General features: G+C 37.6%; 1 protein-coding gene across 2 annotated transcripts in view; it reads right to left on the bottom strand.

Annotated features, from left to right (window-relative positions):
* Window positions 1-141,389: 141,389 nt before the first annotated feature.
* The window catches only part of LOC149207728 (polyamine oxidase 7-like), a 6,332-nt gene continuing 3,542 nt past the window's right edge, over window positions 141,390-144,179 (bottom strand). For both annotated transcript variants that reach the window (XM_089393942.1, XM_089393941.1), the window contains 6 exons: window positions 143,577-143,720; window positions 143,321-143,470; window positions 142,962-143,216; window positions 142,079-142,160; window positions 141,717-141,838; window positions 141,390-141,600 (listed from right to left, as the gene is read on the bottom strand). In XM_089393942.1, coding sequence (XP_089250068.1) covers window positions 141,526-141,600; window positions 141,717-141,838; window positions 142,079-142,160; window positions 142,962-143,216; window positions 143,321-143,470; window positions 143,577-143,720 — 828 coding nt within the window. In that variant the 3' untranslated portion in view covers window positions 141,390-141,525. The remainder of the gene's footprint in view (window positions 141,601-141,716; window positions 141,839-142,078; window positions 142,161-142,961; window positions 143,217-143,320; window positions 143,471-143,576; window positions 143,721-144,179) is intronic.

Below are 144,179 nucleotides of genomic sequence, written 5' to 3'. Positions count from 1 at the left end.
GACCACAGGTAAGGGACACGTATTCCAAGCTAAATCTTGGGCAAAGATATCCTAGTGAGGATCACTAGATGTGTGTTTTTGGCTAAGGAAAATTGGCAAAGGCTAAGGCAAAGGCATTAAAAGGAAAAAAGACATTTTTGGCACATTTATTTATGAAAATAAAGGAAATTAGGAGAAAAGGAAGGTAAAAGGTTATATGTTGCATGTGAGGAGGAAAATGAAGGAAAATAATGGAAAATGACGAAATTAGAGGCCTCATTGATAAAAAGGCTTCTGAGTATGTGTTGGGAGGTTGCTTAGTGTTAGGCTTGGTCAGTGAAAGTTTGGAGCTCTCTCATTATTCTCTCTCTCTCTCTCACTCTTAGTCACCTAGAGTTTTCTTGGAGAACTTTAGTTTGGAGCAAAGGAAAGGGAAGGAAAGGAAAGGAAAGGGAAGGCAAAGAAAGGAAAGGAAAAACAAGTAAGGAACAAGGAAAGGAAAGTAGGATCAAGCAACTTCAGTAGGAATACTTGCAGGTAACCTTTTGCATGTGTGATTTCCTAGTTGGTTTGGACATACATGGCTTTGCATGTTTTGTATGGTTCTCTTGCTGTCGGTGGCATGGTCTTGCCGGGTTATGGAAATGGTTTTCAACCTAGCCTAGCCTTTTTCCAAATGCCATGGTATGTTGGGATGTTTATTTTTGTTTTTGAGCTTTCGTTTGTCTGATGGATTTCAAAATCCGGGGCGGAAGTGGTCTCAAGTTCCATTCCCAAAGGCCTAGGAATCCCTTGACTGGTTTTTGCGGGATACGCGATAAATCTTGAGGGAGAAGTCTCAATTTAGGGCCTAGTGATCTGGGTTCAGATTGAAGTAAAGCCTGAGAGACTAGTCTCGATTTTAGGACATAGTGATCCGGGATTAGATTGCTATACAGCCTGAGAGACAAGGAGACAAAAAATTCCTCAAGGATAGTGATGGATTCTAGATGGCATTCCAAGTTCGGTTTGGTTGTGATTGGAGCATCGATTTTGGTGTGATCACAGTTTGATGAGGGTGGAGGTGGTTTAATCTTTGGATTCCCTTGATTGTTCTTGGATTGGGTGTTCTATGAGATCCCACGTTCATGCTTAGAATATGGCATGGGGTTGACTGGATGAAAGAGAGATTTGGTTCAACGATGTTATGGTCTAGTGGTACGTGGAAGTCCCGAACCTGGTCGGATTTTCCTATGATTAATAAAAGATAAGTTCTCTTACTTTTGTACTTGTAGGTTTTAACCCCGTACAGAAATTACCTGCATACGAATTCTAAAACACAGAAAATAAACAATGTGAGAGCATAACACATAAAACACATATACACAGAGATTTTCCCTTGGATCCAAAAACTGGGACTACCAGCTTGATTTTTCATTATGTTCCTTTCAATGTTACAATACATATTTATACATGCCGAAGCATCCAATACCATGGACCGAAAACCATCACGTCCAATACCATGGACCGAAAACCATCGCGTCCAATACCATGGACCGAAAAACATCATGTCCAAAAAAAAAAACATGTGCGAAAATCATGCACAAAACCATAGGTGGGTCCGCCCAACCTAACATAGGGTCCAAAACCAAAATTTTCAGGGGCACTGCCCCGGACCCCATAAAGTGGGGTTACAGGTGCCCTTCAAACCCCCTGTTAACTATGTGGAAAGAATATAACACAACCCAACATTCTCCCACTTGTTGTTTTCTTTCCACAAGGGGCCACAAGAGAGCTTAGTCATTTTTCCAGCCCTGAAATGCCCATTTTCTCTCTACACCAAGAGAACTTCTCAGAGCTCACAGATTTTTTCAATGCATCTGCAATATTCTTCAAAGTGTCCACCTTTACTAGCAACACCTTTTTGTCTTCTATCATATCCCTCACAGAGTGATACTGAACACCAATGTGCTTTGTCTTTGAATGATATGCGGGGTTCTTTGCCAAGAAAATTGCACTTTGGTTGTCACATTCTATCCTTATAGCTCCCTGTACTAACCCCATACTTGAACACAATCTCTGCAACCAAACTGCTTCCTTGCTTGCATGAGTGGCTGCGATGTATTCTGCCTCTGTAGTTGATAGTGCCACTATAGATTGTTTCTTACTCATCCAACCGACTGCACCTCCAAATAGGTTAAACACATACCCACTTGTAGATCTTCTCTGATCCAGATCTCCAGCCTAGTCTGCATCAACAAAGCCACGAATATCCAACACTCTGTCCAATCCTGGTCTTCCTTGGTAGCACAAACCATAATCATTAGTGCCACGCAAATACCTGAAAACCCGCTTCACTGCTGTCGAATGCTCCTTTCCTGGTTTTGACATAAACTTGCTCAATACTCCCACTGCATGTGCAATGTCTGGTCTAGTACAAACCATTGCATACATCAGGCTACTAACTGCACTTGCATATGGAACACGAGACATGTCCTCTTCCTCTTCTTGTGTCTTGGGACACTGTTCAGCAGATAACCTCACACCTGCAGGAATAGGAACCTTCATCGATTTACTATCTTGCATATTAAACCTCTGCAGTATTGTCTCGACATACTTCCTCTGGTTTAACCAAAGCTTCCTCTTTGCTCAATCTCTTTTAATTTCCATGCCCAAAATATAGTTTGCAGCACCAAGATCTTTCATGTCGAATTTGGAGGACAATTGGGTCTTCAAATCCTGGATAATTTCTTTGTCATTTCCAACCAGCAACATATCATCCACATACAAGTCCAGATAAATAACACGGTCACCAATTAATTTAAAATACACACAGTGATCTGCTTTGCTTCTAGTGAAGCCAAGTCCTCGTATAAACTTATCAAATTTATGATACCACATCCTTGGTGACTGTTTTAACCCATACAGATACTTCTTTAACTTGCATACCAGTTCTTTCTTACCCTTCATTGCAAAGCCTTCAGGTTGCTTCATGTAGATTTCCTCTTCCAGATCCCCGTGAAGAAATGCTGTCTTCACATCCATCTGTTCTACCTCAAAATCAAAAGCAGCGACAACAGATAAAAGTAATCTAATAGAAGTTACCTTGGCAACAGGAGAAAAAATATCACCAAAATCAATTCCCGACACCTGGGAATAACCTTTTGCTACCAATCAAGCTTTGTATTTCTCCACTTTTCCTTCTGCATTTGTCTTCTTCCTGAACACCCATTTGCTGCCAATGGGTTTCCTTCTAGTCGGAAACTCCACCAGATCCCAAGCCTCATTTTTGTGTAAAGATGCCATTTCATCAACCATGGCCTCTTTCTAGAGTATTCCATCCTCTAAATCTACTGCTTCCTTCACAGTTCTGGGATCATCGTCAATAATAGATAAAGCAAAATTTGAACAGAAAGCAGATGGACTATACCTTTCTGGCTGCCTTCTTTCTCGAACTGATCTTCTCACAGCCAGAGTTTGTGGCTCTTCATCTTCTGATTCCTCCTCTTCTGTAGAGTCTGATTCTTCCTCCTTAAGCTCAAACTCTATCTTCTCAGGTTCCTTTGGTTGGAATTCATGTTTAATAACATCTTTTACCTCTCTGAACACCACATCTTGGCTGTACACAACTTTCCGTGTGACTGGGTTCCAAAGCTTATAACCCTTTAAACCATCCTTATACCCAATAAAGATGCACTTTTCAGATTTACTATCCAACTTGGTTCGTTTCTCCTTTGGAACATGTACATATGCATCACATCCAAATACCCTCAGATGTGAAAGAGAGGATTTCCTACTAGTCCATACCTCTTGTGGAGTCTTATCCTCCAACGTTGATGAAGCTGACATGTTGACTAGGTAACATGCAGTATCCACTGCATCTGCCCAGAATTCCTGTCCTAACCCGGCACCACTGAGCATGCTTCTTGCCCTTTCCATCAATGTCTTATTCATTCTTTTTGCAACTCCATTTTGCTGAGGTGTATATGGAGTATTCTTCTGTCATGCTATACCACACTTCTTACAAAATTCTTCAAATTCTTTGTTGCAAAACTCTCCACCATTATTTGTCCTCAACACCTTTATCTTCTTCTCTGTCTGATTTTCCACGAGAGCCTTAAATTCTTTAAACCTGTCAAAGACTTCAAATTTCTTCTTAAGGAAATATATCCATGTATTCCTTGAGAAGTCATCTATAAATGATACATAGTACACAGACTTACCCAGTGATGGAACCTTCACAGGTCCAAACACATCACTGTGCATAAGCTCTAATATATGTTTCGCCCTCTTACCACCAGAGGGGAAACTCACCCGATTTTGCTTCTCGTATACACAATTTTCACAGAAATCAAAATCCAAAGAGCTATTACTCATACCTTCTACCATACCTTTACCATGAAGTATTCGAAGGCCCTTCTCTCTAATATGTCCAAGCCTTTGATGCCACAACATGGTCTTTTCTCCAGAGGCCACTAGATTTTCTGCTCCACTTTCAGGAACCATGGAACTGTTGCACCCATCAACAATAGTGCTACCTTGCATCTTGTACAGAGTTCCAATTCGAACTCCCCGCATCAATACCAGTGCTCCCTGAACCATCTTGCAGGTATCCTTCTCAAACACTGTTTTTACACCTGCATCATCCAGCTTGCTAACATAAATCAGATTTCTGGCTAATGCAGGAATATGTAGAACACCTGGAAGCATTCTAACCCTTCCACCTTGCAATTTCAACTTTACTTTTCCATGACCAATGATTTTAGCCTTCCTGTCATCCCCCAAGAAGACATCACCACCATCATATTTCTCATACTCACAGAACCACTCTCTATGGGGAGTGAAGTGCAAGGATGCACCTGAGTCAATCAACCATGCCTCATGATCTACATGTGTACTTGAAGAAGCCAAGTACACATCCCCACCTTCATCTGAGGTGGTTTTCGCTTCTGTAGAAGGAGCCTCATCAGATCCCTTTCCTCTGTCAGGAGCTTTAGATTTACAGTCCCTTTTGAAGTGGCCTTCCTTTCTACATTTCCATCACACCACATTTACAGGTTTTCCTGGAGATTTAGATCTCCCTCTAGATTTAGATCTCCCACTCAATGACTTATTTTTGTTTCTGTTCTGGACCGTCCTCGTATAGACAAGGCATCACCATTCTGGCTCTCCATATTTTTTCGTCTCATCTCCTCCGTCAGCAAGGCTGAGACTATTTCATCAAACTATAAGGCAGTTGCATTGCTACCTATTGCAATAACCAGACTATCCCATGAATCTGGTAGAGAACACAACAAACTGATGCACTTATCTTCATCTGAAATTTTAATATCAACAGATGCTAACTGACTTACCACAATATTAAATGTGTTCAGATGCTCTGTCACCGAGTCTCCATCTTTCATCCTCAGGTTATACAGCTTTTTCCGCAGGAACAATTTATTCACCAGAGACTTAGATTGGTACAAAGTTCCTAACTTGTCCCACAAAGCCTTTGCTGTAGCTTCCCCTGATACATTCAACAATACTGAATCTGAGACACACAACCATATTGTGCTCTTTGCCTTCCGATCCAACTTCTTCCATTCTTCATCGGACACTCCCGTTGGTTTAGTACCCAGATCTACCGCGATCCACTGATCTTTATCCATCAACAGATCCTCCATCTTGAGTTTCCACAACTCAAAACTCTGACCATTAAATTTCTCGATCTCTATCTTTCCACTGCTCGCCACCTTCTTTCACCACCAGAATCGATCTCGCATATCTCCCACTAAACAGGGTCTACCACAGGCCCGAGTGAAACCCCTCAGCAATAAAGGCATCTCCTTGAAGCGAAAACAGCTCTAATACCAAAATGTAGGTTTTAACCCCGTACAGAAATTACCTGCATACGAATTCTAAAACATAGAAAATAAACAATGCGAGATCATAACACATAAAACACATATACATAGAGATTTTCCCCTGGATCCCAAAACTGGGACTACCAGCTTGTTTTTTCATTATGTTCCTTTCAATGTTACAATACATATTTATACATGCCAAAGCATCCAATACCATGGACCGAAAAACATCACGTCTAATACCATGGACCAAAAACCATCGCGTCCAATACCATGGACCGAAAAACATCGCATCCAAAAAAAAAAAAACATGTGCGAAAATCATGCACAAAACCATAGGTGGGTCCGCTCAACCTAACATAGGGTCCAAAACCAAAATTTTCTGGGGCACTGCCCCGGACCCCATAAAGTGGGGTTATGGGTGCCCTTCAAACCCCCTGTTAACTACGTGGAAAGAATATAACACAACCCAACAGTACTGATTTATATGTGGATTTAATGGTTGTCATATCTATATTATTTACATGGTTTTATTTTGGTTATAAGCATGGTTAAATGACTGGTTTATGTCATGGTTATTTCATATATTTACTTGTAACTGATAAATCAATGGATGCAAGTCCTAATTGATGATGTAGTAGTTCATTGGAGAAGGAGGTGATCCTTCTCATTATGTTTCATAAGTTGTTTCAATCGTTTATTCTCTGTCTTGTATCCTAGACCTGTAGGTTGCATTGATGCCAAGTGTTTGACAAAATTTCAGTCATGGTTGGGGATGCTCAGGCCTAGTCTTGAGGGTTATTTTTGATTGATCAACATTGTTATTATGTTTTTAATGAATTCAGGAAATTACAAGAAGTTCTAGGCATATGCTAGGATTCTGGGATAGAAAAGTGGCTTAAATCCCAGGGTCCGTGGCACAAAACTAGCAGTTATATATCACAATTGCTAGCAGGCAGGCCTGTGAGAGCAACTTTGGGTTGCTGGTCGCTCCCTTGCCCATGGCATGAGAGTGACTATGGCCTAAAAGTTGCAAAATAGTAGTGGGACCCATGGACCGACTGTCTGAGTGGCTGACTTGTCTCTTGAGGGGTTTGTTGATGATGTCGGATGACTGTAAGTGATGTTTCATCGATTCCACTTCCTTAAGGTGACATAGGAGGTCAAACATGATCACAGTAGCCTCTCTTCTCATGTTTACCCCGGTTGGCATGGTTACTTTGGGTAGACCTAGGAGGGGGTGTTACACCAATTGTTGAAAGAGGGTTTGTAACAAGGACTGAAGAATTTGATCCAAACACCATGGACAGTGAGGTAGATGAGCGGTGAGGGGAGTGTTTCCCTATTTTGAAAGCTAGTCGGCAAGGAACAAGAGAAGGAAATGATTCAAATCCATAAGTCAGACACCACGAGCACTAGTAAACAAAAGAGAGGAGGAGGAGAAGGCCGTCTAGGGCCAAACCCTAGCCATTGCCTCGTTAAAGCTCCGTAGCGCCATCGAAAAACACTATTGATGAGTTATAATTAGAAATATAAGATTACATCGAGGTTTCCATTCATTCATATCGGTCTCTCACAAGGGAGGCTGGAACATAACAAAAAATGGACTCTTTGAAGAGACCAAAGAGATAATTGAAAAACAATAGAACTAACAAAAACATATAATAGAATAATACATAGGTACTTTCCTATCTGACCTAAAGAAAAACATGCTACATGGCTATAATAAAAAACTAGGGTGATGACAAAGTCAACCCGGAGGATCAAAGTTTGAGCCTATCACTGGGATCAGGTCTGTTGGATCTATTGAAGTGTGGTCAACTATCGGGAGAATACCTAGATGGCGTTCAATACTTTCTAACCTATGGTCAATCCTTTCCAAATGGCTGCCATAAGTTCTCAGGTGCCCATGCATATAATCCAAATATTGGAGTAGGTCCATCCAAGATTCATAGCAATCCAGGAGTTGTCAGCATACATTGATTTAATATCCCCCTTGTGTGTCTCATATCAAGAATCTAGTTTACCCATTCATACATGAATTGAGAATCTGAGACAAAAGTATGATGACAAGAAGCTTCCTCCTTAGACTGAGATAGTTATGCTCGAACATGTGCCAGAGTGTTCTCCTGATACCTTGCAACAAATCCTTCGATCCGATGATGTAACCTAGTATTCCCTCTTCAAGGTCACTCTTTATAATAGGCTACCCCTATTTTGATTAGACCTCTCTAATGAGGCAGGATTGGAGCAATTCCTAGAGACAAGCAAGAATACCATGACCTATTTTATACAAAATTAACTTCCCTCGCATGAAGCCACCATACACCAAGGTAGACAGAATCAACGAGGGGACTATATTGATAAGTTATTTATGTGGAAGCCTAGTTAGTGAGCCTCTTTGTGCTCAGTATGTTCACTACAACATAATTTCTACCTTCTCCCTTGCACTGGTCAATAAGAGTACCACTCTACCATCACCAAATTTGGGCTCACCCCAGAAAATCAATCCAGAGCCAGGTGAGCCCCCACTACCCCACCTGAATTTGATACAGAAAATCAAAGGACCTATGGAGCCCCTGTGACCCCCAAAAGTGCATACACTGTTGTCCTCCAAGGAGACACACCACACAATTCTCACTTCCCAAGTTTGCAGGGTTGCTAATTAAGTATATCAGGGGACACTGATTCTCCAAGGAGTCTTGTCAATCCACACATAAATAATCCCACAACCCTCTTAGCTCCCATAGGCCTCACCAATGATCAACTATATGAAAATGAATAAAATATAAAAGATTAACACCCTTCATAGTTCTTCAACTAGGAAAGAGAAATGAAACCAATATAATTGCATGAATTGAAAGTAAATGGATATACTTAGAATAAAAAGGCCAGGTTTAAGATAGATATCACTTTGTAAAACACATGGTATGGCTCATCCTGTGTGCTGGAGGAGAGGAGGAAAAACCGACAAAAGTCTCCCAACAACAACTACGAGTTGGGAAATATCCAATTTGGTTATATTCCCTTCCAAATAGAATTTTTCTTGAGTCTCCGACTGAGTATGGAAACTCAAACTTGTCACTCTCTGCTGAAGATGTCATAAGGAGGTGTTTCCCATGATGCAAGAATATAATCCCTGACTGGTCACCCCTATATTTTTTACTACCTCTTTCCCTTCATCTGCACTGCAAACCATAATACCTTCCCTTGGCTCTCAGTTTTGATAATGTACCAATGATTTAATAGATTAAGGCAAGACATTATGCCCACCTTGCTCGCACGTTGCATGTTGCCAACCTTAACAGTCTCCCTTCCTTTCATATGCTCTAACATGGTTTCAGTGGATGCAAAACCTTATGTTACACTTGTCGGGGGTGTGGTGCCATGTCCCCAGGTATATTTTCCAAGTGGGGTGGTGGTGACCAGCGCCCCCCCCCCCCCCCCCCCATATCGAAAGTCACCCCATCTGGGGTTACATAATTTGTGATCGTTATACAATATTGAAAATATATATCTATTTTATGAATATTTGCATTTATAAATATAATAGTTACTATATTCTCTTTTCCATCATAGAAAAAGAGATTAATGAAAAAATACAAGAAGTTTTTAAAAAGGATAACATCAAGTGTGAGATTACTTATAAATGAGGATGCCATGCTTTAGATGGGTTCTACCATGCCTAGTCTTAGTCATAATCACTTTATGAATGTTAAGCACACTTTTCAATGAATTCTTAATTTGATAAGTTTTTTTTTTCAAAGGGGTGAAGTATAAAAAGTTACAAAGTGCCTAAGTGGACAAGTCATGCAAGTGACCTATAGAATCTCCATTGTATGAAATAGGAATTCATGGTCTATAAAAAGGATCCTAGATACATCGACATGATAATATAATAGTGGCTAGATAATCATAAAAAATAAAATGGAGTAGAAATTCTAACTAGTAGAGAGGTTGTAACGTTGAAAAACAAACAAAAAGATCATTGGTTAGTAATCACTTTTAGCTTTGGTAGTAAGGACAAAGTCGTCCTTGTCATTCAACATCATAAGAAACAATCCCTTGATCTGTATGAGCTCCCAATTTTTCCTAAGAATATCCTTTGATAGAGGAGTGAGAGTTCTTTCCAAATAAGCTAGGAGGTCGGTAACAAGTTTTGTGAAATAATTTTGGGCATTAAAGCATAAGCCAATAAAGGAGCGAATGTACCACATCATGTCCAATGTAGTCCTAAAAAGAGTGCCCCTATATCTTGTGTTCACAAAGTTTTCCATGGGAAAGTATAGATGGAGTGGTATTTACATTTATTTCCTTTACAATAGTCCAAGCTTCTTCATCTATCCTAACAACCTTTGGGAAGTCAACATTAGAGTGAGTCTGGGAAAAATATAAGAGCCTCTAGTTATGTTAGTCTATAAATATACTAGGGATGCCTTCTTTAAAAGGACTTTATCTCTTCATTAGTGGATTATTCATTGTCTAATTCAATAGGAACTTTACACTTCCTAGGCCTACCGACTGACCTATGAGTACCAATTGATGTATGAGTACCAACGGGTCTACCAAATTGGTAGAATTCTAAATGCCTCCCCTTTTAGGATTTTTGATATTTCGAGTGTATTTTTCTTCAATATTTCAATCTTTATAGAGTTTGAGGTTCTCCCAAATCTAAATGGAAACCCAATTATCCATTAAGGTAAGGTGGGTCAAAATATTAGAGGTGTACAAAGGTTTCAAATGGTCAATCTCTTGAAAGGAAGACAATGATGAAAAGAGAGGAAAAATGATTGGAGGAGGAGAATGGCATTGTAGAGGCCAAGGAAACTCGAAGACCAAATAAAGTGGAGATGTAAGATTAAAACTAATAGTAAAAGGATAGTTCCTTTAAATGTTGCAAAAAAAAAAACTTTCATGTTGAAGGGAAATCAATGTAGAGGATAAGAAAAAACATGTGAAAAGCATGATTGTAATATAGGTTTTCCTTTGCTTCTAGTTGTGGGATGGTGGCTGGTGGAGCACTAGAAGAACGAGGATAGGAAACATCTTTAATTCCTTACATGATAAATAGTGACTTTTATTTCCCATCTTATTTGTACCAAGTAGTGGCCTATCTAAACTGCAATAGCCATAAGTGATTGTGGAAGACATCATCCCTACTTGTGTTAAGCCCTATATAAGCTCCATGCTAACACTAAAACCCATTATTAAGCCCTAGATATTGAGATATTACATTTCTATTGTCATATTGTTATGTCGTTAGCACCTTTCATTGTATAATTTCATTATAATTGTACCTTTTGTCTCCTATATGTATATTGAGGAGACCTGGACTTAGGATCATAACATCTTGTCTTATACACTGTATTCATTATAAAAGGAGGTTTCCACCTCAAAGTGGATTGTAATTACTGGTTTCCTATTATTTTTTAAACTAGAACAAGAAAATGTATTCATAAAATCTACATTGAGAGCACAACAATTACATAAAAAAGGGGGACATTTTCTAAGAATAACATGTACATAAAAAGCTTCTCCAAATGTTCCCATGAGAATAACAAGCTAGACTTCCCTATATTTTGGGTCTCTTATGCCTAATGATATAAATTTTCCAAAAAACATTCACAATTTTACATGTAAAAACTATACTAATTATTACAAGGGGGTAGGACTATATATATCTCCAGGTTCATATTACTTGGACTGCGATTGAATAGGAGCATTGAGATTAAGAATATCAATCTTTCTATTCTTGATAGTGTTTCTAGAAAATGAAGGCTCCTGTGACCGCTAACTAAGAGTAAATTACAAATATTCAACCTAATTACAAATATTGGCCAATTCGTCCTCATTTTTATGCATTAGAGTTATGTGCACTACAACAAAAAAAGGTCATTGGTGAGGGTTAAAAAATGTCACCATAAGATCATTGGTGACAGTCAAAATTGTTTCTGTCACCAAAAACTTAACGTCACCAAAGGTGGCGTCACTAAAAGTATAGGTGTTGTGGTGACATTCAAGGTCCATCATGAATAATAATTATAATGATGTACAATGACTGTCACCATTTCATATGAACAACAATGATTTATGGTGATGGACCTTTCATGGTCCTCACTATTGATGCATATATATAGCAACGTTCGTTGACCGTCATGTTTTCATATTTTGGTGAGGGTTGAAAAATGTCAACATAACTTCATTAGTGATAGTCAAACTAGCTTCCATCACCAAAAACTGAACGCCACCAAAGGCCGCATCACCAAAAGCATAGGTGTTGTGGTGACTTTCAAGGTCTGTCATGAATAATGATTATAATGAAGGATAGTGATCGTCACCATTTCATATATAAAAAATGACTTTTTAAGATATTGGCCCTTTAATGACGTTCATTATTGACACATATATAGGGACATATAAAGATCATCACAATTCCCTATTAATATTAGGGTACGATGGAATCGAACCACCAATGACTTGTTGGTGCCCTTCCATTGAGCTAGCAACCTTCAAAGAATTAGACCTTGAAATTTTATAAATTCTAAAGTCTAAAACTTTAATTAAATTATAGAACTTTGTAAAGTCTTGTAGGTTTCATTGCCTCAACTAGCACAAACAACTGTCGAATAGATGCAGAACATAACTATTTTAGAACAAGGAAGTAACTTTCACATGGTTAATACACTCAACCACCTAAAAAATAATTTCAAAGTCGATTGTTTAAACTTGAGATTAACCAAAGTACCCCATGTTCTATGGCTCTTCTAATACAAGTTTGCAGGTGAAAGAAATCACAAAAGAACTTGAAAATTGTATACAAGTATAGCAAAAATTGACAAAAATAGGCATTAGGGTTATTATATTTTTCATTTGCAATGTTGTTTTAATTGCTTTTCATAGCTAAGCTGGCTCCGTGTTGACCCATTCTTGGTTGAGTTAGTTGGTGCCAAAAAAGGGCTTCCTCCTAGTGTGTTTTTGCACCTGTTAAGATCCACCAAGCTGGAAAAACTATAAATTCCCAAAAAATCAAGAATTTCTTGAAAAATTCCCAGCATGTTCCTTAAAAGTAAATTTTGGGATATTCCCAGAATTATCCTTGTTTTAGCAGATAATTGTTTTAGCATAAAACTGCGAGGAACATTGATAACTCTCCCAAAGTTCACAAGGTCTTACCTTTCCAAAAAATGATTGTTCCTTGGTGATTACAAAGTTCCCTAGGATTTGGGGACTTAAGGAATGGATCTCCTAGCAATGGGAATAAATTCCCATGTAAATATGGTGAAATTGAAAAGATTAAAGTCATATTTAATTATGATTAGTTTCTTAAGGAATAATTGCTTATTTCAAAGGATATATTTCACAACTATTTAGTTTTTTTGAAACAACCATTCTTTCCTTTGGAAGAAGTCAAAATAACTACAACATCGGGGAAATGAAATAAATCAAGTTAGAATGCTGAGAAAAGTTCAAGACCACAAACATAAAATGTGATCTACCATACTACAAGGAGAAGCAAAATGTGACAATTTAAAGAACAAGTATAAGATGTATGTACTTGACAAAAAGGCAACCCTGATCATGTCTCCAGTCCAATGTACTAAAACTATATGCATGTCCACATTTGAACTGTTTATTTTTCTTTGGATCTGTGTGAGTTGTCTTTCCTTTTTTATATCTATATTAAGGCCCTGACGATCACCTGACTCAAAGACTTTAGAGTTTGCATTAATTTCAAATTGAGGCAACTGCTCAAGATATTTGTATAGGCCTTCATAATCAAAAGCATTCACTGCAAAAAAATAAAGGCAAAAGTTAGAATTATAAAAAAACTACTAGCTTGAAAATACATGTAAAGAATCAATAGAGGCACATGAATAAGCATTGAAAGGAGCACCTACAAACAAACACTTGAGGCACACAGATCCATATTGTTGTCTCAATAATGCTCTGAGACCAAATTATATCAATAAAGGAAATAATGAAACTCTGATAATTCTCTTGAAAGTAGAACAACAAGGTGAAGCTTTTAAAATAAGAAGTAAAGTTCTTAACAGGGGTGCCTAAAGAGCGAATACATTGTTGCATCATCTTATCAATCCATTATTTCAAACATGTGATTGTTCGCCCAAGAATCTAGCAAAGTATTCTCCAACATTTTAAGGACGACTTTCCCCTTATTGATGTAAATCTAATAAGGTCTTCAATAAATCACTCCCCATTTAGTACCATCTCATGATATTTTTCTTATGGGTGCAAAAGGAGATATTCCATAAAAACCTATACACATCAGTTGAATGAAAGAAACAATATTATCTTCTGATAAATTAGTTGGCCTAGATTGCAAGCACTAAAGTGATATAGCTAAGTGGGAGCGATATAGAAAGGTACGAAGCATTGCAGGCTTGTGCCATTGGATGTTATTTATTCTATGTATGAGAAATAACTTTCATCAAAATGTTCAGGTATTGAAACACTTTAGAGACATTATTTAAATTATGCATAACACTAGAGGATTCATTACAGATGTGGCTTGAAAACAAATACCTTAGGGAAAATAGATAGAAGCAAAACGAGAATGAAAAATAGAGTAAGGGAGAGTGTGTGCGAGAGAAACTGAAGTTTATAATACAAACGTAGTGAGGGAGAGTGTGAAAGAGAGATTATTTTGTAATAAGCACCTTGGTGATCAAAGAGCTGCTCGACGAGATTACAATGAATAACACGTAGTCCCAATATAAATGTAGCATAAACAACATTAACAATAGGAAGACTACATTGAAGAAGATAAAAGAAAAATACAGTAGCAAAAAAACTAGAGGGGGAAAATGGTGCATAGAAAATAGAAAACTAAAAAGATCAAATGTATAGAAAGGTTAACCAGGATTGTCCAAGATCTAAAATGAGCTGAGAAAGTCTTTATTGGGAGATAAAACAACATCTTATAGAGAATTCCAACTCTTATTTTTAAGATGGAAATGCCGACTTATTTAAAGAGAAGAAAGGGGAAAAAACTATTCACAACACATTATAAATATAAACTTGCATCAGTTAAGATGTGATGCAGCTGCTCGAAATATATTTATATATTTATTTGCACTAGTTTACTCTTAGTGACTTAATATGACTCGTAACAAATGTTCAAGGTATCATAAATGCTAAATTTAGATTTAGGTAAATAACCATGTACAAAAAGTCGATTCCCTATGATACTTTGGCTCTAGAAAAGAATTACCAGCTAAGTTTTAATACATCTATTCCTTCACACACATAACAATTTGCATGCGTTAAGAACAAACTACAAACAATCATAAAGGAACCAACAAAAATATTTTGCATAAGTTCAATCCATTAGCATTATGAAAACAAAATATCATATATAAAAAAGGGGGAAGAATAAAATAATTGGTAAATAACTATTTTTTTCCAGGTAACATACCTAGACACTTACCTTTGTTCCTCATTCCAAGGATGGTAACAAGGTAAACCCTAAATTATTCAAATCATAAAGACATGTTAACAACTCATGAATAAATCATATTTAACTCGTGAATGATATGTGATAAAATGAGATTTGAATCTTGATGGGAGAGTAACAATTTTTCCTGGCAACCACTTAAACTACTAGTAAATAACTATACACCCACATGAAAGACAAACATAATACAAATATGGGATTGTGTAAACAACCAATGAAACAATGATGCAAAAATGCCAACAAGTGACAATATTCTAGTATTCAGATACCATTTTGAGAGCCATCCACAATCAATATTTATTGTTGATTTTCTAGCATGAAATAAATCTTATGTGAAAAAGATATAAATGGAGAACACCTAAAGATTACCAGTGAATGTTAGCCATAAGAGCCAATAAATTTCATATAGGAACTTATCAATTCTGGACTCTGCAAAGAGATACTACAACATAGAAGATGGTCTATGTAAATAGCAAACCATGAAACAAACTATAAGCAAGTTTTGTGATTCTCTTCAATCCTGATAGAAAATATCTTCAAGCAAGTAAATATATAACTTGAGGAAAAAATGACTCCATGGCCATGACCCTAAATCTGAAGCATCATCTTCAACACTGGCAAATGATTTCTCTTATTTGAATATTCATCTTAGAGATCAGAAATATCCACAGAGTTTACAATATAACCCATATTACTTTAGTAAGCAGGAAATTATAAGTCCCTAAACACTAATTTACTAGATGCCATGGCTATATTTCCTAAGACATCTTTAACCTTCACACAACAAGTCCACAGTTACTCAGATTGCAGAGGAGGTTTTTATTTTGGGTGTTTAGATGAATAATGATCTCCAATCTGATTTTGATTTGCAATTTGGACCTGCACACAAATACACATATTCATCAAACATGAAGCACTTTACAAAAACTTAAGCATATCAATATTTTTTCTTTCACACATACTGTACCAGTGAGGGTTCCCCTGCCTAAACAACAATGAGATAAGAAACGAAACCTATAGTCTATTAATCCAGGGGGATGCAAAGTTAAGTTCACCCATAAGATGTGTATGCTTGAGTAGTGTCTGCCCATAATGACTATCATACATGCAGCTAACTAGAGGTGTTCTGCCACTAAATCAAGTAAGCTACTAAATCTATCCAATAACTAAATATATATGTAATTACCAACAACATATAACATGAATTCATCACTAACAATATAAGGATGTCTAGATCTATAGATTGTTTGTCATATTAAATTGTATAACAGGTTAATCGGTATACTTTCTCATGTTATGGGATATATCAAGGCTTAGAAAAATCATATTTCTTATAACTTAGGCGCCAAGTCTAAAGAGTATCGATTCCACAAAATTACCTAGAATTCACACCAAGGCCTCCTCCTTTTGAAATCCATATCATGTTGGTGGAGTAGACCATAGCAAGAATAGAACCTTGCTGGAAAACTTAACATTCCATTGACCTCGACAGTGAACTAGCACCCCCCATTAGCAACTATTGAGTCTTGACAACCCAAAAAGTTATAAAACTAGCAAAATTGATAACCCTAGACTATAGAACCTCAATTCAAACATAAGACTAAATAACTATTTATGTCCAATTAGACCTTCAAGGTGATGCAAAAGTATCATTCCCTATTTCAGGGAAACGTGACAAATAAACAGATAGTAATACGAAGAGACACAACCACCATAGTAAGAAGAGGATAGATAGACTAGAAGACCAAGCATAGTCGGAAAAATAAATTAGAAAATTTGACATTGTGATATAGAATAGCAGGACAATGGCATCAGTGTGTGCAAAATAGAGTGACAATATCTAAGAGATAGATTGAGGGGTCTAAGAATGAATGAGAAAGGAAAATATTTTTAAATTGACACCCTTGGTTCATGATTTGGAATAAGCGTAGATAATATTTTTAAAAAACATAGTTTTGGTGTGCTTGTGGGTTCCTTGTTTTTTTTTTAATATCTATTTTGATGAAAGAAAATGTAAACAATTTCCAATGCTAAAGCAAAGTCTTAGTTCAATAACATTTTTATTTAACATGCGAGTCTGGCGAAAGGGATCAAACGTACATTTATACACTTAGTTGTTTGAAAGAAGATGCAGTACACCTGTTCAAGTGAAAAGTATGGAACATGGGCCCATCAAAAGTTGGTTATGTAAATATTACTAGATGTAGGTGGTGAATAATTATAAATGTAAAAACACTGAACTTAATTGGTAAAAGGATAAGTATGCATAGCATAAGAGTTTGAAACTATTTATATGGCCTATGTTGCAATTCTACTGCCCATTCTTAGTTGTCTAAGTCATTATGTAAATAAGGATGAGGATAAATTATTGTTTCCTCTGTAGGCCCTGTGCTTACAATTTTTGTCTCAAAATTTATCATATTACTTGTGTAGGATCCTTTATTTATCAGAATTACGTTGATTTTATAAACTCGCAAACAATCATCTCATTTACCTAATGGTAGAGTGCATAAATGCTTAAAGGAAATTTATAGTTTCAAGTTATTGAAAAAATAGGCACTGAACAGAAGAAAATACTTTATGTCAAGAAAGAATAGGCAATGAACACAAGAAAAGACCTTATGTCAAACAATAAAAAGTGCTCAAAATTGTGCAAATAATAGAATAAAATTTCATGGTGGTAGCTCCGTGCCATGTATGGTGGTGCTACTCTTAATCCCCTTCCAAACATTTTTTCAGTGAAATTCAAACAATGAAAATTTATTTATCTCTAGAAACTGTTAGCAAAGATTCAACTTATCAAGGAAACATAATTATACATCTTATAATGTTGCACAAAGTTTTTCAAGAATCAAGGCATGAGAAACACCTTAAGTTAGATTCCCAAAATGATTAAATGTGTTCAGTAACATCAAAATTATGTTTGGTAATATTAATTAAAATTGAAGCATAAAACGTTAATAGAGGATTTCTCCTATCTTACCAAGACCTCTTTGCAAAAACCAACAACCTTAACTAAAATTTGGTTTGACTTGAATCCAACATCAACCTCGGTTAAGATTATGGATGCAATAAACAATTTCTATTGTTGTACATAGCTCAACCAAAAAGAAAATTAAATTATCTAAATGTAAGAAAATCATCAAAAGATATTAATAGGCTTGGTATACGACAAAATAAACCACAAGACAAGCATACCAAGTTACTTCCACTCTCCGTCGAATCCTATACAATCTACCAACATCTATACTTCATGAAATGTAATCTAAATTGGACAGGACAACTACCTAGATTGGCTCCAAATAGGATGGAAGACTGTCCAACTGAGACAGATTATTAGGTACCTAGGGATCCCTTTTGACATAGTGGTTTTGTAATAATGGAAGTGATTCCTAAAATGCAAAGAAAAGTTCCATAAAAAGAAACACCATGATCTCCCCCTTGAAATGAAACTTAGTTACTAGACATAATTCTAGCAACTGTCCATGTCCTTTATTCCTCATTTCTAATCCTATAAAGTAGGTTACAAAAGATTTTAATGATTCCAAGAATATTCCTTTGTAGTAAGAAAGAGGAGAGGATTTCTCTTCATAACTTGAGAGTTTTGACCCCTTGTGAAGGAGAATGGAAACCTTTGGGCTAATATATATTTGCACAAAAGGTGTTGTTTCAACAACAAAAGTATGGTAAGAGTAGTGAACAAAGAATATTCATGGCAAGTTTTAGTTAAAGTATCCTTTATAGATGCCTATTGCTTTACCTAGAATTAGGGGACCTTTTGAGTCTAATACCACAAATATCTTTAAATTTTCAGGATTGCTAATACTTGCAGGAAACTAGAATACTTAGTAGATTGTTTCTAGGTAGATGTATTAGAAATTTAAAGTTGTTTTCCCAAGACATAGCTGGGATTTAGTTGCAATATCTATTTGGACCTTCCCCTCACTTAAAAGTCAATTAGAATATCTACAACAATTATAGCAATAGTGAATGTATGACAAGGACAGTCAATGGAAAGGCTCCTCGACAACTTTAGTTAGGCACCATTTAGAGATAGATGTACATGAAGTCAATATCATTAGGGATTTTGAGATTTTAGATAAGCTAAATCCTTTATATTGCTAGAATTGCCAATATTTGCAAGAATTTGGTATGCTCAACATATTGTTTCAAGGAATTTGTCCTGGAAATTTGAAGGGAACATAAATGTTTTGGGAGTTGGTTGGGAGCCATATTTGGACCTTTCCATCACTTCAATGATAGTTAGGATATCTTCCTAATTCTATCAAAACATTTCTCTAGGAAGGAGTTAAGACTCAATGAGACTATGGAATAGGAAGAAGGGTTCTTAGTTGAAAAGATAACTTGAAATTTACTCCCCATGCTTGATATCTATGGAAACACTACTATATTGGAGTTTTGTAAGTTATTATTCTAAAATCTGGTATCTTTAATATACAACTAGAGGTGAGCATACCTAATCAAAAGGATTGGTGATAGTATATGACAAGCACTTGTTTGCTATGAAACCAACAAACTACATTAAGGGATATGAGTTACCTCCCAGATAGTAGGAAGGATTAGAAAGAGTCAGACAATTCAGGATAAGAATGATAGATGGATAAAATAGTGTCAAACCATATTGAAGTCAGAACATCTTACAAGTCCAAATTTTTAGGCTAGTTTGTAATCAATCAGTCCCTTGTTATCAATGCAATTCATAAAATATTAAAATAGGGTTAACCAATGGTTTGCTTACATTTTAAACAGATGAAATAGTGAAACATGTCTTTTAAAGTTGTAGAGTTCATTGAGTGCTATGGGTATGGACCAATTTAGAATAAACGAACTTCATGCTTGGTGGCAATTTCAGGAGATTTATTGATGTCAAACAAAATGGAAAGGAAATATAAAGCACTATTTTGCTCACAGGGATCACTTTTCTATGGAGAAGGTAACGTATGGAAGACTTTAATGCTGCATCAACCAGCCTCTGCCTTGTAGAGTTGACAGAGTCTAAAGTTTTGATAGAGTGTAAAGTTGATCTAGTTGCAAAATTTGCAACCAAAATGAGTTTGTTTAAAAAATATATGGCTTCTATGGAGTTTGGAACTAAGGTGGATATGTTGGCTATGCTTACCTATCTCTGGAGGGAGAGAAAATTGAAATATCCCCTTGCTAATTAATAATTTCATCAGTGTAATCATATTGTTCTTTATTAGCCTGGCTGCACTCTTTATGTGGTTCGCCTGGGGCCTATAAAGAGACCAACCACGTAAAGAGTGCAGCCAGGCCAACCAAGAAAAATGTTAGGGTGCAAGCCTGAGTAAAGATCCTTTCTTGCTCAAGGATAAAGCACTGCCCTCATCCAAGCGCTGTTGCTCTCGCTATGCTCATGCCCTTACTTTGCTACACTCTTTACCAAGTTAAGTGCTTAACCATAGGTAAAGAAAAGGTGAATCAATGCTTTCGTAGCTCCTTAAACTGCCTCCAATCTGTACCCCAAAAGATATCCAATGCGCTAGGAGTAGAGTTTTTCACCCCCAAAAATATTACACCCCAGATAGAGCCAGGGAGGTGTCAGCCCACTACCATCGTTCTTGTTATCACTGCCAGAGGAGGGAGCCCAGCACTGGGACCTTGCAATAGTTATAATGCCATTGAATATATATGATGAGCATAACTTTATTATATGATGCATACTCATAGTTAGTCGTTGGTTGGTTAGTTTTGGGGGTTAGTTGTTCTTGTATATGGAATTAGTCGTAGGTTAGCTCCCAGATTGCTTATGGAAATAATAGTTAGCTCTGGGAATGGTTCAATATGTGGAAATGGGGATAATAACATGATTTATTACCAGCACCAACAATCCATGATTTATTGCCATAGCCAACACGTGTATCTAGCATGCACTTCAGTACCAACGCCAACATGAATGTATCACATGCATTGCTTAACAATGTTTGAAATGAACACCAAAAAAAAATTCCCCTAGCAAAAATACCGTACGCTCTAGGAATATATCAATCTCTTTGCATTGCTGCCAGGAAAATGACAATGCCAAGCCATTCTGAATGATGCAAAGGCCATGATCTCCCAACATACACAACCACACAATTATCAAAACTTGTGCCAGTTATTGGTACAATAAAAAAACAAATACAAGTTAATATTTGATAAATCTATTTGAAAGTTAATATTTAATGATTTGGAGAACAAGTTTTTGAGAATTCAGCAAAAACACAACCAAAAGAAAAACTTTCGACGCCCTGGTCTTTCTTATATCAAGAAAAAATCAAATGTAGGAATTCAATGATTGCACATAGTCTACATGAATAAGTGGGGTTGAGCACCACCTGACAATCAGATGAAACTCAAATAAAAACAAGGAAACATGATTTAGAAGTTGGAGAAGGAGTCTAGAGGTTCATTAATGAAATTTATTAGCTAGAAGGGAATAATTCCTTATCGGTAATGTACTATAATATGTTCATGGGTTATAATAAAAATAAACAAGTTAAACGGTTGCACAAATCAAGATTCAGTTGACAGTTAAAGCAGTGAGATCTAATGGTAGAAGAACTTTCAATCATCTAACATTGGATTTGGCAGTCCAAAGGAGTGTTGAGTGGCAACTATGGAAGTTCTTCCCAGAGGAACGCCTTACGACGTAAATATACTACTAGATGAAAAAATTGAGAAAACTAATTAACGATTAAGCTAAATATGAATAAATGTTGGTCATTTTATAAGATACAGTGAATTAGCCACTATTGGTCATAAAATGAAAAATGGTCATTTATATGAAAAGTTTAGTCATTTTTTTAGTAACTAATTAGCCATTTTGTACTAGTGATTGCAATAAACTCGTTTTCTGTCATTGTATAATTTAGTTATGAAGATAATATATTTTTGTTGATAAAATAAATTGCATATGGAACATTCCCTTCTTAATTTCCTAATATAGACCTAATGGCAATGTTTGATACATCCATAGATATGTGAAACATGAGGGACCAATTAGGTAACCTAAAAATAGTAGCATTGAACACTCTTGGATTGCAACTCTTCAAAGGAACACTTATTGTAGAATTTTCTCTACAAATAAGCTAGCTCATTGATATCATGTAGAAATTTCACCTGCAGATCAAACTGATATATGCAATGTACTAAAGCATAATACTAGATCTACGTCTACCATAAACTTTGCGAAAGCTAATTAACCATGAGCAACATCAATCATGAACACATAAAACTGATAAGAAGAAATCAATCACACATAACACAGAAGAATTTATCCGGGAAAAGCACCAGCCTAAAACCCCATCTCTATATTATCAATCAAGTGGAAGTCCTCAACAACATACAAAAAGAATCAGCTCAAAAGCTATCCTGCTCTCTCTGTACTCTGATGATCTAGCTCATGGACTACCTAGGCCTATATATATAGGCTGCACAAGTCCTCCAAGCTCCTATTTCCTTACGTAGTTTTGATTGGGGTCCAATTACATAACATGTGTGAATTAGCCAAATCATACCTGCTGTCACCTCAGGTCCAATTACGAAGTACTAGAAGGAATAATATTCCTTCCTCATGCAAGGAATATTCACTAGGAATATCCTAGCAATTGATAGTACACTGTCCCTCATCTAATCTCAACTGGGTCTCTGTCTGAACTACCATGCATCAGTTATCCATGAGTGAATACTCAGTTATCTGAAAATACCAGTTGTCACATGCATGAAAGCATCAACAAATTGAATCTCATTAATTTAACAACTTGTTAAATTAATCTAATTGGACTTGACTAAGTTAAACTAAGTCAACTGATCCTCTCAATATAGAACTCATCCTTAATTCCTCAATCAGTGGAGCAAATCAAGGACACATTCCCCAATCAGTGGAGAAATTATTGCATGTTCTCACAATGACTTCAAGTTTGATTTTCCTTAACTAATTAACTCAAGCTGAATTAATTAATTAATATTGAAACTGCCGGTAAGACCAAATTCGAATTTTACTTCCTATTTCTAGTCCAGGGATTGACTAAAATAGGAATCCACACTGCACTACTAAAACTAGAACTTCTACTTTTAGCACTTCCATTTTTCATTCCTGTTGCCCATTCCAGCACTGATGCCCAAACTACTATTTTTAGCAATGCTATTTTTAGCACTTCTATTTTTAGAAATTTCTTGTTGCCAATTTTCAACACTTATAGCTTTTTTCCCACACAATTTCAACATTTTTATTAATTTGAATAAAAAATGGGTGAACTACTTGTGAAAATTTTCAATGAAACAACGATAGTAAATAACATGTCCTACAAAACTCCATGTCTCTTTCTGTGTTGGTGGAATAAAAAAGTTTAATATTACCTTTATCTTCACTAGATCCACTTGAATGACTTTTGTCGAGATGTGATGCCCTAGCACTATACCACCAATTAACATTATGTGACATTTTATGTTAGCGCGATATGGCGTTCCTTACATCTTATAAAAACTTTCTCTATATTGGCTAGGGAAAAAATGAATATATAACCATACGTTTTGAAATCATCCATATAAAATTCCACGTTGTTGTTAGGGAAAATTTTAGGGTCGAAATTTCGCAAATGGGTTATTTTTTGGACATTTTCTGAAAAAAATGTTTACCAATTTGGTTAAAAATTTACCTATTTTTAACACATATATGATTAAATGGATGATATTTGCCAAAAAATTACCAATTTTAACAGTAAATTACATTTTTTTTATTGAATATTCGCCTACATTTTATACATATGAATTTTTAAACTATAGTAGTTTCCTACAATACTATATATAGGAAAAATATTAAATCCTTAAAAAATAACCTGGAAGTCATGAATTAGATCAGAAAATATTCCAACCATGGCTTGCTGGAAAGTGGCTTAAGCATTACAAATCCCAAAGGGTATAACTTGGTAAGAAAAGATTCCCACAGGACAGGTGCTTGTAGTCTTATCTTGGTCTTTTGGAGTGATTTGGATTTGGTCGTATCCAGTGGATCTCTCAAGGAAAGAAAAAAATTCTTCCTTGCCATTGTATCCATGCCATGGTGAATAAATGGCAATGAGAAATGATCTTTGTATGCCACTTTATTAAGTTCCCTATAATCGACACAGATCCTCCATTTTTAATTCTTATTCGATACAATGACAAGTGGGGATACCCATTGGCTATCAGAAATAGGATAAATGAAGTTGGTTGATAATACTTTATACATATCCTCTTTAACTATATCCCTTAGTGCCATATTTATCTTTTGCTGGGATTGATGAATGGGTATAGATCCTTCCTTGATATATATATGATGATTGCATAGGTTAGGATGGATTCCCTTCATGTTAGTGCATTCCTAGATGAAAGCATTGGTATGCTTCCACAAGACTTTGATCAGTCATTACCTTGTTGTTCAGTTAACCCTCCATTAATTTTCAAGGTGTTTCTAGGGCTAATTCCTATAGTTTCTAGAGTTGGTCTTATCTTTTTGGTAGAAAAGGTTTCATGTTCTACAGGTGGTTCATTCAATGCAATAATAGAAGCTTAGACTTTATGGTCCATGATGTGAGTAAGATCATGTATGTTAGGTGAAGAGGAGGAGGAAGCTATGAAGTCACTAATTCTTTGTCCTCAGTTTTATCGATTTCTTCTCTATCAACCCAAAATGGCGTTTTAAGATCTATATTGGGCTTGGCAAGAGGGTACAAGGTAAGTTATTTTGTTGAGGTCCTGTGAGAAATGGATGAGTTACCTAATATGTAATAGATGTAAGCGTCTGTAGTATCAAGCCATGGCCTTCCTAGGATTAAGGATAAACCTCCAGAGAAGAATTAGGTTATAGGATCGTAAAGTCAATGGGATATTATCGTGAATCTATCAAGATCACTACATCTTCCAAAGTTCCATTTAGTTTAATAGTATCTATCAACAAGTTATTGTACCATGGGGGTATGCCTAATATAAAAAATTCCTAGGGATTCCATGGTTTAGCGAGTCATAATATTGATGGCAACCCCAAGTTCAATCAATGTGTTTGGTATAAGGGTATGCCATGATTTTCATATTGACTATTGGGTGCCCAAGATCTGAGTATTTGGTCGCAAGAACTCCCCCCATTGTAAGGTTTGATATCTTTCCCATGACATGTACAATTTAAGGATCCTTTCTTTTTTTATTGGGTTTCCTTAGAAACAATCCCCTTATTGATTTCAAGTAGATAGGGAAATCCTCGATCTTCTAGATTAACGGTTAATGGACACACACATTTTTAAGCTCACCTAAAGGATTAAACTTAGGTTGGGTAATTGGTTTTTCTTGGTCTAATATTTCTAGGTAAGGAGGAATCTATGGTTCCTAGCAGACTATGATTATTTTTGTGGTATCAACCAATTCTTGTTCTTCAATTGTTACTTCCTCATTAAAATATTAAATATGTACAAGAGGATGTTCTTTGGTTAAAGTATTCCTTTACCTTAAGTGAATGTCACGATGGTCTAGGGAAGATATGGACTAATTTGTGTAAGTGGGGTAAGTTGCAAGCCCATTAGCTTGGGATGGTTGGGATTCCTTATCATTATTGGGGTTAGGAATAGGTTGTGCAGTTAGTTTTGGTTGAGGAGGGGCTAATGTAGATGGATGCATTTGTGGAGAGGGAAAAGGTTGAATGGGTGGTTATATTATGACCTATTGAGGGCCTCCAAAAGCAAGATTCCTTCACCCTTTCTTCCAAAGCTAATTTGGGGATGGAGAAGCCATCCATGTATAGGTAGAAAAGAACCATGTAGGAGAAGGTTAATACATAGAAGGAATATTCCAATATGAATTAAAATACTAAGATTAGTCTTGGACCATACCTTAAGTATTTGTCTACCATGCTCTTTTTTGAGAGATGAAACATAATTGATTCAACTCCTCAGCTTCTTGGTAGACAAATTTTAGTCCTGGTGGGGATGGACACTAGATATTATCATGGTCCTCATTGCATATCACACATATGTAAATATGGTCTAATGGAAACTCCTTAAATGGGTGTTTCTTCTGCACTTTGGATAGAAAATTACCAAATGCAACTCTACTTCCCCTTTCTTCTTGTTCATATGAAATTTATTTGATTGGGAGCTTAATGAGATGAGGATATTAGTTTTAAAATATTCCAACATATTTCTAATTTTTCCTCTTTTAACCCTACTTCTAGTAGTTTTGCCAACTCTGGTCAAAACATCTCTAGATCCTCTACAAGATTTTGAAGTTCCCCTAGAATACCTTTGGAATAGCTCAATTATGACAACATAAGGTTGTTGACATACATAGCTTCCTCCTATTAGGTTTAGGAGGTCAATGCAATCATCTCAAGTTCCTCTTAATAACAAGGCATGGAGTGACTCAAGAGTTAAGTTTTCTTGCCTTTCTATATTGAGATTACAGTTGAATCTTTCAACATAATCTTCAAGACTTTCATTCTCTTTTTGTGTCATTTTGAAGACTTCCTTCTTTCTTTATTTATCCTTGTAGTAGTCTTGGTACTTCTCCAGGAATTTCTACTTCATCTGATTCCAAGTGCGGATGTTTCCCTTGTTAAGACTCATGAACTAGTGTAACCCAACGTTCTTGAGTGTGGCAATAAAATGTTTCAACTTCTAAGCACATATCATATAATCATAACTCTTACAAATTACATCAAATTCAAAGAGGAACGTGTCAGATTCTTCCTTGGATAGATCGTGGAAGTTCCCTATAAGTATGTGGAATTGTGTCTAGTAGTCCCTATGTGCACATGCATATGAAATATTCATGTGGAGATCCAATCAATACCATCTTATCAAGGACAGAAAATCATTCATCATCAACACACATGAAGGAAAGTCAAATATCTCGCTGGTAAGTGCCAACTAGGCCAAAAAGTCGATCAATTCTAGCAAGAAATATATTTTGTTATTTTTAAGACAAAATTAGTTTGCAGAAGAGTCCATGAGAGCTAAGTCATACTTAAAGGGGTGTACTAAGAAACAAAGGTAGTAAAAAAAATATTTTCTATAGTTGCAGTGTGTTCCAAGAGTCTAAAGGACTAATCACACAAGAGGAAGTGAAGCATAAGATCTAGTTGTTACCAGAATCTTGGTTTCAACACACTGGGATGTATATACAGTCCATTATAGAGGCAAATGAGGTGAAGAGAAGTAGAAAAAACTACTAGAACATGGCGTTATTTGACCACATGGGCTTCATTGGGGGAGCAATACCATACCACATGTGTTCATATTGGGGGATATATATTGAGGAAAAAATGACATAATATATTGAGCATATAATAGGGGGTAAAGGGTTTTTATATTGGTAGGTATAAAAAATGGAGCTCAAAATTAATGAAAATTTTTATAGGGGTATAAAAAACGTTAATGAAAAAACAGACACCTACAATATATAGTGAAAGTAGGGTTTTTTAAGTTGGGAAGGTGTATTGGGTTTGTATTGGTAGGGGGTTAAATAATGTGATTTTTAGAGATATTTTCCAATATGTAGTCAAATTAAGGGTATTTTTTAGCATGCTATGAACGCACGTGATATGTCAGAGGTTCATTGAGTGAAGCCTCTATGTATTTGACCAAGTACCCCACCATGTGGGTCACCCATTATAATGACACCTAAGAAAGATGAGATTTGGTAGATGTGCATTGATTACAAGTTGTTAAACAAAATTATGCTCAAGAACAAGTACCCCTTGCCAAAGATAGATGATTTGTTGGATTAGTTACAACAAGAAAAATACTTCACCAAGTTGGAATTAAAGTAAAGATTTCACTAGGTCCAGGTTAGAGAAGAAGATACTTGGAAAAGTTCTTTCAAAACTTGGCAAGGTTTGTATGAGTGGTTAGTCATGTCATTTTCCCTATGCAATACATCAGATACATTTATGAGGGTAATGAAAGATACACCACATCCTTTTATAAATTCATTTGTTCATTAAAGGAAATTTAAGCCTAAAATTGTGCATGAAATTTTCATATACATAATATGTAAACCAATCAAAATCCTTTAAATTTAAAAAGAGGTACATGTAAATATTTTGGAGTGAAAATAAACAAAATTATTTTTTAAAATGTATTTTGGCTTGTCTCCTTCTAGATTTACTCAAATTTCAAGTGTAGACACTCGTTGGATGCAAAATTAAATTCCACATCATGCTTTTTTAATGTATCTTCATTTTTTATTAATGTGGGTCTTCTTAGAAGTATGCATTATGGGTACTTGTTGAATGTGGAATTTAATTCTGCATCCAACGAGTGTATACACTTGAAATTCTACTAAACCTATAAAGAGATAAGCTAAAAATACAATAAAAAAATATTTTTCTACTTTTCCCTCCAAAATTCATAACTCTTATTTTATTATTTTTCCTTAGGAGGCCACTTTTAGGCTGAAATTTCCTCTAATGATTATTTAATTGGATGATATACATTATATAGTGCTACCTAGGAGGAACATATCTCACATTTGACATAGATTCTAGAGACATTGACAAAGCACCAACTGTTAGAAAATATCAAGAACTGTGAGTTTACAAATAGTCTTTGGTGTATTTGGGATATGAGATAGGTGGAGGAGAGTTGAAGATAGATCCTGCCAAGATGGAAGCCATCATGAAGTGGTTGATGCCTACTAATGTTTTTGAGGTTAGGAGTTTCATTATGGTAGAAAAACACCTAAGGAAATTCATAGCCTTGTTTTTAGCAATAACAACACTACTCTACGTCATAACAATAAGTGGTAAGAGTTTCTAGTAGGTAAAGGGTATTTTAGTAGTTAAAGAAGAAAATCAATCAAGCAATAATTTCGGCATTACCAAGCTTGCAACAACCCTTTGAAGTGGAGATAGATGCAAGTGGGTACACTATGGGAGAAATCTTGATGTAGGGAGGAAAATATTGTATGCTACCATTCTGAAGTATTTCATGGGACGATTCTCAACTACCCTAGCTTTGTGCCCTGATGCACGTTGTGAATAAGTGGAAACACTATCTGATGGGAAAGGAGACAATAATCAAAATGGATCAGTAGCCACTATAGTATCTGTATGTTGAAAATAACAACAAGAAATGCTAAAAATAGCATTTTAGGATATACTCCAACTCTGTTGGAAATAGAAAAAATTAGAAATGCTAAAAATAGCATTGCTATAAATAGCATTTCAGGATAGATTCCAATTTTAATTAGTCCTTGAATTAAAATTCGAATTTGGTCTTATCAGCTGTTTGAAAAATAATTAATTAATTCATCTTGAGTTAATTAGTTGGAGAAAATCAAACATGAAGTCTTTGTGAAGACATGCAACAATTATCCCTTTAATTGAGGAAGTTATCCCTTAATTAAGGAGATAAGGATGAGTTGTATTTGAGTTGTAATTAGTTAGCTCAGTTAACTGAGTTAAGTCTAGTTAAATTAGTTCCAAATAGTTGGAGGAACTAATTGGGAGTTCAGTCAGTTAATGCATCCATGCATGCAACTAGTGTTCTCCAGATAACTGAATATTCTCTCATAAATAACTCATGCATGTCAGTTCAGAGAAAGACCCAGTTGATATTAAAGGGAGGGACAGTGAACTATCAGTTGGATGAATTTTCCTATATAGGAAACTCATCCATGTAGAAGGAATTATCTCCTTCAGGATTGCGCAGTTATTTCAGAGGTTAGAGTAGTGTTGTTGGGCAGAGGAGAAGGTTGTAAGAACCTTTGACTATCTATGAGCAGTACTGTTAGATTGCAGAGAGAGCAGGATAACTTGTGAGCTGATTCTTTTTGTAACTTGAACATATTTCCACTTGTATGATAATACAAAGATTGGGGTTTTAGGTTTGGAGGGCAGAGGAGAAGGTTGTGAGAGCCTTTGACTGTTTATGAGTAGTATTGTTTGATTACAGAGAGAGCAAGATAGCTTGTGAGCTGATTCTTTTTGTAACTTGAACATATTTCCACTTGTATGATAATACAGAGGTTGGGGTTTTAGGCTGAGGCTTTCCCCGGGCTATTCTTTTGTGTTCATGTGTGATTGATTTCTCATTCTCAGTTATATGTGTTCTATTTGATCTTGCTCATATTCGATTAAGCTTTCGCAAAGTTTGTTGTAGAAGTAGATCTTGTATTTTGCTTTAGTATATTGCATAATCTATTGATCTACAGTGGGAATCTCTACATGGTATCGGAGCAAAGGTGATCAAAGCGAAGAACAATATACAAGAAGGGAGAAGTTCTAAGTTTGAGGTCCCTGAATATAGAAATCGAGTTCTTATCACATCTCATTTTCACCAATGGCGTTCAATGGTTTAAGACTCGAGTATGCCCTTGATGGAAACTCGAATTATATAGCCTGGAAGGATCACATGGAAGCAATATTAGAGGATAACGGTCTAAAGAACTTCATTGATCAAGAAGTCCCCAAGCTGGCATCGGCTAATGATACAGAATTGGCGGAATGGAAGAAATGTGTGGCTAGAGCAAGGAGAATCCTTTTGGAGGGAGTTTGAGACCACATAATCTCGAGTCTCCATGGGAAGGAGACACCATTTTCGATGTGTAAAACATTGAAAGATCTATATCAAAACAATAGTGATTAGAGGAAGCTGGCGCTAAAAGACAAGCTTTGGAAAATCAAGTGTGAAAATGGCGACACGATCTCTACATATCTGAACAAGCTCACCACCTGCAGGGATGAGCTTGGAAGTGTAGGGATCACGACAGCCGATGATGACATGGTGAGTCTAGCTCTCCTCGGTCTTCCTAAGAGCTGTCATAGCTACAAAGACTTGGTAAACGGAAGAGAGAAACTTCCAGATTGGGAATGACTTTGGTCGGATCTAATGCAGGAGGAGGTACAGAGAAGCACCAAAGATGGATCTTCTTCATCCAAGGAGGATGAAGAAAATTGTGCCTTAGCGAGTAAGGCAAAGAAAGGGAAGGAGAAGGTTTCTCATCCCAAATCGAGTTCTTCCCATGGTGGGAAGAAGTTTGAAAAATCGAAAGTGTGATGCTTTCATTGTCATGAGGTGGGCCATTTTGCAACAAATTGTCCATTGAAGAAATCCAAGATGGGATCCAAGGAAGGATTTGAAGGTGAGGCATTAGCCTCACAGTTCAAGTTGGATTTCACCCTCTTCGCATGCATGGTTTCATCCATGGTGGGATGTGGTTGGTTTCTCGACAGTGGAGCTTCTTTTCACATGACTGACGACAAGAGTTTGTTCAGTACCTTGGAGGAGAAAGATCTCCATATACTCATAGCGATGGGTAATGATGAAAAGTACAGTGTCTCAGGTGTAGGCATGGTTGTTTTTGAGAGGGAGCATGGAGCTCACATTACCTTGACCGATGTCAAGTATGTACTAGGACTGAGGAAAAATTTGGTGTCGATCGCAATGCTGGAAGACAAAGGCTATGATGTAGTCTTCAGTAAGGGAAAGGTTTTCCTTTGACACATCACCACTAGACAGGTGAAGCAGATTGGTTCACGAGTCAAGAACCTGTATGCTCTTGAGGTTCAAGATGCATGCAAAGCCTTGAGGAGCAAGGAAACTGTTGGAGACTTGGTGGTTGAGAGGGAGAGTACATTACCTCTCAACATGCAGCGCCAGAAGAAGTCTCAAACAATTGTGGAGGAGCCACAATCGGTGAAGTATCTTCAGGAGGTTGTGGAGCAACCATAACTGGAAAAGTAGAGAGGAGACCAAGTGGAGGCATCCACTCATGCAGAGACCTCTAATAGGGGGAAATTTTGAGCCAAGTGGGCAGAGGGATCACATGCATCCATACCTCCAGGTGTGAGGTGGGGCGATGTGAAGTGATAGTCCCAAGAAGGCTGAAATAGGGGTAGGATCCTTGAGGTACCTAGCCTCTTTGATTAGACCTTGCTATGGGAGCCCCGACAAGGAGTAGCAGGACTAGCTAAGTGGGTAGAGACAGATGCGGATGGAGCAGCAGAGGAAGCTTCAGCATCAGAGGGTGTTTCTAGCCCAACAGGGAGGTCAGTTGGGAGATTAGTTACTTACTTCTCAGTAACTGAGTTGCAGTGCAGTAGTGGGCAGCACGATGCAACATGATGAGAGGAGGTGTAGTGCGGATGCAGTGTTGGGAGACAGGACCAGCAGCAACACGGATGCAGCAGGAGGAATCAGTGTGATTGATGCAGTCAGAGATCAAAGTGATAGAGGCTAGAGCAGTCAGATACTGAAGAGCACAGAGGTGCAGAGTTTTCAGTCGACAGAGGCAATAGCAGTCAAAGACTTTGATGACAGAGGCATCATTCTGATTCAAGTTGTATATTTTTTGTTTCTGGAGTTGCTGGAGCAACAACACTTGAGAGAAGTGTTGCATGCAAAACATTCCAAAGGTTTAGGATCGGGTTCAAGTTGAATGCCTTTCTTGTTGAGAGGGAGTGTTGAAAATAACAACAAGAAATGCTAAAAATAGAAATGCTAAAAATAGCATTTCTATAACTAGCATTTCAGGATATACTCCAACTTTGTTGGAAATAGAAAAAAATAGAAATGATAAAAATAGCATTTCTATAAATAGCATTTCGGGATAGATTCCAATTTTAATTAGTCCCTGAATTAAAATTCGAATTTGGTCTCAGCAGCTGTTTGAAAAATAATTAATTAATTCATCTTGAGTTAATTAGTTGGAGAAAATCAAAGATGAAGTCTTTGTGAAGACATGCAACAATTATCCCTTTGATTGAGGAAGTTATCCCTTAATTAATGAGATAAGGATGAGTCGTATCTGAGTTGTAATTAGTTAGCTCAGTTAACTGAGTTAAGTCCAGTTAAATTAGTTCCAAACAATTGGAGGAACTAATTGTGAGTTCATTCAGTTAATGCATGCATGCATGCAACTAGTGTTCTCTAGATAACTAAATATTCTCTCATAAATAACTCATGCATGTCAGTTTAGAGAAAGACCCAATTGAGATTAAAGGAAGGGACAATGTACTATCAGTTGGAGGAATTTTCCTATATAGGAAACTCATCCATGTAGAAGGAATTATCTCCTTCAGGATTGCACAATTATTTCAGAGGTCAGAGCAGCGTGTGAGGGATTATTACACACGAGTGGCAGCTTGAGGACCCAAGAGAAACTGCGCAAGGAAATATGAGGCTTGGAGGGCAGAAAAGAATGTTGTGAGAGCCTTTGACTATCTATGAGCAGTATTGTTTGATTGCAGAGAGAGCAGGATAACTTGTGAGCTGATTCTTTTTGTAACTTGAACATATTTCCACTTGTATGATAATACAGAGATTGGGGTTTTAGACTGAGGCTTTCCCCGGGTTATTCTTCTGTGTTCATGTGTGACTGATTTCTCATTCTCAGCTATATATGTTCTATTTGATCTTGCTCATATTCGATTAAGCTTCCGCAAAGTTTGTTGTAGAAGTAGATCTTGTATTTTACTTTAGTATATTGCATAATCTGTTGATCTACAGTGGGAATTTCTACAATGTAGGTCTAGAGTAAGATATAATAGACTCGAAATTACAGGTGGATGGGGTTTTTACAGTAGTTACATTTAGTGATCAAGTATAAGAAGGGAAGCACAATCAATTTAGACGACATGCTTTCACGGCCACCCACATCAAGTATCATAGCTTTGTGAACTCTTATGTACATGGAGCCTTTCACCTATGTTGCATACAAAGATGCATACACAGAGGATGAATATTTCAAGAAAGTTTTTTAGCAGTTACAAATCTAGATTTGTGTGCATGATGGTGACAATACAATTGACTACCATCTCTAGAATGGGTTACTCTACAAGTTAGATAAGTTGTGTTGTGCCTCAGGTGATCCAACAACCTCAAATGTTGTAAGTAGACTATCTCATGGAAACCTTCGCACGTGAAATAAATCTCCAAGGGTATGGAAATGATCTTAAATCAAATCTAGTTCCTTTCTTAATCAAATACTCACTGACCTCAATGAATTGCTCCATGATTTTTGGTTTCACTCTTCTCCTATAGTACCATTACTCCCCAGTTTGAGGTAGCCCTGTAACCTTTGCTATGATATCTTCATTCACATGCACCATTATTTCTCCTACTATGACTTGTTGTCTTTGAAATTCAAGGTGAACTTTAGTGCCACATCATCATTGTATCCCTGGAGCCCATGAACATATTCAATCCATCTCCCATTATGAAAATTACCCAAATTGTGGTCATATGATTGCAATAATAACATCTCTATGGGATACCTTCAATTCAATGAGCCTTCCATAGTTTGTTTATGCACAAAGCTTAGTACATTATGTTGAAAATAGCAACAAGAAATGCTAAAAATAGAAATGCTATAAATAGCATTTCAGGTACCAGTGTTGGAAATAGCAAAAAGGAATGATAAAATAGAAATGCTAAAATAACATTGCTATAAATAGCATTTCAGGATACATTCCAATTTTAGTTAGTCCCTGAACTAAAATTGTGAATTAAAATTCGAATTTGATCTTAACAACTGTTTGAAAAATAATTAATTAATTCATCTTGAGTTAATTAGTTGGAGAAATTCAAACATGAAGTCTATGTGAAGATATGGAATAATTATCCCTTTGATTGAGGAACTTATCCTTTAATTAAGGAGATCAGGATGAGTTGTAATTAGTTAGCTCAGTTAACTGATTTAAGTCTAGTTAGATTAGTTCCAACAGTTTGTGGAACTGATTGTGAGTTCAGTTAGTTAATGCATGCATGCATGTAACTAGTGTACTTCAGATAACTGAATATTCTCTCATAAATAACTCATGCATGTCAGTTCAGTCAGAGACCCAGTTGAGATCAGAGGATGGGATAGTGTATTATCAGTTGGAGGAATTTTCTTATATAGGAAACTCATCCATGCAGAAGGAATTATCTCCTTCAGGATTGCACAATTATTTCAGAGGTCAGAGTAGTGTGTGAGGTGAGAATCACACATGATACAACTAGAGGACCCAGGGGAAACTGCGCAAGGAAATAGGAGGCTTGGAGGACTAAAGGAAGGAATATGTGTTGTCTATTTTGTCTATGAGCAGCAGTGAGGGGTTATACTAAGAGCTGGATAGCTTATGAGCTAAAGCTTTGTGTAATCTTGAGATATTTCCACTTGTATGATAATACAAATAGCAGGGTTTTTAGCTGAGGCTTTCCCCTAAGTATTCTTCTGTGTTTCATGTGTATGAATTCTTCTTCCCTGTTATATGTGTTCCGATTGATCTTGCTCAAATTGATTAAGCTTCTGCAACTTTGATTGTAGAAGTAGATTAAGTATTTTTCTTTAGTACATTGCATAATCAGTTTAATATACGGTGAAATTTCTACACATTATGTAGCTGCAAGGTGAAATAATTAATTTGATGAGGGGTTGGAAGTTGCAGTTTTCAATTTATGACAACAAGAAAAGTGTTTGATAGTGGGATTATGTCATAGGTCGATGGTGGAAATACTTAATGCATGTGATAAAATCATTGGTCAAGTAATTTATGCCAAATCAATGCCATTCTGATGTGGTAAGGAAATTTACCTTCTAATTTACCATGAGTTTCCACTTCCTTCCAAGCTGGTGACAAAGTCATTATGTGCCATACCTTCATCGTTTTGTGGCATTAGCCATGAAAATATAGCTTTAATTCTCATTGGAATGAGAGTTTTAGCACTGGGGTCATTGAGCTAGAGTTGCAACTTGATCATAATAATGGTGTCACAATAGGTGATGTTACCACCCAAATCGATAAATAAACTTGTCCTAGTTAGCCATTGGAGGCTTTGCTCAAAGTATTTAACAGGCAAAGATAGATCTGATTTTTCAACTTGTCCTGACGATGAACCACACTAGTTTGTTCGAAACGCGTCGACAGTGATTTTCTGAATGTGATTTACGTCGAAATTTCTTCTTATAAATAAACTCGTGGCAACAAAGTTGCAGTGTTTGAATTGTAGGAATTAAATTGCAGTAATGGAGCTGCAACACTTTGATTTGTAGCAATGGAGTTATATAACTTGAGTTGCAACAATTGATTCGGATAGAAAGTCACATCAACCCATGGTAGTTACCCATAGTATTTACCCATGGTATTAGCACATGGTAATTACACATGGTAATTACACATGGTATTGTGACTCAAAAGACTATAAATTTAGGCCTCACTTTGTAAAAGGACAAATTGACCCACACAATGTAGTTGGAACAATTTTCCTTATTTTAATAAAATGTTTCTTTATGCGTTTTTATCTTCTCTCTAGGTGTTTTTAGCCCTTGGCTCCCCACATCTAGATTAGTGGTATCATCCATATTAGTGGTATCAGAGCGGGTGACGACTCTTTTAAGAGTTTCCAGTGAATATCCTGAGATCTAAATCTTCTCATAATCCTTCATTTTGCATTTCTCTCACCTTACGGTCTGCTCCTCACCTCTCTCGAACTTTGTCTCCTTTGTAATTGAGGAAGTACAGAGACCCGAAGAAACATATCTAATGAATTAATTCTAGGTTTTCTCTTCCTATTCTTGTAAAAACATGATATTTTTGCAGGCATCCATGCCCTTTTGAATTGTTCAAAATTTCAAAAAGGGATTTTAGTCAGAGATTCTTGTGAACGGATGGTGAAAATTCCAGTGAATTCAGTTTCGAATGTCTGCAGGAACATGAACAACAAAATAACAATCCGACGATATTCGATGATGAAGATAACAAACCACTAGAAGATATGGTGATAATCCCTGAAGTGCTAAAGCCATGATACCAACGGATGAGAAGCCCATGAAGCCTCACCAACCGCAACTCATTTGAAACTTGTGGATATATCTATGGGATCTAGGATTTGATCTATTTTTCTCAATTTGCTTGCCTATATACTTGTTAACATTTCAAAGTAATTTAGTAACTTGGGCGAGATCAATCTACCGACTACCCTCCCCAAGAGTCAGCCTCTCCATGCCACACCAGCAGGGTAGGCTTCACATAAGGTTCCAACTGCCATGGATCCAATGGACATGTGAAAAAAAAATCCCCTTTTCTGGCAAAGATCTGCCTCTAAAACCCTAGTCTGCAAAATCTTTTAGAGAATGTCAGGTCAGGCGAAGTTTTGTTTGTGGAACATTGGCTACAAGCGTATGCGGGAAGGTGAAAGCCCATATCCACTCGTCAATGTAAGTCTGGAAATTAACAATAGTACATTTTAGGTCAAATACTTGTTACTCCTATATATATCTTGTATCTTTATGATTTATATGCTAGTTACTCCATGCTGGATCACTCCCTCTACTAGACATGTTCCATAGCATTGACGATCTGGTGTAAATAAGCTAGTATGGTCCCTACAAAGCCACCATGGTGAAATTGGTAGACACACTGCTCTTAGGAAGTAGTTCAAAATCTCGGTTCAAGTAATAAAAGAAAGCAACAATGAATGGTATCATCTAACCTAATGGGTTCATCTAGCCATAACCAAACCCAATAAAACCAAACCAAGTGACCAACTGCAATCTAGCAAGCAAGCGAGTTTGAGTGCACCAGTCATAAATTGCAGCAATTCTATTATGCTAGCGAGTCCATCCATCCATTCATTCCCTTTTCATTAATTGGAGGCAAGATTGAGCCATTAGCGAGGGACATTCAGGGAGGTGATTTAGTGCCAGCGTAAGGTGCACCCATTCCTCACATTCATCCACCCATTCAAGTTTCCATCGAATGAGAGAGAGTGAGCGAATGAGTTTATCAAGTTGACACCATATGAGGAGAGGGTGTTCAAGTTGTTACCTTATGAGTGATGGTTTCTATTTTGTTGCTTTTAAGCATTGTGCAGGCGTTGGTGGAAACTAGAGTAGTGATGGAATTGTCTATCAATCATCCCAATCTGAATATGTCCGGGAATTTTAATGAATGGAGGAACTTGTTGTTAGAGAGCAGGTATCAAGCGAAAATTTTAGTATCCAGATTGCGTGCTAGAAGTAATTCCATGTACAAACGATAATTGAGCTTTGTTAATGTCGTATCAGGGAACATAGGTGGCATAAGCTATATTGTGAATGTTGGTTTTGGGAAGCCTGCAAAGTATAACATCCCAGTGATTTTCGATACCTCACACAACGTGTCATGGATAAACTGTGATTACAACAATAGATCCTTCTCTTATAAGAAACCAGGTTGCAAGTCATGCTATAGAAACCTGGAAGGCAACGAAGTGTCATGTAGTGGAAATAAGTGCATATTGCAAACCAAAACCAATGGTGGGAGCACGGTCACGGCGGAGATGAGTCAGGATACACTGTGCTGGATTCTCAGTCCGTTGAAAAGTTCAGATTTAGATGCGGAAGTGATTTCTCAAAATACCAAGGCCATTCTTCTATTGGGCTCCTTGCTTTTGGCAGGGACTCCCTTTCACTTCCTTCTCAGGCCAAAAGAAAAAGCTTCTTCTACTGTCTACCGAACTTTCTAGATCCCAAAGCTAAAGGAAAACTTCCAGGTTAGGATGTGTCCATTCCCTCCAACTCCAAGTTCACCACTTTGGTGTCGAATCCTAAATCTACTGCGTGGTATTTTGTTGGACTTAAGGGTATCACCGTAGGGAACACCACCCTCAATGTCTCCTCCAGTTATTTCCAGTTCACTTCAACCAGAGAAGGGATGATGTTGGTGTTAAAGATGACTTAAAGCACTCACATATTTCACACAAAGGTGTATGCGCTCAACACACACACATTACATTAAGAGATTACTCTAATATATAGAGTTTCTCAGATCTAACTTATTCCTAACTTAGAAGGAGAGGTTGAGAGAATTTCTCAACCATCTCAAACCAACATCTTAAATATAGGATGTAAGCATTAACTCCAACATCCCCTCTTAATGCTTACATTACATACATTTATTGAAATCATCCACAAACAACAAAATACACAATCATTCTTTAACTGGTTTACAACTTATCAGTATAGACTCCATCTAGTTGCCTCATAACCCTCGTAAAGGTGTAGTCGACAAGTTGGATTCTCGAGTTCAACTCCTGAACTCTCGAATCAAGGACCTCCCGAAGTCAATTACTGAACAATGTCCCAAGCCGTCGCATAACCTCATTAGAAGACCACTCCCACATCTTCAACAAATGAGGGATTCTTCCCAAGATCCACAACTACCATACTATCTAGACAACCATCCATGTTGAGCCTTTTCATTGAGATGTTCTAAAAAAGTTTAAGAGGTTCAAATTCTTCATTGAATTCATCATCAAAATTCAATGGATATTCATCTGCGGCTATATTCGTTGATTCTTTCCCTTTTAATAGATCACTGGCACGACTTCTGCAATTCCACGTTGTATGCCCAATTTTCCTGCAATAGTAGCATTCAATTTCACTTTTGTTTGCATTTTTCTTTTTCATCATTGTCTTTGTAAACAATGCATTTTCTATTGGAGAGTTCTCTTCTGTATCCTCTGGTTTTAGTCTCTTTTCTTCTGCGAGAAGTGCTGCAATTGTCTCATGCAATTTTTGTGAAGACATTTGACTCAAAGTGAAGACAACATTACTATAACTTGAAGGAAGACTATTTAGTAATATTTCTTTAGCATCTTCATCCTCCACCTTGGCACCTGCTTCAACTAATTGTCTTATAAGAGACATTAAATTGTTTACATGAGTAGACATAGATGTCTCTTCATTCATTTTTAGTCTAAATAATTGCAATTTTATGGAAAATTTTGCATTTGTAGCTTTTACACCAAATAGCTGAGTCAAATGTTCCCATATTTTGTTAGATGGTTTAGTGAGATCTACAAGATGTAATTGTGAATCTGAAAGAGCAAGTCCAATAATGGACTTAGCTTTGTCATCTCTATTTTTCCATTCAATTAACTGTTTAACATCTGTGGGTGCTACTTCTGAACCATTCACTATACCCCACAATTTTTTCTTCATTAATTGCATTTGAATTTTTACTTTCCATGAAGGGAAATTTGCACCGCTGAATTTTTCTAAAACCATAAACTCCATGATCAAAGAAGGCTATTAAAAAAATACATGTTTAAACTTCAACACCGAGGTACCTTTCTGCAATTAAAAAATGCTTCTGTTGCTTTGTGAAAGTGGCATGTCTTTGATAGACCTCGAAATTCGAACAAAACAAAATAGTCTCACATCAGAATGCGCTGAAATGTGTAGTGAAGGAGCATTTTTTTCCTTTTATAATTTCTAAACAGTGATCTCTGAAAAAAATAATAATCAACTCATCTACGCTCAATGGCTTATTCTCCTCCCATCTCACTGTTCTGCACTGCACGTCTTAGATCAAACTCACAATGATACTCCATGTTGCATTCTCTATGACAGCCTCCACAGTGCAGTCTCCAATGAAGCCTCCAATATACACCTCTACAATTGACAACATGCTCCTCCGATCCCACCATTCCATGATCCAAAAATGTAGTCTCTTCTCGTCGTCGTGCACCACTGTATTGAGCATGTCTGTGTGTCCAGCTCGCACCTGCACCTCACTAATTACCACAAAGATTGCACTCTACTGCTCACACAGGACAGGTCATACTACTCCACTTTGTCACAGCTCTCCCACAATCCCAGCACGAGCCTGGCACTCCGATACCATGTTAAAGATGGCTGAAAGCACTCATATATTTCACACAAAGGTGTATGTGCTCAACACACACACACATTACATTCAGATATTACTCTAATATATAGAGTTTCTTAGAGCTAACTTATTCCTAACTTAGAAGGAGAGGTTGAGAGAATTTCTCAACCATCTCAAACCAACATCTTAAATATAGGATGTAAGCATTACTCCAACAGTTGGACACCGAAATCGTTATCAGCCAAGTGGTGTAGTCGGCCTACGAGGACATGCAGTCGGTCTAGCTCATCATGGAGATCTATGTCGACGGAGAGCTTTTTGATCAGATCATTGCCAAGGGCCTCTACATTGAGAGGGATGTAGCCTCCCTCTACAAGACATCCATACTTGTCATTCCATGGGCATTGTCCACCATGATCTCAAGCCAAAGAATTTCCTTCTTCTCGAAAACGATGAGAATTACCCTCTCAAGGCCACCAATTTTGGCCTCTCTTTCTTCTTCAAACCAGAAGAGACATTTAGTGATGTAGTTGGTAGCCCTTACTATGTAGTTCCTGAGGTTCTTTGAAAGCATTATGCTCTTGAAGCTGATGTGTGGCGTGCTGGAGTCATTCTCTACATTCTATTAAGTGGAGTTCCTCCATCTCGGGTATAAACCAAACAAGGGATCTTTGAGCTGATCATCCAGGGTCAACTTGATTTCTCATCAAAACCATGGCTTGCAATTTCAGAAAGTGCCATGAACAAGATTAAAAATATGACTTTGCAGGTTATAATTAATGCTATAAAAATGATAAAATCATAATTAAGGATTGGAAGTTTGACAATAAGTCATCTCATGCTTATGATGGCAATGGAAACAATGAAAATTCTACACAAGAGGTACATGGTGCTTATGAGATGCCAGGTTCAAAAGTCACTAGCATTGCACATTCATCTCAATCATTTTCTTTAAACTAGTCAACATTGTTTGACATCCTTCGGGCATCATACTTCTTGATACATTATCTATTTTCAATCCAGACTAGACATGTTGGAGCTTCATATTATACCCTTCTAACTATGCATTTGGTAGTTAGGGATGCACGTGGTGATTGGGGTATCTTTGTTGACTATCTTGAAGTGTACTTTTGGCTACATATCCCTCCTAAGACTAAGGTAATGTCATGGTGGGACCATCAAATCATAGCAATGGGAATAAAAAATATGAAACTTGAGCATTGGGAGTAAGCCTTTACAAAATCTTATTGGATAGTGAGAATTTACAAAGATAAGCCACCAAATTTCTACCACATATATCAACAAGAGAACTATCTCATCATGGTTGTGGGTCAACCACATAAAACTCTTGTCATTGAAGTCCATTTGCTAGGCCACACACTATCAACATCACAGTTGACCCACAAGCATTGCAAGGTATGTCTATCCTTAGATCTTTGTCCATCATGGTTATGGGTCAACCACATGAAACCCTTGCCATCGAAGTCCATTTCCTAGCCCACACACTATCAGTATCATAGTTGGCTCATAACCATTACAAGGTATCTCTAACCTCAGATTTCCTTTATCATTGTTATGGGTCATCCACAAACCCACAGTTATGGGTCATCTGCAAACCCGTGATTATTGGTCAACCGCACAATACCCTTCTCTTCATTGTATCATGTTCAACAAAATCTTCTTAGGAGAGAGCTCTAAGCAATGGGGACCATTGCTTTCTAAGGAAGGAGGAATGATCCAAATGGAAAGTGTTATCAACCGATGGTAGTTACCCATTTAAATATATCACATATTACATTATATATACATATCACATTTAAATATATCACATATAAATAGTAGCTATAAATTAAGACCCATTTTACTATATAAATTAAAACAAGTGTTGTTGCCATTCAAGTTAGAAATTACACTATGTGAAAAATTGCTTAGGGACAAGGACTTGCATAAATTTTGGTGGGTGGTAACCACTAGTAAATCTACACATCTACAGTTTTAGTCCTACAAAAAAGTTGAGAAAAGCATAGGTAATAGTGGGAAGAGATTTCTGATAAGTATATTTATTTACATCGTCCATTTTATATGCAAAGACTTGCTTAAATTATGGTAGGAAGTACTTGATGGTAAATATGTTATTTACATGACTATGAGTTAAGATTAAGATGTAAGATTAGAGTTAATACCAACCTAGATCCACCAAACACCTAGAAGGATCAAATTTCTTTTCACTCTAAAAGATGTTTGCATCTCAAGATATTTGATCCCTCTCATGATTGATCCAAAATGGATTTTGGATAGACTCCCGAGTCTAAGTGTTCCTCATTGAGGAAAATGAAAGTCCAAGGAAATTCCTGGAACTAGCCCCATTGCAGAGATCATCTCATTCTGAATCTACTACAACTTGAATGGGCCAAAACTGACTTAGGATACAGAAGTTATCATAAAATGAAGCTGCCTTTATCCTTGGAAAAAAGAGGCAAAAACCCCTAAAAATGGAAAGAAACCCATAAAAAGGGAAATCACATCAGAAAAAGGGCAAGGGCCGGATTTACGTGAAGGCAGAGGAAACTCCGATCCGCCGATCCGATCGATCAGATTGGAGGCAGACAGAGATGCGATATCGGGACCTGGATCTGCCAATCGCCGATCATTCGATCGCCAATCGCCGATGATCGGATTGGCGGATTGCAATCGGAGCTACATAGAGGAGTGGCTATAGACATATATATATGCGCGATGCGATTAGCCGGACCCGATGGAAATATAAACGCGATTTCATAAGATTTCAGATCCGTCAAACAACATTTTTAATGTATTTCCGTGTATTTCGTTTATTAAACAAAATACAAAGGGGAGTGCCGATGTGATGAAAAGTGGACCCAAAAGGGTTTGGGAATGAAAATGTATAATATTTCAAATCCACCCAAAGCCATTTTCACGGGATTTTTCAGTATTTTCTGTATTTTCAAATGCAAAGGAAATCCACGAAACAAGTGGGATTTCGGGAGGAACAAAGTGGTAAGTGGTCTGGGCCAGGCTTAGGAGAGAGAAAACCACCTTCATCGGGCTGTTAACCTCCATACAGAAGGGACGCCTGAAATAGACCACAATCGTTGGATTTGGATCTCCCAGATCAACGGTGGAGATGTGATATCGCTACAAAGGCGATAGGAGTTATAAAGCGGATTCATAATATTTCAAATCTGATGAACAGTGTTTTGGAGGATTTTCTGTGTTTTTGCAGTGTTTCTCTGTGTTAACAGAAAACGACTATTTCTAAGGATTTCAAGCGCCGATGGTTCCATTCTGTTATAGCACAGGTGGCCACTATCCCCAAGGGCGTTTAGCAATGATTGCTAACGCTCAGAGAGGGGATTTGAGCGGACAAAGGTTGGAAGACAGAGAGCCCGAAAGGGAAAATGAATAGGCAGTGTCGATTTGGCTTAAAAGCCATGAATGTCAGGAATAGCAGAGGTTGTTGGTTGCTGAGGTTGTTGTTGGGGTTTTGTTGCTGAAAGTGAAGCCAAAGCAGGAAGCTAAGGCGAAGGAGGCAGCGCAGAAGCAAAAAGAGCAGCCGATGGAGTCACTTGGAAGTCAAGTGAAAAGCCAAGAGGGATGTAAACTGATAGAAAGCAAAAAGGAGCCAGAGTTGAAGAGCAAGAGCCAAAGCTAGAGCCAAAGAGCCAGAGTCAGAGCCAAGAGCCAGAACCAAGAGCCAAGAGCCATAGCCAAGAGCCAGAGCCAAGAGCTAGAGCTTCAAGAGCTAGGGGATCAAATGGTGTCTGAATGGTGTTTGAACCCACTGTTTCTGTGTAAAATAGCAGGAGTTGAGCCAAGAGCTTGTAAAAAGGACTTATACCATAATCCCATAGGGCCTAGTTGAGTTGACTAGAGCTCACGGAGATGTAGCCCAAGAGTTGTGGGTGAACTCCTAATTAAATTGTTGTTTCTGTGTGATTGTTTATTGCTGCGTTGTTTACTGTTATATGCATTTATATATCAGTTTAAGAACATCAACTTACAATACACACAATAGATTTTAAAGCATTTAATCAGTTAAAAACCAATACAAGCATACACCCATATTTTCAAGCACATATTTTAATTCCACATTGGTTAATCAATAAGTCTTGGGAATAAATAAAGCTTTGGAAGTGGAGAGGTCCTTGTAAGTAAGACAAGGAGCCTAAGAGCCCCATGTTCATATCAGGTGGTATCAGAGCCTAAGTTTGGTTAACCACACCTTTAAGAAGGTTATATCAGAATGTTTGATTGATAGAGCAAAGATTGCTTGTCTAAAAGGTGTTTGGGTAGTCAAGGATTGATTGTCTGATTGATGTATGCTTGTTTGCAGATTGACTATTTTCTGAGTTTGCAGAGATAAAGGGAAAGCTACTGATAGCTCAGTCTAGGAAGGACAAATAGGGAGAAGGGCTGAAGGCATTCTTCTATCCCAAAGGACCTCAAGGAAATCCTTGGAGCACAAGAGGTTTGTTGCAAAAGGTTGTTGAATAAGCTCTTTATTTATCTTGTTGAAGTTTTTTTGTTCATTGGCATAATGACAACTTCTACAAGTGGGTCCTCAAATTATGCTCTCTTCACAAGATTCTTTGATGAAGACATGAAGCAAGAATTGTCCACCATGATGGATACAGTGAGAGAAATGTATGAAGATGGAAGGAAGAGCAACATGCTTAGAGAGCAGTTGAATTCCATGAAGGAAGAGAAGCAATTTCTTTCTGAAAAATTGCAGGAAATGGAGAGGCAACTTCATATTGCAAATATGAACCTGAAAAGGATGCATGAGTTGGAGACACAACTCTTTGTTGCCCAAGAAGCCTTAGTCAAGTATCAACTTGAAGAAGAGGTAAACCATTCTAGTTTGTCTTCAAATTCCTCTAAGGATGCTTATATTGGTTCTTTTGAAAAACATACTAGAGGCATAGGTTCCAAGCTAATGTCCAAGATGGGCTATGAAGGAAAAGGCTTGGGTAGACATGCACAAGGTATTGTTGAGCCAATAATGATTGAGGAAAGGCCTAAGTATTTGGGTCTTGGTTGTGGACAAGATTATGGAGAAAGTTCCAAAGCTTCCATGAAGGCCATTAAAACAACTCCAAGAAGGAGTTGCATTACAGGTCTTCAAGAGTGTGAAGATTATATTCCAGAGGAATGCAATAGCTTTAAACATCATTTGCAGGATGCAGGTGTTCAGAAGCACACACTTGAACCAGAGAGTTGGGGAGACTCCAACAACCTTGAAGAGATTGATGGTGTTCCAAAGGGAGCCACTTCTTCATTTGATTCACCTCCTCATGAAGGCAATAAAGGTGAAAGAGAAAGGTATAAATATAGTTCTAAACATATTCCTTTTGATTTTGCAAAGCATGATAAATTTCCACATAGAGATGGGGAAAGAATTGCTTGTTCCTTTTGTGGTTTGGATAACCATAATGTTTCTAGATGTTGGAAGAGAATGGCCACATATAGGAAGCAGAAGAAGGAAAAGAAGCAAGAAGCCAAAGGCCCATTGGACAAGGCAAATTGTGCTGTCAAGAGGATGCACATGCAGTGCACTTACCGCTGTAAGCAAGGACATCTTGCTGCAAAATGTTATACTTTGAATCCAACAATGCTTCCACAAAAGCTAAAGAAAGTGGAAAGAGAAGATGGTAGAAATGGAAAGGAAGATTCCATGACTGATGTGTCTCAGGATGATTCACATGTTGATACTGATGTGAAGAAAAAGGTAGTACCTTTGAAAGGGATTGGTACGGTTCGAGTTCTTATCCGATTAAGATTGCATGTCTATTGATGCATCTACATTATATTTCATTTCAGCTTCGAAAGTACAATGTGCTTAAGTGAAATTTGAAGGATGAAATGCATGCATGAGCATGAGATGCAAGAGCACAAGGATGTTGATGATTTCCTTGTTTTTGAACATGTATGTGTAATTAACTTGTAGGGTTGATTGCTTTGACATGCATGTGATGCCATGTTGACTTGGGAGAAGTTAACTTGGTCTCCAAATGGAGATAATGATGAAGTGTTTCATCTTTTGAAAAGAATCCTAATGGTCTTTTTCTACATGCTTGACTTGAAGGGTCATTTATTTAAAGGCATGTTTTGTGGGCTTGTTGTCTAGTCCATCATTTGTATGCAGATGTAAGACATGGAGGTGTTCACAAGATGTGAAATTTGTTTCTTTGTTGGAGCATAAGTTTGGTCCATCCAGTTGTTGTCTGTGTTTCTGTTGTTGTTAACAGTTGTTGTTGACAGCTTTTCAAACAGGTACAAATGAAAGTTTTAGTGGAGCAGATGTACTTCACATTTGTTTGAGCCACCTTGGATCAATGATCAAGGCAGAGAAGCTCTAAACTACCTTCTATAACCATTTCAGCAGGAGTTATGTAGGAAGGCAAGGAGGAAGACAGTCCTTCCCGGGAAGACCAGCCCATCTAAGAAGGGAAGTGGCCAGAGACTTTGGTTCAGAGGCACTATGCAAAGGTAAGTGTAGGGAGGTTGAAAGAAGAGGGTGAGTCACTCTCATTGAATGTTCAGATCAGTATATCAGTCTTTTGGAGACCAAAAGTTCCTTTAGTGGGAAAGCATGATCCAAAATGGATTTTGGATAGACTCCTGAGTCTAAGTGTTCCTCACTGAGGAAAATGAAAGTCCAAGGAAGTTCCTGGAACTAGCCCCATTGCAGGGATCGTCTCATTCTGAATCTACTGCAACTTGAATGGGCCAAAACTGACTTAAGATGGAGAAGTTATCATAAAATGAAGCTGCCTTTGTCCTTGGGAAAAAGAGGCAAAAACCCCTAAAAATGGCAAAAAAAACCTTAAAAAGGGAAATTGCATCGGAAAAAGGGTAAGGGCCGGATTTACGCGAAAGCGAAGGAAACTCTGATCCGTCGATCTGATCGATCGGATCGGAGGCAGACAAAGATGCAATATCAGGACCTGGATCTGCCGATCGCCGATGATCGGATTGGCGAATTGCAATCGGAGCTACAAAGAGGAGAGGCTATAGACATATATATATGCGCGATGCAATTAGCCATACCCGATGGAAATATAAACACGATTTCATAAGATTTCGGATCCGTCAAACAACATTTTTAATGTATTTCCATGTATTTCGTTTATTAATTGAAATACAAAGGGGAGCGCCAATGCGATGAAAAGTGGACCCGAAAGGGTTTGGGAATGAAACTGTATAATATTTCAAATCCTCCCAAAGCCATTTTCACGGGATTTTTCAGTATTTTTAAATGCAAAGGAAATCCACGAAACAAGTAGGATTTCGGGAGGAACAAAGTAGTAAGTGGTCTGGGTCGGGCTCTGCCCAAGCCCATACATTGGCTACCACATGTCCAGGCCAAGGAGAGAGAAAACCACCCTCATCAGGCGGTTAACCTCCGTATGAAAGGGACACCCGAAATATACCATAGCCATTGGATCTAGATCTCTCAGATCAACGGTGGAGATGTGATATCGCTACAAAGGCGGACCTGATAGGAGTTATAAAGCAGATTCTTAATATTTCAAATCCGATGAACAATGTTTTGGAGGATTTTCTGTCTTTTTGCAGCATTTCTCAGTGTTAACAGAAAATGACTGTTTCTAAGGATTTCAAACGCCGATGGTTCCATTCTGTTACAGCACAGGTGGCCACTATCCTCGAGAGCGTTTAGCAATGATTGCTAGTGCTTAGAGAGGGGATTTGAGCGAACAAAGGCTGGAAGATAGAGAGCCCGAAAGGGAAAATGATCAGGCAGCGTCGATTTGGTTTAAAAGCCATGAATATCAGGAACAACGAAGGTTGTTGGTTGCTGAGGTTGTTGCTGGGGTTTTGTTGCTGAAAGTGAAGGCAAAGCAGGAAGCTAAGGCGAAGGAGGTAGCGGAGAAGCAAAAATAGCAGCTGAGGGAGTCACTTGGAAGTCAAGTGAGAAGCCAAGAGGGTTGTAAACTGATAGAAAGCACAAAGGAGCCAGAGTCGAAGAGCAAGAGCCAGAGCCAGAGCCAGAGCCGAAGAGCCAGAGTTAGAGCCAAGAGCTAGAACCAAGAGCCAAGAGCCAGAGCTTCAAGAGATAGGGGATCAAATGGTGTCTGAACCCATTGTTTCTGTGTAAAACAGCAGGAGTTGAGCCAAGAGCTTGTAAAAAGGACTTATACCATAATCCTAGAGGGCCTAGTTGAGTCGACTCATGGAGATGTAGCCCAAGAGTTGTGGGTGAACTCCTAATTAAATTTCTGTTTCTGTGTGATTGTTTATTGCTGCATTGTTTATTGTTATATGCATTTATATATCAGTTTAGGCACATCAACTTACAGTACAGACAATAGATTTTAAGGCATTTAATCAGTTAAAAACCAATACAAGCATACACCCATATTTTCAAGCACATATTTTAATTCCGCATTGGTAAATCAATAAGACTTGGGAATAAATAAAGCTTTGGAAGTGGGAGAGGTCCTTGTAAGTTAGACAAGGAGCCTAAGAGCCCCATGTTCAGATCAGTGATCTAGAGTTAAGATAGATCTAGGTGGTTTAAATAATATTGAAAATTAAGCTCATCTTATGTAGTTCACATTGCAATAAAATTTTAACGTGGTAAATTCTAAAAAAAAATAAAGTAGGTCGAAAGATTGGTTTATTTTTCAGCTATAGTGAGGAAAACATTTCACGTCTAATCTTCATTGTAATTTTTCTTAGAAAGTATGGATTGAAATTGAGGAGCTTTTAGATATCCAAATTCTTTGGAATGATGAATCCTTAAATACCTTTTTCTGCGTTTGGTTTAGGAAGCTAGATAAAGTGTTTTAAGGCAATATTATTTGTCTTTATGAAGAATATGGATAACCATAACTTTATTCTATTTAAAGAGAATATAAATGTCTACTTTTGATGTGGTTGTCATGTTAATGTCTTATTTGTATAGTATAGGGGTATTCCAAATGTGAAACCATACATAATTTTATTAGAGATAAAGGTGGACAAGTATTAAACTTTGGGATATCAATTGACTCAATCCATAGGGGATTCACTGGGCGAGCAATACCCTATCACGTGCATTCATATTGGGGGATATATATTGAAGAAAAAATGACATAATATATTGAGCATATAATAGGGGGTAATGGGTTTTTATATTAGTAGGTATAAAAAATGGAGCTCAAATTTAATGAAAAATTATAAACGGGTATAAAAAATGTTAATGAAAAGATGGATACCTACAATATCTAGTGAATGTAGGGGTTTTTTAAATTGGGAAGGTGTATTGGGTTCATATTGGTAGGGGGTTAAATAATGTGATTTTTAGAAGTATTTTCCAATATGTAGTCAAATTAGGGGTATTGTTTAGTATGCCACAAACACACGTGATATGTCATAGGTTGATTGAGTGAAGCCCCTGTGACTCAATCTTGGAAGTCAACTATCCATTTTTGTCTTCAAAATTTAATTCCCCTAATTTTATTTATTTATTTTCTTGTATATTAAGTTCCTAGCTTAATTCTTTAAATTCTCTAATTCCCCCTAATCTAATTAACATCTTTGATCAAATCTAACCCATTAATTTCATTTTATTCTAGACCAATATCTACATTTTTTTTATTAGATTTTATTCAATGTTATTCTTTAATTTTATTATCCTATTTTACCTTTTTAATCTTATTTCAATCCATTTTCCTTTTGTACTCTAATGATTTAAATTATTAATTATAATATCTACATGATATTCTAATTAACCTTTATCTCTATCATGGTATTTCAATCTAATCTAAATTTAATTTAAATTTTATTATTTAGTTAATTTGATCAATATTAAATAAATGGTTATTAATTTATCGTCACTTTGACCAAATCTTCTAATTTTAAAAATTTACACAAATCAAAATTAACGTTACATCATAAAAATTTTCACCGGATTTGGGAACTCCAAAAAATCTCACATATAGACAACTCCATTTAATTTTAATATTTTTCTTCTTATAATTATTCTTAATTATTCTAATTTGACCTCCCTAATATTAATAATTATTGATTGATTGTTTTAATATTTACCCTGTTCAAATTTCTTTTACATCCCTTAAAATTATATTTTTTTCATCGATGTGAACAATTTTATAATTTTAATTTATTCCTAATTTAATTATCTAATAATTTAATTCTATATTGTTTTTATAAATGATCTTATTTATTCTAATTTGACTTTCTCTATACTTATTAATAAATTATTTTTTATTTTCTTTAACATCCACCAATTTTCTTTACATTCACATTTTTTTTTATCTACTTTTTAGTAGTGTAGCACTCTTTATATCATTAATATAGTTTTTTACACAATATTCCCCAAAAAAAAAAAAAACTCATAACATAACATAGCTATATTCATATTTATATAAAATACAACTTAATTGTAAATTCACTATCAGGAGAAAAATTTTGAAACTAATTTTTTTAATGATTTCTAAATTCATTTTAAACTTGAAATCATATGTTTGAAATAAGTTTAAAAGAATGTATTTGAAATCCATAAACACATGAGATTCTTAAATTTACTAATTATTTTTATAAATAATATACTTGAGATTAAACAATAATTTATATCACTTTATAATATATATATATTAATTGTAATAATTTTTTTTGAAATATTATTCTTTTGTTTTCTATTTATATATATATTTTTTTAATACCGAAATAATAATAATAGTTTTTTAAACTATTAAACCTAACTATTTTGTAAAGGAAAAATTGATACTCCACCCCTCATCCAGTAGCACTCAACAAATGCAAATAGGAAATATCCAACCCTTATTATCTTCACCGAATGTTACGATGATGTGAGACTCTACAACAATAGCAAATCACCCTATGGATTTTGTACACAGTAGATATGGAATTATTAAACATAACTATTTTGTAAAGGAAAAATTGATACTCCACCCCTCATCCAGTAGCACTCAACAAATGCAAATGGGAAATATCCAACCCTTATTATCTTCACCGAATGTACGATGATGTGAGACTCTACAACAATAGCAAATCACCTTATGGATTTTGTACACAGTGGATATGGAATTTATTTTTGGATTCGTTTAACAAGGCGGAAGAATTTCCTGGATGAATTTTTGGACGATCAAAAGTGGCTGGAATCCAGGTAAATCTAAAAAAAAAATCTTGTAGAGATAGTGTATGAATCGTATTTTTGATGGTGGAAATAGATTCAACACCATCAAAAATGTCTAGGACACCTAAAATTTTAAAGTTTAACAATTATAATTTAGATTTATAAACATCCTTGCCGGATTTTCTCTAAATATGACCAAATTTCCATAACTTTCTGGGCAATTCTTCCGACTAGTTAAACTATTACTTTTATTTTTCGTGTGCAAACCTTCAAAATAATAAAGGGAGTATTTTTTTTACACTCATCTTATTTGTACAATGAACCTTTTGATACTATTGATATTGTCTAATTTTTTGTTTTGTCTCGGGAATCTGATTTATTTTGCTAATTTGTTTTCATGGACATTGATAATTTATAAATTTAATGTATGAATATTTAAAAATAAAAATTTATTTAATAAAATTATATATTTTGATGATTTAAATATTTTTAAAATAATTTAAAAATTAAAAATAATATATTTTGATAATTTAAGTATTTTTAAAATAGATTAAAATTTTAAAATAATGAATTTTAATTTATTATTATTATTATTTTATTTTAAGGTCACAGCCAAGCCTCTACCTCCACACAGCGATTTCACTGCTAAGCCTATGAAGGTATACATACTCTACCCCTCTGGTTTTGAACCTGTGATCTCTTAGGAGGAAACACATGCTCTTAACCATTAGGCCCACTCAAGCTGTAATAAGGGGACTTTATAAAACATTAAAATAAAATTATTATTGTATCAAGGGGACTTTATAACTTAGTATATAAGAGATGTGAAAATATGATATAAGAAAGTATATAAACGTTTTTACATGTTTGTTCAATATGTTGAATTATAAGATGTAAATGATTTGTAAATATTTACATCTCCATTTAATTAAATAATAATAAAATTCAATGTAATATAATAGAGAGCAAGGAGATTGTGTAGTGTTAATAAAAAAAATAAAAAGTAATAAAATTCAATTTGTTATATTATAATTTTATTTTTATTAATAAAATTGCAAGCAACTTTTTAGATAAAAGAAAATCATAATATACATATCACATAAAAATATATAACATATAAGTAGTAGTGATGAGTTATGATCCATTTCATATTATAAACTAGCACAACCAAATTAATAAATGTGGTTAACGCTGATAGGGAAATATCAACCACATTTATTATTATTTGTTTATGAAGATTAACATTAATAATTTTATTATTATTATTTAACACTATTAGTTAACCAATTAATAAATAATATAAATATAAAAATTATAAATTATAAATAATTTATTAATAATATAAATATAAAAATTATAAATTAATAATAATAATAAATTATTAGTAATTAATAATAATAATTTTTTTTAATAACTATAAATGGTTAAATATAAATTATTACTAATTAATAAATATTGATATTATTAATCAAAGGGGATACATTGACGGGAGACCGGGGAAGGAGCTAGGGTTCAACAAAGGAAGCGACAGAGGTAAACAGGTATCCATGGAAGCGCAGGGAGGAGGGAGCTCCACTCCCTCCTACAGTAATGTGGTCTCAAGCAGAGGCAGAGTAGGGAATAAGAATAAGCCTCCACACTCCTTGGAGGATAAGACAAAAATTCCTGAAACCCAGAAGGAGGAAGGCAGCAAAACCCATGTAGAGGACGGGACCCACGAGGAAGACCGATAGGAGGGGAAAGCAGAAGACAGAGGTCAGAGAGCAGAGAACAGAACTAAGATGGGGCCTTGTAAGCCAAAGTCCAACAATAAACCGCGGGTAATACTGAATGACCCAGCTCTGCAAGAGCACAGGGATCACATGACAAACTATGCTATAATATGCAAGTTTATGGGAATCTGGCTGACGAAGAAAGCGTTGTACACTTGGATAAAATACAAATGGAAACCAAAAGGGGAGTTAAATATACATCTAGGATCCAAAGGTTTTTTCACAGTGGTGTTTATGAACTTGGAGGATAGAGATAGGATTTTTGAAGGAGGACCTTACTTCTATGTGGCTGCTGGTCTCTATATGTGTCCGTGGATGATGAAATTTTTGCCGTAGCACGAAACCTTCACATCGGTACCGGTATGGATTAGACTCTACTCCTTACCTTTGGATTATTGGATGCCAGAGTCTTTAAAAGCTATAGGCAACAAATTAGGTCATTTTTTAAAGATTTCAGAGGCAACGCTATGAGGAAAGTATACCTCCTATGCACGCATATGTGTTGAGATGGACTTATCAGGAGCTCTTCCAGATGAGGTCATTCTAGAAGTCTATGATGATGAATGGGTTCAGGCAGTTGACTATGAGCACATTCCTTTCAGATGTCGCAAATGTCACGAGCATGGACACCTATTTAGAGATTGCCCTCTTAATAAGAAGGTGGAATACCAAAACACCAACAAAGGGCAAGACCCAACAAGTTTTATTAAAGTGGGAGGAAAAGGGAAAGGAGGGGGAAGAAAGATGCAGAAGAACCCTAATGATGACAAAACAAGAAGTCACAATAGTTTTGAGATCTTAGAAGAAAGAGAAGAAGATGACAGAACTCAAAAGAAAAAAGAAAATCAGGCAGCAAGGGGGAAAGGAAAAGAGACCAGTATGGAGTTCACACAGGAACAGAATGAACACACAACAGACCCATTGAGTACCATGGAAATAGAAAAATACCATGATATGACTCAAAGTGAAAGCGACACAGAGGACCAAGACTTACAGGAGATCCTGGACAGGGAGAACCTGGAACTAGAAAAGTTTCTAGAGCAAGGAGGCAACCAGGGAATAAACTCCATACCACAGGAGGAAGTAGACAAAATACAACAGATATTCCTTAACAAGTCACACCAAAAAGATTTAGGAGTCAAAAGAGGACACAACAACTAGGATAACAAAGGGGTTTCCGCAATGGGATTAATAACAGGAAAATTGGCAAAAAACCCAGGAAGGAGAAGAGGAAGAAAGAGATAGAAAGAATTGTTGCTTGAATGTGGCAAACTCATGATTGACTCAGGAAGGATAAAATACTTATCCAGTTACTCCTTCACTACCCCCCCCAATGAAGGTCACAATCTAGAACATTAGAGGACTAGGGAGTAGAAGAAAACAAAGAAATCTAAGCAACAGAATCAGAGAGGAAAAACCAGATATAGTGTTCATTCAGGAAACAAAATGCTCAGTTGAGAAGGTTAGAGAAAAACATAGCAAATGGTTAAATAAATATGAATATCTTGAGGTCAAGGCAAATAACTCTGCTGGTGGCATTCTCACTCTTTGGGATCCTCAGAAATTTGGTTTGCAGGATGCAGAGGCGACTAGAAACCACCTTTCTTTGATTATCCAACCTGTGGGTGACAGGCAGTGTTACATGATCACCAATGTCTATGGCCCTCAACCACTGGAAGATAAACTTCGGTTCCTCACTTCTTTGGAAGAAATGAGAAAGAGATACCCTGCTTTACCCTGGATTCTAGGGGGATATTTTAACATGATAAAATCTCTCATGGAAAAAAAAGGGGGAACTCGAACACTTGGAAGGGATTCAGTTGCCTTCCAGAACTTCCTCACCAATATGAAACTGGTGGATATGGAAACTGCCAATGGAATTTTCACTTGGAATAACAAAAGAGGGGGCTCTACCCAAGTAGCCTCAAAATTAGACAGATTTATCATCTCAGAGGAACTTCTACTCACTGGGAGGAGCCTGACAACGCTCATCCTACCTTTTGGTGGTTTAGACCACTGGCCCATCCAATTGGAGACTTCTCTAATCAGCAAACCAAGGAACAACCCCTTCAGGTTTGAGAATGTATGGCTCACGCACTCAGATTTCCTCACAAACATAGAGAAATGGTGGAAAGAAGAGCTACACCTACAAGGTACAAAGATGTTCCTTCTACATCACAGGCTCAAACACATTAAAGGCAGACTCAAAGAGTGGAATAAGAATGAATTTGGAAACATCTTCAAAGCTAAAGGAGAAGTGGAAGGGAAACTAAAGGAAATAAACCAAATTCTCATCACAGAAGGCTACACAAAGGACAGGAAAAAGCTTGCAGACTCACTTCAGCTTGAATGGGAGAACAGATGTCTACAAGAGGAAATATTCTGGAGACAGAAATCCAGAGTTCAATGGATTAAGGAAGGGGAGAGAAACACCAAATTCTTTCACAAGTCCACCATTGCACACAGAAACAACAATAGAATTGTGAAACTCACAGATCATCATGGAACAGAAAAAAGCACTCATGAGGAAATGGAAGAGGTTCTGGTCCAGCATTTTCAGGAAATTGCTGAGGAAACCACAACAGATAGATCACAGTTTACGAGAAGATTTACTCAGTATATTCCTAAACTGGTCTCCAGGGAAGACAATCACAATCTCAATAGACTAGTAACAGGGAAGGAACTTGAGGAAGTCATCACAGAGATGCATAATGGGAAAGCTCCAGGCCTAGATGGCTTCAATGTGGACTTTTTCAAAACATGCTAGAGGATTGTAAAGCATGATATACTGGAGGTAGTGGAAGACTCGCAAAGATCTAAATCTGTCTTGAAGGCGCTCAATGAATCTTTCATAGCCTTAATCCCCAAACAGGAAAGGGCCTCCTCTCCAGACAGATTTAGACCCATAGCATTATGCAATGTGGTGTACAAAATCATATCCAAAGTAATTTCCAACCGACTCAAACCCCTCCTCCCAACCCTGGTGTCAGAGGAGCAAACAGGTTACATGGAAGGGAGACAAATTCTCGATAACATAATTCAAGCCCATGAAGTGGTTCATTCACTCAACACCAATAAGCAGGCAGGGATGATAATTCAGCTAGACATAGCGAAAGCTTATGATAAACTTAGTTGGACTTACATAAGAGCGGTGTTAAAAGCCTATGGCTTTGACTACAATTGGATTAGGTGGGTCATGGCCCTTGTAACCACTACCAGTTGTTTAATTCTTCTCAATGGCTCTCCTTCCAGAACTTTCAAGCCTACAAGGGGTCTCAGGCAAGGTGATCCTCTCTCCCCTTTCCTTTTCATTCTAATGTTGGGACGGTTAGGTAGAGTGATCAAAGCTGCCAAGGAGGGAGGAAGCATTCAAGGACTGATACCTACTTGAGATGGTGACACATCAGTAATTTGTGGACGATACCATGCTTCATGGCATACCTACAGTCAAAGAAGCCAAAGCCTTAAAGCAAATTTTGCATGAGTTTGCAATGGCTGCGGGCACTGAGGTAAGTCTTACAAAATCAAAGATCTTCTTTTTCAATACTGATATTTCGATTCAAAGAAACCTTTCCAGAATTTTAGGCTTTCAAAGGGATTCATTGCCCTCGAAGTATTTGGGAGTTCCCCTCTCCGACAAACCGTTGCACAAGCACATCTGGGAGCCTGTTCTAAATAGATTGAAAGACAAAATTAGCAAGTGGACAAATCGAGCCCTAAATTTATCCGGGAGGCTGATTCTCACTAAGGCAATCCTCCAAACCATCCCTATTTACATGCTATCAGCCATTCTAGCACCAATTGGAGTTATTAATCAATTAGAAACATTCAAAGAGATTTTCTCTGGGGTAAAGGTGAAGAGAAGAAGAAATGGGCTATGGTGGCTTGGGATAGGATATGAAAACCTAAATCCCATGATGGTTTGGGTCTACATGACCCAGAAATTGTAAAAAGAGTTTTGGGTGCTAAAGTTTGGTGGAGATGGTTTAAAGAAATACGAGCCCCCTGGGCAAAAATATGGAAACAAAAGTATGCAATGAATTGGCAGGAAATGAACCTTATAAGAATGACAGGACAAGTGAAAGGTTCACAAGTCTGGAATAGGGCTGTTACACATAATATTGTCACCATGACTATTTGCAGTCAGTATGGGTCGATCATCGTTCATACTGTCCTCCTTAGCAAGTCTCAAACCTCAGCTCTTCATGTCAAGCTTTGAAAATGAGAGAAAGTCCTTAAAAATCAATAAAGCTATGGTTCCGCACTTTCTCTTACTATTACCTGTGGTCCTGCACCCCATGTTCATGTTACCTGCGGACCTGCCCGCTCTGTCTCTAAAGGAGTGGGTGCGGACCCCTGTGAAAGTAAAAAAGGCGCAAGTTTATTCTTAAAAACTCAATTGTGGTTAATTCTAGATGATTCTAGAAGGAATCTTGACGTGGATGGTTCGCTCCTAGGTGGTTCATGCATCCCAAAACTAAAGGAGCTAATCCCTTGATGAGAGGAGCTTATCCCTTTGAATAAGGGCTTTATCTCTTTGGAGGTGGACCTAGTAACTTCCCTCCATTGCACTATAAATTAAGGCATTGGGCTAATTGCTAGGGAGGTTAGAAGCTGAACATTTTTGAGGGTAAATGCTGTTGGAATTGAGACTTCCTAGTTAAGCTTGAGAGGAGAGATTACATACCTTTTGGCTTCATTGGGAAGAGAGTGAAACTTGTCAAAGTAGAGGAGATTCTTGCTGGACCCTGCGAGGAGTTTGTACAGCATCAAGGCACTAAGGTTGTAAAGTTCTTCTTTGATTAAAGTTAATACAATCAGATTCATTTTTCTCAACAAATTGTCTTATGTGATTTGTTTCATGAATTCCTTGATCATCATGATAAGTATGCTTTATTATATTGGCTTTTTAGGTGCTATTTAATGTGTGTGCTTGTTTGTGTTTGCAGATTCTTTACAAGGGAGCTCATTTGGATCAACGGAGCGTGGCTTCCACAAACTTGCACTGGACCCAAGGTAGGCCTAAAACACTTGTTTGCCTTTATCTATAAATTGCATATTTAGAGAAAGATAGAATTTGTTTGGTTTGCTTGTCGCTAGATATCATTAGATACTAGGGAGGTCGGTCTTGTCCACAAGAACGACTTATCCGGCCAACAAAATGGCGACTCCGCTGGGGACTTGAATTTTTGATTTTTCCTTTGCTTTTACTTTGACTTGAGAAACTGTGTTTTTGTTTCTGTTTTTGGCTTGATGTGTGTGGGATTGGGTAGGTTTAGTAGATCTTGAATTATTTTTTGTTTTTCATACTTTTGGGAGAGGACCGCACCCTCTGCTTGTAACACAGTGCGGACATACCTGCACTTTTGCTTTACACACAGAGCGGTACCGCACCTGGGTAAATTGGGGGAAAACTTGAAATTTTCTCAGTCAGTCAGCTTAGGATTTGTTTAGGTGTTTTAGCCTCTACCCAGATCTGCACGTGACTTGTCAGGAACTTTTCTTAGGTTCATTCCATTGGCATTAGGGTTTTAGGTGAAATTCCTAGAAGTTTTGGTTGCCGGGCTTGATTTTCATTTTGGTCTTGTAGTAACTCAGAGCTTAGAAGCCTTAGAAACCTCAGATCACCTTGGTTTTTGCTGGCCTTCTTATGAGTCTGACTGTTTTGCAAAATCTGCCTTTGTTGAGGAATCCATCTTGTTTTTCTCTTTGCGAAACTTCGAAAGGACTTGTGTTGAAAGTTTTGGATTTCATTTTTAGAAAAGAAGACAAAAATTGGTTGTTTTTTGGCTGATTTGTGATTATGGACAAATTAGTCCTTAGTTTGCTTATAGCTAAGTAAAACATCCTTGAAAAGAAATCTTGTAAGCTTTTACTTCAAATAGTTTATTAGAATTTATAGATCTCAAGATTAGATTTTTCCATAGTTTTGAGTGTTTTATAAAAAAAATCTCTTTTGAAAAAGTTTGTTTTTGTAGTATTTGAGTGTTTGAAAAGAAAAGGGAAATTTTCGTGAACATAACTAGTTGTCTCGTTTTTGAGTGTATTGGAAAAGACAAAAAGCTCTTCTTTTGATTTGTTTGTTAAGGAAAGATTTGTTTTTACAAGTATTTGCATTCTCAACTCTTTCTTAGCTAGAAATTCATTGAAGGGAAAATATTGCTTATCATCTTAAGTGCATTTTTTTTAGTGATTTGGAGTCGAGTATTCACACCATAAGTTTCATCTCTGCACCTTTTGACTTAAGAAAAAACCAATAAAAATAACGCTTAAAGTAAAATCTATCTAGTAATCTTTTTATTTCTAGGGCTCTTTATCACCAACATAGCTTAGGCTAGTATCTTGGAGTAGGGAGTAATTAACTCTCCAAGATAGTAAAACAAACAAGTAGCTGTATCTTACGGTAGGAGATAAATTCCAATTGTTACATCTATGCTCTGGGAAAGATCCTCTTAAAGGAGAAGCACGAGATCATATCTGAACCAGTGTGGGAATCAATCCTTCCTCATTGGGAACGATAGAAGATATTCACATATTAAAAACGGTAAACCTCGGATTGACCATTGCCGAGGAGCCTGGGGTCACTTGTTGGTAAACCTTGGATTATGTCAAGGAGCCTTTAAGGGGATTGATCTTGTTACTCTGCCCTTGCGTGCGTATCGGATTGTAGACTGTTCCCCCAGGTATATTTGTTTCCGTTGGTGACCATAGTGACCATATTCTATAGGATTCTTTCCTAAGGTGACGGTGGAGGGAAGATCCCACTGTACCTGGAGCAGACGTCGGCTAGACTCACTTGGATTTTCTGGGGGGTTCTCTTCACTCGAGACGGTTTAGTGGAGAAACTTGTGCTAGTCTATTCATTAAGCAGGTTGCCGGGGTAACTGTTCCAACCGCCATTTCTGTATTGAATTCTGCAACGTTGGATTTCATCACCAATTAGTGTTTTCGGTACGGAAAGTTACTGTTTGTGTGTGGTTTGATCTCCTAGATTCTTTAGGCATGTGATTCAAAATTGTTTGGTTCTTTAGAGGCTTTAGGTGGTTTTCATTGAGATTTTTCTTTGTTTGCATGTGAAGTAGTTAAAATATTTAATTGTGGCTGAATTACTGAGGAAGTCCCGTAGACTTCGGGGCCAACCTCCTAAGTTTTCACCGAGCCAGCTTGAAGGGCTACGAGCCCTTGTAACTCCTAGTGACGGTAGAGTTGGGTCACCTAAAGAAGGAGAGTCTTCATTGGTTGTACATCCTGATTATCAAGCTCTAGTAGCAGATTATAATCCACAATCTATTTCATTTTCCGAAGTTACTGGTAGTTTTTCAACTACTAGTGATTTAGCTGAGGAACCTGAAATATCTGAACCTGCTGCTACTCCAACATCAGGGTCTGCCTCTCCAACTTCCAGTGGTCCTGGTTCACCCAGGGTAGAAAGAGTCATTACCCAAAATCTTCCTTCTGGACTTATTGCTATTGAAGAACTTGTTACTCCGGAAGAAGGTATCCCTATCCCTGAAAATCAACCAGCTATAGAACTTAGGGAGCGTGAATCGATCTTTTACAGTCCACCTAGGAGGGATGCTTGGTATCTTTCATTGACCAATTTTTTGGAAAACCTGGGACTAAGTTTTTCACCACCTCGCATTCCTTTTCACCCAACACCTAGGGGTTATTATCCTCCGTTAAATATGTCAAGACAGTCGTCCATGTTTTCTCAATCTCCAGAAACCTTTTTATACGGCGGTCCTTCTGTTCCCTCTGGGTATCAGTCACTTACTGGTACTTTTTCGGGAGCATCTCCTCAACCTATTGAACAAGGGTTATTAACTGGTAATAACGGAACTAAGCCATTGAGTGTAGAAGATATTCTTATGATGTCAGGTACTATTCCTAATCTGCAACCTCAAGGTGGCTAGTTACCACCTGGGGGGCAGCCTCAAGGTCCTCAATTATCGCCTGGGGGGCAACCTCAAGGTACCCAATTATCGCCTGGGGGGCAACCTCAAGGACAGTACATACCTACGGGACAGTACATTCCTCAAGGTCAACCCCAGACTTAGTATGTACCTCAAGGTCAACCCCAGTATCAATATGTACCTCAAGGTCAACCCCAGTATCAGTACATGCCTCAAGGTTATCAACCTCAAGGTCAGTACCCAACCCAAGGTTTCCAACCACCTTCCGGTCAATCATTTGTCCAAGGAGCTAGAAATGTACCTTTGAATTATCAACCCTACCCTCAACCCGGTTATGGTCCTCAATATTCTCAACCTACTATGGGTCCGTACCCCGGAATGAATTTAGTGTGGGATCCATCTCAATCTCAACAGATCTTGCAACCGAATGTGCAGTTGTCATCTCAAACTAGACAACCTTTGGTTTCTGGTTCACCCCAGCAACCTGTCCAATCTACTATTCAAACTTCTGCATCTTCTGTAGTTTCTCAGCCTGGGCCTACTACGCCTCGTACTCCGCCTCAAACGACTGCTGCAACTACTGTAACATCTGTTCAATCTACCCCACCTACTTCTGGAGTATCGACAACTCCGATTTCTACTGTTCGTGTATCAACTCCTCAAGCATCATTACCTCAGTTTGGATCCACGATTCAGACTTCGGTTTAAATGCCTGTAGGACAACCTGGTCCAAGTACGGTTGTCACAAGTCAACCTCAATTTACTTATCAACTGTACCAAGGACAGTACCAATTCGGTCCTGCTGTGCAGTAGCCAGTCTATCAGTATCAACCGTACCCTGGATATACATATCAACAACCTCAACAACCCCAGTATGGTCCGGTTAATCCTGGTTTTCCGGGAGGATATAATATCCCAAATGCAATTCCAATTCCTAGTTATCCTGGATATCCTCCTCCTAGGGCTGGTCTCATGACCCAGGGTTTCAGGGACCCTAATCGTCAGTTACCATTCATTGCAACTTTGGACTTGCCTAACTTGTCGCGCCTTACGAACGATCCAATTAACTATCTTCCGTTTTGGCCGCCAATGCCGAATAAGTTGCCTAGTGATATTCCTATGTTTGAAGGCAAATCAGGAGAGGACCCGTCGAACCATGTGATGACTTATCACCTCTGGTGTGCGTCTAACTCCATTTCAGATGATTCAATCCATTTAAGGCTTTTCCAATGCACTCTAATTGGTCTTGATGCCAAGTGGTACATTGAGTTACCGCGAGCCACTTTTTATAACTTTAGTCAGTTAGCTACTTCGTTTTTAACTCATTTTCAATTGCCAGTCAGATATGACAATGGCACGGAATTATTAACTTCATTAAAACAGTCAACGTCCACTTACATTTCAGATCACATTCATGAATGGAGACGTCGACGGCGTTTAGTGAAAGTTTTTATTCTGGATCAAATCTTAGCTGAATGGTTTGTCAAATCTTTATTACCGAAAATCACTAAGGATGTAGCTAAGGTAGGAGTTGTTACTGAAGAGCAAGTAATTGCTCAATCTCAGTACCTTGACTTAGTTTATACGCAGTCAGGTACGTTACACGAGAAAATCCCCGACCTTCCTAAACAAAATCAAATAACTGCAGCTCCTTCAGGGTCTCATGCCGCTGATGGTATGATTGGTACGGTTAATACCAAAAGTAAGAAGAAATCTTCCAAGAATTCTTCTCCTATCATAAATTTACCAGATTCCCCGACAGGAGATTTTTCCGCAGAAATTTCTGCCGATATTCATGTTGTAGAGTCATCTACAGCCAAATCAAAATCCGGCGGTAAAAAGAAAGGGAAGAAGAAAAATAAAACAGATAAAAATTCGAAAGATAAATCGGAAAAGATGGAATCAACTGATGAGAAACACAAACCTCGTTATCCTTGTCTCATTTGTGATGAAGAGCATTTTACAAGAGACTGCCCTCATCGTGCAGAGGTTGCGAAAACTGTCAAAGGTTCCCAAACGCCTACTGTTTTGAAGGATCCTTTTCCTAGTCAAGACAGTAAGATGATAGGTTCTTCCTCAAATGCCTCAGAAGAACCCATAATGATGATGTCCCATGTTAGGATTGCGACTCAATTGCAAGATTATGGAAGTAAAAGTCCTGTTGATGGTAAGGAAGCAGAATCTTCTCACTCGAACCCATCAACTTCAACTCCCGGTTCTGATCCACTACAGATCGAGAAACCTAACCCAGACTTAGTAATCAAACCGCCCGCCAAGGGTATACTTCGAAAGCCAGCTTTCAATCCACATGCGAGAGCGGCTTAGAACTATAACATTGTTGAAGATTTGGCTATTTCACCTTCAGCAATGTCGGCTTTGGAAGTGCTACAATCATGTCCAGCACAACGTAAATTGCTATTGTCGGCTATAGGAGCTGTTGACATTTAGGACTCGAACCTTATAATTTTCGATCTAGAAAATAGTACACCTCGCTTACCTCATCAAATGGCTTTCCAGATTCCAGTGTTAGTCAAAAACAGACCTTGTTATAGGACTGTGATTGATGAGGGAGCCTCAATGTGTATTATGTCGATCCAGTGTTGGAGATCACTTGGTTCTCCTACACTTAATCAATCGCCGATGATTCTAAAGGCCTTTGATGGCTGTGGGTTCCATCCTTTTAGCATTCTACAGGATTTACCTATAGGGGTTGAAGGCAAAACTGTTAATCTAGATGTGGAGGTGGTTGATGCCCCTTTAGATTACAACCTTCTCTTGGGTCGTAGTTGGTCTTATGCTATGACAACTGTTGTTTCATCGGTCTTTCGGCTTATAAATTTCCCTCATAACGGAAAGATCGTAACCATAGACCAGCTAACTTACTTTTCATCTGACCCAGCCTCTTCTGAAAGTATTCAGCATGTCGGCAAAACAACTATCCCTTATAAGGATGTTGGAGTAGGACTAGTTAAAGATTCTGGTTTACTAGGAACTTTTCCTTTTCCTCCTATCAACGCATCGTCTTCTACTGCAACCATTCATATGATTTCGTCAGACACTATTGTTTATGATGATCCTTGGATTGTACCTTCCGAATCTGAGATAGATTCATTTGGTGATGTTATGCCTTTGAGTCCATATGAAATTTCGTATCAGGCCGTGCAGTCGTTTTCTGACCCTTCTTCAACCGAAATTGACTTAATGAATGTGGTCCATGAAGAATCACTTTCAACATCAAACTCAGATTCAACAACGTTTTCTGAACTTGTTCACACTGATGAGCAAATTCGTGAAATCCTGTGTGTTGATGATTTACCATGGGAAGATCTTCATCATAGATCTTCGTTTTTACCTGAGATTGATCGCTTTGAAAATGATTTTTCATCTATTTTTACGACTGAATATGTCAAGGAACCTCAGAATCCAATGAAAAATCCTGATTCTGAGTTAAATTTGGGAAACATTTCTCGAACTATTCCTATTGATATTTCGGTTAAGCCTGGAATTGTTGAAAACATTCATATAGGTGCCTCTTGTATGGAAGATGAAATTCAAACATATAAGGCCCTATTTCAAGAATTCCGCGACGTGTTTGCCTGGTCATATGAGGAAATTCCAGGAATTAACCTAGCAATTGTTGTTCATGAAATCAAAGCTTACCCGGATGCTAAACCCGTCTGACAACGTTTGCGTTAGATCCACCCGCGAAAAGCTGCTGCTATTAAAGCAGAAGTTGAAAAATTACTTAAAGCAGGTTTCATTTATCCAATTCTGTTAACGGATTGGGTATCGAATATTGTTCCTGTTAACAAAAAGCAAGGAACAATAAGAATATGTATCGATTATAGGGATATTAATCGAGCCTATCCAAAAGACAATTACCCAACTCCATATATCGATCAAATCATTGATGATTGTGTCGGCAGTGAAATATTCTCCTTCATGAATGTTTTTTCCGGATACAATCAAATAAATATTCTACCTGCTGATCAACCAAAAACGACTTTCATTTGTCCATGGGGGACATTTGCTTATTGCAAATTACCTTTTGGGCTCAAGAACGCCGGGGCAACTTTTCAAAGAGCCATGTCTTACGCGTTTCATGACATCAAGCACATTGTGCAACCCTATCTCGATGATTTACCTGCTCATTCATTACATCGAGCTGATCATCTCATTCATTTACGAGCAATCTTTATGAGGCGTAGGCATTATCGCATTAGGTTGAATCCACACAAGTGTGTTTTCTGTATAGAAACAGGTCGGTTACTGGGGTTTGTTGTTTCGAAAGCCGACATTCATGTCGATCCCTCGAAGGTTGAAGCTATTGTCAAATTGCCTCCTCCTTCGAGTCTTCGCCAACTCCAAAGTTTGCAAGGGAAAGAAAACTTTTTACGTCGATTCATTCCTAACTACGTCGAGATCACAAAGGGTTTTACCTGGTTGTTGAAACAGAATACTCCATTCTTTTGGGATGAGATAGCTGACAAATCTTTTGATGCACTAAAACACGCGTTGACCCATGCACCGTTATTGCATCCTCCCAACTACAACCAGGACTACTTCTTATATCTCGCCGCCTCGCATTCCACCATTGGAATGGTGTTAGTTCAGGAAGATGAATTCGGTAGTGAACATGTGATATATTACCTTAGTCAAACTTTAAATCCAACTGAGCTAAAATAGTCACATGTGGAAAAATTGGCATTGGTAGCTGTTCAAGCCGTCCAACGTTTTCGTCATTACATTTTACTACGCAAAACTACAGTAATTTCCGATTGCAACCCTATGATCTATATTCTGACCAAACAATTGCTAGGGGGCAAGTACTCCAAATGGATTGTGATCCTGCAGGAGTTCGCTTGGAATTTGAAAAGTCTAAGTCAAAGAAATATTTAGTTTTTGCGGAGTTGATGTGTGACTTCCCGCATGCTGCCATGGAAACTGTGGCGGAGGAGCCCATTGCGGATGAATCCTTGTTTCTAATCAGCACTTTGGATCCATGGTATGGAGATATCATCGTTTATCTCAAGACCCCATCCTTTCGGCCAGAAATTTCAAGACCAGAGCGTCGAAAAATACGATTCCAGTCCCAACAATTCAAAATTATTGGAGATACACTTTATCGTCGTGGGGCGGACTCTGTTTTTCGACGTTGTTTAACTCATGAGGAAGTTGAGAGGGTTCTAAATGACTGTCACTCTGGACCGTGTGGCGGTCATATGTCTGGGTTTGCCACAGCCCAAAAGATATTGCGCACTGGCTATTTCTGGCCGTCATTGTTTAAATATATTAACGCGGTTCGAAAATGCCACAACTGCCAAATTTTTGATCGAAAGATGCACGCTCCACCTGCTCCTCTCCACCCTATAATTTCCATCAGTCCTTTTGTGAAATGGGGTATCGATTTTATTACATGTAACCCTCACTCGGCCGGGGGGCATGCATATATCATCCTTGCGGTAGATTATTTTACCAAGTGGGCCGAGGCGATGCCTACATTTGAGGCAGACGGCAAAACTGCTGCGATTTTCGTGTTCAATCATATAATTGCTAGGTTTGGTGTTCCACAAGCGATTATCACTGATCATGGGCGTCATTTTCGAAATATTATGATGACTGAACTTACAGACCAACTTGGCTTGCGTCACGATAGTTCAACTCCATATTATCCACAGGCTAATGGTCTGGTTGAAGCCATCAACAAAGTTCTAGTCATCATGATTCGACGAATCATTGGGATTCATAGGTCGAATTGGCACAACATGCTATTTTCAGTGCTTTGGGCGTATCGAACCTCAGTAAAAACATCAATCGGTTTCACTCCTTTCCAACTAGTTTATGGTCTGGAAGTTGTGTTACCCATTGAATGCGAAATCCCGTCATTGCAAATGGCCATCGAATTACTTCCAGCCACTTCCAAAGAGGAAAAACGTTTGTTGTACTTGGCTCAGCTAGATGAGAATCGACGTGATGCTGCATTAGCAATCGAAACTCATGCCAAACGTATTAAAGCTCAGTATGATCGAAATGTTACCCCTCGTAATTTTTCGGAAGGAGACCTAGTCTTATTGTACGATCAAGCAAATGATAAATTAGGCGCTGGAAAATTCGTACCCATGTGGCATGGTCCTTATGTTGTTAAGCGAAAGCTGGAAAAAGGGGCCTATGAATTGGTAGACTTTGACGGGGTCTCTTTAGGTAAACCCAGAAATGGTCTTTACCTGAAGAGATATTATGCTTAAATCTGGGTGTGGAGATTTTTAGTTAGGTTAGTTTTCTTTCTAGCTGGTGTGTTTTAGATTAAAAAGTGTGCTTAGCTTAGAGAGTGTTTTTTGTCATTATTCCTGCTTATCTTGATTTTACTCTTGATATTGCAGATGTCGACGCCTCTCCAAACATACATTGGTTTTGCTGATGGTGCTTGTCGTAATACATGGAACATTTCTTCCACAGCTTGGGTTATCTATTCACCCTCTGACGAGTTGGTATCTATGCATGGGGTAAGCCTCGGTCAAACAACGAACAACATTGCCGAGTATAGTGCAGTGATTGAGTTATTATCTGAATCCATCTCATTTGGGATTCAGAGTTTGATAGTGAGGTTAGATTCTGAACTCGTTGTATTACAAATTAATAGAGTATATGCCATTAGAAATCTAGTGTTATTGAGATTATTTTTGAGAGTTCGTATCTTGGAACGTGAATTTGACTATATTGAATATCAACATATTCCAAGATATTTAAATACATTAGCAGATGCAATTGCTTCTCGAATGTTAAGTAGACATTTGCAATAATCATACAAGTAAATTTAAAAACATTCCATAATATGTTTTACAAGATAAGCCGGTAATAGTGATATAGTATAGCATAGAAGTGTGTCAAATATACATCGTCTTCGATCATAGGTTGAAAAACACCTTATGATCGGCAAAAATGATAGTACAAAAAGCAAAAAATGTCATATGTGTCTACAACAGGCGATCATCCTATCACTGGTGATGATCACGATAAGAAACCACTGTACGGGCCACCCTACAAAGGAACCTCCTGAAAGGTCCTGGGACCCCAATCACATAGCGCTGTAGCCTAAGAGGAATGTCATCTATGCTGGTCTCCAGAATGTCTGTTGTCAAACGCTCTAGATGACTCTCCAATTCGGCCAAGGTCTCTATAGATTCGTCCTGTGGGGCTGGTGCTGCTGCAGCTGGCTGTTTCCTCTCATAAGGCCGGAGAGTGGCTAGTCGCTATGGACCTACATCTGCATTTGAAACTTTTACTATCAATTTTGGGACGAGATAAAAACAAAAAAAATTAAATTAGAAAATTTTGAAAATGATTTTACCTGAGTCATCCCATTGCTTTCCTGGTGGAAGAGCCATGTCTGGGTCACCACGATAATCTACCCCAGCATAAGGAAAGTCCTGAATAGCAAAAACTTAGTTCTCCAACCAATGAAAATACTCAGGAGTGAATCGAACGACTTCTGTTCCCTCCTCAGGATGACGGGCCATAACAACAACCCAACGCATCAGTTTGGGCTCTCGAGGAAGTCCAGCTCCAACGGTAAGATGCTGTGGGACCAACATTGGGACCCTTTCCAGACCAAAGCTCACAACTAAAGCACCATATCCAAAGGTCTTCAGTTTTCCGTTCTTTTCTCTAGTCAGTTGGCCTTTCATATTAGCCAACATAGCCTCACACCAGTTGAAGATGGTGCCTCGAAAGCAGTCTACTGCCATCTGCATTTGGGATCCAGTGGCTACATGTAGTGCTGCGCTTCCGTAGAGCTTGGTAATAGTAAACGCAATCACTTTGAGCTCAGGAAGGGAGATGGTTTTTATATCTATCCCTTTGTCTCTAGTTTGGTCGTTACAAAACTCTAGCCGGAGGCTATCGACAGACTGGCCACCTGGCCTAGTCCTGAATAGAGTCAAATGTTCACCTCTTTTAGGCAAACTAGTCAAAAAGTAAATGTCTTTCGGCTCCATTTCGAGCTGGTGGCCACCAATAAAGAAGCACTGGTCCTGTATATTCCATCTGTCTACCAGCCACTGCAAAAAGTCCACCTGGGCCCTCATGCCAGGTATGGCCCAGAATTTGTATAAACCGCATGCCTTCAATGCATCAATCGAAGGTTGATGATTAATCGCGGCAAGATCTACATCCTCATGCTCCCATTCCTGCCAATCAAGCATGATGTATACCCTACATTCAATAAAAAGGCAGATTAGAATATTTAAAATCAAAATTTTTGGGTGGAATTTGAAAAATTTAGGTTTAAAAACCTTTGCTACGGGGACCGCACCCTCTCTATTAGAGATAGTGCGTAGGTCCGCACTCTGCCTTCATGGCAGGTGCAGACCCCTGACTTTTTTCCTTTTACGAAAAAGTCGGGGTCCACAGGTTTCCTATGCTATGCCTGTGGACCCCCGTGCGTGGGTTTTTAACCTAGAAATTTCCTAAAAAACAAAATAAAGCCCTAAAAACAATTTTCAAACGGATGAAATGAAAGAGTATGATGATGTGGATTACCTGGAGGAGACGGCGTTCGATTCCAACGGATGGATTTTCCGCAATCTTCACGGGAAGTTTCTGACCAAAAGCTCTCTTTTCTCACTCTGAAGTCAAACGGTAAAAATGAATTTACAAAAGCCCTTTTTATAAGCTTTTTTGAATAAATGAGTTTTTAATTTGTTTATTTTTCACTTTAAAGAGGTAACTTTTGAAGCATTTTTATCCATTTTAAACAGGTATGAGTAATGTTTGAGTTTTTGTGCAGGATAACAGATTTTTCAGGCAAAATTGGTCATTTTCGACAAAAAAACATTAGAGTCACCTTTAAGCTCTTTTCTGACTCCTAAAATATGAAAAGATTGCCAAGTTTTTCTTTTTAAGCTCGTTAAAACGGAACTAAAAAGACGGTCCACTTACAGCCCTTTTCTGACCGTAAAAACATGAAAAGATTGCCGAATTTTTGTCGTTTCAAATTCGATATTGGTTATAAAACGACGTGTCATTGATTGCTTTTTTACTTTTTTGGATCAGAGGCACTAATTATGAAAAGTACTCCTTGGTCGTAATGATCAAGCGGTTCTCTCAAGTATTATTTTATACTTTTTCGGGCTTGGGAGACACAAATTTACGAAAAAGGACAACCATGGAGTTTTCTTAAGTTTTTTCAGACTCTCTAAAATTGAAAAACGCCAAGTTTCTCCTATAATGGACTCGTTAAAATTTAACAGTAAAGGACTTGTTCAATTACAAACAGGAATAGACCAATCCTTCTTAGGGTTCGAATTTAAACTAAGTTGGACTCATCCAAAGGATGAGCTTATAATCGAGCAAATGTTATCCTCCTCAAGCTTGTCAAAAATAAAGAGGTACTTGCCAGAAATGGTGGGGGAAAGAGAGAAAGATGAGCCTGTTTGTCATACTTTGTAACCACTCTTGAACACGACACTTTTTATTCACCTGGGTTGGGAAATCCTTTGCCTAACAGTTGATCAAACCATATTGAAAGTCTTCAGCCGGTTTTTGGGTATTAACTTTGGGTCAATTGTCACCAAACCATCTGCTGTGTCATTATGTGTTCAAGAGGTCAGTGCAAATAAACCATTCATCTGCAAAATATCTGTCATCCATCTTGACCATCCCTGAGTTAGTCCTTGCAACTAAATTTCTTCAAACTTGATCTATGATTTCGTGTTGTGGGCATGCCTATGACGGATCACTTTCTATTGACTTCAGCTCATTATCTAGAAAGATGATCTAGAAATCGTCAGTACCTTGGGATCTGCATGCCTCAATGGTAGGTTTCTCGCCTTCGACAATAGGTTGCATCATTGACCTTCGATCAAAGGATTCCGTGACATGTTCGACATCAACACATCTATTCACATCTCATGGATTGTACTGAGTACTTTGAGAGCCATTGACATTAATGGTGGTTTCTCTCACACTTGTTAACAGTTTACATCATTGACTGGTAATCAAGTGGTTTCTACCATGTTCGACTTCGACACATTCATTCACATGGATAGAATCGTACTATTTCGGGAAGTAGAAATCAAGACCCTAGATCTAGTTTCCACCATCTAGGCTGCAAGGAATTTTGTATTCATTATACAGTAGACTATTCATAAACAGATGGCTGCGTCCATACTGTGTCTACATGTGTCTATACTTGTGATGTGTTACAAGATCATTCCTATATCAGAGCAGTAGTTAGTTTTCTAGTCAGTTTTGATCTGAGTATGGGAATGCCTACCTCAGTGATGATATGATCTCATATATATATTTTGCATTGAATGTTTTTACAGGTTCCAACCGGGCTCTCCACAAGATGATCCTCGAAATGATAAAGTACTTCACTTTTCTTAGATGATAAATGAAATCCTCATCTACTACAAAATTCACACTTTAGGGGGCAATCTGTTACACAAAATATTGTCACCATGACTATTTGCATTTAGTAAGGGTCTATCATCATTCATACTATCCTCCTAAGCAAGTCTCAAACCTCATCTCTTCATGTCAAGCTTTGAAAATGAGAGGTCCTTAAAAATCAATAAAGCTCTGGTTCCGCACTCTCTTACTGTTACCTGCGGTCCCGCACCCCATGTTCATGTTACCTGCGGACCTGCCCGCTCTGTCTCTAAAGGAGTGGGTGCAGACCCCTGTGAAAGTAAAAAAGGTGCAAGTTTATTCTTAAAAACTCACTTGTGGTTAATTCTAGATGATTCTAGAAGGAATCTTGACGTGGATGGTTCGCTCTTAGGTGGTTCATGCATCCCAAAACTAAAGGAGCTAATCCCTTGATGAGAGGAGCTTATCCCTTTGAAGGAGGGCTTTATCCCTTTGAAGGTGGACCTAGTAACTTCCCTCCATTGCACTATAAATTAAGGCATTGGGCTGGTTGCTAGGGAGGTTAGAAGCTGAACATTTTTGAGGGTAAATGCTATTGGAATTGAGACTTCCTAGTTAAGCTTGAGAGGAGAGATTACATACCTTTTGGCTTCATTGGGAAGAGAGTGAAACTTGTCAAAGTAGAGGAGATTCTTGCTGGACCCTGCGAGGAGCTTGTACATCATCAAGGCACTAAGGTTGTAAAGTTCTTCTTTGATTAAAGTTAATACAATCAGATTCGTTTTTCTCAACAAATTGTCTTATGTGATTTGTTTCATGAATTCCTTGATCATCATGATAAGTATGCTTTATTATATTAGCTTTTCAGGTGCTATTTAATGTGTGTGCTTGTTTGTGTTTGCAGATTCTTTACAAGGGAGCTCATTTGGATCAACGGAGCGTGGCTTCCACAAACTTGCACTGGACCCAAGGTAGGCCTAAAATACTTGTTTTCCTTTATCTATAAATTGCATATTTAGAGAAAGATAGAATTTGTTTGGTTTGCTTGTCGCTAGATATCATTAGATACTAGGGAGGTCGGTCTTGTCTGCAAGAACGACTTATCCGGCCGAAAAGGGCCTGGGAGAACAAAGCCTTAGTTCAAAAACATAGTTTCTGGGAGATTAGAAGTGGAAAATGGGCCAGGTTCTAGGAGGACAATTGGCAGCAGGAAGGAAATCTCAGTAGTGAGGAATTAGCAAGTATCCAAGCAGATACCATAAACAAAGGATTAATAAGGGTGACTGTTGGGATCAGTCAAGGAACAATGGCAAATGGAGAATATGGAAACTTCCAGTTTACAATGAGATGAACACATTGAAAACTCAAGCTAAAGCCCTTGAAGATATTCTAGACAAAAGGCAGATCCTAACCTCAACTTCAGATGATCAATTAAGATGGGGAAGTAATAAGGCAGGTATCTTCAACCTTAAAGAAGCCAAAAGAATAGCTACATGGCTTAACTTCCCAAGCACTGACAAGACCTGGAAAGACCTTTGGAATAACCCTCATTGGATGAAGATCAAACTGTTCAAGTGGCTGGTTCAACAAGGCAAGATTCTAACTTGGGAAAATTTGAGAAAGAGAGGCTTTGTTGGCCCCTCTAGATGTCACCTGTGTGGACAACATGAAGAAACCACAAATCATCTCCTCAATCTTTGCTCCTTCACTGCCACATTATGGAACTGGGTTAGAGATGTCTTCGAGTAGACAGACAGGCAGGAAAATGATATCATTGCTACGCTAAAAAATTGGAGACAAAAATTCTTAGACAATGAGACAATAAATGCATCTTGGGCTTTGACTCTAGGATTCATAATCTGGAATGTATGGAAGGAGCACAACAATAGGATTTTCAAAGATAAAATAGGTCCGGTGAGTAGCATCATCAGGCTAATTCTTAATCAACTCAAGGAAACGGTCAACACCTTTGGGAGTTTCTCTGCAGGTAAATCCATAGGGAAAAGAGAGCAAGCATCCTAGAAAAGTTGGAGCTTCAGGCACATCTCCCTAAGAGTCCTCTACAGATCAACAAGCATACCCCAGAAGGAGAGGCTTTCTGGCACCCCCCTTCTCAAGTTTTTTTAAAATTTAACATAGATGGAGCCTCTAAAGGAAATCTGGGAGATGCTGGGTATGGAGGAGTCATGAGAGACGAGAAGGGCAACATACAGGTAATTTTCTACAGTTATCTTGGAAAAGCCACCAACAATATGGCTGAACTCATGGCGATGGAACTATGCTTGGAAATACTGATCAAGTACAACATGCATAATGTCATCATTGAGGCTGACTCAGAATTAGTCATTAATTCGGTCAAGCGGATAGGTGCAGGATCTGCACCAGAGAAAATTTCAGGTCACTGGCGGCTTCTGCAAGTCTATCACAGAATTCAATCTCACCTAAGAATTCTAAGAACTCTCAGATTTGTGCATGTTCGTAGGGAAGCCAACAAAGTAGCGGACTGGCTGGCCAATGAGGGGGTTAGAAGCAAACGAACTGACATGTGTTACAGGTGGGAGGAGGTAATAGATAACAGGCTGCGAGATGAATGCTCATCTCAGGCTCTCATGGATAGACAACAATATCAGAACAGACAAAGAGACAATATTTTACCTTTTGTCAATGAAGAATAAGAACACAATAGAAAGTTTTAAAGAGGAAGATGTTGGCATTATGATACAAGTGTTGTCCTTGATGGCAACTCACATAGATGACAGATCAAAGTGCAGCAGGTCAGTAGCAAAGATTGATGATCAGACTACAAAGAATGAAGAAAGAAAAGTATATACGCAGGTTCATTATATACCAAGTTGTGTACACACGCAGGTTCACTACATACCAAGTCACGTATATACGCAGGTTTGCTATATACCAAGTAGTGTATACACGCAGGTTCACTATATACAAAGGTGTGTATATCGTACACACACACTTTCACGCAAGGAAAGGCGCGTACATGTCGAAAAACTAAGTTTTGGTCCATGGTATTTGGTCCGAGGTATTAACCCCAGGTATTGGGTCCAAGGTGTTGGTTCTACGTGGTTTTGGACCATGGTATTGAGTAAGGCCTAAGACTATAAAAGGAGAAGAATATCATTAGGCAAAGGCACTCAGAAAGTCTTGAATATCTGATGATGTATGAGATCCAGTATGCAGGTTATGGGTTCATGATGCTTTGCTTGATATGAGCCAAGGAGGAATCTCAGCGGTTGATGGAGAACAAGATCTAAGGATAGATCGAGATCTAATGGCTTGGAATGAATCATCTCTATACAGTTTGATCATACTTATTCTAGATCTGTATACTGATGCATGTAATGTTCTGTAAATATTATGATCTGGGTATAACTCAAGTTTGGAATAGTTGCAAATCATGAATGAATATTTACAGATGTATACGCTGGTTGAATTTGATAAAAGCACGTACATACGTAGGTTAGATACATCTAAGTAGCGTATACAATATGAACTATGATGTTTGAAGTTACAGGTGGTTCTGGTTGTTGATGCAAAGTCTGAGTTCTGGTGATTGTTTACTAGTGTCAGTATTCTGCATATTCAGATTGGTTGATTATGTTTAGCTTCAGTGTTGATGGATGAGATCTATAATGGATCAGGATCATAATGACTTATCTTTATGGGATCTGATGGACTAGATCTGGTTGCTAACATACATAGTATCCTTGTATATGTAATGATCTAGGTATGTCTAAAGTCAGGGAGTGCAGTGAAGTTATAAGAAAGTAATTGACGACATATATGCTGGTTCACTTTGGTGAAGTTACGTATACACGCTGGTTCAGATCTTCCAAGTAGCGTATGAACTCTGATGCATGATTTCTGATGATACAGTGGGTTCTGAATATTGTTGCAGAGTTTTGTGTTCTGCTTTGTGTACTGGTAACTGCATTTTGTTGACAGGGTTTCAGTGATTTAGTATTGGGTGATTCAGAGATTGATGATGCAGGTCGTGATTGATTTTGTGCTTCAATGATATTGATGGGTCCAATATGAAAATTGGATGAAATGTGGCCTTCAAAATATGGTGTTGTGATTTAGGAGTATCCAGTCTGAAAATTTATGAAACGTGGTCCCTGGAAGGAAAGAGAAGGTTGTAGCCTTCTGTAGGTCAGCACCTACGTACTAGTACCTTAGCTAGTACAAGAGCTAAGAGGGTTGTAGCTCCCTTCTAGGAGAAGTTGGAGAACGAGATAAGGTTGCAGCCTTCTGTAGGTAGCAGCCTGCGTACTGGTATAAGACTGCACCAGTATAGAAACATTTTAAAAAGAAGTTTCTAATTAAAAGAAGATAGCGACGAATTGCAACAGGTGGTTTTCACCCACATTGGGTTTCCACCTTATATCTTTTGTTCTTTTTTTTCTAGTTAAAACTAATCTATTATATACATAAACAAAAATCGGTTACATCATTTCAAGACAGAAAGAACCAGATGCCTGTAATGGCAGCTTGGAACAACTGAGACTACTATGTCCGAGGATTTAACCAGACCAAAAATAAACCAGCCCTCGCAGGGGCGCCAACAGAATATCAGGATAATCCCACGCAGGGGAAAACAGACACATCCCACCCAAAGAACAAGAGCCCGGTACCCAAGACCCACACAAAGACAGTTTGCCGACATAATAAGAACTTGAGACCAAAAAATAAACAGAGCAGCTGGAGAGGCCGAAAGGCTAAACAGAAGTGCCGTAGAGACCTGGAACAATGGCACCTCTATTCGTCCGGTTCCTCCTCGACCACCCGGCACCACCCATATTCCGCCACCTCCGCTGCAGTGGGAGCAGTTTCCATGTTGGCGTCTTCGCCTGTGCTGATCACCTCCTTCTGAGCCAGAGGGCGATTTGAGACCTCCTCTGGTGTAGCCGCAGGCGTTTCCATGACTGTCTCTGAGTCTTCAGCAGGCCGCTTCCCGCGGTCATCAAGAGAGTCGCTGCCGTCCTGTGAGTCTTCGATGAAGAGAACCGAGACATGGGCACTGATCCTAGGGTGGTTCATAGAACTATTGAAGTTGAAAATGGCAGAGCCGAAGGTGTGCGTTGAAGCAGAATCAGGAGCATTTGAGTCCAGGAATTGACTGGATTGAAGGGGGTGGGCATCACGGGAACGATGACAATTGCAACGACAGCAATGGGGATAGGAAGCTTCTGCAGGAGGGCGAGAAGACCCCCCTGGGAGGTGCCACGACGACTGAGCATACATTGCCTAGGCCTGACCATAATTGCAGGGTCCGAATGGTGAATACACAGCATGTGATTGAGGAACAAACCAGACCAGGGGATACCACAAACCGACGGAGAATTGACCCGGACGGAAAGATAGCCTCTTGGAGCTGCTCGCAGCTCCAGGGGTTGCATAAACAGACCCTGGGGACGAACCATGAACATACCCTGAACCAGCGCAGTAAGATCCAACCCCCCATTGCTTTTGACATGGTTGTCGTCACCTCGAAACTCGTTCGCCATTACTGCGACCTCCATGCGAGTTGAAGCGCCGGACAGTGCATTTAAGCAATTCTGGAGAGTGGCAAACATTTCATTCCCTAGCGGCCATAGACATGCCAGTGCCCATGTGCTTCCCTTGCGACGTCACGTGGCTGGCATGCGGCTCCCATTAAACGCACGTCCCGTCCAAGCTATCACCCGCATCCAGGGTATATCTTTTGTTCTTATGTGTGACTACCTATTCTATTTTCTGTTCCTGGTTACTATTTATATTGTTTTATGCACAGATTAATGATCAACATCTGAAGAATAATTTAAATTACAAGTCTGCTGGTTATACGCTGGTTTCCTTAACTGTAGTTGCGTACATATGTGGTTTTCACTAACTGAAGTAGTGTCTACAAATCTGATTGTGAAATGAAAAATAATTGACCTGATAATACTGATTCACCCCCCCTCTCAGTATTATTTCCAACAATTGGTATCAGAGCAGGTCCTTTGGTAGAAGCTTGATCGCTTGAAGAAGATCCGTAGAACAATGGGAAAGAAGCTAAAGAAGAAAGCACCTCAGAAGAAGAAGACATCTCAGAAGAACTATGATAGTGGGAGAATCGATTGGGGAACATGTGGAAGCAACACTTCAGATTCAAAATCACCTCAGAATGAATAACTATCAGGTATGAATTTGTTATCCTCTGGTGATACATTTCTCCATCCATTTGAAGATGATAGAAGCAATAGTTGAACAACTGAATTTGCTCTTATGGGTGAGAAAGAAAGATATCAAATAGAGACAGAATTTAAAAGGCTCACGGACAAAATTAAAGATCAACAAGATCTATTGGAAAAAAGGGAATGTGCCTCCAAAGAAGAAGCTACCAAACTAAAAGCTCAACTGGAGGAAGGAAATAGGGTAAGGAAGTTATTCAAGGAAAAGGAAGATCAATGTCAAAAGCTACAAGATGATATGACATCATTAAGAAATGAAGTAAATGAAAGGAGCACAACAATCAAGAAACTCATAGAAAGATCCAGTTACTATGAAAGTCTTGAAGCTAAGATCCTCTTGCTAAAAGAAGATCTTGAAGAATCAAATAAGCAGAATAAAGAACTACTCCAAGCCCTGAAAAACAAGAAAACAAAATTCTTGAATTAAGACATTAGTTGGAAGAAGGAAGAAAAGCTGAAGAAAACATGAAGAAGCAATATCGTGAAAAGGAAGAGCAACATCAGGTTGAGGTAAATATTCTAAAAGATAACTTAGAAGAAAAGGATAAGCTCTTACGATTTCAAGATAGTACTAAGATCTTGGATGATATTCTTAGTAGTCAAAGGTCTCCTGCTATCAAAACTGGTCTTGGTTTTCTTGAATATGGTGAAGGTGAATCTAGTTCACAAAATAAGACAAGGAACTCTAATGCACAATCTGAAATGCTCAATAAGGAGATGAGAGGTCAATCCCATCAACAACCAAGGAAAGAAATTCTTCAAAGAAAATCTTTTAGTCCTCCAATGAATAATGTTGAATGTTATGTATGTCATAATCTTGGACATGTTGCAGCTAGATTCAGAAGTAGAATGGTTCAAGACCATCACACTGAAGATCATCATGTTCCAGGTACTTTAAGGGATATTGTTTTTCTTGCAATATGTTTGGTCACAAAACTGTTGATTGCTACAGAAGGAATATGAAACATGTAAGATGTTATGCATGTAACAAGATTGGACATATAGCAAGGGAATGCAGGAACAAAGTACGGGAACCATACCAAAAGGAGAAAACATCATCACACTTGAAGATATGGAAGAAGAAGGAAGTACAGTCAGAAAGATGTGGCACAACACAATATACAGACATAACAGACTCAGAGGGAGCTGAAAGTGTAAAACTTCAGTGTCCTAAAGCTCATACGCAAGTTTCATAAATGGTAGTCGCGTATATATGTGAGTTAGTCACTGCACAGTCACGTATATGTTAGTTTGAGGAAAAGTAGTGGGACAGGCTCAAGGAAAAGGGTCTGATATGATTCAGTCCATTATTTGTTCTGTTTGATAATGGTTACAATCTGCTGATGATGTGTGGAAATGTCTTGAGAATTGTAAGATGTTTAAAAGTGTTTTGATCCTAACTTAATGATGATGATGCCTTGATACTTCTTGCTGATATATGCATGATCAGATCTGACAGTAAAACAAGATGGCACAGGTTCAAGGGGAGCATATGCTTTTAATAATGCATTGTTGGCATTATAGTTACTAGTCCTTGGTGATGATGCTTATATGGCTAAATGATACATCTTGCTATGATATGGTTATGAGTTGTCCATGACAAAATCTCATATGACTCTTGGGGTCACATAGTTGGTATTCAGATCAGATTTATGGATAATTGTGAATGACTTTTTGATGATGCATATAGTACATATATGTTGCTTACATGGTGATCTTCATAAGGACAAGGAGAAGTACAAAGCTTGAGTACACAACTTCATTATTTGATGATGAGCCACTCATTTCTTTTATGCTATTGTCATCATGCCTTCAAAGATGCATAAAGTTCATATGGTGCAGTTATGATACAGGATTCCTATAGTTCTTGGCTCTCACATGGATGAGGAGTGTTATTGTTGATGATATCAAGAAACCTTGACAAATGATCATGAGCTCATGGTTTGCTAGATACATATTGCTATGATGGATACATGGATGTTTACTTAAGTTACATATTGACAAATTTTGTTGGTTGGCCAAGAGAATGGTGCTATTGCAGGTCTCATGAAGATATAGCTATTTGAAGACATGGATATTCGAAGACATGGCTTACTTAGTCACATAATGATGATAAGTTCTTAACTTATGATGATAAGTTGATACTCACATATGTTGATTATCATGGTTGATACCTATCAGATGTGGGATGTTCCCTAGTGATGATACATGATTGATATATTGAAGGTTCTTGTGGAAAGATCATGCAGTTCTTGATGATGATGTTTTGATCATAGATAATGACTATGGTGTTTTCACATACATATGATAAGATGTGAATGATTTTGTTACGGTTTGGTGATATGACATATGCTAAGTTGATTCATGGAAGGAAACGAAGCAAGTTGATCTTGATGAGATCAAGAGGATGAGTTGATATCTATATGCAGACATACTTTTTCACAGGACATATACAGGTTGCTGGTCTGGATGCTGTTGACAGATGTTTATGGAGCATCTCATACATTGTGTATGATAGTTGATGACGACTATCATGGTATTGTTTAGATATTTGGTCTCTATTATAAATGTCATGTATATCATTCATATCAAGACCCATGATGTAATAGTTTGTCTTTGTCTATTGTAGTTGTTTGATGAATCCCTTTTGGTCATATGATGTAATTTGTTACCCCACTATGCATGGGATGGATGATGTAATGTTTCTTGTTTCAGTCATGTATAAACATTTGGTATATCCCCACTTGGTTGGGTGGATGAGTCAAAATGGTGTATCCCCACATGGTTGGGAGATTGATGTATGTATGAGTCATTGGTGATAGGAAGGTCATACTCACTTAGTTGAGTTGTAGAGTCATGATTCTTTTAAAAAATATTGTTGTAGACTCTACATGTGCTCAGGGGGAGCATGGACGGATTGGTACATCTTGGCATGTACAAAGGGGGAGTTCAATCAGAGAACTCAACATGTGCTCAGGGGGAGCATGGATGGCTTGGTACACCTCAACATGTAGAGATTTCAGCATGTACTCAGGGGAGCATGGACAACATAATGTATATCAAAGGGAGAGAATATCTTGGTCCACCCTTTGCCCTTGATGTCAAAGGGGGAGAGTGACTTGGTGTGGTTGTTGCCATCAAGTCCAAAGGGGGAGATTTTTGGCATTATGATACAAGTGTTGTCCTTGATGGCAACTCACACAGATGATAGATCATAGTGCAGCAGGTCAGTAGCAAAGAATTGATGATCAGACTACAAAGAATGAAGAAAGAAAAGTATATACGCAGGTTCACTATATACCAAGTCGCGTACATACACAAGTTCACTATATACCAAGTCGTGTACACACGCAGGTTCACTATATACCAAGTCACGTATATACGCAGGTTCGCTATATACCAAGTAGTGTATACATGCAGGTTCACTATATACAAAGGCGCGTATATCGTACACATGCACTTTCACGCAAGGAAAGGCACATACATGTCGGAAAACTGAGTTTTGGGTCCGTGGTATTTGGTCCATGGTATTTCATCTGAGGTATTGACCCCAAGTATTGGGTCTAAGGTATTGGTTCTACATAATTTTGGACCATGGTATTGAGTAAGGCCTAAGACTATAAAAGGTGAAGAAGATCATTAGGCAAAGGCACTCAGAAAGTATTGAATATCTGATGATTTATGAGATCCAGTATGCAGGTTATGGGCTCATGATGCTTTGCTTGATCTGAGCCAAGGAGGAATCTCAGTGGTTGATGGAGAACAAGATCTAAGGATAGATCAGGATCTAATGGCTTGGAATGAATCATCTCTATACAGTTTGATCATGCTTATTCTAGATCTGTATACTGACGCATGTAATGTTCTGTAAATATTATGATCTGGGTATAACTCAAGTTTGGAATAGCTGCAAATCATGAATGAATATTTACAGATGTATACGCTGGTTGACTTTGATAAAAGCACGTACATACATAGGTTAGATACATCTAAGTGGCGTATACAATATGAACTATGATGTTTGAAGTTACAGGTGGTTCTGGTTGTTGATGCAAAGTCTGAGTTCTAGTGACTGTTTACTGGTGTCGGTATTCTGCATATTCAGATTGGTTGATTATGTTTAGCTTCAGTGTTGATGGATGAGATCTATAATGGATCAGGATCATAATGACTTATCTGTATGGGATCTGATGGACTAGATCTGGTTGCTAACATAGATATTATCCTTGTATATGTAATGATATGGGTATTTCTAAAGTCAAGAAGTGCAGTGAAGTTATAAGAAAGTAATTGACGACATATACGTTGGTTCACTTTGGTGAAGTTGCGTATACACGCTGGTTCGGATCTTCCAAGTAGCGTATGCACTCTGATGCATGATTTCTGATGATACAGTTGGTTCTAAATATTGTTGCAAAGTTCTATGTTCTGCTTTGTGTATTGGTAACTGCATTTTGTTGACAGGGTTTCAATGATTCAGTATTGGGTGATTCAGAGATTGATGATGCAGGTGGTGATTGATTTTGTGCTTCGATGATATTGATGGGTCCAGTATGAAAATTGGATGAAACATGGCCTTCAGAATATGGTGTTGTGCTTTAGGAGTATCCGGTCTGAAAATTTATGAAACGTGGTCCCTGCAAGGAAAGAGAAGGTTGTAGCCTTCTGTAGTTCAGCACCTACGTACTAGTACCTCAGTTAGTACAAGAGCTAAGGGGGTTGTAGCTCCCTTCGAGGAGAAGTTGGAGAATGAGAGAAGGTTGTAGCCTTCTGCAGGTAGCAGCTTGTGTACTGGTATAAGATTGCACCAATATAGAAACATTTTAAAAATAAGTTTCTAATTAAAAGAAGATAGAGACAAATTGCAGCAGGTGGTTTTCACCCACATTGGGTTTCCACCTTATATCTTGTGTTCTTATGTGTGACTGCCTATTCTGTTTTACTGTTCTTGGTTACTGTTTATATGGTTTGATGCACAGATTATTGATCAACATCTGAAGAATAATTTAAATTACAAGTCTGCTGGTTATATGCTGTTTTCCTTAACTGTAGTTGCGTACATACGCGGTTTTCACTAACTGAAGTAGCGTATACAAATCTGATTGTGAAATGAAAAATAATTGACCTGATAATACTGATTCACCCCCCCCTCTCAGTATTATTTCCAACATAAGAGCACTTTAGAATCTCTCAGAAAGTCAGCAAAGTCTACATTAGACTGGGAGCTATAGGGAGATGTGATACCGAGAAGAACGACATAGGGATTCCAGGCAGGAGACGACCCTTCCAGGCGCATCTTCCTCGAGCAGTGTTTCGGGGGCTAGGGGAAAGGAAAACCAGAGTCCAAAACTGCTTGAGATAAACCACCCTCTTCGGGCACCCTATAACCCGAAAGCGGTTTTCCTGAAAGGCATGCGATGCCACTCAGCGACCAACGCGTGGCGGGGGAAGGAGAGAGCATACCGCCCTCATCGCACGGTATTCCTCGGGCTTATGTGCTACGTGACTTTGATTTTGGCCGTCGGATTAGAAGGGGGCAGATCTACGGCCTCAGTTTTTCATGCAGGTTTGTGGGTCAGGATGGTCAAAATCGCTTACGGTTTACCACTCTTATCAGGCGCCCTTGTACCTAAAAGCGGCTTTTCTAAAAAGCTGGCGATGCCACTCAGTGAGCAACACGTGGTAGGGGAGGGTGAGAGAATACCACCCTCATCATGTGGTATTCCTCGGGCTTTTAGGCTGTGCGATATGGATATTAGACGTCGGATCAGGCGGGGGAAGATTGATAGCTATAGTTGGAAGAACAGTTCAGTGGGTATTCTGCGAGCTACTACTTCGCATGATTTAAAGCTAGCCCTTTGGATTACAAGGAGACAAATCAATGGCTACTGACAAGCGTTCGGACTTGGGGGTCCACGCCTTTGCTTGTGGTTCAATGGCAGTTTAGGCTTTGGTTTTTGGTTTGCTTTAGTGCGGTTTTTATTGGGCACTTTGGGTTAATTCCCCCCTTCCCTTGTGGGGTTTAGCGCCTCTGAGCACTTGTTGTAACCTTTGTAAATTATTTGCTTTCCTAAGTCAATAGAAGGTTTGTCTCTTGCTTCAGCAAAAAAAGATATTATTAATCAAAGGGATTATTAATATTATGAACTTTAGGAAATTGTATTAAACACAAAGGACTAATAGTATAAACTGAAGGGATTATTATTATAAATCCAAGGATTTAATATTATAAACCCTTAGATTAATATTATAAATGTAAGTGATTATTAATATTATAAACCTAAGGGATTAATAAACCAAAGGAATTTATATAACCCAAGGGATTTATATTAAACCATAGGATTAATATTATAAACTCTATCAATAATATTATACCCTAGTAATATGAACCCTTAGATTAATAAACCCATGGCATTGATATTATAAACCCAAGGCACTAATGTTCCCAAGGGATTAATACTAAAAACCCAAGGGGATGGTATTAAACCCAAGGGATTAATATTAAAAACCCAAGGTATATAAACCTTAAGATAAATATTATAAGGAGTAAAATAAATATGGTTGACCATGGTTGATTAATGTGGTCAACCATGGTCCAACATCGCATTGTGACAAAGATTGTCTCAATGTGAAAATCAATCTTAGTCAACCATGGTCCAACCCAAGGGATAAACCATAGGAATATTATACCCTACGAATATGAACCCTTAGATTAATAAACCCAAGGGATCGATATTATAAACCTAATGAAATAATAAACCTAATTAGGGATTAATACTAAAACCCCAAGGGATTATAAACCCAAGTGGATAATATTAGACCCAAGGGATTAATATTATAAATATAAGGTATAAAAACCATAATATAAATATTATAAACCCTAAAATAAACATGACTGACCATGGTTGATTCTCATATTTAGATAATCTTTGTCACAATGTGATGTTGAACCATGGTTGACCATAGCTGGCCATGATTGATTTTCATATTGAAACAATCTTTGTCATAATGCGACATTGGACCATGATTGATTTTCATATCGACAAAATTTTATGGTAAACCCTAAGATAAATATTATAAACCAAGGTATATAAACTCTATGACAAATATTATAAAAGCTAAAATAAAGATGGGTGACCATGGTTGATTTACATAGTCAAACATTTTTTTTCAATATAACGTTGGACCATGGTTCACCATCATTGATTTTCATATTGAGACAATCTTTGTCAATATGCAACGTTGGACCATGGTTGACCATGGTTGATTTTCATATTGAGGCAATCTTTTCCACAATGCGACGTTGGACCATGGTTGACCATGGTTGATTTTCATATTGAGGCAATCTTTGCCACAATGCGACGTTGGACCATGGTTGACGACGATGGTTGACCAAGGTTGATTTTTATATTCAGACAAATTTGTCACAATGTATCATTGGACCATGGTTGACCATGATTATAAACCCAATGAATTTATATTAAACCCACAGATTAATATTATAAATCATATGCTTAATATTATACCCTAGTAATATGAACCCTTAGATTAATAAAACCAAGGGATTGATATTATAAACCCAAGGGAATAATAAACCTAAGGGATTTATACTAAAAACCCAAGGGAATAATATTAAACCCAATGGATTAATATTATAAAACCAAGGTATATAAACCCTAAGATAAATATTATAAACCCTAAAATAAACATGGTTGACCATGGTTAATTTTCATACTGAGACAATCTTTGTCACAATGGAATGTTGGACCGTTGCTGGCCTTAGTTGTCACAATGTGACGTTGGACCATGAGATAATGATTATAAACCCAAGAGATTTATATTAAACTTGAGGATTAATATTATAAACCCTATCAATAATATTATACCTTAGGAATATGAAACCTTAGATTAATGAACCCAAGGGATTTATATTATAAACCCAAGGGAATAATATTAAACCCAAGGGATTAATATTATAAACCAAAGGTATATAAACACTAAAATAAACATGGTTGAACATGGTTGATTTTCATATTGAGACAATCTTTTTCACAATGTGATGTTGGACCATGGTTGACCATGACTAATTTTCATATGGAGACAATCTTTGTCACTATGTGACTTTGGACCATGGTTGATTTTCACAATGGGGCAATCTTTGTCATAATGCAACATTGGACCATGATTGACCTTGATTGGTCATGGTTGATTTTCATATTGATTCAATATTTGTCACAATGCGACGTTGGACCATGGTTGTCACAATGTGATGTTGGACCATGGTTGTCACAATGTGATGTTGGACCATGAGAAAATCTTTGTCCCAATGTGACCATGGTTCACCGTTATTGACCATGATTGATTTTCATATTGAGACAATATTTGTCACAATGCGACATTGGACCATGGTTGAACATGGTTGATTTCCATATTGAGACAATCTTTGTCACAATCTGGTGTTCAACCATGGTTGACCATAATTGACCATGGTCGACCATGTTTGACCAATGTTGACCATGATTTACCATGGTTAACCAAAATTATAAACCAATATTGAGAAAATCTTGTCACAATCCCAAGTGATCCAGGTGGATATTGGTGGCCACTCGCCTATTCCACTTGGACTCTCACCATTGTTTGTTTGTTTGTTTTTGTTTTTGTTGTTTTTTTTATTTTGTTTTGTTTTTTGTTTTTGTTTTTGTTTTTGCTTTTTGTTTTTTTGTTTTGTTTTGTTTTTGTTTTTTCGTTTTGTTTTGCTTTTTGCTTTGTTTTGTTTTTTTTTTGTTTTTTGGTTTTTTGTTTTTGTTTTTTGTTTTGTTTTGTTTTTGTTTTTTTGTTTTGTTTGTTTGTTTGTTTTTTTTTGCTTAATTGTAGCACAATTTACTATTTTTGGCAGTTTTTCGGGTCCTGAACTTCTGAAGCCATTTTGAGGCCCTAAATGACATTTTTTTGGCAAAATGCCTTTAATGATTTAAGATGAAATTGTGTCAGCAACTGTAGTCTTCAGAGAGATATTTCCAACAAGGTATCATTTGCGTCAAATAGAGATAATATGACCAAGTTACGACCCCGGGAAGTTAGCTGCCCAACTAACTCCAATGGGGCCCATAAACTCTTCGTGTTACATCTCCTCGAGTTAGGGTTTTCTCGTATTGTTCAATAATAAAAAGGCCCTTGAGCCTCATTGTAACTCAGTTGAGAGACATGTAGCTGCCACATCTCTTCTCAGAGATAAGCTACCATCGCTCGAGCTAGTCTTATTTCCATTCTGTTTGTAAGCATATTTTAGTATTTTATATTAATTAAATGAAGTGTTATTTATGCTACATCTCTGTATTTATGGTTATATCTATAATTTGTTGCGTTCCTGTTTAAATCCGGATTAGTGGTATCAGAGCAGTCTGCTCTTTCTCTATTTTTTTGCATGTCCCCAACGAGGTCGAGATATAAGGAGTTAGGCCTTGATCTCGCTGAACCTTTGCAAGATCAGCCTCACAAACCCCAACGACCACCCATGGGGGAAGAAAATAAAGATGAGGATACAGGAGATCCTATCAAAATATTTCTCGAATAGGTCCTTGAGAAACAAAGGAACACAATGATGGATAACTTTGCCCAGATCCTTCAACGATTTCCCATCGGCGACACATCCACATCCAACAACCACTCTGGAGGCTCCATACCTTTTAAGGTACAAGTAAACTTGACATTCCCATATTTTAGGGCCAAATAGATGCAAACGACGTAGATAAATAGTTAAATCTGCTAGAAGGATATTTTTCTGTTCTTGAATTTTCCAGTCGAGAAAAGATTACTTTTTCTCTTCTCAAAGCCGCCCCCCACGTCAAGGACTGGTGGGAAACTTACTATGAGTAGAAGGATGAAAGTACGACCTCACTGTTTTCAGCCGCTCCCACTTAGAATTTGTTTCAGGACACCATCAAGGAGAAGTACCACCTTGTCGGGAGCTATGAGGACAAATACATAAAGTGGACCACGTTGCGGCAGGAAAAGGACCAAGATGTGCCATAATTTACCAATGTTTTTAATAGCCTTCACACGAAGTTGGGTATCAAGGATTCTGAGAAACACCGAGACTGCCTACACAGATACATACATGATGAAATGGAGTTCCTGGACATCTCCTTGCTGGGCATGGCATAACGATATGATGTTAAGATTGAGCATAAGTTTAAATAGAAGAAGCGAGACTTTGGATCTGCGAATCTGAAGCAAGGGAAAGGTGCCCCCAAACCGCAAAACAAAGGATAAAGCCAAGGCAGGACGACCCAGGAAAACCTGCCAAAGCCATAAGAAAAGGAAAACACTGCAAAGCCAAAGGAGGACATGGGAAAGTGGTGTGAGTTTCGTAACATCTCCAATCACAACATAAGTGAGTGTCGAGCCAAGCAGTCATTGGTGGCCGAGCTGAAGGCTTCAGAATCAGATTCATGTTTAAACTCTGAGTCAGAACTCGACAAGGGGAATGAAAAACGGAAGCAAATTATTGATGCGGAGCCCAATGCCACTATTCCACCACGAAGATCTAGAAGGAGGAACTCGAAGATCTAGAGGAGGAGGAGCGTCTCTTGCAATCCTAGATGTGGGTAAAAGGTTCCCCGCTACAGTTCATTGTTGACAGTGGGAGCCAAAAGAACCTCATTGTAGCAGAGGTCATGAAGCGACTGGGCTTACCGACCACAACACATTGACAATCGTACACCATTGGGTGGCTTCAGTAAGGACGATATCTTTGTGTGAGCCAACAGTGCCGCCTTCCATACAGCATCAAGCCCTTCACGGATGAGGTATTATGTGACATTGCTCCCTTTGATGTTTGTGATGTATTATTAGGCCAACCATACTTGTGGAAGCGACATGCTATGTAAGAGTCAAGGCCTCGTGCTGTTATTGTTACCTTGGGAAATAAGTTGTACATGATATCAGAGGTAGCACTGCCTACCACCATCTCTCTGGTTACTACAAAACAATGCAGTAAGCTCATTTCCATAACCAGAAATTTGTTTTCCTAATGATACACCCTCAAGGAAAGAAGAAGACGGTGGCCACAACCTCCAGACAAGGCCCCTTCGCACAACAACAATAAATGGACAAGGTCGTGGAGGAGTATGAGGACATCTTCACCTCCCTCGTAGGGGTGCCTCTGCACTGTCAAGTCAGGCACTCCATTGATCTGACCCTAGGTGCGTCGTTGCCCAATGGACCAATCTATTGGTGCTTCGTTTTGGAGAATGATGAAATCAAGCGGCAGATTCAAGAGCTATTGCAAAAAGGTCACATTTGGCCAAGTTCATCACCCTGTGGGAGCCCGATCATGTTGGTACAGAAGAAGGATGGGATTTGGAGTCTCTGTATTGACTATCGGGTGCTGAACAAGATCATTGTTCGGAATAGGTACCCGATCCCACGAATTGATGACCTTCTGGACCAACTAAAGGGGGACAAATATTTTAGCAAGATCGACTTGAAGTCTGGATATCACCAGGTACTAATCGAACCCTCCGATGTGTGCAAGACTAGTTTTAAAGCCAAGGAGGGCCTTTTTGAATGGTTGATTATAACTTTTGGGTTGACGAATGCTCCTGCAACCTTCATGAGGTTGATGTATGACATCTTGTAGCCATTCACCAAATCATTTGTAGTGGTATACTTGGATGGCATCCTGATCTTCAGCCAGAATTGGGAAGAGCACTTCCACCACATCCAACATGTTTTCCAAACACTGTGGAAACACAATCTTTATGCCAATTTGGAGAAATGTACTTTTGGCTTGACCAAGGTTCAGTATCTAGGATTCAACCAAGATCCAAGTCGTTTGGGATTGGCCAGTCCCAACCACTTTGACAGAGCTCCGTAACTTTTTGGGTCTTGCCAATTTCTACCACAGGGTCGTCTTGGGGTTCTCTCATATCACTTGGCCCTTGAGTCAAGTCACTAAGGGAGGAGCGAAAGGAAAATTCTTTTGGTCTGAATCTCAACAGAAGGAATTCATAGAGTTGAAACATCGCCTCTGCTCTGCACCAGTGCTTAGTTTACCAGACTTGCAACAACCATTTGATATTGAGATATATGCCTCTGACTATGTTATTGTGGTAGTCCTTACTCAACAGGGTCATCTAGTGGCATATCACAATGAGACACTTTCAGACATAGTCTGGAAGTATCCCACTTATGAAAAAGAGATGTATTCCATTGTCTAGCCCTACCGACAATGGAAGCATTGCATTTTGGGGAAGGAAATGGTCACCAACACAGACCACCGACCCCTGCATTTCATACAGACACAAAGGAAGTTTCAAAATGATTGCCATCAGAAGTGGTCCACATACCTACAACAGTTCTATTTGAATATCAAGTACAAGAAGGGCAACACCAATAATGTTGCAGACTGCCTCAGCCAACCACCGATCATGGCGTTAACCACCGTGCTCAACTCTTGTGGGCACGAGACCTTTAATTGGCCACTTATCTACAAAAGTGACCCAAAATTCGGCCACACATACCATATGCTCTTAGAGGGTCAGCAAGTTCCATATTTTCACCCCCAAGATCCTCTGTTATGCCACTTGGGACACCTTTGTGTTCCTTCAAGCGAGCGTACCAAGATGATTTGGGAAGCGCACTACAGTTGGGAATTTCGGGGTCAAGAAAATGGTGGTAGTACTACAAAAGTATTTCTATTGGCCGAATCTTCGACAAGATGTCGGGAAGTACATCAGATCCTGCACTGCCTGCACCATTTCCAAACCGACCATAAAGAAGAAAGGCCTCTATATTCCGCTGCCTACCCTAGTCGACCTTGGGAATCCATCTCCATGGATTACATGTTGGGCCTTCCTTCTATTAGGCATGGAAACGATTGTGTTTTTTTGGTCATCGATAGATTCTTGAAGATGGCCATTATGGAGGCCTACAAGAAGAATATCATAGCAGAAGCCACTGCTAAAATCTTATTTGAATGAGTGTGGGTACACTTTGGGATGCCACAGTCTATCATATCAGACCAGGACAACAGGTTCATCAGTAAATTTTTGTCTAGTCTCTAGTCGATGCTGGACACCAAGCTCACTAAGTCCACAACTTTCCATTCCCAAACTGATGGCCAGACAGAGGTCATTAAAAGGATTGTCGTACACATTCTGCACATGAACAACTCAAAGCATCCACACACATGGGATGAGAGTCTCCCCTATGTCCAGCACAGCTATAACCAGGCTCTCCACAACTCGACTGGCCACAACCCTTTTCAGGTGGGCTTGGGATTCCAACCACTATCTCCTATTGATGTGGCCATACCATTTGCAATGACTCAGGAAAATTTGGCTCATGTCTAGTTCGAAGCCGACATGGCAAATAGCTTCATTGAGCAAATTCAACACATCTGCCAAGAGGTCCATGACATATTGGAAAAATCCAATGCTAAGTACAAGCAACAACATTTTCAGCATCGGGTGCCACACAAGTTCCAGGTGGGTGACAAAGTTTGGCTACATTGTAGAAGGAGCGCCTTGTTGGGCCCCACAACAAGATTCACCCACTTTGATATGGGCCATACACCATCACCAAGGCTATGGGAGATAATGCTTTTGAGCTCAACATTCCCCCATTCCTTGGCCTACACCCAATGTTCAATGTGGATCTCCTTTGGCCATACTTTCCACCATTACTGGACACATCCGACATTGTAGAACAGTTCACACCAACAGAGTTAAATCTAGACTACATGGAACAAGCTGCAGCTGATCGGATCATGGACACGTAGATTAAGAACACTCACAAGCAAAAGAACCAACTATATCGAGTTTTCAAAGCCGGCCAACTCCTGTACCAAGGAAAATGGCTCACTAGGGACCAAGTTCAGCAGAAGTTTCCTCATCTCATGGAGGAACTCAACGCAATGGAGACCATTGCTTCCTAAGGGGGGACGACTGATCTAGGTGGATATTGGTGGCCACTTGCCTATTCCACTTGGACCCTCAACATTTATTTATTTTTATTTTTTATTTATTTTTTTAATTTTTATTTATTTATTTATATTTATTTATTATTATTATTAATAATTTTTTTTAATTAATTAATTATTATTATTATTATTATTTTTTTGTTTTGTTTTGTTTTTGTTTTTTGTTTTTTTTGTTTTTGTCTTTTTGCTTTGTTTTTTTGTTTTTTGTTTTTGCTTAATTGTAGCACAATTTACTATTTTTGGCAGTTTTTCGGGTCCTGAACTTCCGAAGCCGTTTTGAGGCCCTAAACGACATTTTTTTGACAAAATGCCTTCAAAAATTTCTATTGAAATTGCATCAACAGCTATAGTCCTCAGAGAGATCTGTCCAACGAAGTATCATACGCATCAAATAGAGATAATATGACCAAGTTACAACCCTGGGAAGTTCACTGCCCAACTAACCCCAACAGGGCCCATAAACTCTTGGTGTTACATCTCCTCAAGTTAGGGTTTTGGTTGTTTAGGGCTTTCTCTTATTGTTCAATAATAAAAAGGCCCTTGAGCCTCATTGTAACTCAGTTGAGAGGCATGTAGCTGCCACATCTCTTCTCAGAGATAAGCTACCATCGCTCGAGCTAGTCTTATTTCCATTCTATTTGTAAGCATATTTCAGTATTTGATATTAATGAAATGAAGTGTTATTTATGTTGCATCTCTATATTTATGGTTATATCTGTAATTTGTTGCGTTCCTGTTTAAATCCGGATCAGTGGTATCAGAGCGGTCTGCTCTTTCTCTGTTTTTCTTTGCATGTCCCCAACGAGGTCGAGATATAAGGAGTTAGGGCTCAATCTGGTTGAACCTTTGCAAGATCAGCCTCAAAAACCCTAACGACCGCCCATGGGGGAAGAAAAGAAATATGAGGAAGTAGGAGATCCTATTAAAATATTGCTCAAGGAGGCCCTCCAGAAACAAAGGAACACAATGATGGATAACTTTGCCCAGATCCTTCAACAGTTGCCCACCGGCGACACATTCACATCCAACAACCACTTTGGAGGCTCCACACCTTTTAAGGTACAATTAAACTTTGACATTCCCATATTTTAGGGCCAAATAGATGCAGATGCCGAAGATAAATGGTTAAATATGCTAGATGGATAATTTTATGTTCATGAATTTTCTAGCCGGGAAAAGATTATTTTTTCTCTTCTCAAAGCTGCCCCCCACGTCAAGGACTAGTGGGAAACCCACTGTGAGTAGAAGGATGAAAGTACGACCTCACTGTTTTCAGCCGCTTCCACTTGGAATTTGTTCCGGGACGCCATCAAGGAGTAGTACTACCTTGTCGGGAGCTATGAGGACAAATACATAAAGTAGACCACGCTGCGGTAGGAAAGGGACCAAGATGTGCCATAATTTACCAATGTTTTTCATACCCTTCACACGAAGTTGGGTATCAAGGATTTTGAGAAACATTGGTACTCAAGTATGTTAGAAAATTATATATTATGGAGCAATGGAACACATAAAATATTGCAGAAATATAAACACAGAAAACGCACAAAACAAGAGAGACACAGATATACGTGGTTCACCCAGTTTGGGCTACTTCCACCCCAAACAGCCAGTCCTTCCTTTCTATTATCCAGCAAAATGAAGAGACACAACCTACAACAAATCCGCTGTAATATCCTTTGTTTTCTCTCACAGTCTCACCTCTCTATTTCTCGCTCACAGAATACACATCTATATCTCAGCCTCCAATACAATGCCCTCATACAAAGAGAGGGGTTGCCTTCTAGGGAAAAAAACCCTAAACTAATCATAAGTTCTACCGTCAGATCATCCGCCTAATGAACGGCCCAGATTGACTAGAAATTACTATACTTTTACAAGGCAATTTTACATTTGTTTTTAGCTTCGGGGGCGCTGCCCCTGAGCCCCCGCCGGCAGACCGTTGGCCCCCGGACCCCCCAGCCGGGGGGGATGGCCCCCCCTCGGACCCCCGCGGGGGGGACAAGTCCCCCCCGCACCCCCTCACGTGGAGGGGTGTACAAACTTCCTGGGGTATACATCCGGCTGAAACAAAAGACCTTTGAACAATCATGCTCCACACACAACAAAGTACCGCGACTGCCTACACAGATATATCCAGGATGAAATGGAGTTCTTGGACATCTCCTTGCTCAGCACGACGTACCGATACACTATCAAGATCGAGCATAAGTTTAAATAGAAGAAGCGAGACTTTGGATTTGCAAATCTGAAGGAAGGGAAAGGTGCTCCCAAACCGCAGAACAAAGGACAAAGGAAAGGCGGGATGGCCCAGGAAAACCCGCCAAAGCCATAAGAAAAGGACAACATTGCAAAGCCAAAGAAGGACACAGGAAAGTGGTGTGAGTTCCATAACAGCTCCACTTACAACACGAATGAGTGTCAAGCCAAGTAGTCACTGGTGGCCGAGCTGAAGGCTTTAGAATCAAATGCATGTTTCAACTCTGAGTCAAAACTTGACAAGGGGAATGAAAAAGGGAAGCAAATTATCGATGCGGAGCCCAACGCCACTATTCCACCACGAAGATCTAGAAGGAGGAACCCTAAGATCTAGAGGAAGAGGAGTGTCTCTTGCACTCCCAGATGTGGGTAAAGGGTTCCCCGCTACAGTTCATTGTTGATAGCAGGAGCCAAAAGAACCTCATTGCAGTAGAGGTCATGAAGCGACTGGGCTTACCAACCACAACACACTGACAATCGTACACCATTGGGTGGCTTCACCAAGGACGAGATCTTCACATGAGCCAACAGTGCCGCCTTCCATACAACATCAAGCCCTTCACGAATGAGGTATTATGTGGCGTCGCTCCCCTTGATGTTAATGATGTATTGTTAGGCCAACCATACTTGTGGAAGCAACATTCTATGTATGAGTCAAGGCCTTGTGCTGTTATTGTTACCTTGGGAAATAAGTTGTACATGATATCAGAGGTAGCACCGCCTACCACCATCTCTCTGGTTACTACAAAACAAATGCAGTAAGCTCATTTCGAAAACCAGAAATTTGTTTTCCTGATGATACGCCCTCAGGGAAAGAAGAAGAAGGTGGCCATGACCTCCAGACAGGGCCCCTTTGCATGACAACAATAAATGGACAAGGTCGTGGAGGAGTATGAGGACATCTTCACCTCACCCACAGGGGTGCCTTTGCATTGTCAGGTCAAGCACTCCATCGATCTGACCTTAGGTGCATCGTTGCCCAATGGACAAATCTATTGGTGCTTTGTTATGGAGAATGATGAAATCAAGAGGCAAATTTAGGAGTTACTACAAAAAGATCACATCTGGCCAAGTTCATCACCCTGTGGGAGCCCGATCGTGTTGGTACAGAAGAAGGATGGGACTTGGAGACTCTATATTGACTATCGGGCGCTGAACAAGATCACTGTTCGGAATAGGTAGCTGATCCCACGGATGAACGACCTTATGGACCAACTAAAGGGGGACAAATATTTCAGCAAGATCAAATTGAAGTCTCGATATCACTAGGTACCAATCGAACCCTCCAATGTGTGGAAGACTTCCTTTAAAGCCAAGAAGGGCCTTTTCGAATGGTTTATTATGCATTTTGGTTTGACGAATGCTCCTACAACCTTCATGAGGCTGATGGATGACATCTTGTGGCCATTCAACAAATAATTTGTGGTGGTATACTTGGATGACATCCTGATATTTAGCCAGAGTTGGGAAGAGCACTTCCATTACATCCGACATGTTTTCCAAAACTGTGGCAACACAAACTGTGTGCCAATTTGGAGAAATGCACTTTTGGCTTGACCCAAGTCCAGTATATAGGATCCAACCAAGATCCAAGTCATTCGGGATTGGCTAGCCCCAACCACTTTGACAGAGCTCCGCAAATTTCTGGGTCTTGCCAATTTCTACTGCAAGTTCGTGTTGGGATTCTCTCATATCACTTGGCCCTTGAGTCAAGTCACCAAGGGAGGAGCGAAAGGAAAATTCTTTTGGTCTGAATCTCAACAGAAGGAATTCATAGAGTTGAAACATTGCCTCTGCTCTGCACCAGTACTCAGTTTACCAGACTTGCAACAACCATTTGAGATCAAGATAGATGCCTCTAACTATGTTATTGGGGTAATCCTTACTCAAGAGGGGCATCCGGTGGCATATCACAATGAGACACTTTCAGACATAGTCTGGAAGTATTCCACTTATGACAAAGAGATGTATTTCATTGTGCAAGCCTACTGACAATGGAAGCATTACATTTTGGGGAAGGAAATGGTCATCCACATAGACTACCGACCACTGCAGTTCATACAGACACAAGGGAAGTTGCAGAATGATCGCCATCAGAAGTGGTCCACATACCTACAATAGTTCCATTTGAATATCAAGTACAAGAAGGGAAACACCAGTAATGTTGCATACTGCCTTAGCCGACCACCGATCATGGCGTTAACCATCGTGCTCAACTCTTGTGGGCACGAGACCTTTAATTGGCCACTTCTATACAAAAGCGACCCAGAATTCGGCCACACATACTATACACTCTTGGAAGTTCAACAAGTTCCATATTTTTACCTCCAGGATGCTCTATTATGCCACCTGGGACACCTTTGTGTTCCTTCAAGTGAGCGTCCCAAGATGATTTGGGAAGCACACTACAATTGGGCCTTTGGGCATTTTGGGGTCGAGAAAACGATGGCGGTACTACAGAAGTATTTCTATTGGCCGAAACTTCGACAAGATGTGAGGAAGTACATCAGATCTTGCACTGCTTGCACCATTGCCAAACTAACCATAAAGAAGAAAGGCCTCTATATTCCACTGCCTACCCCTAGTCGACCTTGGGAATCCATCTCCATGGATTACATGTCGGACCTTCCTTCTACTAAGCATGGCAATGATTGTGTTTTTGTGGTCGTCGACAGATTCTTGAAGATGGCCATTATGGAGGACTGCAAGAAGAATGTCACAGTAGAAGCCACTGCTAAAATATTCTTTGAACGAGTGTGGGTACACTTTGGGATCCCACAGTCTATCATCTCAGACTAGGACAACAGGTTCATTAGTACATTTTGGTCTAGTCTCTAGTCAATGCTGGACACCAAGCTCACTAAGTCCACAACTTTCCATCCCCAAACTGATGGCTAGACAGAGGTCATTAAAAGGATGATCGTACACATTCTGCACATGAACAACTCAAAGCATCCACACACATGGGATGAGAGCCTCCCCTATGTCCAACACAGCTATAACCGGGCTCTCCACAACTTGACTAGCCACAACCCTTTTCAGGTGGGCTTGGGATTCCAACCACTATGTCCCATTGATGTGGCCATACCATTTGCAATGACTCAGGAAAATTTGGCTCATGTCTAGTTCGAAGCCGACATGGCAAATAGCTTCATTGAGCACATTCAACACATTTGCCAAGAGGTCCATGACATATTGGAAAAATCCAATGCTAAGTACAAGCAACAACATTTTCAGCATCGGGTTCCACACAAGTTCCAGGTGGGCGACAAAGTTTGGCTACATTTGTAGAAGGAGAGCCTTGCTGGGCCCCACCGCAAGATTCACCCACTTCGATATGGGCCATACACCATCACCAAGGCTGTGGAAGATAATTCTTTTGAGCTTAGCATTCCCCCATTCCTTGGCCTACACCCAGTGTTCAATGTGGATCTCCTTCAACCATGCTTTCCACCATTATTGGACACATCCAACATTGCAAAACAGTTCACACCAACAGAGTTAAATCTAGACTACATGGAACAAGCTACAACTGATTGGATCATGGACACGTAGATTAAGAACATGTGCAAGCAGAAGATCCAACTATATCGAGTTGCCAAATCCGGCCAACTCCTGTACCAAGGAAAATGGCTCACCAGGGACCAAGTTTAACAAAAGTTTCCTCATCTCATGGAGGAACTCAACGCAATGGAGACCATTGCTTCCTAAGGGGGGACGACTGATCCAGGTGGATATTGGTGGCCACCAACCTATTCCACTTGGAACCTCACTATTTATTTTTTTATTTTATTTATTTATTTATATTTATTTTTTTTTAATTTTTAATTTTAGTTTATTTATTTTTATTTTTCTATTTTTTTTTTGGCTGTGGTTCACGTACACCTTATTCAATGGGTGGTCGCTACGTCCACAGGAAAATATGAGCCGATCGACCCCGAAGGGAATCTAGCCCCACGACCCACTAGCAAGGCCTAACCCTAAGGGCTTCAGGCAGAATGGACCCTGTGACCTCCTGAACAGCGAGGCACTGATTTTGACCAACTGAGCTAACCCTTGGGGATTTTTATTTTACTATTATATATATCTATATATATACATATATATCTAGATATATATATATATATATATATTTCAGTTTCCTTAATTGTAGCACAATTTACTATTTTTGTCAGTTTTTCAGGTCCTAAACTTTTGGAGCTCTTCTGAGGCCCTAAACGACATTTTTTTTGGAAAAAATGTGTGGAACATTTTAGAATGAAATTTTGTCAACAACTATAGTCCTCAGAGAGATCTTTCCAATGAGGTATCATACGCATCAAACAGAGATAATATGACCAAGTTACGAGCCCGGGAAGTTAGCTACCCAACTAACCCCAACGGGGCCCATAAACTCTTGGTGTTACATCTCCTTAGGTTAGGGTTTTGGTTGTTTAGGGTTTTCTCTTATTGTTCAATAATAAAAAGTCCCTTGAGCCTCATTGTAACTCAGTTGAGAGGCATGTAGCCACCACATCTCTTCTTAGAGATAAGCTACCATCGCCCGAGCTAGTTTTATTTCCATTATGTTTGTAAGCATATTTCAATATTTGATATTAATGAAATGAAGTGTTATTTATATTGCATCTCTATATTTATGGTTATATCTATAATTTGTTGCGTTCCTGTTTAAATCTAGATCACCAAGGAATTAATATTATAAACCCAAGGGCTATAAACCCTAAGATAACTATTATAAACACTAAAATAAACATTAAACCCTAAAATTAATATTATAAACCTCAAGATTAATATTATAAACCCCAAGGTTAATATTATAAACCAATGTTTTCTAAACCCATGGTTGATTTAATATTAAATTCAATGGATTAATATTATAGACTCAAGGTATATAAACCATAAGGTAAATATTATAAACCCTTAAATAAACCTAGTCGACCATGGCTGATTAATGTGGTCCACCATGGTCCAATGTCACATTGTTACAAATGTTTTCTCAATGTAATAACCAATCATGGTAAAAAATGGTGAACCATGGTCCAATGTCGCATCGTGACAAATATTGTATCAATATAAAAATCAACCATGGTGAACGATTATCAAGCATGGTCAATCATGGTCAACATTGGTCAAACATGGTCAACCATGGTCAATTATAGTCAGTCATGGTTAACCATGGTCAACAATGGTCCAACGTCACATTGTGACAAAGATTGCCTCAATATGAAAATCAACCATGGTCCAACGTCACACCGTGACAAAGATTCTCTCAATATTAAAATCAATCATGGTCAACCATGATGAACCATGGTCCAACATCACATTTTCACAAAGACTGTCTCAATATGAATATCAACCATGGTTAATCATGTTTGTTTTATGGTTTATAATATTTATCTTACGATTTATATGCCTTGGGTTGACAATATTAATCCCTTGGGTTTAATATTATTCCCTTGAGTTTTTAGTATTAATCCCCTGGGTTTATAATCCATTAGGTTTATAATATAAATTCCTTGGGTTTATTAATCTCTTGCTTTTTAAATATTAATCACTTATGTTGGGTTTATAATAATAATCCCTTGGGTTTATACTATTAATCCTTTGTGTTTAATATTATTTCCCAGGGTTGATAATGCCATGGGTTTATATTATTATTATTATGATTATTGTCCAATTTTAAGGTCAGGACCAAGTCAAACACCACATTGGTGTATGAGACCCCTTGTTATAAATTGCCATTATAATTGTTATAATTATTATCGTATTTATAATATAATGATAATAATATAATAATAATTATTGTATTATTATTATAATTTATATTTATTAATATCAATATCAATATCAATATTAAATCCATATCCATTGGCTTCTATGGGCGTATCACAACCATATTTAATAATATAGTTGTATTTGTGATTAATATATTTGTGATTAAAATTATATATTAAAAATTATTAAAATTAAAATATTAATCAAGAGGCAGCCGACTTCTCAAGAAATTGAGAGCCGACCTTCCCCTCTTCTTTCCTCATCTCTATTTATAACATAATAAGCTGCTCTTCTTCTATCAAGCTTCATGTTGCCCTGATGATGGATCCCGGTTGGGGTTTGAAACGTTGGCAGAACAATTCTCTTACTGTGGAAACTCCGATGACTGAATCAAAAATATTGTACCACAGAGGTCTCAAATCCAGTAATATATGCCTATCAACTTGTATCAACCACATTAATTAATGTGGTTGTACTATTATTATCATTTTAATTAATCACAATTAATGTTATAATATAAATTAAATGTAATTTGACATTTAAACCCTTATTAATAATTATTATAAACCCCTTTGTTAGAGTGCACAATTACATTATTGTTGTACACTCTACTAGAAAATATATTTTAGATAGCTATTATAAAATATTTGTTACTTCTATCTCCTTTTTCACTTTATAAAATATTTGTTACCTTTATCTCCTTTTTCACTTTATTAAAAAATATTTTTTAAGTAACTATTATAAAATATTGGTTACTTCTATTTCCTTTTTCATTTAAGAATTATTTTTCATATTTTTTTGTTATGGTATTTTTATTAATTAATTATAACAATTAGGGTAGTTAGTAAAAAGTAAGCATTACTTTCTTTCTTTATTTATTTTTCATTTAAGAATTGTATTTTCTATTATTTTATTATATTATTTTTATAATTTAATTAGTGAAAATAAAAATATTTGTTATCTTATAATTTTCTATTTAGTTAGTGTTAATTCTATTGTTTAATTTAAAATTAAAATTATCGTATGATTATTATTATTAATTTTTTTTACAATAATTTTAAAAAAGAGAGAAAATATGCTAAACTATTATTAAATAAAAAAAAATATAAATTCTAAAACAAATTTTTACATAATACTGGTTAAAACAAATTTTTACAATAATACTGGTTAATTAAATAATATTAGACATAATTAAAAATAATATTTAATTAATAAACATAAAAATTACAAATCCAAAAATATGTTGTCGGTAAGTTTGTTTGTTTTTTCTTTTTCTTTCTTTGGACTAATTCATAATAAAATTTAAATCAGACTTGTAAGTTTTTAAGAAACATCTTTTTATTTTCAATTCAAATCTCTATTGAAATTTTTATTTAAATTCAAAACAAAAATCAAATTTAAAAATATCAAAACATAGAGGAATCTAATCTTTATAAAAGACCAATATAATAATAAATGTTGGAATTCAATGATTTTAAATATAAATCAAATTGTATTAATTTAAGTCATATTTATCTTTTAATTAATATTTTGAAATTATTTAAAAAACAAAAATATTTTTCATATCTATATATATATATATATATTTTACGGATATACATTATTGATGAAAATGATGAAATGTTGATTCAAAGCATATGGAAACACACTAAGTAAAAGGTTTACACCTCATTTTTTTAATTAAGATTATTTAATAATTATATAATTTTTTAAATACATAAAAATATTTAAAAATAAATATAAAAAATATGTATTTGATGCAATTAAACGACCAATTGCTATTGTGTATAGATCGATGATTATTATAATGGTGTGAATGGAAGCATACTAGCTATTGGGTGGACATTTCCATTTAATTTCATATATAATGCATGACCGCTAAATATTCTGTGGGTGTTATCTGAACCAATGCAATTCTTTATTGCATTGTAATATTACAATGTAATATATGAAATATGCATTCTTTCTAGTTAGACTTTGAATAATAATAAGCGACTAATTCTCCTTTATGTTGTGTCACCAACAACATCTTCCTATCAAGTGCTAAAGGGATGGGAGTGGTGAATAGAACTCCACTTCTTTTTCTCCTATAACCTCTTGCCAACCTTTGGACATGCGCTGGAATACCAAGAACTCAACCAAAATACTATTTCTAGAAAATAAGCTTTCACAACATTAGAGATTTATTGCCAGCCACATATTAAGAGGAACAAAAGCCAATAATTTGATTTTGAGAGATGGATAAATATTTTTAATGTTACTATCCGGGTGAATAATATATTCCAAGGGTCGACACAGTTCTTCCAAACTTGGTGTATAATATAGAAATAACCTGCTTTCATGGCAATCTTGAGCACAATGGCCACCATTGTCACCACATATTTTGAGATGTTAAATGCCTATTATCGAATGGAAAGGTAAGTAAAGATACTTACAATAAGATAATTTAGAGATGATTTCCCCAACCATTGAGAAAATCATTGGACAAAATGTTGTACGATACCAATTTTCAGAATATAACACAAGTTTATTCAAGACACCATTCATTCTTATCCTAAAACATTGCGAAGTGTCATAGGATTCATTTTGATTGTTGTGGGAGATTCACTTTGCAACAAAGAAAATGACATCATCACTGAGGATACTCAAGAAGTACGAGATTAATATCCTCTGCCCCTTTTGAACATGAAGAGATCACAGTGAATAACAGTGCAGGTCCTATGAATCTTTTGATGTCTGGATTCCCTCGGAAGCCCGGAGATGGTGGTTATTATTAGATTCCCTCGAGTGCAGGTAGTATGAATCTATTGATAGTGTGGACCCTTTATAGGTTGGGATATAGTGCAGATGTGAGAGAGAGTTATCCACATTACCTTGGTGACCTCCAAAAGCTCAAATATATCGTGGATAATGGCATGGAGACTGTGGTTAACTGTTTCCGCCTCTTCACGTATGGCTGTCATTTAGAATCCCTGAAGGGGGGTCGCCGATAATGGAGGGCTGCTGATAATGAAGTCCGAAAAATACTCTCCACAAAACATTTCGTCTGCGTTGACCCCTCCTACGCTGTATAAATATTAAATTCGAGCCCTGGATAATGTTTGAGACAAAGGATATTCCCGACACATTAAATCTTCACCCTTCATTAAAAAATCCACAAACCTTCATCCACCTAAAGTTCACATATATATGTTTATCTACGAATTAAAATAATGATTCTGTAACCATATTTAAATTTAATTAATAAGCACATAATAACAATATTTTTAACCATAGATATATACACCACTTTACCATAAATATTATTAACTTGTAAATAGGCTTTGTTACAATCCTATGGACCAATACTATGGATCATCAATACCACATGCCCAAAATCCATTTGTCATTTCACAATAAGCTATTTATAAAATATTTTATTTTAATTTAATTTTATAATTTTTTTAATTAAATCTAAAGGAAAAAAGATTATAATTACTTTTGAGACATATTTGATGATGATGATGATGATGGTTAACGTCCACTGAGACCAAACTTTGGTCTGTCGGACCTAAAGAAACGAATTATTTAGTTTGATTTAAGATTTTATTCCTATGCTTAAAAAGCTTGGAGAGAAGCCTCCCGAGCTCATTGTAATTTTGACAACGTAAAAGGCTTGGAAGGTCAGTATTGCAACAAAGATTTTGAAACTGAGATCTAATGTGGTTGTACACGAGATACTCTAAGAGGAAGTGATTTTCATCCTCGATGTTCGTATTCTCTCAGAGATGGCAGAACCTTTCCATCCATGGTGTTTTAGGAACTGCCCAATGACCCGTTTCACTATGGAGCTCATGAGAGTTTGTTCTAATCTTAGCTATATTAATTTTCTTCTTTGAGCTAGTTAAAACAGAGAGATATGTTTTATCTTCTAGTGTGGGGTTGATGACCTCCTTATAATATCTTAATTTTCTTTTAGCTGCTAAATCTTTCTCACACCACATTTTTTCTTTGAACTTAGAAGTAACAATATTTTTGATGTTATTAATGTTTTGCAATGCAACATTCTCGTCGATCTCCCAATGGTTTAACCAGGCCCTAGTGTCTTTATACCAACCTTGTTTGAGCCTTAGGTGGTTTTGGCTGGAATTTAAAGCTAGCTTAGGAAGTCTATGGTCTCCTATGTTATTGAGTTTGTGCTTGTACAATAGAAGCCTAGTCATAGCTAGGCTTTCGATAGGGTAAAGACCCACTCCTATAAGGAGAATAGGATAAGGTGTGTTGCTTTTAATTTTGAGGTTATACATTATAAAATGCTTCTGGATTTTCTCAATCTTTCTCCAGGATTCTCTAGAGATGCTACAACCCCAAACCTCACATCCATATAAGATAACCAGAGTGACTAAAGTTTCAAAGAGGAACTTCTTTCTATCCCACATTACGAGGTTTTCCGTTTTACAATTATTTTCAAGACCAAAATAAGCTTTCCATCCCCCATTAATCCTTTTCTCAATGCTATAGTTCCAGTTGAGCTTGTGATGAATATCAATTCCTAGGTACTTGTAGGAAGACACTTCCTCCAAGTTATTATTGTCATATGTAAAATTAGCATAAGTGTCCTTCTTGGATTTGATAATCATAACTTTTGTTTTGTCAGTGTTAACAATCATTCCCATGGTAGAGCAGAAATCCTTAAGAAGTATAAGTTGCTTATCAAGATCAGATGGGCACCTTGCGAGAAGAAAAATATCGTCAGCGTAGAGAAGAAGGATGATGACTATCCCAACTAAGATTGTGCTAGCACATCCTGCTTCCTCTAAACAACCTTCTAGCTTGTCGATGTAAATGCCAAATAGGGTAGTGGAGAGGCGACAACCTTGTTTAACTCCGATATTACACTTAATATCTTTCGGCCACCCCTCATTGCTCTTTAACTTGGCAATTACATTCTCGTATAACCTTATAGCGGCAACTCTCAACTCAAAAGGAACCTTTAGCTCTTCTAATCTGTTCCAAAGGTTGTTTCTAGGAACCGTATCGAAAGTCTTTCTAAAGTCCACAAAGCAACAAAAGAGATTGGATTTATCATTGCGACATTCCTCCACAATAATCCTAAGCGGAACGAGGTGGTCTGTTGTTGAGTTCTACTTTATAAAACCCGCTTGGCCTTTAGCTCGCTTACCTTCACTTTCAAGCCATATTCTCAACTTCCTTTCCAAAATAATACCATATAACTTGGCTAGGAGAGGGCTGATCATAATTGTCCAATAATTAGAGGGGTTATTTGTATCCCCACTTTTAAAAATAGGGATAATGAGGCTTTGAGTCCATGGTTTAGGGAACCCTTGCTTGACTACTTGATTGAAAAGCATGTGAATGTGGGGGATGAGGATAGGACCTCCAATTTTTAAGATTTCCACCTGGTAACCTTCAATGTCCTTAGCTTTCCCATTAGCCAAGCGATTAACCCCAAAATCAATGTCTTCTAATGAGAAAACTTCTTTTGTTGTGAGCAGGGTTTCAAATTTATCCATGACATTTGGAGATTCATAAAGCCTTTTAAGATAGGAATTCCAGTCGTGTAAAGTAATTTTATTATTATCTTTAGTTTTCCTAGTTAGAATCTACCTCCAGAATTTCTTAGGAGCTACCTTAGAGAGGTGTAACAGATTCTCGTCTTTTACGAATATACTGCCTTTTTTTTCCTTTTAGTTAGGGCTTTGTATATTTTTATCTTGCCAATTTTAAGAGATTCATCAACAAATTCCTTAATTTCTCTCCTCGCACTTTTACAATCTTTGTCATACCATGGGTTGGTTTTGCTATTTCTTTTATTACTTGAAACTTCAATTGAGAGCTTGTTAATAGAATATGAGAGGGTTGTAGTAAAATTATGATAGAGATCTTCTATGTTGTCTATACTAGATAAAGAAAGCAAATTAGTTTTTAATTCATTTAGAAAGAGATCTTTTTTATTTCTATCAAAGATTAACTTCTTTTGGCTATAAGAATTATCTTCTATAGGATCTCTATGCATGACAAAATTGAGAGTTATAAGTAAAGGCCTATGATTAGAGTCAGGCTCGTGGTCATTTAAGATGTCAAAATTTGTTATTTCGTTGTATAGAGGGAGATTAGAGATAACATAGTCTACCACACTGCTACCAAGCCCATGGATGTAGGTCATCTGGCTATAATTGGGCCACTTCACATCAAAATATATAAGATATAAATAGTAACTATAAATCTAGATCAATTTTACCATATAGATTAAAATATTAATTTTTTAACCATCTTTAAATTTCATTAATAAACACATAAAAATTAATACTTACAATATAACAAGATTTTTAACCATGGATATTCACTCCCACTTTACCATAGATATTATTAACTTGTAAATAGGATTTGTTACAATATCGTGGGTCAATACCATGGCTCATCAATACGACATGCCCAAAAATCATTTCTCACAATCAAAATATTTATAATTTTTTTGTTTAATTACATTTTGGGGCGGAGAGATAATCTCTAGCCCAATATGGAAATGATGTTGTAATGTATTTAGATTTAATTAATAAGCACATAATAACAATATTTTTAACCATATATCTGTACACCACTTTACTGTAGATATTATTAACTTGTAAATAGGCCTTGTTACAATACGATGGGCCAATATTATGGATCATCAATACCACATGCCCAAAAACCATTTCTCATTTCACAATAAACTATTTGAATTTAAGCTTTTGTGATCCATATCTTGTTATATAGAATATTTTTGAAAGAAACCACATTGAAGATTTTTGGTCGACACGTTTCGAACCATTCAGTGTGGTTCATCTTCAGGACAAGATGAAGAAACATATCTAGGTAGTAGGTTAAATAGGAGGATAAGTCACCATAACGGCTAGGAGGATAGGTCACCATGTGTGTATTTAAGAGTTAAATCTTAATATCTAGGAATTTGTTTGATCTCCCTAACTAAATGTACTCCTATAAGATTTGTATTATTTAATTGATCAATGAATGAAAACAACGTTGTGGCAGTCTCAAGGGATCCTCACCTAAACACTGCGAGTTTCATTTATTAGCTGTTTTATCATTCTTATTTTGAGTTGGTATCAGAGCTCGAGTGAGAGATGGGTCTGTGGAGCCTATCGTGGGGTGTTAAGCCTGTGCATATGTTGCGTAAGTGAATTGTGAGAGCCTATCTGTAGATCGAGCTAGAAGGGTGTGTGAAGTTACACAACAATTTAGCCGAGGAGCAGAGGTGATTGGTACTCCGTTGGAGAGGCGATCTTCGTGGCATTGATCGGGAGAGGGAAGAGTCGACATGTACTGTGTGTGTGGAAGCCAGAGTAAGATCTGGAAAAGGTGTATGCCAAAGCAGTGAGATGACTATGGATCATGGAGGGCCAAGTGAAAGAGTGATAGGGTGGAGGAAGTTCAGAGCTGATCGAGCTGGAATATCGGTGGTGTGATCAACACATGTAGACCTTGCTCTTAGGTGAATTGAGCCAAATAAATGCACAAAGTCTTGAGGAACATTATCTTGACTTGAGATAAACACAATCACTCTTAGTCAGGGGTGCGTTGATAAAGATCTGACTTCCAAAATTGCAAAATTTTACAGTGTGTGGTTGTGTGAGCTTGGTGGACTCGATAAGCTAATTGAATCAAACATTGGTTCTATGCAGTTCATCTGATTAACAGTCGTGGAGTATTCACGTGGCATATGGAGGTTTGAGCATAGAGGACCAATGGCTATAATGATCAATTGAGAAAATGTTGTGGGATCGATGGATCATACTTGTTGCTGCAAGCATGGAAGGCCATGGATTGGGTTGATTTTTATTTTTATTTTATAGTTTTTTACGGCATGGACACAGTTCGCTACTAAGTGAAACATGCGCCGATGAAAACATACTTTTAAAATTCCAAAACTTTGTAATTCCAAAAATTAACATTGAAAGGTGCATCGAGTTTGTAGCATTGATCATTGTGTTTTTGACCCTGGAGCCCCCAACGTGAGTTGTTGATACACATTTTTTGGTACATATATATGTGTACAATTGATCTCCATTTTTTTAAGATATTAAAAAAAGGGTGTTTTCCATTTTAAATGTTTATTTTTTTTAAAGTTCTTTGAATCTGGACTTTTATGAGATTGAGAATTTTTTTTTCTTCATGTGATCATATTGAGAACAGTTGGAGGTGCTCAAAAAGTGTAGAGTAAAAAGCTAAGTGCTTAATTGAAGATTGAGACTTCCTATCAAATTTACTTATAGAAACCTATCTTAATGAGGCCAATAAGCTAGATGAATCCAATTATGTTAATTGGGAATTCAAGTTGTATACACTACTGGAAGGATATGGCATTTGAATCATCACAAAGGGAGAAGAAGCAAAACCTATTGTAGGCTTGACAACTACATCGATTCAAGGATGGGAGAACTAGCAGGAAAACAAAGCAAAGGTATTATTAAGAATGTCCATGAAAGATAATATAATTCCTCATATTCATGATTGTTATACCTCTAATGGAACTTGAAATACATTGAAGGAGTTCTATGAAACTAAAAATACAAATCGAATCCTCTTCCTGAAAAGTAAGCTTCTTTATATCAAAATGGAAGAAAATGAATTTGTTAGTGCTTTTGTTTCAAAAATAAAAGATTTGAAATATAAATTGGGAGACATAGGAGAATTAGTACCTAGTACAGATCTTGTGACAATCACGTTAAATGGACTGCCAGAGGACTATCAAATGTTTATTACAGGTCTTGTGGCAAGGGAGAAATATCCCACCTTTGTGGAACTGACAGGTATATTGATGCATGAAGAAGAGAGGCGCATTAACTTGAAGCCTCAAAATCTAGATCTAGCATTTGTGGCGAAGAAGAAGTTCTTTAAAGGGAAACAAGGAGGAGGAAGTATATCTTCTAAAAATTCATTTCCAAAACCAAATAAAGGTACGTCATCTATTAAAAATGACTTAAAAATGACTTAGGAATGAAATGTTTTTATTGTGGTAGAAGTGGGCATCTTGCTAGAGACTGTAATAAGAAGAAAAGTGATGAAGCTAGGCATAATAAGAAAAAAAGACATTCATGACATTTTGCAAAATAAGGCCTGAACTCTGATCTCAAAAATCTTAAGTTGTTTATGTCTAATGCTGAATCGTTGTCTGCTAAAACGAATGATGTGAATGCTTGGTTTGTGGACTCTGGAGCTTCGATTCACATGATATGCAGTAAGGACTGGTATGAAAAGTTCAAGGAAATAAGAAATGGAGGAAACATCAGATCATGGGATATGGAGACATTCTAGTGACTTTACCAAATGGTAGTGTTAGACGCATTGATAATGTTATGTATGTGCCTGGGATAAAATAAATATGATCTCAGTGTCCATAATCATAGATTAGAAGATGAAGGTTGAATTCTTCAAAACACATTGCATATTAAAGGACCTGCTGGATCACTACAAACCAATTGCTTAAGGAGTTAGGGTTGGAGGCTTGTAATGCTTGATGTCACCAACAAGAGCCATCAAGCACTGACTTCTACAACTATGTCAATAGAAAGCCTTTGGCACCAGAAGTATGGTCATATCAATTATCATGATTTGTTGCTATTGCAGAAACAAAGAATGGTTTAAGGACTTGCTATGTTAAAGAATGAGTATGCTATTTTTGAAGGCTGTGCATTAGGAAAAATTTACAGAGATGAATTCCCCTCTAATTCTGAGAAAAATAGATGTATTAAAGCTTGTGCACTCTGATGTTTATGGATCCACGCAGACCAAATCCTTAGGAGGTTCTTATTATTTTTTGTTGTTCATTGATGATTGCATAAGGTACACTTGGGTGTACTTCCTTAGGAAAAAGAGTGATGTTTTTTAGCATTTTAAAGAATTACAAAACATGGCATATAAGCAAACATGGAAGTTCATAAATATCCTTTATTTAGATCAAGGTGGAGAATAGATCAAGGGGGAGAATACAGGTTGGGGAACTTCATCAAGTAATACAAGGATCATGAAATAGTGCAACAATTTACAGTACCCTACACTCCACAACAGAATGATGTTGCAAAAAGGAAAAACAAAACATTGGTGGAATGTGCATGAAGTATGATCAAAGGTAAGAATCTCTCAAATAATTTTTGGGCATAGGCCATCAGTACTGCAATTTATTTAAAGAACAAAAGTCCAACAACGTATCTTGATATCAAGACCCCATTTGAAGCCTTGTATGGCTTTAAATCAACGATTCATTATTTGAGGGTATTTGGTGTAAGGAATTTGCACATATTATGAAGGAGAACAGAAAGAAACTTGATGCTAAAGGTATCAAATTTATTTTTCTAGGATGTTGTTCAGAATTTAAAGCTTATAAAATGTTTTATCCCTCCAATCACAGAGTGTTTGCAAGTAGAGATGTAATTTTCCATGAGAAGGAAGATGAAGGCAACAAGGACAAAAACTATGAAAAGTGGCACATACTTCCTAAAGTTGAAGGTAATAAAGTAGAATCAGAAGACACTTAGCAGCAACAATAAAAGCTTGAGGAAGTATCCAATGATATGGATATCACCAACAGTCAGAGTCCATCTAGATGTGGAGAAGTACCTTCAGAGTGTTATCACTCCTTCGGATCTCCAAGGCTGAGGAAGAGTCCAGCTAAGGTAACCACAGACCAATCTTTTGACTTGGTAGCTAGCCCTACCTGGCCAGAGAGGGCTCTCTCCAAAGGATCACACCTAAGAGGGAGGATGGATTAGGGTTTTAGGCTAGGTATATTAAGGATAGGGAAAGGCGTAAGAGCATCAAGATACAAGTTTTGTTGATGATTTAACCATGGAGGTCATGAAACCAAGAAAAATGTCCTCAAAACCATGGGAGAGGGAAATGAAAGGAATGGGCATGGGAAAAGGTCAATGGTGGTAGATGGAGTGTAGGTGAGTGAGGTTTTTTGACTAGGGCTACCATCAGTGAGTAAATTTTTGAATGATGACCTAGGTGGAATGACAAAAATTTCAGAATGGGACCCTAATATGATATGAAAATAGGAGTTTTGATCAGTGATGGCAGTATGCAAATACTGACTCTAACACAGAGAACAAGGGTGAAGACAGTGAAGTACGAAGGAAATCTACTCGACAAATTCACCTACTTGAAAGGTATAAGGACTATGCCCTGATGAGTAGTGTTTTGAATGTCGTAGAACCCGTGAGTTTCAATGAAGCTAATGAATATGAAGAGTATATAAAAGCAATGAAGGAAGAATATGATTCTATAATTAAAAAAAAAACACAATAATTGACTAAACTGCCCAAAGGTAAAGAGTGCATAGGATGTAAATGGTTATACAAACCCAAGTTTAAAGCAGATGGAAGTATAGATAAATATAAAGGCAGATTGGTGGAAAAATGATACTCACAAAAGGAGGGCATTGATTATGCAGAAACATTTGCACTTGTAACTAAATTAAATACTATTAGAATGTTAATTGAATTAGCTACAAAGTACTATTAGAACTTGCACCAATTAGATGTAAAATATGCTTTTATGAATGGTAATTTAAAGGAGGAGGTGTATTTAACACAACCTGAAGGGTTTGTGAAAAAGGGAGAAGAACATTTAGTTTTCAGCTGAAACAAAGCTTTGTATGGGCTGAAGTAGACACCTAGGTCATGGTATGAGAAGATAGATTCCTTCTTTCTTCAATAGGGTTTTAGGAGAAGCCAACGTAATATGAATATGTATACCATATTTGATACAAAGGGGCATGTAGTAATGATTTCCTTGTATGTTGATGATTTAATCATTATAGGAAATTTAGTTAAACTAATTGATGAAATTAAGGTGCAGATGTCACAAGTATTTGAGATGAAAGGTCTTGGTGAGTTACATTATTGTTTAGGTCTCAAAGTTTGGAGGGATGTTGGTCAAACTTTTGCTACTCAAGGTAAGTATGTCAAAAAAGTGCTTAACAAGTTTATGATGGATCAGTGCAGATCTATTTTTTTTCCAAATGTGAAACTCCATTTTGATGATGGCTCAAAGGAGGTTGATGGTACATTTTATAGACAACTAGTGGGAAGATTGTATTATCTTACTACGACTAGACTTGACATAGCATACTCTATTAGTGTGTTAAGTTAGTTGATGGTGAGACCTCTAGAAAGCCATTGGAGAGAAGAAAAATATGTACTAAGGTATCTTAAAGGAACACTTGATTTTGGTCTTAAGTATATTGATTCATTTGATGTTGAGATGATAGGTTACTCATATTCAGATTGGGCTGGTAATCCTGTTGGATAGTTGGCAGTGTATGGATGGATAGTGGCTGCAAGTGTGTTGGAATTGATGTCAACTGGGCTGGACTTGTTTGATATGCTTGATATGTCAAGCTCAGGAGGAGTCCTATGGTTGGTGTAGTAATCTTGTTGAGAATCATCATAGTAGCAGGCTTATTGGAGAAGCCATAAAAAGAGGACTATGGTGGTTGGGAGGCCCAAAATTTGGAGGAGATTCTACCTTAAGATATTAACTCAAATACTCCTAGAATTAGGATAGATGGTTAGCTCTCTAAAAGAGTTTTCCAACTGTATGTGGAAGTCCAGAAATGATCTCCTGGATCAAAATTTATTGGATGTCGAAATGAGGGTCTTAAAGTCAAAAGCTGGCTGAATTTCGTCCCTAGAGATTTCGGAACTCGAGATATCAGAGCAAGTCGACATTTTAGAGATTGAAGCATAGAAAATATCGGGAGCTGAATTTCGGAAGGTTGGAGCCTTGGAACACGATATCGGAAAGGCATGAAATATACTAATTTTGGAGGTCGGAGTGGAGCTTAGTATATCGTAGAGTAGGAGAACATCAGAACCTTAGAGCATATGGCCATCAAAACATCAGAGGAAGGAATATTGGAAGGCTCATAACATCGGAGGAAGGAACCTCATAACTCCTATCAATTGAAATTCTTTGAAAGCAGTGAGGTTTGTGAGGAAGAGGAATTAACAAAGAAATTCATCACCAAACCAAGGCTTTACAGGACCCTTTCTCTCTCCTCTGGTAGGAAACATGGCGGCATGTGATTGGCCTTGTGAAGTTGACATGGCAGATGATGTTAGCATGATGCAATTGTATGGTGGACACGTGGCAGTTTGATTCAGGATTTTCAGTAAACTATTGGGGAAAATATGGGTGACATGTGTCACCACTAAAGAGGCACCACATGGATTAATGATGACAACATGATGTCATCTCAGAGGTTGGAACATCGTAGGTCGGGATTTCATAACCTCTCATTGAATTATTATGAAAAATATCTAATCCGATAAAGGAGCTCCAATTTCGACTGACGCTTGGTCGTAGGAAACCCAAAAAACCAAGGGTATAGAAGTGAGACTTAGCACCAAGGTGCTATGTAGTATTTTAGAGGTCAGAATTTCAGGAATCCTCTGAAATTGTAATTTGGAGAGGAATGTCGATACCAGGGGCTCTGATATTTTTTGTCATCTGGTTTAGGGGAACCGAAGGACCAAGGGCGTAGAGAAGAGATTAGCACCTAAGTGCTGTGTGATGCCATGTGAAAATAATTCCAGAGGTTGAAACTTCAAAACACGTTTGTAATTAATTTGAAAAAGTTACGATGCAAAAGAGCTCCGATGTGGCTGGCGCTTAGCTTAAAGAACCAAGAGGGAGAGCAAATACATAAGGAGATAGGCCCTTGACAGGAGCTTGGAAGCCTTACCACCTAAGCGCTAAGCCCTCGGTCACAACACCCGGTCATTTGAAAAAAGAAGAAGGGGATAAGCATGAAGGGGCTCAAACCCTCGTGACCCTGCAATTTCATAACGTCTCTTTTAACAAAATTTACGATATGGGAAGCCTCGATATTGCTATACAAAGGTACTAAAGGATGAATGGGTCAGTGGCTTGAGATTAAATGCAAGTCAAAGGAGTTTGTTATTGGAGTTAATGGCATAGACAAAGATCGTTGTATTAAGGCAACGAAGACAACAAGTTGCAGATAAGAGCGTAGGGCCTATCTCCAGGAAAAAAAAAAGCCATATTGAGGTACAGTCAAGCTCAGAGAGACATGAATAAGCATGGAGAGCTTCGGGGACAGGAGATTGGTTCATATAGAGGACAGTTCCTAGTTGAAGTGTGCAGTATTGATTGAGAATTAATTCTCAACATGAAGAATGACACAGAGAGTCGATAAAGTGCTAAGGTGCCCATATTCAGAGTTTAATGAGGTAGCATAATTACAACATCAGACGCAACAACAACATGGAGGAGCTATACAGAGGTACACTCAGGAAGTGAGGCAACATGCAGGAAAGGCAACATTGAGAAGTGTGCAACATATGAACAAAACCAGTGATTTCCATTGAGAAAAGTGGGGAAGAGAGTATTGTTGCAAGTGCTGAAGAATGAGAGCAGAGTGTGTGTGAGCTGAGAAACTAGCCCAAGTGTTGAACTAGAGCAGTGTGTTGCAGAGAGCCTATGGAATAGAACACAAAAGTGCAGAGAATAGGGAGCTACTACGTGAGGCCAAGAGAGACTGCAGAATAGTGGAGGATTGAGAGCAAAAGTTGATTCTGCAGTAAACCATTTTGGTACTTTTCTATATTTGTATGTGCCTCTGTTTTCAGTTTGAAAATTGTATGAAAATTAGAATAGTGGCAAGAGCAGGTGGTGTCATGCATTCATAAGAGGTTGGTGCCTCTCAGCAAGTAGGTGCTTGCTATCCTAAGGGGGTCGGTGCCTCCTGTGAGTGGGTTCTCACAAACAAATTGATGTAATTAAGTAGGTGCTTGATTTACATCATAACAACAAACATATTAGTGGTTTTATCCCTTTGCATTTCCACGTGAAAATACTAGTGTCAATATGTGTATGCTGCTCATGTGATGGATTGTATGTACATATAAATGTTTCATCTTGATTCTCATTTGTTTTATATATGAATGCTCTCATAAGTATCATACAGTAGAGGAAAGAAATAAAAATATATTTAGTAAAAGTTTTAAGAGCCTCACTATTACTAGTTCACCCCCTCCCAGTAATTCCTTATGACAACAATTGGTATCAGAGCAAGGTTCCTTCAGGAATAGTTTAACCACTGGAAGATAGATCCATAAGGAATTATGTCTAGGCAAGAGAGTCAAGGGGCTTACTCAAAAAGTATACCAATATTTGATGGGACAAACTATGCCTTTTAGAAAGTAAGGATGGAAGCGTATCTTATGTCCCTGGGAGTAGATGTTTGGACTTCCGTACTAGTAGATTATAATGTCCCAGATGTTCCTCCCATTGATGCAGACTTCCGTACTAGTAGATTATAATGTCCCAGATGTTCCTCCCATTGATGCAGATGGTAAAACATTGCATGGAAATAATTCTAAAGCCAAGAATGCCATTCTCTTTGGGCTTAGTCAATAAGAACTTGTAATGGTTATGCACTGTAAGTTTGCTAAGGAAGTGTGGGTGAATCTCAATCAAAGTCATGAAGGAGATGAAAAATTCAAGCAAGCCAAACTTCAAACCTTCAGAATGAGGTTTAAAAGCTTAAAAATGAGTGAATATGAAAGAATAGTAGAATAATTCCTTAGAGTTGATGAAGTAACCAATAAGATTAGAGGACTTGGTGAAGAAGTCAAGGAAGATATGATTGTTCAAAACATCTTAATATCTTTTCCCATGAGATTTAATGCCAAAATATTGGCTATTAAAGAGATGGTTGATTTAAAGAATCTCTAGATGGATCAGTTGCTTGGTACTCTCATAACTTATGAGATGAGAATAGGAAGAGAAAAGTATAAACCTAAGGAAGAAACATTTAAAGTATCCAAGAAGGCCAAGGAGCAATAAGATCATCAAGATTTCTCCAACTGTGAGTCTGATCAAGAGATGGCTTAATTAGCCAGGAAACTGAAGCATGGCATAGGAAAATATAAAGGGAAGTTTCCCTTTAAATCTTTTGACTATGGAAGATTTTGGCATTTTTCGTCCAAATTCCCTTACAAAGAAAAGGATGAAAAGGAAGATGATAAAAAATTTGGAAACAAGTATCAAAAACATCAGAAGAAGTTCTATAAGAAAAAAAGGCTCTACTCCAAAGAGGATAGCTCAAAACTAGAGTCAGACAGCGAAAACTCTTCAGAGGATGATTTAGATAAGTATTTACTTATGGGATTTGAAACATACTCTAAGAAACAACATATTATTGACTCTGAAGAGGAAGAATAAGAAGAAGGAGTGGTGGACCTTGAAGGGGAACTCATCAGTGCTCTTGATGAGTTAAAGAAAGTAAGGAAATAGAATAAGTAGCTGAGAGAACAACTACAATGTGCTGAAGAAGGTATGTACAACTTTGAAAATGAGGAGTTTGTTTATCAAAAAGAAAAACTTGAAGAAGCCATTAAAAGAAAAGATAGTTTAGCCCTTCTACTAGAAGAAAAATAAGGAACATGTGAGAAATTAGAAGAAGAGAACAAGCAATTAAAACAAGAGTTGTTCAAGGTAAAGAAGGAAACAATCTCAAAAACATGAAAAGATGAAATTTTTTCCTTGAAAGTCAAACTAGAAGAAGCTAAACGAAAGGAATAGGTTCTTCAAGATTTGATCCATGAATGGGAAGAGAATTGTCAGAGTCTCGAGGCAGAGGTTATCTCTCTAAGAATGAATCTTGAGAAAATAAAGATTGAAAAAGGAATAAATGAGAAATTTGCAGAAGGAACAAGAAATATAGATCATATCCTAAGTAGTCATAGATCTCCAGGAAACAAAAAAGGCCTCGGTTACTCCAAAATACTGGGATCTTCTATGGGAAAGATGAACTTTAGGTCCGTAGGATTTGAGGAACCTCATAGCAATGCAAAGATGCATCAAGAAAGAATCAACGAAGAAAAAATGGAGCAAACCAGAGAGGATCCCTTCACTGGAATAATAACTTCATCTACCCCAAGGAACCACACTAGCGGAGGATGAATCAATCAGCCAGACAACAAAGGTACCTTCATGCACAAACTCATGGACCTTCCAACTTTAGGTACTCTCATTTATTCTATGGTCATTGTTATAAATGTCACATATTTGGGCATAAGGTTGTTGATTGTAAAAGGATCAAAGTTGAAAGAGATGAAAATTTCAGATACAATAAGTATCAAAATTTTAGATCTCAAAACTCTACACTCAAAAATCGAAATGCTTTCTCTCCCCTAATGAGTGATGTTGAATGTTTTAAATGTAATAATTTTGGGCACAAGGCAAGTGAGTGAAGAAGTAGGATAAAGTATCCATCCAGGTCTCAGAACACTTGGCAATTAGTTGTTCGAAAGGATAAGAAGAATTGGAAACTAAAATATGGAAATAACAAGGAATGTGGACTCACTCTATCAACAAAAAATTAAGAAAACAAATGGTATGTCGATTATGGATGCTCCAATAATATGTTTGGTGTTAACGAGGCAATCCCTTCTACGGATAGAAGCGATCCCTCTAACCCAATGTGTGGGTCTAGTAACAACTATGACAAAACAAGCAAACTTCCATAACCTAGATCAGAATGACAAATGAGAAAGGAACATGGCCTACCTCTCTCATATGCGCTCTACCTTTGATGATGATGATCCTAATCCCTTATCTCCCAGGCTCGCTCATCATTATTCCTTGAGTTCGAATATCTACAAGAGAGATCAAAAGACAACAACAAGAGAGATAAAAAGACAACAACAAGATAGATCATAACATATGCATTCCAATATAAGTTATACAACAAATCAAGGAGTATTGTACTAAGAAAAATATCATAGACAAGCTTATGGGAAGTAAAACATGCTTTGTATTAATGATTAAATCAAAGAGGGAAGCATAGAACTGATGCCTTGATGTTGAAGGCCTCCTTCAAGATGGTTCCAAGTCCAAGCCAAACTTAACAAGCTCTCCTTTCCTCTCTTACCAAAATGGCAGCATCTAAGCACAATTGAGCAGAAGAATGGCAACTAGTAATGACCAACCCATTGATGAAAGTGAAGAATGAATTTATTGTGAGGGAGAGGGAGTTAGGGATCCACAAAAGAGGGAGGAAGGTCCACATCTCAAGGGGAAGATCCCTAGAGGTAGGATCAAGGACTCTGAATGGGAGTACTCGACCATATATTCAGCCAACAACTACCAGCTCGCCCTTCTCTAGGCTTATAGTAAGATAAAATTCTGCTCCATTTTTGGAGAAACGGCCTGAAGAGGATCAACACAGATTTTCCTATCCAAATTCGTACTGCCAACTCTAGTCACTAGTTAGACCAAAGGGTACTAGCATGGGTTTGCCTGCTAAAAGTAGCGTTGGGATTGCAAATAGGGGTTTTTCACAAGTTTTTCCAGAATTTCTTCAAGACATTAATTCTCAATCTATTCACGAATGTATTGAGCATATAATTCATGGTGAATGAGTTTACACAGATTTTGTTGCTTTACGACATTCATGATGACAATGGCACAAAGGACGCCACTTCAGGTATAGAGTTGGGAATGTGACAAAATACTGTGTAACAGATACCCCCTAAAGCATGAAAGCAGAACATGAAGTGATGGTTGAAATGCTTTATTAGTTAAGGCAAGGAACTTAGAAGATCATTGTCAGGAGGCTTGCAAATCAAACATGATACAATATATGACATCTCTGATATATACATATGCTTGATAATACATCTGAATAGGAATCAAAATATAATACATGAATCCACGACATGGGCGAAACCATCAGACTAGAAAGGATCATGTGCATGGATCCACAGCATGGACACAAATATCTGACTAGAAATGATCATATGTATGGATCCATGACATGGATGCAACTATCTGTATGAAAAGGATCATGTATACAATCATGAATACTCAATAACTCCTCACAACCTGGATTTTAACAAATGAGATCGAGGGTCTTCATCTCTATCCCAACCAAAGTATGAATCTAACCATGTGAATATATGTTTTGACATCTAACATGGTAGAAACCACCTGATTACCAGCCAATAATGTAAACTGTTAATAGGCACAAGAGAAACCTCCAATAATGATGATGGCCCTCAAGGTACACCAGAAATATTCAAGTGTGAATAAGTGAGTTGAAGTCGAACACTTGCAAAATCATTCGATCGTGTAGGTTTTAACCCCGTACAGAAATTACCTGCATACAAATTCTAAAACATAGAAAATAAACAATGCGAGAGCATAACACATAAAACACATATCCACAGAGATTTTCCCCTGGATCCAAAAACCGGGACTACCAGCTTGATTTTTCATTATGTTCCTTTCAATGTTATAATACATATTTATACATGTCGAAGCATCCAATACCATGGACCGAAAACCATCGCATCCAAAAAACATGTGCAAAAATCATGCAAAAAACCATAGGTGGGTTCGCCCAACCTAACATAGGTTCCAAAACCAAAATTTTCTGGGGCGCTGCCCTAGACCCCATAAAGTGGGGTTACCTGCACCCCTCAAACCCCCTGTGACCCCCCTGCTACGCAATTAGCGCAACAAAGGGGGGGCTCCGCCCCCCCTCTAACCCCCTGATTAACTACATGGGCTAGTCGTGGAAAGAATATAACACAACCCAACATTCTCCCACTTGTTGTTTTATTTCCACAGGGGGCCACAAGAGAGCTTAGTCATTTATCTAGCCTTGCAACGCCCATTATTTCTCTACACCAAGAGAACTTCTCAGAGCTCATAGATTTTGTCAATGCATCTGTAGTATTTTCAAAGTTTCCACCTTTACCAACAACACCTTTTTGTCTTCTATCATATCCCTCACAAAGTGATACTGAACATCAATGTGCTTTGTCTTTGAATGATATGCAGGGTTCTTTGCCAAGAAAATCGCACTTTGGCTGTCACAATATATCCTTATAGCTCCCTGTACTAACCCCATACTTGAACACAATCTTTGCAACCGAACTACTTCCTTGCTTGCATGAGTGGCTGCCATGTATTCTGCCTCTGTAGTTGATAGTGCCACTACAGATTATTTCTTACTCATCCAACTGACTGCACCTCCAAATAGGTTAAACACATACCCACTTGTAGATCTTCTCTGATCCAGATCTCCAGCCCAGTCTGAATCAACAAAGCCACGAATATCCAACACTCTGTCCAATCCTGGTCTTCCTTGGTAGCACAAACCATAATCACTAGTGCCATGCAAATACCTGAAAATCCACTTCACTGTTGTCCAATGCTCCTTTCTTGGTTTTGACATAAACCTGCTCAATGCTCCCACTGCATGTGCAATGTCTAGTCTAATACAGAAGATTGCATACATCAGGCTACTGACTACACTTGCATAAGGAACACGGGACATGTCCTCTTCCTCTTCTTGTGTGTTGGGACACTGTTCAGTATATAACTTTACATCTACAGGAATAGGAACCTTCACCGGTTTACTATCTTGCATATTAAATCTCTGCAATATTGTCTCGACATACTTCCTCTGGTTTAACCAAAGCTTCCTCTTTGCCCAATCTCTTTTAATTTCCATGCCCAAAATATAGTTTGCAACACCAAGATCTTTTATGTCGAATTTGGAGGACAATTGGGTCTTCAAATCTTGGATAATTTCTTTGTCATTTCCAACGAGCAACATATCATCCACATACAAGACCAAATAAATAACACGGTCACCAATTAATTTAGAATACACACAATGATCTGCTTTGCTTCTGGTGAAGCCAAGTCCCCGTATAAATGTATCAAATTTCTAACACCACATCCTTGGTGATTGTTTTAACCCATATAGAGACTTCTTTAACTTGCATACCAGTTCTTTCTTACCCTTCATTGCAAAGCCTTCAGGTTGCTTCATGTAGATTTTCTCTTCCAGATCCCCGTGAAGAAATGTTGTCTTCACATCTATCTGTTCTACCTCAAAATCAAATGTAGCAGCAACAGATAAAAGTAATCTAATAGAAGTTATCTTGGTAACAGGAGAAAAAATATCACCAAAATCAATTCCTGACACCTGGGAATAACCTTTTGCTACCAATCGAGCTTTGTATTTCTCCATCTTTCCTTCTGCATTTGTCTTCTTCTTGAACACCCATTTGCTACCAATGGGTTTCCTTCTAGCCGATAACTCCACTAGATCCCAAGCCTCATTTTTGTGCAAAGATGCCATTTCATCAACCATGGCCTCTTTCTAAAGTTTTCCATCCTCTGAATCTACTGCTTCCTTCACAGTTCTGGGATCATCATCAGTAATAGATAAAGCAAAATTTGAACAAAAATTATATGGACTATACCTTTCTGGCTGCCTTCTTTCTCGAACTGATCTTCTCACACCTGAAGTTTGTGGCTCTTCATCTTCTGATTCCTCCTCTGCTTTAGAGTTTGATTCTTCCTCATTTAGCTCAAACTCTATCTTCTCAGGTTCCTATGGTTGGACTTCATGTTTAATAACATCTTTCACCTCTCTGAACACTACATCTCAATTGTACACAACCTTCCTTGTTATTGGGTTCCAAAGCTTATAACCCTTTAAACCATCCTTATACCCAATAGAGATGCACTTTTCAGATTTACTATCCAACTTGGTTCGTTTCTTCTTTGGAACATGTACATATGCATCACATCCAAATACCCTCAGGGGTGAAAGAGAGGGTTTCTTACCAGTCCATACCTCTTGTGGATTTTTATCCTCCAACACTGATGAAGGTGATCTATTGACCAGGTAACATGCTGTCTCCACTGCCTCTGCCAAGAATTCCTGTCCTAACCCGGCACCACTGAGCATGCTTCTTGCCCTTTCCATCAACATCTTATTCATTCTTTCTGCAACTCCATTTTGTTGAGGTGTATATGGAGTAGTCTTCTGTCATGCTATACCACACTTCTTACAGAATTCTTCAAATTCCTTACTGCAAAACTCTCCACCGTTATTTGTCCTCAACACCTTTATCTTCTTCTCTGTCTGGTTTTCGACCAGAGCCTTGAATTGTTTAAACCTGTCAAAGACTTCAGATTTCTTCTTAAGGAAATATATCCATGTATTCCTTGAGAAGTCATCTATAAATGATACATAGTACACATACTTACCCAGTGATGGAACCTTCATAGGTCCAAACTCATCACTATGCATAAGCTCTAATATATGTTTCGCCCTCTTACCACCAGAGGGGAAACTCACCGATTCTGCTTCCCATATACACAATTTTCACAGAAATCAAAATCCAGAGAGCTATTACTCATACCTTCTACCATACCTTTACCATGAAGTATTCAAAGGCCCTTATCTCCAATATGTCCAAGCCTTTGATGCCATAGCATGGTCTTCTCTCCAGAGACCACTAGATTTTTTGCTCCACTTTCAGGAACCACAGAACTGTTGCACCCATCAAAAACCGTGCTACCTTGCAGCTTGTACAGAGTTCCAATCCGAACTCCCCGCATCAATACCAGTGCTCCCCGAACTATCTTGCAGGTATCCTTCTTGAACACTATTTTTACACCTCGATCATCCAACTTGCTTACAGAAATCAGATTTTTGGCCAATGAAGGAATTTGCAGAACACCCGGAAGTGTTCTAACCCTTCCACCTTACAACTTCAACTTTACTTTTCCGCGACCAACGATTCTAGCCTTCCTATCATCCCATAAGAAGACATCACCACCATCATATTTATCATACTCGCAGAACCACTCTCTATGGGGAGTGAAGTGAAAGGATGCACCTGAGTCAATCAACCATGCCTCATGATCTACATGTGTACTTGAAGAAGCCAAGTACAAATCCCCACGTTCATTTGAGGTGGTTTTTGCCTCTGTAGAAGGAGCATCATCCGATCCCTTTCCTTTATCAGGAGCTTTAGATTTACAGTCCCTTTTGTAGTGCCCTTCCTTTCCGTATTTCTAGCACACCACCTTTATAGGTTTTCCTAGAGATTTAGATCTCCCTCTAGATTTAGATCTCCTAATCGATGACTTATTTTTGTTTCTGTTCTGGGACCGTCCTCGTACAGACAAGGCATCACCATTCTGGCTCTCCATATTTTTCCGTCTCATCTCCTATGTCAGCAAGGATGAGACTATTTCATCAAACTGCAAGGCAGTTGCATTGCTACCTATTGCAATAACCAGACTATCCCACGAATCTGGTAGAGAACTCAACAAACTGATGCACTTATCTTCATCAGAAATTTTAATATCAACAGATGCTAATTGACTTAACACAGTATTAAATGCGTTCAGATGCTCTGTCACCGAGTCTCCATCTTTCATCCTCAGGTTATACAACTTTTTCCGTAGGAACAGTTTATTCACCAGAGACTTAGATTGGTACAAAGTCCCTAACTTGTCCCACAAAGCCTTCACTGTAGCTTCCCCTGATACATTCAGCAATAATGAATCTGAGACACACAATCGTATTGTGCTCTTTGCCTTCCGATCCAACTTCTTCCATTCTTCATCGGACACTCCCATTGGTTTAGTACCCGGATCTACCACGATCCATTGATCTTTATCCACCAACAGATCCTCCATCTTGAGTTTCCACAACTAAAAACTCTGACCATTAAATTTCTCGATCTCTATCTTTCCACTGCTCGCCATCTTCTTTCACCACCAGAATCGATCTCACAGATCTCCCACTGAACAGGGTCTACCACAAGCCTGAGTGAAACCCCTCAGCAACAAAGGCATCCCCTTGAAGCCAAAACAACTCTGATACCAAATGTAGGTTCTAACCCCGTACAGAAATTACCTGCATACAAATTCTAAAACACAGAAAATAAACAATGCAAGAGAATAACACATAAAACACATATACACAGAGATTTTCCCTTGGATCCCAAAACCGGGTCTACCAGCTTGATTTTTCATTATGTTCCTTTCAATGTTATAATACATATTTATACATGCCGAAGCATACAATACCATGGACCGAAAACCATCGTTTCCAATACCATGGACCAAAAACCATTGTGTCCAAAAAGCATGTGCGAAAATCATGCACAAAACCATAGGTGGGTCTGCCCATAAAGTGAGGTTACCTGCACCCCTCAAACCCCTTGTGACCCCCCCGCTACGCAATCAGCACAACGAAGGGGGGGCTTTGTCCCCCCTCTAACCCCCTGGTTAACTACGTGGGCTAGTCGTGGAAAGAATATAACACAACCCAACATATCGAAGGCCAATGATGTAAGTTTGTCTTCGAACACGAAGAACTTGCCATTGAGGCATGCAAGCTCCAAGGTACGAAAAGGGAGTTTATAAATCAACTTCCTGGATAATGATTTGAAGTCAACATGATTTGATCTATCAAAGGAGGGCCATAATGTTTACCACATCATTGACACGAAACATAGTATATCTCAAAATGATATGAGTGATTCAAGATTGTTGCAGAGAGGGTCACATAGGTATAAGAGGTTTGACTTTTGCAGATAGGACTTCTCTTGAACATATCAGTGACACGACTCTAGAGTTCGACAACACTTGACTCAAAATGGAATCAGAGGTCATGATGACAACAAGGGTGATCGAATCAGAGGCAAATGGATTTCCAAAACCCAGGAAGGCAAGTGGCTTGGAGAGGATATCCCAAACCCAACATGAGATGCAGATGAGTGTCATGTTCAAGAGTGACATGCTGCCTTTACACAAAATATAGGACATGTTTACTTCCATTTTTCCCCACTATCGCTAGCGAGTACCTCTTTATTTTTAATCACAAGCTTGAAGAGGATACTATATGCTTGTCATATAAGTTCATCCTTCGGATGAATCCATCCTAGTTAGTTTAACGAGTCTTAGGATGGAGTAATTCAGTCTCATCATGGTGACAAGCCCCACGCCGTTTAAGTTTTATGAGTTTGACGGAGGGGTAACTTGACATCATTTTCATGTTTAGAGAGTTTGAAAAATAGGTAGAAAATAAAAGTCTAGAGGTCCATTTTTGTAGATAGTCTCTCAAATCTGAAAAGTTAGAAAACAATATTCAAGAGAACCTCTTAGCCATGTTCGACTAAGGTATTCATTTTTCGTAGCTAGTCTATCTTAGTCCAGAAAAGGGTTAAACTTATACTGAGTAGATGTCTTTTCATTTAATTTTACGAGTTCGAAAAGACAAGTTCTCGGTAATCTTTTCATATTTTTGGAGTCTGAAAAGAGCTGAAAGAGAACTCCACCTGGAGGAATGAGTGGTATAAAAGGTAGAAAATGGTTCCGGTGATGATGGAACTTCTCAAAACATGTAAATGTCAAGAGGTTGGCTAATAAGACCACTCATCACAGATGTTACTCACACAAGGGTAAAACAACCAAATGAAAGTGTATGATCGACCAAAGAGATGGTGACAATGGAATGAAAAAACCAAGGCTCGTCTAGAAAAAACAGGCTGATAAAGATGGCAATCACAAGAGGTAAAGTGGGAATGGTTTCATTTTTACACAAGCTTGAAACATGGGAAACTATGCTTGAGGATACTTGAAGATGGTTTCATTTTTTCACAAGCTTGAAACAGAAACAAACTATGCTTGGGTTTGGTTTCATTTTTACACAAGCTTGAAACAAAGATAAACTATGCTTGAGATAAGTTTACATGCCCCCATCATAATGAATCAATTTGAGGTAAACGCCCCCCAAGATTCATTTCATTCACCTAAGTAGACTACTGGTTACTAACAAGTGGATGGAATGAAGGTTCACTTACGAGATCAAGTGAAAGACTCGACTGGGATTTTACGAAATCTAATCAAAGTCTTGAATTGAAAGGGATTTATTTCATTTTTTAATGAGCATGACACAGGAAAAGAACCATGCTCATGACAACTTGTTTCATTGTTTAATGAGCTTGACACAAGTAAAGGAACTCTTCTCATGGGAACTAATTTCATTTTTTAACAAGGTTGACATAGTAAAATAACTATCCTCATGACACCTATTTCATTTTTAAACGAGGTAACACATATTTGATTAAATTTGGATTTATATAGTGGATATAGAATTTCAAAATAACCAAAAAACTCAATTTTGGTGATGTCCTTATAATAATTTTTTTTTCAATTTTAATGAAATATATGTTAGGTTGAAATAGTGAAAGAACTATCCTTGTGGGTACCTATTTCATTTTTTAACGAGGTTGACATGATAAAAGAACTGTCCTCATGGGAACCTATATCATTTTTAACGAGGTTGACATAGTAAAATAACTATCCTCATGACACATATTTCATTTGTTAACGAGGTTGACATAGTAAAAGAACTATCCTCATGACACTTGTTTCATTTTTTAATGAGCAACATAGCAAAATAACTATCCTCATGGGAACCTAGATCATGGACTATAAGAGACCATGGCTTCCAAGAGGTTCTCATTAGATGGGAGAACAACACTCTGGAAATGATACATGTCCAGGGATCCAAATGAAAAATCAGGCTCCAATGCGCCCAGTACATGATGTACTACATCACCTACTAGATCATTAGTAGATGTGGACATGGAATAGGTAGCCATGTAATTAACTTGTGGTGGGGGTGATGCCACTTGCATATAAGAACCATTTAGGGATGATGGTTGATTGGGGGTTGTTTCAATACCAGTGAATGTAAGCTGATCAATGATCACAATTCTTCCTTCATGTGGGAAACAAATCACACGAAAGAAACAAGAGAAAAAAGCTCCTGTGACATAAGCATAGTCACGACCAAGGAGTATATTAAAATATAAAGGGCCTTGGATAAACATCACGTCTATATAGACAATATTTCCTCCCGAAGTAATAGGTAAATTAGGAAGGATCCCTAATGGTTGATTGGTTCCTTTATTAAAAGCTAATAGATTCTGGGTGATGGGGACAAGCTGAGAAGAACCTAAATCTTTCCAAGCAGTTGAGGACAGAATGCTAACATATGTGCCCTCGTCTATGATTGTGCTAGGTATGACCATATTGTAATCCTATACTGTAATCTGGAAAGGCACATAAGACGGAAGACGATATCCTGCCAGTCGACTCCAATCAAAAGAAGTGACTAAAATACTCGGAGGGCATGTCATAGGAACATGAGAGCTGTCCTATTGCTCTATGGGAACAAGAGAATTGCTCTCATGCACCTCGGGAATGGGAGGATTTCCCTCCAGTTCATTAAAAATTGACGAAACCAAAAGAACTGAGCAGCAAGAGGTTCACTCTCTACTGGAAATGTATGGTTAACTGAAGGTGGAGTAAAGTCTGTCATTTCCTCAACTAATGGTTGGTCGAGAATGGACTCATGAGAATCACTATTAGAGAGAGTGAGGTTGACCAAAGATGGCTTCTGATCAATCACTTGATCAACTAGCGAAGGATCAGGGGAAAGCTTCCGATAACCAACCGAAAGACGAGGCTGGGAAGCTGTAAGGTTTTCCAACTCTTTGGAAGCCTCATCCAAAAGAGGAAAAAGGTGAATGGGATAATTACCTTCACACAACTTACAGGGAAATTTGACTTTTCTCTTTTCCCCATGGACCTTATTATTACTAATTGAAGGTTTATCACTAGCATGATCTCCAGAGGTTGATGACAAAGGTTAGTGGGAACCTGTGGACCACACTCCTAAGACCTTGGGAATACCAGGAAAATCTCGAAGAAGGTGATCACACTTACAAATTTTGTAAGGGAATTTCACTTTACGAGGTTGATTGGTATATTTTTCAACATCAACTACATCTTTTGGATTTAAGAGATCTGTGGTTTTTATCTTGTGAATCAGGAACCGGAGAATCCACAGTATGAACATTTTTACACCAACGTTTCAAATCCCAAATGGGATCCATCTTCAGGGTTAAAGAATGATGATAAAGAAGAGCACATCAGATAGAATAAATACTAATGAGGACAAATCTCAAGGAATAACCCACTGTCGGCTAGAATCAGAATTTTTATTTTTATTATTTTTATTTTAATTCTAATAAATTACTTTATTTTATATTAATATTTATTAAAATTTTTATTTAAAGTTTTTATTAAATTTTTTGCAGAGTTTATATCTAGGTTTAAAACCTATTGAATAAAAACGGTTAGAACTCAAACTAACATTAGTAAATTGATTGATTGAACTAAAATATATTAAATTTCTATATAAATTAATTTAATATATTAAACTAATTTATATTAACAATTATAAATAATAAATATTTATAATTGATTAATATAATGATTAATATATTAATTAATAATTATATAGAAATTAATGTATTATAGCATTAAAGTGTTAAGTATTATATTAAAGAGGCTATTTCTATAAAATAATTCTAATCAAAATCTTAGGGCCATATATATTAATTTCTATATAAACTAAATTAATATATTTAAACCAAATCATATTAACAAATATAAATAATTCATATTTATATTTAATTAATATAATAAAATAATTAAAATATATTAATTAATAGCTATATAGAAATTAATATACTATAGTATTTTAATGCTAATAATACTCTGCTTGGTTGCCCCCTTGCTTATTTTGCTTCTTCTTCTTCTTCTTAGCTTCGTGGTTACTAGAATCTAGACTTTCACCAGGTGAAGAGGAAGAATGGGGTGAAGAAGGTGAGGGTTCAAATTTAGGATCAACACAAGGTTGATGTTGTTCAGGTGAAGGAGAACTCGGTTGAAAAGCAGTTTGGACACTCAAAATCACCGAGGTCGAAAATAACCAAACTTGCAGACCAATGGTCAATCCAGGAAGGGATAATGTTGCCATATAGGGAGCACCAGTATTTCCAAAAGAAGAAAAAGGAATATAATTCCCGACAGAGGGGTTTCCTTGATTGGTAGACTCAGGAAATGTTGCCATCAGTATCAACCTAAGATCTACTAAGGAGTATTTCCACATGAAGGATGTTGTTCCATGGTTAATTAATTGATTTTAGAAATTAACAAAACAAAATAAATGAGTGGTAAGATAGGAAAGAGGGTTTACCAAGTATCTGTGAACCACAATATACACCTTAGCCAAAAACAAGGACTTAACGTACATCGACCAATCTCCCCAAATGTTGTGTTCAGTGTATCACATTTACAACATGACTGAATCGGTTACATATGGTTAAAAGATAGCAACCTAATGGGGTCTCCCAATATATACGCAATGATACAGGGATCACAAGTCTATGCTAGCAGTGTCTAATGCATAACTATTCAATGAGAGCGTTCCCATATACTTTCCATAAGTGGAGCGCCTATGATATACTCGAGAGTATCGGAGAATGATCCTATATACTTCCATACGTGGACCGATATTTCATCCCCTGGATACAATGTTGGCAAATAACGACAGTTGCTAGGTTTATAGACGACGAAACACGTCTCCAGCCTAGACCTCTAAATGTTTGCGTTAAGTTTCAAATGATCCTTAGGTTAATTGAGTAAATTTTAACGTTATTCTTGAATTATGTTTCAATTTTTTGGCTTAAATGATGTCACCTGAATCCTAGAATGCAACTATATGAGAAAAGGAAACTTCTCACTTCAATGAAATCTAAACTAACAAGGGAAGAGATTTCAATCAATAATGCATCAAACATTATGCATTAAACACCATGCCTTCCACTAACTTCCACTTTCTCTTTCTAAATGCAATGCCCAAAAGCAAAAATGATCTTCACTTTTCACTATCCTAAATGCAACTTTTCAAGAGAAAAATGATTTTCACTTTTACTAAGATGCACTTACATGGACTTTCACTTTCCTTTCGTTTTGAATGATTTAATGCACCTAATGTACTCTTTAGCTTTCAATCACCCAAAAATGTGATATACTTTCAATGATGAATCTCAAAAAATAACTTTTCAATGCAACTAATCTAATGCACTTTTACGAAAAGTAAATTTTTGAAACGAAAACTAAATAAATGCAAGATCAATTTATTTTACGATTGAAAAAGAACTACTAATGCTCAATCAACAACAGATTAGTATTTTCCCAATTGTGCAAGCAACAAACAACGATTTTAATTGACTCAAAACATGAAAGAATAAATCAAAATACCATTTGTACCACTCCAAGAATGGGATAGATTCTTTCATACCCAAGAGAAATTGAAAGAAAATAGATAAGATTTAATGCTCACAGAGTAGGGAAATGACCTCAAAGACCAGGACACACTAGAGTTTTCAGTAGAAACCCTAAAAATGCTCACATTCAAGGACTAAAGCTACTTTATATAGAAAAACCCCTATTGATAGGGTCATCAACACTACTTTTCATAGTAAAACCTGTGCTGTCAACACTACTTTTCATAGCAAAACCCGTGCTGGTCTTCAGCACAAGTAAACAATGGAAGACAGGGTTTTCAGCACGACTCTACAGTGAAAAACAGGTGCTGCCACCACAAATGTCACTAATAAAACACACGTTGAGCGAGGAAATTTTAGAAAAACAAGAAAGACCCAGGAAGAAATACTAGACTTGATACCCTAAGACACCAGCAATTCATAGTACATACTGAAAATCAATCAAAACAAAGGGTCATTCAATGGTTGGCCAAACTTAATGAGAAGGAAAAAAATGAAAGGAGGATGAAAAAGGTGTAGGCTTCCCCAGTGGAGTCGCCATTTTGTTAAATAGAAAATCCCTTCTACGGATAGAAGCGATTGCTCTAGCCCAATGTGTGGGTCTAGTAACAATCGTGACAAATAAGCAAACTTCCCTAACCTAGATTAGAATGAAAAATGGGAAAGAGAGATGGCCTACCTCTATCCTATGCACTTGACCTTTGATGATGATCCAGATCCCTTAGCTCCTAGGCTCTCTCCTCTCTATTCCTTGCATCCGAATACCTACAAGAGAGATCAAAAGACAACAACAAGAGAGATCATAGCATATGCATTCCAATATAAGTTATACAACAGATAAAGGAGTATTGTACTAAGAAAATTATCACAGACACACTTATGGGAAGTAAAACATGCTTTGTATTAATGATTAAATCAAAGAGGGAAGCATACAACTGGTTCCTTGATGTTGAAGGCCTCCTTCAGGATGGTTCCAAGTCCAAGCCAAACTTAACAAGATCTCCTTTCCTCTCTCACCAAAATGGCAGCATCTAAGCATAATTGAGCAGAAGAATGGAAACCAGCAATGACCAACCCATTGAGGAAAGTGAAGAACATATTTATAGTGAGGGAGAGAGAGTTAGGGATCCAAAAACGAGGGAGTAAGGTCCACATCTCAAGGGGAAGGTCCCTAAAGGTAGGATCAAGGACTCGAAATGGGAGTACTCAACCATATCTTCATCCAATAACTACCAAATCGCCGTTCTCGAGGCTTCTAGTAAGAGAAGCTTCTGCTCCATTTTTGGAGAAACTACCTGAAGAGGATCAATGCAGATTTTCCTATCCAAAGTCGCACTGCCAGCGCTAGCCAATAGTTAGACCAAAGGGTACTAGCATGGGTTTTCCTGCTAAGAGTAGCGTTGGGCTTGTAAATAGGGTTTTTTTCACAAGTTTTTCCAAAATTGCTTCAAGACATTAGTTCTCCATCTCTTTAGGGATGTATTGAGCATATAATTCACGGTGAATGAGTTTACACATCTTTCGTTTCTTTATGACATTTGTGACGACAATGGCACAAAGGAGAACACTTCAGGTATAGAGTTGGGAATGTGACAAAACACTGTGTAACAACTAGGGATAAGAGCAAGCTTCTATCGCTAAAAGAAAAGGACATAGGGGATAATGTCACGTTCGGTAATAATGCTCTAGCAAGAATTAAAGGTAAAGGCATAGTCAGTCTTGATCAAAAGACAAAAGCAAAAAATGTGCTATTTGTGGAAGGTCTCAAGCACAACTTGCTTAGTGTTAGCCAAATGTGTGATAATGGCTATGATGTGACTCTTTGATCCAAGGACTGTGAGATCCACAATGTGAAGAATGGAAAGCTGGTGGGAAATGTAATAAGAACTCACAATAATATATATGTGTTTGATGACTCCAGAGTAAACTGCTATTTAATAAATATGAATGAAGCTCGATTGTAGCACAGGAGGCCTTCCCATATGAATTTAATCAGTTTAATAAAAGTCAGCAAGCTGGGAGTTGTGAGAGGATTACCAAGGCTATCAAGGTCTGATAACTCAATCTGCAAGTCATATCAATTTGGAAAGTATATTAGGACTCATTTCAAGTCAAAAGAGTTCTCCTTATTTAAAATACTGGAGCTAATTCACATATATATTTGTGGCCCAATGAGAGAAAAAAGCCCAAAAGGAGAAAGGTATTTCATGCTTCTCATTGATGATTTTACCAGGGCCACTTGGATCATGCTCTTAAAAGAAAAGTCAGAAGAATTTAAGCATTTAAAAAAATTTAAAGCTCAAGTAGAAAAATATAAAGACTTAAAAATAAAATCCTTACGATTAGACAAAGGGGGAGAATAAAATTCAAGAGATTTTGAAGGATTATGTGAAGAGCATGGCATTAGGAGGCAATATTCAGTGGCTAGAACTCCACAACAAAGTGGATTAGTGGGGAGAAAGAACAAAACAATACAGGAAATGGCTAGAGCTATGTTGGATGAAGCTGACATATCCCACATCTTCTGGGGAGAAGAAAATCAAGTAGCAATGTACTTATGAAACAAAACTCAACTCAGGCCTAACAATGATAAAACCCCCTATGAGTTATGGAAGGGAATACCTACATCAGTGAAACACTTCAGGGTGTTTGGGAGCAAATGATTTATCAAAAGGAATGATAAAAATCCTGGAAAATTTGATTCATGCACTGATGAGGGTATATTACTTGGGTACTCTGCTCAAAGCAAAGGATACAAGTGTTACAACAAATGGACAAATAGGGTTGAAGATTGCATTGATGTATTAGTAGATGAAATTGCTTCACAAATCGAGTCCTCCCAGGGAACCGTGAACTCAGGTGGAGAAGAAAATTTAGATATTGAACCCTCAGATAAAGAAGAAACATATTTAGATAATGAAGGTGAGGAAATGAGCACAACTCCAAGGCCCAAAACACCTTCCAGGTATGTACAGAAGGAACATCCTGAGAGTCAGATTCTTGGAGATCAAAGACATGGTGTTCAGACTAGGAGGAAACTTGTTGGAAGTTCAAGTTGTGCAAATATTGCTTTATTGTCTCAGATTGAGCCTAAAAATATAAGTTAGGCAAGTGAGGACAAGTTCTGGGTGAGAGCTATGAATGAGGAACTTGACCAAATTGAAAAGAATAACACTTGGGAGCTTGTTCCAAGACCTAAAGAGAAAAACGTCATTGGAACCAAATGGGTTTTAAAAAATAAGATAAATGAGCAGGGTCAAGTAATTAGGAACAAGGCTCAATTGGTCTACAAAGGGTATTCCTAGATAGAAGGGGTAGACTTTGAGGAAACCTTTGCACCAGTATCGAGACTAGAAGCTATCATAATGTTTCTTGTCTTTTCCAGTCACAAAAATATCAAGGTATATCAGATGGATGTAAAGTTCGCATTTCTCTTTGGAGATATGGAGGAAGAGGTTTATATTGAGCAGCCATAAGGATTCATGCTCGCCAAAGTTAAGGAGTTTGTGTGCAAACTAAAAAAGGCCCTGTATGGACTCAAACATGATTCGAGATATTGGTATGCGAGATTGTATCGATGCCTTCTGTAACAATACTTTAAGAAAGGTATTGTAGACAACAATTTATACATCAAGTTTGAAGGTGATCATCTATTGATTGTAGTAGTATACGTGGATGACATAATATTTGGAAACGACATGGAACAATTGGGACATCAATTTGCAAACTGTATGCAGAAAAAGTTCGAAATGTCCATGATTAGAGAGTTGTCTTTATTCTTGGGATTGCAAATTTCTCAATCTCAGAATGGAATGTTTATCTCCTAATCCAAGTACCTACAAGAAACTCTGAATAAGTTTGGGCTAGAAGATTGCAATCTAGTTAGCACACCTATGGTTATAGGTTGCAAATTGTGAAAAGAAGATGAAACACTGCTGGTAAATCAAAATGAATACAGATCCATGATAGGAAGCTTGTTGTATCTCACAGCTTCATGACCAGACATCATTCAAGCATTGGGCCTTGTGGCTAGATTTCAATCTTTCCCTCGTGAAAGTCATGTTATCGTTGTCAAAAGGATTTTCAAATATCTTCAAGGAACAACAAATTATGGACTATGGTATGCTAAGAGAAGATAATTTAAGTTAAAGGCCTACACTGATGCTGATTGGGAAGGTAGTATTGATGATAGGAAAAACACCTCAGGTGCAACATTATTCTTGGGAAAATGCTTAGTGTCATGGGTCAACAAGAAACAAGCCTCCATCTCTTTATCAACAACTGAAGCAGAGTATATTACAACTGCCACCTATTGCTCACAAATACTATGGATGAAGCAAACCTTGAAGGACATTAAGGTAGAGTTGACTGATCCTATTCCAATCATGTGTGATAATACTAGTTCCATCAACATCTCTAAGAATCCAATCATGCATTCAAAGACCAAGCATATCCCTATCAAGTTCCATTTCTTAAGGGAACAAGTTGCAGCCAATGTTGTTAGACTTGAATATGTGGCCACTAAAGACCAACTTGCAGATATATTTACTAAGCCACTGGCAAGAGAACCCTTTGAATATCTTAGGAAGCATATAGGAGTCGTGATTCCTCCTCCCAAATGACTCAATTTTGGTGTGTGTTGGCAGCTACTCAGCATGTGGGATCAATTTAAGAGTAGGTTCCAATGGTTTAGGGGGATTTATCAAAAGCATCCTTTGCCATTGATGCCAAAGGGGGAGAAGATTACTACTGCACTAGATAATCCATCAAGAAGACCATGACTGGTTTCAGGGGGAGCTTATGTTGTTGCCATCAATGCCAAAGGGGGAGATTGTTGGATAGTTGGCATTGTATGGATGGCTAGTGGCTGCAAGTGTGTTGGCATTGATGTCAACTAGGCTAGACTTGTTTGATATGCTTGATATGTCAAGCTCAGGAGGAGTCCTATGGTTGCTGCAGTATCTTGTTGAGAATCATCATAGTAGCAGGCTTATTGGAGAATCCATAAAAAGAGGACTACGGTGGTTGGGAGTCCCAGAAATTGGAGGAGATTCTGCCTTAATATATTAGCTCAAATAATCATGGAATTAGGATAGTTGGTTAGTGCTTTGAAAGAGATTTCCAATAGTATGTGGAAGTCCATAAATGGCATCCTAGATAAAAAAATATTGATTGTCGAAGTTAGGGTCTTAAAGTCCAAAGCAGGCTGAATTTCGTCCCTAGAGATTTCATAACCCGAAATATCAGAGCAGGTCGACAGTTAAGAGATTGGAGTAGGCCAAATATCAGGAGCCGAATTTCGGAAGGTTGGAGCCTCGAAACTTGATATCGAAAAGGCATGAAATATCAACATTTTGGAGGTCAGAGCGGAGCTCGGTATATCACAGAGCAGGAGAACATCAAAACCTCAGAGCATATGGCCATCAGAACACTGGAGGAAGGAATATCAAAAGGCTTAGAACATCAGAGGAAGGAACCCCGTAACTCCTGTCAATTGCAATTCTTTGAAAGTGCCGAGGTTTGTAAGGAAGAGGAATTAACAAAGAAATTCATCGTGAAACCAAGGCTTGACGAGACCCTTTCTCTCTCCTATGGTAGGACACATGGCGACAATTGATTTTTCATGTGAAGTTCACATGGTAGATGACGTTAGCATGACATAACTGTACGGTGGACACATGATAGTTTGATTCAGGATTTTCAGTAACCTATTGGGGAAAATCTAGGTGACACATGTCACCACTAAGTAGGCACTACGTGGAGTAATGATGTCATGATGACATCATCTTAGAGGTTGGAACATTAGAGGTCAAGATTTCATAACCTCTCATTGAATTCTTAAGAAAAATCTCTGATCAGATAAAGGAGCTCCGATGTGGACTAGTGCTCGGTTGTAGGAAACCCAAAAAACCAAGGGCGTAGAAGTGAGGCTTAGCACCAAGGTGCTATGGAGTATTTCAAAGGTCAGAATTTTGGGACTCCTCCGAAATTGTATTTTGTAGAGGAATGCCGATATCGGGGGATTCGATATTATTTGGCGTGTGGTCGAGGGGAACCAAAGGACCAAGGACATAGAGAAGAGATTAGCACCTAAGTTCTGTGTGATGCCACGTGAAAAATATTTCGGAGGTTGAAACTTCAGAACTCCTCTGTAATTAATTTGAAAAAGTTACAATGTAGAATAGCTCCGATGTGGCTGGCGCTTAGCTCAAAGAACCAAGAGGGAGAGAAAATACATAAGGAGATAGGCCCCCGGTAGGAGCCTGGGAGCCTTAGCACCTAAGCGTTAAGCCCCCTATCATATGAAAACACAAGAAGGGGCTAAGCATGGAGGGGCTCGAACCCTCGTGATGTCGCAATTTTGTAAAGTCTCTTTTAACATAAGTTATGATATGGGAAGCCCCGATATCGCTGTACAAAGGTACTGAAGGATGAATGGGTCGCCAACTTGAGATTAAATACAAATCAAAGGAGTTAATTAATGGAGTTAATGACATAGGTAGAGATCGTTGTGTCAAGGCAACGAGGACAATGAGTCATAGATAAGAGCGTCAAGCTTATCTTGAGGTAAAAAAAAGGGCCATCCTGAGGTACATTTAAGCTCAAAGAGCCATGAATAAGCAAGGAGAGCCTCGGGGATAGGAGATTGCTTCACAGAGAGGACAGTTCCTGGTTGAAGTGTGCAGTATTGACTGAGAATTAATTCTCATCATGAAGAACCATAGAGAGTCGGTAAAGTGCTCAGGTGCCCATATTCAAAGTTTAATGAGGTAGCAGAATTGCAGCATCAGACACAACATCAACATGGAAGAGCTATACATAGGTACACTCGGGAAGTGAGGCAACATGTAGGAAAGAAAACTTTGAGCAGTGTACAACATATGAACAAAACCAGTGATTGCCATTGAAAAAAGGGGGGAAGAGAGTATTGTTGCAAGAGCTGAAGAATGAGAGCAAAGTGTGTGTGAGCTGAGCAACTAGCCCAAGTGTTGAACTGGAGTAGTGTGTTGCAGAGAGCCTGTGGAATAGGACACAAAAGTGCAGAGAATAGGGAGCTGCTGCATGAGGTCGAGAGAGATGACGAAATAGTGGAGGATCGAGAGTAGAAGTTGATTTTGCAGTAAACCAGTTTGGTACTTTTCTATATTTGTATGTGCCTCTATTTTCAGTTTGAAAATTGTATGAAAATTATAATAGTGGCAAGAGAAGGTGGTGGCCTACATTCATAAGAGGTTGGTGCCTCTTAGCAAGTAGGTGATTGCTATCCTAAGGGGGTCGATGCCTCCTGTTAGTGGGTGCTCACAAACAAACTGATGTAATTAATTAGGTGATTAATTTACATTAGAACAACAAACAAATTGGTGGTTTTTTCACTTTGGGTTTCCATGTGAAAATACTGGTGTCAATATGTGTATGCTACTCATGTGATGGATTGCATGTACATATGAATGTTTCATCTTTCTACTCATTTGTTTTATGTATGAATTCTCTCATAAGTATCAGACAATATAGGAAATAACTAAAAACATATTCAGTAAAAGTTTTAAGAACCTCACTGTTACTGATTCACCCCCCCCAACAATAATTCCTTATTACAACAAATCGAGATGATAGAAGATCTACTACAGGTTATGATTTTAACATTGGATCCGAGATTATTTCATGTAGTAGAAAGAAGCAACAAACCATATCGTTGTCATCTATTGAGGTATAATATAAAGTTTTGTGTGCAACAACTTGTGAAGTTGTTTGGTTGAGGAGAGTTCTTCAAGATGTTGGAGAAGAACAAAAGAAGGCGACAATGATCAAATGTGACAACCAAACCTTGATCAAATTGGCAAATAATCCTATGTATCATGCAATAATAAAACATGTTTATGCTCAGTTTCATTTTATTAGAGAGAAGATATAGTCCAAATAATTTTTTCTTGAATATTGTAATACTTGTGAAAATGTTGTTGATATTTTCACTAAGCCCCTTGGGAAGATAAAATTTGAGTTGTTTAGGGAGATATTAGTTGTGGAAATAAATCCTTTCTCAATTAAGGGGGAAACTTGAAAATAATGGAGAATGGATTCATTAGGTAGTTTTGATTGTGTGTGTATTTAGGGTTTAGATCCTAATTTCCAGGCATTTGTTTGATCTCCCTAACTAAATGTACTCCTATAAGATTTGTATTGTTTGATTGTTCAATGAATGAAAGTAGTGTTGTGGCAGCCTTAAGGTCTCCTCACCTGAGGACTGTGAGTTTCATTTATTAATTGTTTTATCTTTCTTATTTTGAGTGTTCGAGCATCCTCTGAAGAGATTCCACGCTCCTTCTTTAATCCTTGATAAGAATGAAAGGCAATGCTGCTACTACGAATCAATGTGTTTGCAGGTGAACTGTGGTGATTCGACGTTGTTATACATGTATACTCTCCATATTTCCATGGCTACATGGATGAAGAAAATATTCACCCTAAAGAAAGGGAGAATATGTATTTAATGCAGTCTACTTGTTCATATTAAACAAAGAGTAATCATCTTGAGACGAGAGGTAGGGCCATGGAAGAAATGAGCAGATCAAGAATGTAAATCACAATATAACTCTGACAGTACCGTGAAGAATGCTTAAAAATAATTGATAGTGCAAGTGCATGCAGATTCTTTGTACCATGAAGAATGCTTAAAAATACCTGAGGGTGTAAGTGCATGAAGAACTCTTGGTAGTGTAGTACAAGTCAGATAAATAAATGTAGTCAAGCCTCCAAGATTATTTTTTCTTTTGTAGTGAGTGAAGAATGAGGCGAGCAACACAACACAATTCTCATTGAGCAATTGAGAGTTCCACTGACTAACACACTCATTTGTTCATTTCACCGTCTTTTATAGCACTTCGTGGACATCCTCAAAACAACCTAATAATTTAAGGTACAATATAGTTTATCAGATAAATTCATTCTGAAAGAAGAAGCTAGTCGGATATGTGTAGTCTTAAAAGCAAGAAAGTATTGGCCTCATTATGATCATGGAGTGGGAATCGACCTTGATATTGCTTTCGACAACACAACTTGTTCATAATCACATTGAACACAAGAATCAAGGAACATGTTCTCTTGGGCCGAAAGTTTTATGACTTCAATCTTTCAAAGCAAAACAAAACTGTGATTGCACTCCTCCATGAAATTGTCGATACGCTAGCCAGGCACTTAGAAGTCATTTTACTTTTGCTCCACAAATCATAATTCAAGTTATTTGTCCATCTCAATATTTATTGTTTCATTATTGTTTATTACTTCACTTAAAAAATATGACCATGATAGTCAGTATTATACCACATCTCATTTGGTTGCCTCGTCCATGAAAGATCATGTATTGAAAAACCCTAAAGCTCGTGCATATTTCTAGAAGATAAAGAAATTGTTACACTGGTGCAAATGGGGATGTGGAGGGTTGCTCAAGAAGGCAATGACACCTTCATCAAGATATTAAGATCATTCCTTCCAACTACCTCCCCCGTGATGATCGAGCGACTAAACATCTTCCAATCGTCTAACATATAATCTAATGACGCAAAGTGATAACATGTAGGCATGAGGGAAGTTCCTCTCAAAAGAAACGCCTTACAACTTAATAATTTTCTTCTTATAATTATTCTTAATTATTCTAATTTAACCTCCCCATAATATTAATAATTATTAATTGATTGTTTTAATATTTATTATCATTCACGTTTCCTTTACACCCCTTAAAACCATATTTTTGTGGGGCCATTTTAATTAATTTTATAATTATAATTTATTTCTAATTTAATTATTTAATTTTACTTTATTCTGATCTATTTATCTAATTTTACTTCCTCTATAATTATTAATAATTTATTTTTAATTTGCCAATGAAGTCTCAAAAGAAAGATTTTGAAACTCACTTTTTTCTTTTAATAATTTCTAAATTGCCTTTAAACTTGATATCCATGAACACATGACATTCTTAAATTTACTAATTATTTTCAATTATCAAATAAATAATATAGTATAGTTGAGATTAAACAATATTCTTTATTACTTTATAATAAAATATTTTGAAAATATTCATAAATATTATTATTAAAATTGCTTTTAAACTTCAAATCCATGAACACGTGACATTCTTAAATTTAGTTATTCTTTTCCATTATCAAGTAAATAATATAGTTGAGATTAAACAATATTCTTTATTACTTTATAATAAAATATTTTGAAAATATTCATAAATATTATTTTTTTTAAATATTATAGGAGTAGCTTACTCAGGAGGAAGGATTGTTTGGACAGCCAAAGTGGCCGAAATCTGGGCAAAAAGATTTCAAAAAATCTTGTAGAAGCAGTGTTTGATCATGTTTTTGATGGTAGAAATGGATTCAGCTATGCCGTAAAACTGCTTCTGCGAGCTCGTCTTCCTCGGACGTAAGGAAACAGGTTAACGGCCCAAGACCCAGAGGCATCTGGCAGGAGTGAAAGCCTGCTCCCTTACGGACCACCAGCGGGTTATTACAGGTGGCGTGGTTTTCCTTGATAACAGTGATGAGTCAAACCGACATTCGCGGATAGCAGCCAGAGATGGCTGTCCTCACTGTTGGTTTGACACCTGAGTTTGATAGGTTTTGCCACCTTCGGAAAAAAAAAAAAAAAAAAGGATTCAGCACCATCAAAAACTTTGAAGACACCTAAAATTTTAAGATTTAACAACTATAACTTGGATTTACAAAAATCCTTACCAAATTTTTTCTAAATATAACTGGAATTTCCGTAACTTTCCGGACAACTGCTCCTACTCTGCTCCTACTCGTTAGACTAAGCAAATATTATATATATATTTTTTCCTTTCTATATATATATTCTTGATTTAATACCAAAATAATAGTAACAGTTTTCTGAATATCATATTAAACATAACTATTCTGCAAAGGAAAAATTGATACTTCAACCCCTGGTGCAGCATTACTCAACAAATATAAATAGGATGCTGAGGTTTCAGCGAAATTCAATAGAATACATTATTGATATAGCATTATATTCCCCACATATTTCTGCTATTCGGTTGCAATCAAAACATCAATAAAAATCAGCTCTATATATATCTTTCTGGTCACCAGCTGAACGCTTCCTTTATCCACGCTTTAACTGAATAAGATCGTCGTTTAGAACTTCCGACTTTCCTCACCTGTCGATCGTATTACAAAAGTAGATATATCAGCTTTCAAGAAATTGGGTATATCCAACCCTTATTATTATGATGATGTGAGATTCTATACTAATACAAAGCAAATCAACGTTTACCCTCTGCTGAATCTCTGCATCACAGGAAGACTCGTTCTTAGCTGGAGTTTCTCCATGAGATTTGCTGTCGCAATTACCTCCCTTTTTAATGCAGTCCAACAGCATGTGGGCAGTGTCTATACCTGATCACAAATAGTCAGCAATACAGTCAGATTTTGGAAATATTTTGCAATATGAAGTATGAGAGAAATACTAGAGTGTGCATGGAAGAAATAATGGAACTAATTAATTGTTTGGTTTTGTTTTTTTATTGTCTATTAAATTCTAAAATATACCTCAAATCTACAGTTAAAATAAATTATACTACAATATTATTATATCAATGAGAAAAGAAAAAGACAACATAGGCTGGATAGAAATACCTGCAAGATAAGCACCATGGACGTAACCATTAAAATTCTCACTTGTATGCTCTCCAGTGAAGTAGATAGGTCCAACGGGTGCCTGTCAACCATTTAAGACAAGATTAATTACCAATTATTTATGTGAAAATTCAAGGATGTTGTTTAAATAAGTGGATGGTATCTATATTGGTGTTAATAAAATTTTTACGAGTTAATATTTGCAAGTGGGCTAATTTTCTATGATTTTTCCAAAATAAATTAGCAAATTTCTATCTTTTATAAAAAATATTATATATATATATATATATATATCTGAAATTTGAATATTTTTGTTAGTATATCCACAAATGTTTTTCAATTTGTTTATTAGAAATGATTAAAAAGATTATTCAATTTTCAAATAAATTTTTATTTTTTACATTTTTAATATCTATGAATTTATATTGCACGAAACTTCTAGGAATCCTACGTTTCAGACCTACCTTACTATAGAAACTCGACCATCATGTAAACATCTATACAAATTAATATAGACTTATTTTTCATTCTAAATTATCATCTATAAATCTTATTCCATTTTTTTTAAAATAATATATTCTTCACTTATTTATTAATATATATATATTTTTTATATCATACAACTTAATTATAAATCCTAAACAAATTTTGATAGATTCCCCACTAACATCTTTATGTCTATTGCGAATTCCCAAAATATTCCAATATCAACTAACATCCTTATGGATATTGCGAATTCCCAAAATATTCCAATATCAACTAACATCCTTATGGATATTGGGGATTCCCAAAATATTCCAATATCCTAAGAACATGAGCCCGCTCAAATAACTTGAAAATATTATCCGCAATGGAATTAAGCTCAGGGGTTCAGATCCTTCACCTTAACGTTGTTGAAGTCCCTGGTGGAAACGCCTATTGGCCAGTTGGAATAAGTTCCCCTGAAGAATCGATTTTTTCCCCACCTTGGAACAAGTATGGCCTCCATCTCTGGAACGTCGTTGCCGAACATTTTCCTGAGAACAATCATTATTTCTGCTTTGACATCCTCGTCAGGCTGTTGTTCTATACGCCGGGCTTCGTCGTCCGTGACAGTTACCATCAGAATGTTGCCGCCAGGGTACGCATTCTCCAAATGCTGGAAATATATTGAAATAACAGAAAACAACTGAAGGAAATCAGTACCGCTCCCATTGGATTTGTATCAGAAGCATTTAAGTAAGCATTAAAATAGTTGGGTACCTGCCAGAAATTGTAATAACCTCTCTTTTCATGGGCATATAAGAAGAACTCGGTGCCGGGTCCAGTGGGCCAGAATTTGAAAGGGAACTTCATAAAGATCTTGCAGTAGTCAACCATATCCCATCTGTATATTGCCAGCAATTTCCATAGCTGGCCAGAATATTTCGGACAGCTCAGAGTTACAATGAAGCAAACCCTAATGTCGCTATTCTAACAACTTATAATTGTAAATACCCTCAGCAGGTCTTATACATACAGGCAGATCAGGTTTAAACTCGATGAGTTTTGATTGAAGAACTCCCACGCTGACAGAGACAATGGCATTATTTGCTGTGTACACTGAACCGTCTTCGGTCAAAACCTTGACACCTTTGTCTGTATATATGATTTCTCTCACAACCTGGATCAAGAAATCAAAGGATAAGAGAATATTGCTAGTAACTACAAGGCTATGTTTCAATCGAGCAACATCGCAGAATGTGTAACATAACTGTTTATGAACCAAAATTAAAATAATCTATGTTCTATTACATCAGTCTAAATAAGTATACTTTAAAAAATAAAGATAAGTTATAAGTTGAAACGAAAAGGAGTAGAGACTGAATATTTTAGTTATTTTTAAATAGTGAAATGGCTCTATGTGGGTCTCTTTTTTACAAACAAGGGGTGTTATATATTAATTTGGTATGTGGCTGAGCAAAATTATAGTACGGTTTAAATAAAGGGTGTTATATATTAATTTGGTATGTGGTTGAGCTGTAACTTTAAAATAAAATTATAGTATAGTTTAAATAGATTTAATAGTTGAGATTGTGGATATTGTAAATGTTATAAATTTTACTCGTGAAATTATTATGTC

This window comes from Pinus tabuliformis, chromosome 1_2 (assembly GCF_031772625.1).
Source record: "Pinus tabuliformis cultivar Carrire ecotype Pingquan chromosome 1_2, CPIR1, whole genome shotgun sequence".
Taxonomy (NCBI): Eukaryota; Viridiplantae; Streptophyta; class Pinopsida; order Pinales; family Pinaceae; genus Pinus; species Pinus tabuliformis.
This window is presented reverse-complemented; position numbering and strand designations above follow the sequence as displayed.